This window comes from Heloderma suspectum, chromosome 1 (genome assembly GCF_057233095.1).
Source record: "Heloderma suspectum isolate Gila_16-S chromosome 1, 16-S_ref, whole genome shotgun sequence".
Taxonomy (NCBI): domain Eukaryota; kingdom Metazoa; phylum Chordata; class Lepidosauria; order Squamata; family Helodermatidae; genus Heloderma; species Heloderma suspectum.
Window position 1 is genome coordinate 32601104 of NC_139458.1, and position 116800 is coordinate 32717903.

The 116800-nt window shown below is 46.3% G+C and overlaps 3 protein-coding genes and 1 pseudogene across 5 annotated transcripts; 3 read left to right on the forward strand and 1 right to left on the reverse strand.

The window, feature by feature from the left end:
- Positions 1-28443: 28443 nt before the first annotated feature.
- LOC146357074 (alpha-1-antitrypsin-like) lies at positions 28444-90554 on the reverse strand. Its single transcript, XM_084839841.1, has 6 exons — positions 90403-90554; positions 58640-58693; positions 48540-49207; positions 37542-37851; positions 31997-32144; positions 28444-28867 (listed from the first exon to the last, which is right to left on the reverse strand). The coding sequence occupies exons 3-6, from the start codon at positions 49174-49176 to the stop codon at positions 28664-28666; spliced, it is 1299 nt and encodes a 432-aa protein (XP_084695967.1). The 5' UTR covers positions 49177-49207; positions 58640-58693; positions 90403-90554; the 3' UTR covers positions 28444-28663.
- LOC146357075 (corticosteroid-binding globulin-like) lies at positions 66635-77238 on the forward strand. The gene is made up of 4 exons (XM_084843998.1): positions 66635-67151; positions 75483-75753; positions 75887-75915; positions 77222-77238. Exons 1-4 carry the CDS (start codon positions 66635-66637, stop codon positions 77236-77238), a joined length of 834 nt encoding a protein of 277 aa, XP_084700124.1.
- On the forward strand, positions 71135-75250 carry LOC146357076 (alpha-1-antitrypsin pseudogene; annotated as a pseudogene). Its single transcript, XR_014787031.1, has 2 exons — positions 71135-72569; positions 75233-75250. The product of XR_014787031.1 is annotated as an alpha-1-antitrypsin pseudogene (transcript).
- A 5889-nt stretch (positions 90555-96443) lies between the features above and the next one.
- LOC146357077 (alpha-1-antitrypsin-like) lies at positions 96444-106159 on the forward strand. Of its 2 annotated transcripts, none has more exons than XM_084839863.1 (5): positions 96444-96823; positions 97717-98382; positions 99069-99339; positions 102039-102186; positions 104437-106159. In XM_084839863.1, exons 2-5 carry the CDS (start codon positions 97737-97739, stop codon positions 104644-104646), a joined length of 1275 nt encoding a protein of 424 aa, XP_084695989.1. In that variant the 5' UTR covers positions 96444-96823; positions 97717-97736; the 3' UTR covers positions 104647-106159. The 2 variants fall into 2 exon arrangements, with proteins under 2 accessions (XP_084695989.1, XP_084695981.1); XM_084839855.1 differs by having other exon boundaries at positions 96444-96493.
- Positions 106160-116800: the final 10641 nt, after the last annotated feature.

Sequence of the window (116800 nt, forward strand, 5' to 3'; positions counted from 1 at the left end):
GATCCAGTCTGGCAAGTTCACGGACTAGCTGCTTGGTTACCTTGAAAGAAACATTTTGCTTCTCCCCCCATTCCCACGCAGCTTTCTTTCTGCATAAATTGTGGAGAGGGCATATTAGCTGTGCCAGCATAGGCACAAAAGGCCTCCAGAATCCCAATAGGCCTAAAAATTACTGTAGCTGCTTTTTGTCAGGAGGTGGTGCTGCTCCCTCAATTTTATCTAGTGACTTCTCTGGGGGTGTACGAAACCCCGCTTACCTGGCTCCGCCGGGTTACGCAGGTGGGGGGAGGCACTCCATCCCTCCCCCGGGAATCCTCGCTGGGGGGAAGGTGCTCCGTGCCTCCCCCTGGAATCCTGGCCGGCCGGCTCCAGCCGCCCACAGCCGAATATCCGGTCGCTGGGCAGACCTGCAGGGGCGCAAATGGAGGCTGTCGTAGCCGCCGTCATTTGCGTCCCTGTAGTGAGGCGTGATAGGCTATGTAAATATTTATGTAGCCTATCACAGCAGGGGGAAAACCCCAGCGTACGCAAATGGTGGCGGCTACCGCCATTTGCGTACGCTGGGTCCCCCCCCCCGCCGTGATAGGCTACGTAAATACTTACGTAGCCTATCACGGCCTCCGCATGGACGCAAATGGCACCCTGCATTAGCTGTGATAGGCTACGTAAGTATTTACGTAGCCTGTCATGGCTGAAGAAGGAGGAAGCGAATGGCAGCAGCAGGACGACCGCCATTCGCACAGCAGTGCAGACGGGAGTAGGTAAGTGCTCCGTTTCACGCTCCTTTCGTGGGGTGGGAGCGGCGGGCACTTCGTCCCGTGTGCCTTTCGTGGGTTGGGGGGGCAGGGGCTTTGTTCCGCGATGGTTTTCAGGGGATCTCACCAAGATCCGTCGCGGAATTCTCTGACATCCCTTGACTTCTCCGGAATGACTCTTTGCTGCCTGTCACAATAAATGCCCAGAAATTTTACATTTTCTGCTGGACCTTGGACTTTTTTTGGATTTACTGCCCAACCTCAGCTCTCAAGCTGCTGCACGATGGGCCTGGCATCTAAGGCTACTTGGACTGCACTACGGTCATTCCCAGTTATCATGACATCATCAATGTAATGATACACAAGCACCACTGGTGAGAGTTGCACCTCTGCCAAGTGCCATGCCACCATTCTGTGGCATATCGTGGCACCATTGGCAAGACGCAGAATGTATACTGTCTCCCCCACCATTCCCACATGAACTGATCTTGACTCTCGGGCACTATGGGTATCAAAAGGAAGGCATTGGCCAGGTCCAACATGGCATGCACAGTGCCAACATTCTTCAGTGCCAGATCTTCTACTAGCATCACTATATTGGGGACAGCAGCATTCAAACGGGCGCACACTGATGTAGGAGCCTGAAGTCCACGGTGAAGGGAATGGACCCATCAGGTTTAACCAGGGGCCAAATTGGGCTGTTGAATGGGGAGGTGGCAGGGTGTATGACACCTGACTGCAAGAATTCCTGCACCATCTCATCTATTTCTTGCAACCCTCCGGGGATTCAATATTGCTTCACATGCACCAGCTCTGCTGGAGGTGGGAGCACCTAGGGATGTGTGGAACCCCTACCTTTCATTCTGGGAGGGCTTCCACAGGGGGGAATCTGCTGCCTCAAATTATCTTATTATATGCTGCCTCAAATTGAAGAAACATTTGCATTATTGGCAGGAGCAAAGTGGTTCTCTATATTGGACCAGTCAAGCCAAGTGATTGTCCCAAAATGGCCTTCATCACACCATTTGGAAACTGGCAGTTCAAAAGGATGCCACAAGGCCTAACAAATGCCCCAGCTACCTTCCAGAGGATGAGTGAGTTGAACAGAAGAACTGAGCATGCTTAGATGCCTACTAAAAGGAGGAAAAGTACTGTTTTGACATCTCATGGTGTGCACTTGCTGATAACACAACGTCCTTACTCAGCACTAGTTGGGCAGGGGAAGCTGTAGCCCGGAGTATGAGTGACAACTTGGAGGAGGTGTTCAGGCAGATATGACCAAAAATGGCCAAAGAAGACCATGAGTTCAAAGAAGATGTAACAGGGAAAAATGCATCAGTCAAGATAACATGCCCAGATGGCAGACTTTGGGCCATGTTTGGGACAACCCATTTGTAATGGCACCAGATATGTTCCCCAAACATGAGAAATTGTGGGAGATAGGTGAGACACCATACTTCTGATTGCAGAGCGAATGCTCTAACCATGTGCACCCCATTTTGATTGGAAGATGGTTGTCTCGTTGCTCCTTGGGCCCCCCACCTTTGACCAGAGTAAGTGTATAAAAGGTAATGGGAATGGCAATGGGTAATGGGAGCTCATTGCTGCTCTTGTTCCTGCTGCTGCTGTTACTTCACTTCACTCTTTTTGTTGTGCCACCAGACACAAAGATTTGGGTAACTATGGACCACTTTAGACTCTTAGACTTTGGAACTTAGAATATTTGGAACTTAGAATTGATGCTTTTGAACTGTGGTGCTGGAGAAGACTCTTACGAGTCCCCTGGACTGCAAGGAGGTCAAATCAGTCCATCCTAAAGGAAATCAACCCTGACTGCTCATTGGAAGGACAGATACTGAAGCTGAAGCTCAAATATTTTGGCCACCTAATGCGAAGAGAAAACTCTCTGGAAAAGACCCTGATGCTGGGAAAGACTGAAGGCCAAAGGAGAAGGGGACGGCAGAGGATGAGATGGCTAGATAGCATCACGGATGCAATGAATATGAACTTGAGCACGCTCCGGGAGAGAGCGCAGGACAGGAAGGCCTGGCGTGCTATGGTCCATGGGGTCACGAAGAGTCGGACATGACTGAACGACTGAACAACAACAACAATGATGTGAGCCTATCTTGTGAAGTGGTCCAGCTTCCCTATAAAGGCAATGCTTCAGCATTATTCATTCTGCCTAACCCATGGAAAGTGAGGCAGGTGGAAGATGCTCTGGGGTAAGAAGTTCTGTTAAAATGGGTGAATTCATTGACACAACAGTAAGTCAGTGTGCTATTACATGGAATGTTGGATCTGGACTGGGTATTCTTTGATTCCAATCCCTCCTTCCTGGGTGACATTGAACCCAGGACCCATTGAACACCCCCTCTCAGCCTAGCATACGTCAGAGGTAGGAATTTATTTATTTATTTATTTATTTATTACATTTATATCCCGCCTTTTTTCCTCCAAGGAACTCAAGGTGGCATACATAATTCTCCTCCTCCTCCATTTTATCCTCACAACAACAACCCTGTGAGGTAGGTTGGGCTGAGAGTCTGTGACTGGCCCAAAGTCACCCAGTGAGCTTCCATGGCCAAGTGGGGACTAGAACCCAGATCTCCTGACTCCCAGTCCAGCACTCTAGCCACTACACCACACTGGCTCTCTGGAAAGGTGCTGACGTCCAGTTAGGGCTCGAAGTTCAGCCATTTATCACTGGCTTGGCATTCCAGCCTCCAGTCTTCAGATCCCCGCACTGGCCCAACTGGGCTGGGCAAGCGTGTGGCCCACCACCCCCTTCACCGAGCTGCCATTTTGCATAAAACACCTCTGAATAGGGATTGGAAAACTCACCACAGCTCAACCTTATTTTAAAATCAATTTTATTATGAATTTTAGCAAAACAAAACAAACAAACAAACAGAATACATAACAAAACCAAAATAAAAATAAAAATATAACAACATATTCTAAAATTCTCACTTTCAACTATTACAATTTTCTAGAAATAAAAAAGAGGAAAAAATAGGTTACACATAAACTTCAGTAAAAGCAGACTGATATCCAAATATAAGTCCATTTGCAAGTTATTCCTATATCCCACTCTTTCAAATGTTGCTATTGTTAAGTCTTCAGCCCATTGCATTATAGGTAGGGATGTGCGGAACCCCTACCTTTCATTCTGGGGAGGGTTCCACGGGGGGGGGGGGAGGTGATCCGTTCCTCCCCCCCAGGATCATCTTCAGTGGCCGCCCGTCCACTGGGTTCCGCAGACCAGCACTCCTCCAGCGATACGGCAATGGCAGCCATCATTGCCGTTTTGCTTTGAGAAAGAGAGCGCCAATTGCAGCTGTAAAGCCCTCGGAGCCGTTTACAGCTTTATTTACATAAAACTCAGGGCTTTATGGCTGTCTTTCTCAAAGCAAAATGGCAATGGCGGGTGCCATTGCCGTATTGCTGGAGGATCCAGAGCAGGCATGCCAGTCCTGCAGGAATCCTCCCGGAGCAGAGGTAAGAGGTGCCATCCCGCCGCGGACTCTGGAGGCCGGATTCCAAAGAATCCAGCCTCATTGGAGTCAGCAGAGGATTTCTCCAACATCCCTAATTATAGGCAGTGAGCTTTAGTCTTCCAGTATCATAATATCAGTCTTTTAGCAACCAAAAGGGCATGAAAGATCAATTTATGCTGACCATGTGTTACATTCCAAGAAGCAGGTAAGTAATTTAAAAGAACATTTACATCAGTAAATAAATATTAAAGAGCTTTCCAATACAAAATTCATCTGTATAATAACTTCCTCCCAAAAGGAGGCAACCACTGAGCATTTCCAAAATGTATGAATAAGACAAGCATTGACTGCATTACACCTCTAACAATTGGCCGAATTTGACAAACCTATATTAAAGAGACATTGTGGCATCCAATAGACCCGAAACAAAAGTTTTTGCTGAATAAGGCATAACCAAAGATCCATTGAGATGTCCAATACAGAAGCCAAGATGGTGGTCCATTGATTAAACAAAATAGGACATTCCAACTCCCTGTTCCATTCCTGCTGTAAACCACTTGTATCATATTTATTCACTGATAATAACTATTTATAAACATGAATCGTAGGTCGATATGTCTAATCAGCTTCAGTGAGTATTTCCAGTAGTGAAGGAGACTCTGAAGCAGTGAAAGCAGCAGGACTGAATCTAGATACCAAGGAATGTTTCAGTTGAAAATAGTGCCATTCCACTGTAGCAGGCAAATCAAATTGATCTCGCAAAGTTGAAAATAGCAAAAACTCATCATCAGCCCCCACTAATTGATCCAGGGTAAAGATCATTTTAGCTGTCCAGGTTTGCCATAAAAACATTTTCTTTCCAATTTTTAAATCTGAATTTCCCCATAAAGTCAATTTCGCATGGGAAAATGGATCAAACTGTAATTGGTGTGACATTATACGCCATACTTCTCTAACTGCCAAAATTGTGGGAGGAGCTCTGTCTGCCTTAATATGCCAAGGACCTAATGCCATCCATTTAAAGAGAGGCTCCAGACAAGAAGATTGGCTGGCTGAAAGACCAGCCGCCGCTGCCGCCAGATCCCCAGGTACGTTTCGTTCCAGGGGGATTCTGCGAGGTGGTGGGGGCTGGGAGGCCCTTCCGCCATGGGTTTCAGGGGGCCGAATGCCAGTGCATTCAGCCTCACTGAAATCCATGGCGGAATTCTCCACCATCCCTAGATGTCAGAGAATTCTGCCATGGACTCCAGTGAGGCCGGATTCTTTAGAATCCGGGCCCCCGGAATCCGTGGCAGAATGGCCTCCCCTATCTGCCACACCGCGGAATCCCCCCAGGACAGAATTTACCTGGGGCAGATGCAGCGGTGGCGGTGGCTCCGGTGGCGGCTCCAGCAGCGGTGGCTCCAGCTGGTCTCCCGGCCGGCCGCTGCCAGGCTGCTGTGGCCGCAAATGGCAGCCATCGTAGCAGTATTTATGTAGCCTATCACAGCAAAGAGCAGGGATGCAAATGGCAGCCGCTATGCCATTTGCACCCCTGCTTTTTGCCGTGATAGGCTATGTACTTATGTAGCCTATGACGGTAAAGGTAGCCACACAAATGGTGTAGCAGCTGCCATATTTGTATCCCTTGCTCTTTGCCGTTCCTCCCCCCAGAATCCTTGATGGGGGGGAGGCGATCCATTCCTCCTCCCGGAATCCTGCCTGGCTGGCTCCGCTCCGCAGCCAGTCTGAGGAGCTGCTGGCCGGGCCAACCCCCAGCTGGGCCTCCAGCCGCTGCCAGGCTGCTGCAGATGCAAATGATGTCCTGCATTGGGGACATCATTTGCATCCCTACGCTAGCCCGTGATAGGCTACATTTACGTAGCTTATCATGGGCTGCCGTAGGGAGGCAAATTTGCATCCCCTACGCCATTTGCATCCCTGCTTTAGCCGTGATAGGCTATGTAAATATTTACGTAGCCTATCACGGGCCGGCGTAGGGATGCAGATGGCGGCCGCTATGACGGCCGCAGCACCCCGGCAGGGGCTGGAGCCGCCACTTCATCCACCGCTGGAGCTGCCGCATCCACCACCAGGTAGGTCCATCCTGGGGGGATTTCGCAGGGTGGCGCGGGGGAGGCCATTCCACCACAGGCTCCAGGGGTCCAAATTCTAAAGAATACGGCCTCACTGGAGTCCGTGGCAGAATTCTCCACCATCTCTAGTTCTTGACAAATCTACGTTGGCTTCAAATAATCTCTGCATTGTTTTCAAGGTACTTACAGATAGATTGCTTTATAATCTGACGCCATCCCTGGAATTCTGTGCTACTTGTCGGTACTCTTCCTTTGTAGCTTGGCCTTCCTTCCACTTCCTATATGCATCCTTTTTTGTTTTCAGGTCATCTCTAAGCTTTTTGTGAAGTCACATTGGCTTCTTCTGTTGCCTTCCACGGGTTCCACCTTTTTTTCTTGTTGGAATTGTTCATAATTGTGCCTTTAGAATTTCCTTTTAAAAAAACTTCCATCCTTCTTGGACTCCTTTTCTCATTAGAGTCGCTTGCCATAGGACCTTACTGATCATTGTTTTGAGTTTATTAAAATCGGCTTTCCTAAAATCCAGGGTACATGTTTGGCTTTTGCTTCCTTTAGAACCATGAACTCAAGTAAAACATGGCCTCTTCCCCCAGAGTTCCTGTAACAGCTACTTCATCCACTAAGTCATCTCTGTTGGTTAGGATCAAGTCAAGGATAGCCAATCCTCTAGTTCCTTCCTCTACTTTCTGTAGGAGGAAGTTATCAGCAACACAAGTCAGGAATTTCTGGGAAGGGCCATGTTTTTCAGAAATTGTCTCCCAACAACTATCTGGGAAATTGAAGTTCCCCATTACTACTACATCATGCTTCCTTGAAACCTTGGCAATTTGCTTTTCAAAAGTTTCATCCTTGACTTCTCCTTGATTGGGTGGCCGGGTGGCTAACCATCAGGTTCCTTTTATTCTTTGCTCCATTTATTTTGATCCAGATGCTCTCGATGGGGCTACCAAGCTCATCCTCCTGTATTTCTGTGCAGAAACATGTATTTTTCACATATAGTGCAACCCTGCCTCCCTTTCTGTTCCTCCTGTTCTTTTTGAACAAGTTATATCCTTCACTTGCTGTATTCTGGTCATGGGAGTCATCCCACCAAGTCTCAGTTACACGCATCAAGTCATAATGGCCCTCCTATATTAAGAGTTCAAGTTCATTCTGTTTGTTTCCCATACTCTGGGCATTAGTATATAGTAGGGATGTTAGAGAATTCTGCCACGGAATATAGGGCCATTTGTGTCCCTATGGTAGCCCATGATAGGCTACGTAAATATTTTCGTAGCCTATGGCAGCTAAAGCAGGGACGCAAATGGCGTCTTTTCCAGGGTCTCTGGAAAAGACTCTGATGCTGGGAAAGACTGAAGGCAAAAGGAGAAGGGGACGGCAGAGGATGAGATGGCTAAATAGCATCACCAATGCAATGAATATGAACTTGAGCATGCTCCGGGAGAGAGCGCAGGACAGGAAGGCCTGGCGTGCTATGGTCCATGGGGTCACGAAGAGTCGGACATGACTGAACGACTGAACAACAAACACCATTTGCGTTCCCGTTTTCTCCATGATAGGCTACGTAAATATTTACATAGCCTATCATGGGCTACTGTAGGGGATGCCATTTGCGTTCCCGCTTTAGCTGTGATAGGCTACGTAAATATTTACGTAGCCTATCATGGGCTACCATAAGGATGCAAATGGCCTCCCCTATTCAGGATGTCATTTGCGTCCGTAGCAGCCCGGCAGCAGCTAGAGGCCCCGCTGCAGGTTGGCCTGGCCGGCGGCTCTGTGGCCTGGCCGCGGAGTGGAGCCGACTGGGCAGGATTCGCGGGGGAAGGAATGGATCGCCTCCCCCCCTGTCGAGAATTTCGGGGGGAGGGACGGAGTGCATCCCCCCCACCGTGGATGTCCCTGGACGAAACCAGGTAAGTGTTTCATACGTCCCTAGTATATAGACATCAAAGACCATGTGCTTCATAGTCTGGCTTTCTTCCTACATGTTTCTGAAGACTGATTGGGCACTATTAGAGCTGTTCTCTCCGTTGCGGTGCATGAGCCTTCGTCCACTGTTACCTCCAACTTTACATCTCCCTTCCCCATAGGATTTGGTTTATGGAACTCCTGATGAAGTTCTTCATGCTGTGGCCAAACACATTCTTCCCAGCCTTTGTGAGGTGCAACCCATCCCTTGCCAACAGCCCATCTTCCAGGAAGTATAGCCCATGGTCCCAGAATCCAAATCGCAGGTTACATGAAAGTTATATTTTGATGTTATGCCACGAGTATATTTCTAATAAAAATAATAAATGGATCAAAGAACATTTTCCTGTACTAATTCTTGTTAGTACAACACCTGGATTGTAACCTACAAAACAATCTTGTGTATACTTTGTTTAGAGATATTTAATCTATTATTAGGTGGTAAATGAGGAGCTAAATGCTCCCAAAGTACTGAATTATAGACAGATAGCTCAAACAATGTCCCTCTTCTGTAACAAATGGCTGATTCCAGAAGGTGGTACTGGGGCTTATTGCTCTGTGCCTTGGCAGCTATGCTATGGGGCTCTACAGGGCTGTACTGTATCTGCCATGTTGTTCAACATCTACATGAAACCACTGTGGGAGCTTATTCACAGTGTGGTGTAGTGGCTACAGTGTTGGACTGGGAGTTGGCAGATCTGTGTTCTAGTTCCCACTCAGCCATGGAAGCTCACTGGGTGACTCTGGGCCAGTCATAGATTCTCAGCCCAACCTACCTCATAGGGGTGTTGTTGTGAGGATAAAATGGAGAGGAGGAGGATTATGTATGCTACCTTGGGTTCCTTAAGGAGGAATCAATGCTTGACCATTTTCTTCTTTATTGATTTTCCTTTGGATTTGCTTGAATGCTAAGTCTGACCCAGCTAAAGCGGGACGTAGTCAATGAACATATTGGTTTTATATAAAAAGATAATAAACAATTATTAATTAAAAAAATTCTGACAGGGATAAAGTGCTGTAGAAAATGAAGAACTATAACCACTTAATAAATACTGGAATGGAAACCACCAAAATGGTATATGGGTTAAAATAACAGAAATTTAAATGGTCTGGGAGAAGAACCAAAAAAAAAAGTCTTCAGTGGCTGCTGAAAGGAAAACTATTTTGGCACCAGGTAAACTTCCTTGGTTCCTTCTCTCCAGTAGCCACCATCCAAACTTCAGAATGAGGGGGCACTCAGAGGTGGGCCTCTGCAAATGACCTGAGGATATGCATAGGCATCTATGGTAACTACATCCTAGTTCTTGTTTTCTTCTATGCTATTAAGTTTCTCCAGTGGTTTTTCCCCTATGTCCTTCCAGAAAATATGGGACCTGGTGAGCTGGAGGCACACAACTCACTATTCGGGGGCACTGGCATCCCCCCCCCATGCCCCCTTATCCATCACATTAAAGTGAGAACCAGGGTTCCATTGTTCCCTCCACATCTACATGGCCTACACATGCAATAAGTGTTGATAACTTGATAAGTGTTGTAAGTTGATTACACTGCTGGAAGAAAAAGTAAGAGGATTGGAGCGGCGAGTGTCGACCCTCAAGGGAATAAGAGAAGACAAAGAGTTCTCAGACAGAATGGTGGAACTACAGCAGCAAAGTGAAGTACAGGAGCTAGAAGAGTAACAGCAAGCTGAGGCAGAAGAGGAAAATGCTGAGGCAAGGAAAAATGAAGTAGAGCGAGCACTGACATTCTCTCCCCCCTGCCCCCAGCTCCTTTATCCATCACACTGACTATAGTGAGAACCAGGGTTCCATTGTTCCCTCCACATCAAGGGGTTGATGGTAGAGAAAGTGAGGTTACATCTCTACGTTGTGTATCAACCTTTTGTCTTTTTCAGTTGAGGGCTCAGAATCAATCTATTTCATTTAGTAGGCAAATTTCCATTCAGTCTACTGGCTTTGGGTAAGCTATATCTATGCATGAACATGCAGCTGCACATCACACTTATTTGACAGTCCCATCTCCTTTTCAAAACACCCTCAGAGAAAGAGGTGGCGTACAGCACAGAAGCTGGATGTGTGTCAAATTCTCCACTGTCAGCCCTTTTTCTGCTGAAAGTCCCCCTTCCTCAAGCCAATTTCAGCTGTGGACTTCCAGCCCTGTGTTTGTGAGGTAAACATGGACCTGGAACCCTGGCAGTCACTTGTGTGTAAAAACAAGGGAAACAGCAGCTAATGAGGAAAGAGGCAGGCATTTCCATGGCCAACCAGAGCTTCTCTGCTCCAGAACGTTCTTCCCAAGCATGCTGAGCAAGAAAGAAGGGTCTGTCTAACAGAAGTTACACTCAGCTGTGTAGTAATATTGGCCCTTTTTGAGCCATTTTTTTTCTTTAAAAAGGAACAATGTGGATTTATTTCCATGTCCACCTTGCTGTTCCAAACTCAGGTATACTTCCAGAGAGATCCAGTGCAACAGGTTTTCCCTATTTTTCTTTCTTTCTTTCTTTCTTTCCTTCCTTCCTTCCTTCCTTCCTTCCTTCCTACCTTCCTTCCCTCTTTCCTTCCTTCTTTCTATTATGCTTTCTGTCCTCCTTTAAACTTTGCATGCAATACCTTCTGGACAAGTAAGTAGCTTGCAATAGCATGGCTTGAGTGGTAAACGGGGTGGTGGAAAGCAGAGGGAATCTTCACCCCACCTTGAAAGACTTGGTTCCAAGCAGGATCACACATCGTGCTGGGCTGGGGGGAGACCCAAAGGAGTTCCCCAACACTGGGGCATCACCTCCCCCCCCCCATGACACACCAACTTCACCCCCAAAAAGGCATTTTCTCCCAGCCAGGGCAGACAATCCTTCTAGCAGCTTGCCTTTTAAAATGCAAGCGGCGAGAGGAATCTTTCAGCCAGGCAGGGGAAAAATGCCTTTTGCGGGGCAAAATCCACATACACACACCGCCAAGGATTGGCTTGCCCCCACAGTCCTTGGTGGGGGGGGGGATTTCACCCTCCCCTCCAATTTTTGCGAGGAGTACCATGGCGAGAAGGTGCTTCCTTCTTGTTGCCTCCAGCCCCACCACTGCCTGTAATGTTGAGGAAATGGCCTCTTCATGGCCGCCATTCCCACAAGTTTACATTTAAGAAAAAACAGGACTCGTCATTTTCATGTAATGAGTCGCCACTTCTTCTGTTGGAGAAATGGAAAAACGGCAGCAGGAAAGAAGCTCCAAGGCATGGAGAAATGAGCTTTACACAGAAGCGGGCAGTGGTGGTGGTAAGTAAGGATATTAAAACAGACAGATGCAAAAAAGAGAATGCAATGTCTGTGTAGTTTCTTGCATCTCCTCCTGTCTGCATGATATTGTGCCCAACCCAGTCCAAACATGCTGTGTGCCCACCTGTTTCCCTACCCGAAGGTGCCTGGCTGCTTGCAATTTCCCAGGGTGCAAGTGCGGCGACCAGGCACTCCGATTGGGCAGGCTCCATGACTCCAAGCTGGGTCAATGAAGGGGGAGGGCTGGCTCAGGGCTTAGTTCTCCTCACCCTTGAAAGGAGCTGCCCCGTCCTTGGGACAGGCTGCAATGGGGGAGGAGTCCCCCTTTCCCCTTTCCCCCCTCCAGTCTCCGGTGCTGGTAGTGTGCAGCAGGAAAGGAAAGGCTCACTCTTTCCTGAACAGAATGGAAGGGGTGGGGGGAATTAAAGGTAGCCCAGCATGGCGGCTTGAGTGAAGAAAACACATTGTTGTCTGGCAACAGCAGTGGCTATAGAAACACACAAAGCAACTTGCTGCCTAACTAATTCACTAAGGGCGCAATCCTATGGCCGCTAGTCAGCGGCTAGATGGCCATAGGATAGGTCGGTTTCTGGGAACTGACCTCAGAGCCCGCGTTCCAAGGTCGGTTCCTGAGAACCGACCTCCACCCCCTCCCGCACCGCCTCTTAGGCAACACGGAACAGCCCTGCGCTCTGTGCTCAGAAGAGGAGTGCGGAGTGGCAAAAATGGGGCGTTCCTGGGGCGTGCTGGGGTGGGGAAGTCGGAAATGCCGGTACAACACATCCTATGTGTTGTCCAGCTGCCGCTTCCCGCGCTCCAAGATCCCACAGCTAGATAGCCGAAATCAGCTGTCTAGCTGCAAAAGCCGGGCGGGGGCAGTGAGGAGGAGATCCGCTCCTCACCACTCTTCCCACTCTGCACTGGATAGACAGTCGCCCCCGGGCTTGGAGGCAACTGTCGACCCAGACAGGATTGCTCCATAAGATCGGATCTGAGTGTGTGCAGCAGTGGGTGGGTATAGGTGAAAAAAGCAGGACAGCAACCTGTTCTGGTCTGGAGAAGCAGTCAGCACAAAGGCAAAGGTGGCATTCAACACAGGAAGGGAGCAGGAGAGGCCCCAATCTGCTGTTCTTTGCAATGTGCTGCCTGAGGTGGACAAATCACCCTGTTTCATGGTCAGGCTGGCCCTGGTTACCTGTAGTTATATAAGTCCTCTGTGTGGCGGGGAGTGGGGGAGAAGGGTGTGCTTGCTGTCATCTGAATAATCGGGAAGAAGGAAGTATTCACACCAATTGCACAAAGAGAAAAATGCTTTCACAATGTATTGTAAATTGTATATACTTATACTTAATGCAATAAGAACATATGAAGAGCCATGCTGGATCAGACCAAGGGTCCATCTAGTCCAGCATTCTGTTCACACAGCGGCCAACCAGCTGTCGACCAGGAACGCACAAGCAGGACACGAGCGCAACAGCACCCTCTCGCCCATGTTCCCACGTCATAGTCTGAAGGCACATGAGGCAGCCACCTTGCTGAAGCTAAGCAGGTCTGGGTCTGGTCAATGCTTGGAGGGGAGACCACCTGGGAACCACATGTAGCCACCTTGAGTTCCACAATGGAGAAAGGGTGGAGTATACATGGAATGAATGAATGAATGAATGGTGTACATCAGCTCACTGCCTCTGGTACTGGAGGTAGCACATAGGCATCAAGACTAGTCACCACCATTGATCACCTTTTCCTCCAGGAATTTGTCCAACCCCCTTTTAAAGCCAACCAAATTGGTGGCCATCACTACGTCCTGTGGTAGCGAGTTTAACTATGTGCTGTGTGAAGAAGTACTTCCCTTTATCTGACCTGAATCTCCCACCAAACAGCTTCATAGGATGACCCCGGGTTCTAGCACTATGAGAGAAGGAGAAAAATGTCTCCCTATCCACATTCTCCACACCATGTGTAATTTTGTGCACCTCTATCATGTCTCTCCTTATCCTCCTTTTTTCCAAGCTAAACAATCCCAGCTGTTGTAACCTTCCCTCATAGGGGAGATGCTCCAGCCCCTTGATCATTCTAGTTGCCCTTTTCTGCACTTTTTCCAGCTCAACAATATCTTTTTTTAGGTGTGGTGACCAGAACTGTACACAGTATTCCAAGTGTGGTCACAGCATAGATTTGTATAAGGGCAGTATGATATTGGCAGTTTTATTCTTAATTCCTTTTCTAATTATGCCTAACATGGAGTTTGCCTTCTTTTACAGCGGCCGCACATTGGGTTGACATTTGCATCGAGCTGTCTACCACAACCCCAAGATCTCTTTCTTGGTCGGTCATCACTAGCTCAGATCCCATACAATAACATATGTGCTGCATATATGTGTCTTCCCTTTTCTACTTCCTCTAAAGTTTCTGCCTTTGGTCTGCTGTCTGGAGTTAGCTCTTTTGCATCCATTATATTATTCCCTGTACTCTGCTTAAAATACTATCAACTGGGTCACTGGACACCACCCTGCAGTTTCACAAGAGTATATCTAGATATATGTGAAATTTCAGAGGATATGAGAAAAGCCCCAGTGCTCCAAACTGGGCACCCTAGAATGGGATGGCTTGAGACCATCAAACCCATGCAAATCACCTTCTAGCTTGAGGGTTGATACCATTGTGCAAGGTGCAGACACATATTACAAATAATATAATATAATATAATATAATATAATATAATATAAAGGCACAAAAACAGTGTGTATATAAAAAGGACCGCAAAACAGCACAGTACAAAGAACAGAATCATAAAATGTAGATGAAAATGGCTAAATGCTACAAGGACAAACAATGGTTAATGGCAGCTGGAGGTACTGTGCTGCGGAGTTTGTGACCTTGTGTTATTTACAGGAATCCAGATGTAGTCCCGTTTCGTAGCAGGCTTCCTCAGAAGTAAACAATCATACAAGTGCCATGGCCGAGATAAAGACGTGGGAGCGAGATAATCTCGATAACCAACTGAAACATTGTTTATCCAATGGAAGACTTCATATCTTATTCCCTGATGCAACCAAGATAAAGAGGCTTCTATGGCGGTAAGTTTCTAAAGAGGCTCCTAAACTCGCCACCACAGAAGTTGGTATACACACGGTTTTTGTCCCTTTATATTATAATATTATATAATTTACACTCATGTGTTCCAGTTGTGTGCAGTTTAGCATTTTGGGGTCTTGTTTTGTTTCAGCTGGTGCCCTTTGTATTAGTCTAGACATATTACAAAACCACCGCATCAGATTTTGGTCCCTGCCCCCTTTGATCATGTATATTTATCCTGCTTAATGGCCAATGAATACTGGTAATGATATAAGCACATCATATAAATGTCAAAGCAAAGTATATCATAGAGATGAGCTGAATGCCATAAGATTCTGTTGCAGCTTCTGTAAGTATGATATATGTATATTTTTCTCTACAAACAGTATTCGGCCCTTATCTTTCCAGCAATTTTAGGTGTGAGATGAAAAAGGCAGAGACATCACAGCATTATTTTCTTGGTAAGCATTTTCAAATGTTTGCACCTTGTTCCTTCCAATTAGGGATGGCGGAGCATTCCTTCAAGGATTCCATTTATGGCTGCATTTGGGCTAATCTACCAGCTTTGCGGCCGCAAATGGCACCCACTAAGCCATTTGCGTCCGGAGACTTACTTATACAGCGATACGGCACAGCAATGGCTGCCGGCCTCCTGTATCGACAAAATTCGCCAGCGACGTGGAGCTGGTGGCCAGCTCCGCAGGATCAACGCAGAGCGGAGCTGGCCTAGATGGATTCTGGGGGGAGGGATGGATCGCCTCCCCCCGCGGGCAGATTCCCCTGCGGAACGATAGGTAGGGAATCCACCCATCCCTACTTCCAATATAACAGTAAATTTCAAAAAGGTTATTTTCTTGTAACCATTTCAAATGTATTAAATTAATCCTTCCAAGCGTATGCAAAACCTTTCTCAACCAGCCTTATTGTATACGTAAACTGAGGCAGGAGGTCACACCATGGCCCTGTCTTCTCTCCCTACCCCACGATGATAGCTGCTGCCCCCCAACAATAATGATGGCGAAGGCTGCTGTGAGGGAGGACCCAACACAATGAGGCATCTGGGCTGGAGTCTCTGGAGAGCCGCACAGGCCACTCTCTCTTCTGAGCAGTCAGCATGGCTTCCTGGAGAGTCTACCCACCCGATGCCATGCTCTGAAGAGTCCTCAAAGTGAGACATTGACTGGGTGGTGCTCCAGAGACCTGTTCAGGCTGCTCTCCTGCTGTAGCATTTAATGCAGCAGGACAGTGGTGGGGCATGCAATTCTCCTGGCAGCGGTGGCCTGGGACACACAGGATCCACCACCCTTTGGGATTCACCCCGCTTCATGGAAGGGCCAGCCCTGAGGAGAAGGATGACATGAGTGGATCTTAACCCCACTCCTCTCCATATCTAAGGCCCCAGGACAACTCAAAGCATCAGGGGAGCAAGCGGATAGGAGAGGCAAAGTATGCTCCATTACGTTTGTCAGTTTTGAGGGGGTGAATAGCAGAAATAAACATTTTATATAAGTTTTCCCATATCTTAACTGTTAACCACAAGCAAAGTTTCCACGGCTCCAAAGCAAATATTAGACTGTGATGAATCCAAGAGAGAAAGAAATACAGTTTGGATCCCTGTCCATGCTCGCTGGCTGACATTACGAAAAGCCTGACTGAATAAGGGTTGGGAAAGTGGAGGTGTTGTGATGAGCAGGTGGGGTTAGCTTTGGCTTTATAAGTACCAAAAAACATGCAGGAGGAGAGCTACAAAGAGGAGGACTGGCAGCATGGAGAAAGGTTGCGAGGAGTGGCACTGAAAACACTGGAGTAGGAGGAAGTCTCTGGTAAGTATTAGGTGATCTGGAGAAAAAAGGGATAGGCAGCCCTTAACCCTCTTCTGTGATGAGCTGGGGCTCCTGAGTCCACATACAGAGACCTGCAGTGGTCTCAAGCTCATTCCTCTCATGTAAGAGGGGACCAAGAACACTCTGAGAGGTTGGGATCTTATGGAGAGCCTCACTTTATGTGCTGCCCCCAGCTCTGTATTGTATTAAAGCATAAGAAATGTATATGTTTATAGTGTGGGTGGAGAGATCAAGGATCTGATAGCCAGGCTTGCTGGAGCTGGATCCTAGCAGTCTGAGACGAACTACTAGAGACTTTCCTTTGGGCGGGAGTCTTTCTTTACTTTCGGCCCAGCCAGCAAAGAAGCAGGAGGTCCAGAAAACCTGGGAGAGAAGACTGTTTTTACCAGGCCTCACCCCTTTTTATACGGCATCCACCAATAATTTCCCACTGGACCTAACCCCCATTTGTGACAACCTCCTTATTTCCTGTGGACTGTGAGTTATTATTTCTTTGTTATGCCATTGAAAGAGACTGTTCAGTAAAGAATCGTTTGTTGCCTTTAAAGAGAGGCTCGAGCTAAACTGGCTGAAAAGTGTCGATACACGGGGCACATAGGTATGGAGACAGCACACTTTGTTTAATAGACGATTGCTTATTAGATAAGTTATTTCACAGACCATTGCTTATTAGGATATGTTTAAAATAGAGCTGGGTGCAAATTCTCCACCCTATTTGAGGAAAGCAGAAGGTGGGGGGATTTGTCTAGATTTCCACAAGAGGAGCAGAAATCTCCCAACGGTTTCTCAGGTGTGCTGCTCACCATCAGCAGGGACGGTAGCACAGCTTTTTATTTCTTTTCCCCAAGGCTCCCCCCGCCCCGCTGCAATTGACAGCAACAGCGGCTATGTTGGCCTAGCTACCGTGCTGCATCCTCTGCAATGCTCTGGACCTAGCATTGTTCCCAAGCATTGGGGAATGGTGACCACTGCAAAACAAATGACAGGAAATATGTATTTATTTTATTTTTTCATTTATATCCCACCTTTCCTCCATCGTGGAACTCAAGGTGGCAACGTGTGGTCCCCGTGTGGTCTCCCCTCCAAGCGTGAACCAGACCCAGACCTGCTTAGATTCAGTAAGGTAGCTGTCTCATGTGCTTTCAGACCACGCCTGGGATATTGAGAGAACATTCCGCAAAGTGGTCCTCTTTTTCTTAGAGGGCTTGAGTAGAAAAAGACAGATCTCAAAATGTTCTTAGAGAGTTGTTTTTGAAGGCATGTGGATCAGTTCTGGTGTTTTATTTATTTTTTTATTTGTTTAGCTTCATTTCTATTTCACCCAATAGCCGAAGCTCTCTGGGCGGTTCACAACAATCCAATAGGTTAACCATCGATTTCTCCCTCCCTCTTAGCAAAAATAATCAATGGACTCCAAGGATGACCTTTTGGAGGGGAATAATCCCACTTTTTTTTTTCAAGTTTTGTTAATGCATGTTAAATAGCCTTCAGTGCACTTAATTCTGATTCAATTAATAAAAAATCTGAAGTGTCACATTTTTAGAATAACTTTGTGCATCATGTTATTGTGGGTGTATTTTCCAAGGAAATATCTAAACCTAGTTGTTCTCCAAAAGTTGAATCATCATGAAACCACTGGAACAAAAGCTATCCTGTTGGTGCACAGTGCCCCACTGTTGGAGGATTCTCATTGTTTCCTTAGCCTTGACGCACTCTGTCCAGCAGGGCAGAAATGAGGGAGACGTGGCATTTGCTACTGTCCCTCCATTTTCTCTTTTCTTTTACTATTTCCCTCCCATTACAATCTTTCCCCATGTTGGGGGCATGGAGAGGGACTGGGAGGAACTCTGCCCATAGCATGCCCCCCATCCTTCCCCTTTGCAATCTTGGAGCTCCAGTGTTGGAGAGGGAAAGGCCACAGAAGGATCCACAGGGGAGGATCAAAGATGGGATCTCCACTGCTGAGGTTGGGTTTATAACTCCAACCTCAGAAGGGAATTCCAATTTCTCATTTGGCCCCTGGGATACTGTCAAAGTGGCCATAGGATTACAGCCTATGAGTGCAGCATCATAGTAGTTCACAATGTTGATCTATAGTGTTTTGCTTCTTGGAGATAAGCTTCTAAGCAAGTAAGGGCATAATCCTATCGGGATAGGCAGCTGCCTCCAAATTTGGAGGTGACCGCCTATCCAATGCAGGGCAGGAGAAGCGCGGAGGGGATCATCCCTTTCTGTGCTTCAGCCACCCTGCATTTATGGCTAGCGGAGCAGCAAAAACCCCGTTTTTGCTGCTCCACGCTCCTCTTCTGAGCACGGGGCCATTCCACCTATGGAGGCAGAGTGGGAGGGGGTGGAGGTTGTTTGTCAGGGAACCAACCTCAGAGCATGGGCTCCAAGGTCAGTTCCCGGGACCCGACCTAACCTATGGCCATCTAGCTGCTGATTAGTGGCCATAGGATTGTGCCCTAAGATGTTACTTGTGTTAACCATGTTGTGTGCACATTACCCATCAAATGTACACCTGTCCTGTGGGTCTTGCAGATAGCTGTATGGACAATAATAGGAATTTACAAAAACTTGAGAGAAAGTCTTTGTAAAAACTTAGTTTGGTTCTTCACCCCCAAAAAGCAATATTTATAGGATACCAAGATATGATAAAATCTTCAAAAAGAGAAGAACATTGGTGCCAGGAGGGCCTTGTTGGGGGGATCATTGGGGGCCACCACTGTGAAGGCCCACTCCCTTGATGCCACCTTCTAAGCCTCCCTGGAGGAGGGACTTAGATGATTAATGTAATGTATGGGTCAGCTCATGACTGGATTGGTGCTCCATCAGGAACTGAGAGCATAAAGGAATCAAATCACTGTTTGGGGTAAGGAGAGAAAAAATCAAAAGCTTCCTCTAAAAAAAATGAATGGCTAGCCTTTCTTATTAAATAAAGAAAATTCTTATGATCATAATGATGTGAGACTCTTTCCTGACCCAAAAAAACAAGGACGTTCTAGTGGAATAACCTTCCTGCTGTTTGTATTTCCTCTGTATTTCTACACTAAGAACGCATTCACTTGTAGAAAATCTCTAACAAGAAAAATGTCTTTCATGATCATCACTCCTAAAAAAAAAAAAATGTCTAAAGTTCAGGTTATAACTTTAGGTTAGAGGTGGGGAACCTTTTTAGGGTAGGGGGCCGAATCCACTCTGCCCTCTGAAGGCCTAATGATGTCAGGGGGTATGTCCACACCCCCTGATGTCCTTTCTTCCCTGGAGCTGCTCTAGCCAGTGCTCTGGCTGAGAAACCAATTTCACTGTGTACCAGCATTCCTGTCTGGGGTAACCCTCATGCAGTCCTGATCGAGGCACTGGATGGAGGAACACTCCTCAAGCTAGTATCTTGGCTGGGGTGGCTTCACCTGCCCCATGCCTTCCCCCATTGGGGAGGATGCAAGAGAGCGCTTAGCACACTGCTTGCCCTCCCAGTCAGCAGGGATGTCACAGGACTGTGAGAAGGGGGTGTAGTCTGACGGACTCCCCCACACTTGGCCTCCTGGACCCCATTTGCTGAGCTGCCACCACTTACCAGACTCGCTTGCCAAGCGCCTGCATGGCCCACGAGCACTCAGCAGCTGCTCCTCCCCTTAGCAAGCAGCCATTTTGTGTAAAAATGGCAGCGCAGGGTTCGCCGGATATGTAATGTTATGTAAATGGCTGCTGTAAAGGGGCCATGTACGCAACATTACAGGCGTGAATGGTCCATTTATGCCTGTAATGTTGCATAAAGAGCCCCTTTATGGCTACCATTTACACAATGTTACATATCCAGAAAACCCCCAAGCCACCATTTTTACGCAAAATGGCGCCTCGCTCAGAGGATGGGCAGCTGCAGGCACTTGCCAGGCAATCGTTGGGTGCTCCAGTGGCTTGCACAGCTCGCAGAGGCCACCAGCAGCTCAGCGAGCACCCGGCAAAACCAGATGGTGGTGAGCGTCCATCCATCCCTACCAATTAGTGAGCAGCACACCAAGTAAGAGAATCTCCAGTGACATCTCCAATTCGTGATTGGAGATAACACCAGGGATACCCCTAAACACAATTTGCCCTCCCAACTGGGAGAGGAAGCAGCACTCAGGGGAATCCCTGGTGTTATCTCCAATCACAGATTTGAGATGCTACTGGAGATTGCCTTATTTAGCTTGTTATCTCTAATCTGTGATACGGTGGATTTCTCTCCCCCTCTCCTCCCCAAGTCTCCTGTAGCTGCCAGGGGCAGGGCTTGGAGAGGGGCCTTGCCTGGGGCCCTATTGGCTGGATGAGCCAACCTGGCATGCCAAGTCGGCCAATGGGCCAGAGCTTTTCATCCCTGCTCCAGGCCATAGTTGAGATCACCCTTTGACCTCTCAGTATAACAGTTCTGAAGATACACAAATATTTTCACTACGTGTGCAGTTTAGCATATCTTAGTATGCTACAGATAACCAAGATCATTCCAGTTAAACCCCATTTCAAAATCTGTCTTTACCCTAAGAACATGGGGAGCTGCCTTATACTGAGTCAGTCCATCTAGCACAGTATTGCAGTAATCCAACTGGGACACTACCAGAGCTTGGATCACTGTGGCCAGATTATCCCTGTCCAGAAATCACTGCAGCTGGTGACAGGGGTGTGCGAAACACTTACCCCGTTCTGGCTGGCAGTCCGCGGTGGGGAGAGAGGCGATCCGTCCCTCCCCCCCCCCCGGAATCCTCCCTGGCCGGCTGCAGCTGGACTTCCAGCCGCTGCCGGGCTGCGGCCGCAAATGGCGGCCGCTACGCCATTTGTGTCCCTGTCTTTTGCCGTGATAGGCTACATAGATACTTAGTAGCCTATCACGGCAAAGAGCAGGGGAGCAAATGGCATAGCGGCCACCATTTGCATCCCTGCCTTTTGCCATGATAGGCTACGTAGATACTTACGTAGCCTATCACAGCTTGGCAGGGATGTAAATGGCGGCTGGCATAGCAGCGGCCAGAAGACAACCCGGAGCCGCCGCCAGAGCCGCCGCCAGAACTGCCGCTGGAGCCACCGCTGGAGCCGCTAGGTAGGTCCATTCCAGGGGGGATTTTGGGGGGTGGGGGGGGGAATTTGGGGGGGTGGCGGGGGGGCAGTCCATTCCGCCACGCATTCTGGGGAGGGCAGATTCTAAAGAATCCTGCCTCACTGGAGTCCGTGGCGGAATTCTCTAGGGGTGGACGAAAGTCCCTTACCTGTCCTCGAAGGACGTTCGCGGTGGGGGGGAGGCGCTTCGCTGGTTCCCCCGCGAAGTTCAGGCCGGGGGGGGGAGGCTTCCCGCCTCGGCCCGGCCGAAATTCAGGCCGGGGGGGAGGCTTCCCGCCTCGCCCCGGCCGAAATTCAGGCGGGGAGGAGGCTTGCCGCCTCGCCCAGCCATGAACGCGAAAGTTAAAAAAAAAAAAAAATGCCCCCTGATAGGCTACGTGACGATTCACGTAGCCTATCACGGCTAGATCTGCAAAGTCAGCCGTGATAGGCTACGTCAATCGTCACGTAGCCTATCACGGGTGACTTTAAAAAAAAAAAAAAAAGCGCGTACGCTAATGGCGGCCCCCATAAATGTTTACGTAGACTACGGCGAAAATAAGGGCAACGCAAATAGCGTTGCCCTTATTTTCGCCGTAGTCTACGTAAATCTTTACGTAGACTACGGCGACCAAATAAGGAATGGGAATGGCGGCTCCCTATGGGGGCCGCCATTATCCGTACACACTTTTTTTTTTTTTAAAGTCACCCGTGATAGGCTACGTGACGATTGACGTAGCCTATCACGGCTGACTTTGTAAATCTAGCCGTGATAGGCTACGTGAATCGTCACGTAGCCTATCAGGGGGCGTTTTTGTTTTTTCCTTTTATTGCAATGGCGGCGGCGAAAGACTGGCTGCCGCTCCCGCCCCGCTCGAACACCCGCCGAACCGCCGGCCGGACCCGCCGCCGGGAGGGACATTCGGCGAAGGTAAGTCCCATCCCGGGGGGGGGGGGTGCGGGGGGCGGGGGGGTTTCGGAGGATTTCTCCCCGAAACTTGTTCGGGGGGCCGAACACGTTGGCGCTCGGCCCCCCAAAGTTTCGGGGAGAAATTCTCCGCCAACCCTAGAATTCTCCAACATCCCCAGCTGGTGATCCCGTCAAAGCTGGCTAAATAAACTCTGTGTCTGTCATCAAGGCCACCTGGGCTTCTCGTGACAAGACGGGGACTAGGAGTACCTCCAAATGGTGCACCAGTTCTAGCAGGGAACTGAAGCCCCATCTAAAACAGGAAAACACAAGTTTCCTAGACCTGAGTATCATCGTTCCTCCATTTTGTCAGAATTCAGTTTCAATATATCACCCTTCATCCAGCCCATTATCACAGCCAGGCACTGGTTCAGCACCTTTGCCGTCTTGGCAAACTCAGATGTCGGAGAAATAGAGATGAGTATCATCAGCATACTGACAACACTACACTCCGAATCCCTTGGAGACCTCACCCAGATGTTAAAAAGCATGGGGGATAAGGTAGAATTCTATAGAGCCCCATGGGACACATGCCATGGGGTTCATCAGAACTCTCTCCCCCCGCCCCATGGGGAACCAACCCTGCAGGAACCAACCCTGCAGACAGGAGTGGACCACCATATCACCATGCCTCCAATCCTTCATGTTGAGTTGGTACAGAAGGATGCCATGGTCAATGGTCATCTGATCATCTGTTTCATCCAAGAGTGCCTGGACTTGGACTGCCACCACCTGCTTGAGAACCTCGCACCCAAAGAGGATACTTGTTAATGGGTGATAAAAGTTATAATCTTCTGGGTCCAAAGATGGTTTGCTAAGGAGAGACTGTACAACTGCCTCCTTCAAGGCAGTTGGAAGCCAACCACTCCCATTGAGACATAGACCCCATATGGTGCAGTGGCTAGAGTTCTGGACTGGGACTCAGGAGATTTGCGTTCTAGTCCCCACTTGGCCATGAACTTTTTTTAGGTGACTTTGGGTCAGTCACTGACTCTCAGCCTAACCAACTTCACATTATTGTTGTGACAATAAATGAAAGGAGGAGGAGTATTTAAGCTTCCTTGGGTTCCTTGCAAGAGGAAATAAGGTGGGATATAAATGTAATATAAATAAAATAACCACTTCCTGGATTCACTCAATCAATGCCCTCTGCCTAGAAGTAATTAACCAAGATGGACAAAGGTCTAGCACACAGGTAGTTGCCTGAACCCCTCCAGGAACCTTCTCTACATCCTCCAGCTGCAATAACTCAAACTGATCCCAGAACCAGATGGGACAGTGCTCAGGAAATCTCCATAGGCATTGCATCAACCATGGCATAAAGGTCAAGAAAAATGAGAAACTATATCCTCAAACTGCCTGCAATCTATTCACAGCAGGCAACCTTGGGTATTAATATATCCCCTTACAGGGTGAGGTTTTAGCAGACCCTTAACCACTTAGAATGGCACTGATTGACAACTACCCAAGGATGCAACTGTAGCAGAAATGCAATGTTTCTTTACTACCATCACTGCCACAAAGTAGGCTTGATAGTGAAATCTAACTTGTGTTCAATCAAAACATTTTGTAATAACTGACAAATTCTTCAACTATTTCTTGGACACAGGCTTGTTTTTGATATAGTTAAGATTTAGATACCAAATGAATAACTAGAGATTTGAGATTATATTTAGCTGTAACCAAGCTGAATTATTTCTGTGGTCTAATTGCGGTTCCAGACTTCAGGCAGTCATTGACTGCAAAGGATTTTCATCCAGGTATTAAAGGCGATCCTTAAGTTTGAAATGATGTTGGTTTGTTCCATTACTTATGAGCCACCAACGATGGGGTGTGTGTGCATGCCACTGGCTGTCCTTCCTGAATGGTTTGTGCCCCACTTTTGTCACACCCCTTGCATTACAGCTGAAAGCCCTGACTTCGCTCCCATCTGGGTGTGTTTCCTTTCAACTTCAATGTGGTGGTGTACAGAGGCCAACTGTCAAAACAGTTATCCTTGTTCCAGTACTTCTCCTGGCCCTGACTGTACATGAGTACAGTTTTGTGAAGGCTTTTGGTGCCTCGCAGAGTACAAGGCAGTAAAATGGAATGTTGCATCTAACTTTGAGCTTCGCCTCAGCAGAAGCTTCTCCCCACTGATTGCAATATCCCTAGGCGCTGTCTCAGGGGCAGACTAGAGATGTGCCGATGCATTTCTGATGTCTTTTCTGCTGTTGTTTGGTTTATTTTATGTATTTATTTAAGTATTTCTATCCTAGTCCCCAGTCAAAATGGCTCCTGGGACGGCTTCCAATGTGAAAAGACACAACACATCAGAAAAAAAGGGATGGGGAGGAAAGAGGAGAAGATGAGGTCATTTATTCAGCAGAGGTAATGGAATGGCTCCTGTTTCCCCTCAAGTCTCCCTGTGTACAGCCCACTGAAATGTTCTTATTTTCATTATGGCAACAGTAGATGAGAGGTGAGTTGGACCAGGGCTGCTGTGTGAGGGAGAGGGGTTTTAACTCTTTCCTCCCATGCCACGTAGCCAAAAAGATCATTGTTGAAATCTGTTTGTCAAAATGTGTGGGTGGTTTGGCATTAAACATTTCCCATAACTCAGAACTGTCATTTTCCTAATAGTGCAAGGATGAGCAGCTGTGTTTCCAGCTGTGGAAGAACAGAACGTGCTCATTCTCATTCAAAGACCTGATCCCTGAGTTGATCATACCAGGACAAAGACTAAGTGGCATATGGTTGGCATGTATGTGCTAGTTCTGCTGAGAGAGACTGGCTTAATGGCTAGAAACAGCATGAAGGAATATGGCTGCCTTTACAAGCATCCACCCCCCACCCCCAACACCTGCCTTTGGATCTGTTTGGCTGGAAATGGTGGTGGAAGGTTTCTTTGTCCTTTCTATTCCCTGGAGAAGATTGGGGGTGGGAGGAGAAAGAGAGAGAGTTGATTTGGGAAGATAGAGCTGCATCTGTTTTATCTCAGTTAACAACTATTCTGGGCTGTGTGTGCACTCAGAACTGAAGGAGGTGCCAGCCAAAGATGGTCGGGGCTTCAAAGTCCTGAACCATTATCTCAGGTGCCTGAAGGCTAAGTTGACTATGACTGAGAAGGAAATGTTCTCTGCATATGCTCAGAAGCAACTTCCTCTGTTTCCATCAGGCCATATATTCCACACAAACGCACACAGTATTTTCTTGGGCAGCAGGCACACACATGTACAAACACATAGAGACACACGCACAGACACACGAAACACTTGATTCTGTTTGACATCACTGGTGGGTGTGAGACAGACAGACAGATGGACGGACGGACGGACGGACAGACAGACAGACAGACAGACAGACAGATAGAATCTGGAACATCCTCATCTGAATGTGGATGTTCCATTTTGCTGTCAAAGGAGACAGGTATGTATCAGCTTGCAACCTTAACAAATGGGGGCTGAAGGAGAAGCAAGAACAGTTGCAAAAGTGATGAAAAACCCATCTCCCTGACTGACAGCTGGATAGTACAAACTTCATGTTCAGGCACAGTCTACTTCTGGATTAGGTTGCATGGTAGGCTGCATCTGAATATAGCGGTTCTTTTTTCTATCTATTATGTATGGGTGAATCTGTCAGTTTTGCTTTCTTCCACGTTTGGATTTTTGAAATTTCAAGTCCAGTCTCTCTCAGATACGAAGAAATGTGCAAATTCTTATTCAGAAAGTAAACAAATGAAATTCTCACTCATCTCTACAGGCAAATTCAATAGATACAGCTATTTTGAGCATGAGCAGTGTAACGTATGCATGGTAATGCAAACGTTTGTGTTTGAGTTGTATACCGTTATCCAGGTAAGTTAGAGTTGATGGAATGTCAGTGTGTGAGACGAAGCTGGGAGGGGCTTGTGAGTGAGGGGAATTCTAAGGGGTTTTAAAAAGAGAGACTTGACAGTTTAACAGTCAGATAGGATTTAGGGATCCAGTTAATGTACATCTAGTGAGATTGGTTTGGGTGATGCATTACGAAGGGGGAGTAGGTTAGGAATACATATACGATGATTAAATAATAACCTTTATAAACGTTCTTGTAAAGAATAAAATACTCTTCATTTTATTATTTATATAATTCCTCATGTCAGCTTCATTTGTTAACACTACCAAATTAGAAAAATCTATTTTCCTGTTACCACTCCTATATTGGTTAAAGGAAACCAGTTAACCTAGCAAGTGTCTCCTTGGCACAAGATAAAAGGGCTGAAATTTCAGGGTTCAGTGAGGGCAACTGGCCAAAGCTGAGACAGACGTCCTGGGGTTATTTTCAGTTTTGAGCAAATGGAAATGGGAGGGAGAATAACCAGAAATAGGGACGTCACAAATAGCATGAAATACCTGCCTGCCACACAGCTGTTCAAGATTAGGAGCCTCCTGTTAGGGATGGCAGAGAATTCCGCCACGGATCTCGGGGAGGCCGAATGCCAGTGCATTCAGCCCCCCAAAATCTGTGGCGGAACGGCCTGCCCCCCCGCCCCCCCCCCCCGCAGATCCCCCCAGGACGAGACTTACCTGGGGCGGATCTTCTGGGCGGCGGCAGCTCTGGCGGCGGCTCCGGCGGTGGCGGTGGCTGGTCTACCGACTGGCTGCTGCCCTTATTTTCGCTGTCTTAGTCTACATAAATGTTTACGTAGACTAAGACATGGCAAAATAAGGGGAACGCAAATAGCGTAGACGCTACGCACTTTTTTTTGTATTTTTAAAAATCAGCCGTGATAGGCTACGTAAACATTTACGTAGCCTATCACGGCTGACTGCAGGGACGCAAACGGCGGCGGCTACGGCCGCCGCCATTTGCGTCCCTGCTAGCCAGCGGCCAGGTGTCCGGCCGCTGGCAGAGCCAGCCAGCAGCTCCGCAGAATCCCTGCGGAGTGGAGCCGGCCGGCCAGGATTCCAGGGGGGAGGGACGGAGCGCCTCCCCCCCCCAGCCAGGATTCCAGGGGGAGGGATGGAATGCCTCCCCCCCAGCATCAGCATAATCCGCGAACAGGTAAGTGACTTTCGTACATCTCTATTACACCATCATAGCTCAATTTGCAAAAGTCTCCACAAAGAATTTTATCCTGCGTTTGGCTAGAGAGGCACGAAGACTTTCCTGGAAAGAAGATAAAGTTATGCTATTTCCAGACTACATTAAAGAGGTGGTGAATAAAAGAAGGCAATTTATCTAAGCAAAGAACTTGGCAAAACAAATGAATTTACAATACTACTTAAAATATCCTGCTACTCTCTGTATTGTGTCTGAAGGTCAGATGAAGAAGTTTCAAAATCATGAAGTGGCGGAGGCTTGGCTGAACGTAAAAAAGCGTGATAACTTTGTTACAACCCCATGAATTGGAATCTTTAAACAAGATTTATTAATTGTTTCTATTTAGTCTATTTGATCCAGGGTAACTTAGAAGATAAATGATTATATATATATTTGCTTACTTTCTTTCATTTCTTACTTTTTCTTGTTTTTATTTTAAAATAGATAATATATCTAGTATAAAATATATTACTGAACGTTGAAGGTTTATACTAAGTTTTATTGTTATATAATATTATATATATATATATATATATATATATATATAATTACTGATAATACTAGACTTTTGGGAATGAATTCTAGACCTCTTTTTTTGATATAAGATTGATGATATGATATAGAAATGTAAGGCTGTATACTAAATTGTAAGATTGTTAAGGATATAGATATAGTCTTTAAAATAGAATGGCATTGGAGACCGGGGTTTGTTGGAGCTTAAATTCAATTCGTTAGGGGGGAGGAAGAGGGAGGAGGGAGCGAGGGGGAAGGAATTTTCTTCTTTTTTCTTCGCTTCCTTTCCTCCTCCCTTTTCCCTTAATTTTTTTCTCTTTCTTTTTTCTTCTCTTTTTGTTATTGTGGTGTCCTCATCAGAATATTGTATTGCTGGGAAATTGAAGCATTGATGAGGTTGTTGGTAATTTTGGTACTGTTTATTTCATTCATATAAAATAAATAAAAATATATATAAAAAAAGAACTGCTAGCTCCCCATTACACCAGCAGAGGATCCCGCTGGTGCACAGGCAGCATAGGATACTGCCCAGTAACTGGAAACCTCTGGCTGATCCACAAATATTCATCCTTCAGTTGGGTCCATGATTTTTGTCATGAAGACAAAGCTATTTGTTTCCTTTTCAATAACGACCATCATGAAGGGCTTGTTAAATTTGATGGTAAGAGGAGGAGAATCTGGAAGAAATGGTTTTCTACTCCACACAGTAGTCACGACTGATTCCTCAGTTCCGCTCTCTCGAACATTCAGAACAGCATGGTGAACGGCCTGCAATGAAAGAGCAAGATTTCATAGATGAAACACTTTCAGGAGCACCACTTTTCTCATGCCAAGGATCACTTCTCAAGGCCTCTCATTACATTAGCATACATATGCCTGGTGCAGGACACTGCTCTTAGGGCTGCATCAGGGGTCTCCTGATGGGAGCACATTACTTCGATAAGTTTTGATTTGGTTCCCACTTTTTTGATTTGGTTCCCACTTGTGCTTGGTTCCCAGGCACAATTCAAAGTGCTGGGTATTGCCTTGAAAGCCCCCCAAAAGAGTAGCATCCAAGGTATCTGAGCTAGGGATGTACGGACTGTGTAAAATCCGCTCCGTCTGTGGTTCGTGGATTGTCAGGTGCCTTTTGTTCCGTCATCCGCCCACAGATGGATGTGAATATTTTTTTCATCATGCAGAAAAATACGCAAATAATTACGCAAGTATTTACATAATTTACCTTAGTATGTAACATTTGGCATATTGTCCCCCATTCCATTCAACGTTTCCTCAGTAGAAACGCATGTATTTTCCTACAAATTTTTATGCGTAAATTTCAGGAAAGTTTAAAAAAAAAAATCATTTGAAGTTCCACATATTCCACGTGGCCTGACGGGGTTGCTCCACAGTGGATTCCGCAGGTCAGATTCTTAGAAGTCCAAGCTCATTTTAGTCAGTCTTGAATTTCTCCAGTATCCCTAATCTGAGCTAGCCACTGCACAATGCTTCCTGCATATGGAAATCTTCATCAGAGATTCTGCCCAATGTCCACCATTTCCTGAGATTAGACCACAAACTAGGGGTAGCCAACCTTTTTGTGCCCCTGGGTCCATTTGTCTTTTTTTTTTCCCCAGACCCATAAGCGCGCTTGTCATTTTTATTATTTTCAGAGGGGTGATGTTACATGTATGCATATTATGAGTTTGTAGTTACAGATATGTATTTCTGTAGAGTGGCAGGAGGAATGGTGGATTTGCATAAGTGAGATGATTGGCTGAATGAGTGAAGGGGGATTGAGGAGTGTGGATATAAAAGCAGGTTGTTGTGCCTGTGTGAGTCAGATCAGACAGAGAGAAGGATTTGATGAGACAGTGTTAGAATGGGATAGGAACAGGGACAAAGAGGGTCTGTGAAGAGTTAAATTGAAGACAGGCCAGAGACAGAGACAGACTAGTATTTGTGTGTGAGAGAGAAGTTATATATTGATAGAAGCTTTAAAAGTTACTTAGAGAGCAATCCTACGTGCCCTAGACTAGGGATATCATGGAAGTCCGGGAACGGGGTGAAACGTCCTGCTCAGCCCCCTGGATGCCAGTCCATGGACCTCCATGCTTGCCTGACTCCATGGTCTGTGCCTGCAATTTTGCGTAAATGCTGCTATTGACAACTGCCATTTTGCGCAAAATGGCCACTTACATAAAAAGCTTACCCATGGTTTCCCACAAAATGGTAGCTTGCTGGTAAGCGGGACACTGTGTGCCACTCTCTGGGCACCCACGGACCATCTGGCAGCTTACGCCATGCACCCAACAGAGTCAGATGGCCAGTGGGGCTCTGGCGGCAAGGTAATGGTGTGTGAGTTTGGCCATCCCTGCCCTGGACAGTGTCTGTCTGGATTGTTTGGTTTACAGATCTGAGCTTGAAGACTGGGCTCCGAGGATGGAGCCCGGAAACTGTACTCCCTGCCCCCTCCCCTGGGCCCTTGTAGCCAGCACAGAAAGAACCATGCCAGCTATCTATCCGCGAGTAAACAGAGTGTGGAGATGGGGGAAAGGGAGAGTTACTGGGGGTGGGGAGGGGAGGAGACTGGGGCAGCCAGCTTATACCTTTTCCTATCACTGCCCCAGCCTCCTTCCCTCCCCCTCCCCCAAGACTCCGCTAGATGGGCAAAATTGCCCGTCTAGCTTAAATGCAGCACAGGAGGCTTGAGGCCCCTCCACATTCCATTAGATACATGCACGCCTCCAAGTTCAGGGGCTTAAGGGTACCCAGTGCACAACCCATAGGACTGCAGCACCCTTATTTGCTGTTTAGGATCTTCATCCTGTAAATAATACAAATTTGTTTGTTTTATAAAAACCTATGCCTTCTGCTCTTGGCTAAGGGTTAAGGTCATAAGGGAAATAATACCGGTTATAGGAGAGTGTGTCTTATAGCCAGTGTGTCCTCATAGTTAAGGAACAAAGTAAAAAGGGTTGGACCTGAGCCTAAAGGTCTTGGTGGCAGCCTTAATGTGTGATGGGAAGGTGTTGCCTGCTGTGGGAACAGCCTTATTAACGGGGAATTCTCACTGGTAAGAGGCAGGAATGCCACAGGGTAGGGATGTCAGAGAATTCCGCCACGGATCTCAGTGAGTCCGAATGCCAGTGCATTCGGCCCCCCGAAATCCATGGTGGAACAAAGCCCCCATCCCGCCTTCCCACCCCGCAAAAGGCACACGAAACGGGACACCTACCTGCTGCCGTTCACGTTGCTTTGCGAATGGTGGCTGCGGCTGCCATTTGCTTCTTCATTATAGCCATGATAGGCTATGTAAATACTTATGTAGCCTATCACGGCTAATGCAGGGACGCCATTTGCATCCCTGCAGAAGCCGTGATAGGCTGCGTAAGTATTTACGTAGCATATCTCAGCAAAAAAAAGGGAACGCAAATGGAGGTGGCTACGGCGGCCGCCATTTGCGTTCCCTTTTTTTTTGGCCATGATAGGCTACGTAAATATTTACGTAGCCTACCACGGGAAAATACAGGGACGCAAATGGCGGCGGCTATGGCAGCTGCCATTTGCGTCCCTGTGCAGGCTGCCCAGCGGCCGTATGTCCGGCTGTGGGTGGCCCCGGCCGGTGGCTCCGTGGAATCACCGCGGAGTGGAGCCGGCCAGAGAGAATTTCGGGGGGAGGGACGGAGTGCCTCCCCCCCACCGCAAATGTCACCCTTCGAAAAGATAAGTGACTTTCGTACATCCCTACCACAGGGGGATTTCCTCTTTTCTTGCCCCCTCCCTCAATTTCCTATTTTCTTGCTTCTCCTCCTCCTTCCTGCTCCTCCCCCTTTTTCATGATCTCCGGCTATGCCTAAAATATTTGATTAAAGGGAAAACCCATGGCAACATTTCCATCCCCACTCACATACTTACTTTGGAAACCTTCAGATTGTGGTGTCCAGTGATTCCAGACATATCAGCATTGTCCTCAAAGACATCAGTCACACCCAGTCTCTGCAAGACATCCTTCAAATCATAGGATGCAGAAATGGAAAATGTTGGGATGTATAGATGGAGCTCTCTGCTTAGCACAAACCAAAGACATCGAAAATTTAAATGACTGGCAACAAGTAACTGTAAGGGAAAACAAACATATAACCCACAACCCAAATATTAAATATTAAGGAATAAATGTCAGTATTTAACTAGCATCCAGAAATATATGCTGCTTTTGCGGTGTCTGAGATGCACAGTTAAAAGGAAGAATTTTAGGGTTTGTATTCTGTTGTCTCAGTTGTTCTTTGCTCACCTAATATCCCCCCCCCCGCTGCCTCTGTGGGATTGTAGACCCCACACAAGACCGCTACAGGACCTAATAAGGCCCCTAGACTCTATGTTTCACACCTCTGCGCTAAGCAGTAGCTGTCCTTGACTCTTGGAAAGCATTTTCGCTTTTTATGTATTGGCTAGTAACACTTTACTTGATTTGGGGAAGTGTGGGGGTGGTTTGTAGGTATGTACAAATCCCTTACCTGGTTCCACGCAGGGGCATCCGTGGTGGGGGGAAGTGCTCCGTCCCTCCCCCCGGAATCCTCCCTGGCCGGCTCGGCTCCAGGGCCATCCACAGCCAGGGCCGTCCGCAGCCAGGGTTCCAGCTGTGGCTGGGCTGCTGCGGCCACAAATGCGGCCGCCACACCATTTGCGCACCTGCTCTTTGCCGTGATAGGCTACGTAAATACTTACATAGCCTATCATGGCTGCAAGGTCGCAAATGGTGGCCGCAGCAGCCTGGCCGCGGCCGGCTGGGAGACCAGCTGCCGCCACCGCATCCGCCCCAGGTAAGTTCCGTCGCAGGGGGATTTCGTGGGGGGGGAGTCCGTTCCGCCACAGATTCCGGGGGGCCAGATTCTAAAGAATCCAGCCTCACTGGAATCCATGGCGGAATTCTCTGACATCCCTAGTGGTTTCCCTTTCCCTGAACTGGTGTCTGGCACCACCTAGAGTCATTTGAACAAATATTTATGCTATGTGGCTCTTCCTTTATGTGTTTGTTAAAATTGTATCCTACCTTTCCACCAAGGTGATTCTCAAGGTGGCAAAGAGCAGTAATCAAAATACAAAATACATTTAAATACAATAAAACTGCAGTAAAATATATAGCACAAAAGCAAGGCAGGTAAGACATCAATAAAATTAATTTTAAAAACAACCAATTAGCACATATTTACACGTCAGTGTATGGCCCAAAAGCCTCCCTAAGTAAAAAACCAAAACAACAACAACAAACAACTGTCTTTCCCTGCCAGTGGAACATCGCCAAATATGGGAATAACCAGCCTCATAAAACAGACCTGCTGCAGCATTATGAACCAGCTAGGGATGGACGAAAGTCCCTTACCTGACCCCGCAGCTTGCTTCGCGGTGGGGGGGAGGCGCTCTGTTCCTCCCTGCCGAAATTCTGGCCAGGGGGGGAGGCACCCCGTCCCTCCGGCCAAAATTCTGGCCAGGGGGGAGGCACCCTGTTCCTCCGGCCGCGAAACCTCTTCTCCTGCCAGGACGCAAATGGCGGCGGCCGTAGCCGCCGCTGTTTGCATCCCTGCAGTCAGCCATGATAGGCTACGTAAATGTTTACGTAGCCTAACACAGCTGACTTTGGGGGGGGGGAAAAAGCGCGTACACAAATGGCGGCGCCCATGGGGCACCACCATTTGCATTCCTTAGTTTGGCACGTCTAGTCTACGTAAAGATTTACATAGACTACGGCGAAAATAAGGGCAATTCAAATAGCGTTCCCTTATTTTCTCCATAGTCTACGTAAATCTTTACGTAGACTAGACGTGCCCAAATAAGGAATGCAAATGGCGGCACCCATGGGTGCCGCCATTTGCATAGGCGCTTTTTTTTCCCCCAAAGTCAGCCGTGATAGGCTACGTAAAGATTTACGTAGCCTATCACAGTGTTTTTTGAAAATCTAGCCGTGATAGGCTACGTAAATCTTTACGTAGCCTATCACGTTTGTTGTTGTTTTTTTTACTTGGAAATGGCGGTGGCGGCAGCCGGTCGGAAGACAGGCCGCCGCTGCCGCTGCCGAACCGCCGCCGGGAGCCGCTGCTGCCTGGGACATTCGCACAAGGTAAGTCCCATCCGGGGGGGTGGGGGGGAGAACCGTTTCTCCACCAATTTCGGGGGGGTGAATGCGTTGGCATTCGACCTCCCGGAGATTCATGAAGAAATTCTCCGACATTCCTAGAACCAGCTGAAATTTCTTAACGCTCTTCAAAGGAAGTCTCACCCCATTGTGGAGCATGTTACAACAGTCCAAATGACATGTAACTAACTGTGAAATCATAGGCATATTCACTCAGAAGTAAGACCCATTTTATTCCATGGCGCTTGCTCCCATGTCTGTAGGATTACAACCTAAGCCATCTGTCACTATGGCCAGATCTGACAATGGCCACAGCTCCCACACTTGCGTAAGCTGCACAAATGCATTCCTGGGCACCACTGAAATCTGGACATGCAAGTTCAGGGCTGAATCCTGGAATACACCCAAGCTGCTGGCAGCATCCTTTAGACTGCATTACAGTGATTATTCTATTTTATTTTTAGTTGAATGACCACATCTTATTTTCAGTGAGTGGATCAGATTACTTTTAACCATGTGATTCGATGAAGATGGATGAGGAGATATGTCAAGCAGAAACATTCCATAAACTCCAATGCCCTAAATTTGGCAGGCACAAAATAAAAACCCTTTTGGAATTGTAAGCTGTTAAATATAGCGACATTATCGCATAACCCCATAATCACCCAGATACTTTAGGGAAAAAAGTTATTTTGATTCTGAAGCACAATGTCACGGTTCATATTTCAGAATCTAAATGAGAGTCCCAAAGCTAAAATAAATATTGGAAATCTTTTAATTCAATTAGCGGAATCAAATGTGATTTAGATTCAACCCTTGGATGAGAAATTTTACCTTATTTTTTTTAATGCGTGCTTGATTGTCTTGAATTTGGCAGGCAAAGACCTCTTTATTCTCCTGGGCCTTTTAAACTGCTTCTGGATTTTTAAAAAATATGCATACTACTATATTTTAAAATTACCTTCTCTGTTTTTAAAGTTATCTCTTTTAAATGCTGAGTTTGTGTTGATGCTTATAAAATAATATTTTAGAGAGCAATCCTGTGGCCCTTAGACAGCGTCTGGGGGGGCCATAGGATTGTTCAGTTTACAGGCTCCGAGGTTGGGGACAGGGCTCCGACCTCAAAGACAGTAAACTGTGCTCCCTGCCACCTCCCCCTCATAGCCAGAGCGGAGAGAACTGCACCGGCTACTTCTCCACGCTCAGAAACCTGAGCATGGAGATGGGGAAAAGGGGGCAGTCCCCGGGGCATGGAGGGGAGGAGACCGGGGCAGCTGCATTACACAGCTTCGTATGCTCGCCCCAGCCTCCTTCCCTCCCATTCCAAAGCACCACAGCCAGACAGGCGAAATCACCCACCTAGCAAACATGCAGGGCAGCCAGAGCACAGATGGGTTAGGATACTAAGCATCCTCCAACTTCAGAGGCTGCCAACTATCAGTATAGGATCACTCCCTCAATATGTTTTATTGTTGGGTTTTATCATTGGTGGTATTTAAGTTTTTGCTTTTATTATGTATGTCACCCTGAGAACTTCAGCTATAGGGTGGTTCTAAATTGAACTGATGATGATGACAGACTTTTTAAAATGGTCGGCTGTTAAATGCTGTCAGTTGCTGATCACTATTGCATGCAACCCTGTGTTACCTATAAATACTGTAAAATATTAAAATACTTATGTCCATTATCAAAGAGTGTTAATGTCAAGTGAGCATGTTATACTTGAGTTCTTGGTTCTAAAGGAAACAAAAGCCGAGTGTAGTCAAATGAGTACCCTGGATTTTAGGAAAGCCGATTCTAATAAATTCAGAACACTGATAAGTAAGATCAACAATGCTACAAGTGAGAAGGATCTTGGGATTGTTGTAGATCACAAGCTGAATATGAGCCAACAATGTGATGTGGCTGCAAAAAAGGCAAATGCTATTTGGGGCTGCATTAATAGAAGCATAGCTTCCAAATCCCGGGAAGTACTAGTTCCCCTCTACTCAGCACTGGTTAGGCCTCATCTGGAGTCCTGTGTCCAGTTCGGGGAACCACACTTTAAGAAGGATGCAGACAAGCTGGAGAGGGTTCCGAGGAGGGCAACAAAGATGATCAGGGGACTGGAAACAAAGCCCCATGAGGAGAGACTGAACGAACTGGGCATGTTTAGCCTTGAGGAGAGAAGACTGAAGGGAGATATGATAGCGCTCTTCAAGTACTTGAAAGGTTGTCCCAGAGGGGAAGGCCAGGATCTCTTCTTGATCATCCCAGAGTCCAGGACACGGAATAATGGGCTCAAGTTACAGGAAGCCAGATAATCAGATTCCAGCTGAACACCAGGAAAAACGTCCTGACTGTTAGAGCAATATGACAATGGAACCAATTACCTCGGAAGGTGGTGGGCTCTCCCACACTGGAGGCATTCAAGACAAGGCTGGACAGCCATGTGTCAGGGATGCTTTGACCTGGATTCCTGCACTGAGCAGGGGGTTGGATTTGATGGTCTTATATGCCCCTTCCAGCCCTACTATTCTATGATTCTATGAAATATCAAATATTGACATGACATGAATATTTGGCACATATTTGACTATTCAGAGAATATCCTGTGAATATTCAACTTAAGAGACGTCATATCTTGAAGAGAACATTAATAGTACCTTTCTGAGTTCTAGGGAATTCCCTTCCATCTTAAACGTTTGCTTGATCTAGTCTAGTTAAATTATTGGATAATGTATTTTCCATTTCATTTACATCCACAACTCGAGATGCTGATTATTACCTATACTGCCCTAAATGGCTTGGGACCGTATCTGTTTGAAGGCTTGTCTATTCCTCTATGAGTTTACTATGTTTATCACAGGAGGCCTTGCTTGAGGCTCAGCTGGCTGTAACATGTGGCAAGGCCTTTTCAGCAGTGGTGCCAAGGTTATAAAACCCTTCTCTTGGGTAGCCCAGTTGTCTTCCTCTCTTTTGTATTTCAGGCAGTCAATGAAGACATTGGTAGCCAGGCATTCAGCTTTTTTTTTTTTTAATAATTCCCCTGACACTGTGATTTGCATTACTGATGTGTGTTTCTTTTAGCTCTCTGTTATTAATAGGATATTTCTGTGATTTCATTGTATATTTTTAAGTAAGCTCATCTTTTTTTGGAATGAAAGGTTTAAAAACACACACACACACCAGTAATACACTGAAAAAAACTTTCCTGTTTGCCTGACTGAGGCTACAATATGCAGCACAAACTGCCTTTTAAGGTACCACATTTGGTTTAATACTATACTATATGAAATAAATAATAACTTTTTATGAGCAGGTTTTAAAAACAGGACTGAGAAGACTTACTCATATGCAGAAGCTGAAAAAGATGATGTCCATTTAGAGATATTCTCTTTTACCAAACCATCTTCCAAATACTTCAATTTCCCTTCATCTGGCAGAAGGAATAATGCTGCTATGTTATCTCCTCTGTAAGATGCTGCAATGCCATCTCCTCTGTAAGGAATTTCTACCACCCAGCAAGACAGATCTTCATCACGGAGAAATTTGTAATAGCCTTCTTGGTACATTAGGCTGACTTTCACAGTTGTGTTTTCATCTACAAAAAATTCTTCTTCCCTGATTGAGGCAGTGTCAAAAGCCACTTTCCAGTTCGCTTTGGAAATAAAAATTAGGTAACATAGTATTGTGAATGTTGATTCCCAAAGAGTCAAATTTGTGCATAACATTTATGTATTTAATTATGTGTGTCAAATAAGCATAAGGGGCCTAGAACCTGTGTGATAAAAATTAAAATCCATGTAAACAGTGCAAGTCACTTCAGCATCAAGATGGCAAAAGCAGTATTGGGGAAAGCAGGACACTAGTACAATATGCCCTGAGTAGAAGAGTACAATTTGCTGCCTCCTAGAAGTAGTCCTTATTTCATGGTCCTCTTTGATTTTAAACTGGAAGATAAACTGGAAGTTCCAAGATATTGTATAAAAAAGCAAGAATGCCTGTATAGTTAGGCATGTAGATCAAACAGCATCCTGCCCTTATAAACTCTGACCATATTCTAATCTATAGTATTCAATAAACAAACAAAAAAACAATGGTTTACAAAACAACGTTAAGGCTATGCAGCTTTCAGCCAAGCACCAAAAAGCAAGGAAGTTGTGAGCTAAGGCTCACAAGCCTTAACACCGCATCTGCCCAGTGAAAGTGCAAGTGAAATTCTAATTTTCCCAAAGCAGATAAACCATGTGGACAAGATTGAGAATACGATGCATAGAGGTGACTGTGGAGTCGTGGAAAACTGATGACGAATAAGTTAGGGCCACCTATTTCTCTCTTTTTTTAGAGCAATCTTCTCCAACCTGGCCCCCTCCAGATATGTTGGACTGCATCTCCCATCATTGCCAGTCAGTATGTCCCATGGTCAAGAATGCTGGGAGTTGTAATCCCAAACATCTGGAGAGCAGCAGGTTGGGGAACGCTGTTCTACATCATTACCAAATACGGGGCTCTGCCCAAGCCTTTCTCTCACACACATCCCATACAGCAGCACCACTGAAGGCAAAAAGGACTATTCATTCCAGATCTTGAACAGAACATGTGTCTTAAGCCAGGCACTTTCAATTTTTTGTCAATGTCCTACCCTTAAAAAAAAAATTCTTTTCTTAAAATGGGTTTATACAAAATATACTGTTCACTCCTCCCAACCCCTCCACAGTACATCATCTTATCAAAGTGACAGAGGAGCAGAAATACTTTAGTTTGGCAGCCATTAACTCCTTTTAAAAGAGATTAGTTTGCAATCCTATACCGCTTACTTGGGAATAAATCCCATTGAACTCAGTGGGACTTACTTCTGAGAAGACATGGACAGGATTCAAGTGTAAACCAACCCTCTCCAACACGCTCTTCAGATGTGTCACACTGCAACTACCATATTATGTGTTATGGGGAACACAAAAACCATTTATATCATTAATTTTAAAATAATCTTTACCCATTTTATCTCACAGTGCTGAATACATAAGAGAAATCCTCCATGTTACTCCCCCAAGACTATATATCTGACATTCAATAAACAGAAAACCTCTGCCATGTGTTCAAAATTAATTTTGAAGCCTGGATTAGGTATTCAAGATGCATTTGTTGTTTCTTCATTTGGTTTAAGACAGCCATTTTAAAGTGATACACCTATCTTGGAATTCCTTGGTGGATTGCATATCGTAATTCCAGAGACCAGCATGCTTTAGAACAGGTGTGGGCAGAAAATAGATCTATCCTGATGTTTTGAACTTCAGCTCCCACCATTCCTGATCACTGGCCGTGTTGGCAGGGGCTTCTATGAGCTGAACTCCAAAACATCTGGTGATCTACATCCTGCCCACACTTGCCCTAGAACAGCCTTCCCCAACCTATTCCCTCCAGATGTGTTGGATTGCAACCCTCAGTATTAGGAGATGCTCTAAAAAAGAGAGACATAGGTGGCCCTAAATTGTTCATCATCAGTTTTCCACAACCCCATGGTCACCTCTACATATTTTATTTATTTATTTATTTATTAAATTTATTAATCGCTCATCTGGCTGGTCACCCAGCCACTCTGGGCGATGTACGACATATAATAAAACAGTTTAAGACAATAAAATTCTACAATAAAAACGTTTTCTAAAATACCCTAACCCACCCCAAATGCCTGCCTGAACAACCACGTTTTTAATGCACGGCGGAAGCTCATTAAAGAGGGGGGCATGGCAGAGTTCCCTAGGGAGGGAGTTCCACAGAGTGGGGGCCACCACAGAAAAGGCCATCTTCCTCGTCCCCACCAGTCTAGCTGTCCTGGCTGATGGGATAGAGAGAAGGCCATCCGAGGCTGATCTTGTTAAGCGGCCTGTCTGGTGTTGCTGGAGGCACTCCTTAAGATATTGTATTCTCCATCCTGCCCACATGGTTTTTCCTTGCATGTTGTGTCTTTTTAGATTGTAAGCCTGCAGGTAGGAATTGCCTTCTTTTACGTATCATTTGTGAGCTGCTCCAGGAGCTTTTTTGGCTGAGGAGTGGGATAAGAATATTCTGAAGTAAATAAATAAATCATTTTGAAAAAATATTTAAAAAATAAAAAGATGAGCGTCTGTTACTGTGTACATTCCCAGCCAGGTGCTCCCAGACTCTCTCTCTCTCTCTCTCTCTCTCTCTCTCTCTCTCTCAGTAACCAGAACTGTACACAGTATTCCAAATGCAGTCATAGCACAGATTTACATGAAGGCAGTATGATACTGGCAGTTTTATTTACAATTCTCTTCCTAACTATGCCTTTTCACAGCAGCCACAGACTGGGTCAACATTTTCATGGAGCTGTCCACCACAACTCCAAGGTCTCTTTCTTAGTTAGTCACTGCTAGCTCAGATTCCATCAGCATATATGTGAAGTTGAGATTTTTTGCCCCATCATGCATCATTTTACACCAGCATACATTGAACTGCATTTACCATTTTGATGCCTGTTCTCCCAGTATAGAGATATCCTTTTGCAGCTTATCACAATCCCTCTTCATTTTAACTGCCCTAAATAATTTGATAGGGATGGAATTGGGTCTGGGAGTCCAGCAGACTACCGCCTCCCCTTACCCCTGAGCCGTGCTCGCTGAACCCTTGCCCCTGCTTAATCCCCCTCCCCATGCTCGCTGAGCTGCCCGCACTCACCTGGGACCTGTCTGCGAGTGCTGTGAGCAGCATTTTGCAAAAAAAGTGGCGATTGCAAATTTGCGCACCTGTTGTTGTACACAAAATGGCGCTGTGAATGGCCCATATGTGCAAAATTACAGGCATCAGTGGCCAATTTACATCTGTAATCTTGTTTATATGGGCCGTTCACAGCACCATTTTGCGTACAACTAAATGTGTGCGTAGCCGCGATCACCTTTTCTTTTTTACAAAATGGCAGTCACAGCGCTTGTAGACAGGTCCCAGGTGAGTGCGGGCAGCTTGGCAAGCAGCAGGGAGCTCAAGCGTGGGTCCGGGGTTTGCCCGAGTGGGGGCTGGGTGGGTACCCGGAGAACCTGGATGGGCGGCACCCATCCATCCCTATAATATGATGTCATCAGCATACTTGGCAACCTCACTGCTCAGTCCTAGTTCCAGATCATTTATCATTATTACTATTATTATAACAACTACTACTACTATTATTATTATTACGACATCTCTTATTATTACATTTATATTCTGCCTTTTCTCCTCTTGCAAGGAACCCAAGGCAGCTTACATGGTCATCCTCTCCATCTTATCCTCACAACAACCATATGAGGTAGGTTAGGCTCAGAGTCAGTGACTGGCCCAAAGTCATCCAGTGAGCTTCATGGCCAAATGGGGACTAGAACCCAGATCTCCTGAGTCCCAGTCTAGCACTCTAACCACTACACTACTCTTGCTTTATGAACAAGTTGGAAAACGTTGGTCCCGATACAGAGCCCAGTGGGACCCCACTGTATCCATATTTAAGGACATGCAGCTCACTGGATGACTTTGACCAGTCATAGACTCTGAGCCTAACCTACATTACAGGGTTGTTGTGAAGATAAATATGGCACATACAGAAATACACACAAGAAAGCTTTATCGTTGCAAGCCTATGCAGTTTTACTTGGGAGTAAACCTCATTGAACACAATGGGAGTTGCTCCCAAATCAACATATATAGGATTGCAGTGTAAATACAGGAACCAGCAATTATTAATTAAACAAAAACACCTAGACTGGGATAACCAGAGGTTGGAAATAATATTTATTTATAGCACAATCCTCTGCATGTGTATACTCACATGTAAATCCCATTGATTTGTACCAGAATTGACATTCTAGTAAGTATGGTTAGGTTTATAGCCCAAAACAATTCAGGAAAGCTGGGGAGGTGGCAACGGCTGAGATCTGAAGCACGCTTACTCAGGGTGAGGTCTGGGAATAGGTGACTAGAGCAAAAGAGGGCAAGCACTGATGGGGGAAGGTGTGGGGGTGGAGATGAGAAAAAGGAAGGGGTATATGGGCACAGGGAGGAAGGGGAAGGCATACGGGTGCATGGGCTTAGATGGGGAAGGGGTGGGCAGCACAAACAATTAAGGGAAGGGGTGCAGAGGACGAAGAGGAAGCAATGGGGTTATGGAATGAGCAAATGGAAGGGGTGGGGAGATGCTGATAGGGAAAGGGGAGGGGCACAAGCGATTAAGGGGAAAGGGGGAACAGAGGAAGAAGGAGAATGTGTGGGGGCAAAGACCAGTGAACAGAAAGGTAGGGACACAGATAGATGAAGGGGTAAAGTCTGAAGGGATCGCTTATCTGCACACACAGAGCTCCCAGAAACTCACCAATCAGCTGCTTCTGCTGCTGCTTTTGCTTTCCTCCACATGGCAACTATTCCCGTACCACCACCGTACCACCACCGTACCACCACCCTCCCTCAACATTCCAAGGCTCCACGTTATGACACTCCCGTAGACTCTCAATATACAAATAAAAATTGTTTTTAAAATAAGTAAATTGAATGTAAAAGAAGAAATTCCATTCCAGCAACTGCAATACAAAGGGAATAGGAAAATATCACTCTTCAAATAAGTAGCCTATAGGTTTTTCACAAATTGTGAGTACAAATGGTAGCCAACATGTGTTTCAAAAACATATTTGGGTGTGTGGTTGTGGTTGTGGTTTTCTTTTTTCTGTTAACTGCCCTTTCTCCCACAACCTTGAACCAATCTTCCTGAACTTTTCAGGTTATGTAAAATAGACCCTTCTCTCTGGCACATGCAAATTTCAGGAAGATTGGTGAAACCTTTTTGATTCATTAAGGTTAGAATGACCCACTTCCTGACATCCATTTAAATCACAGAACCCTTATTTCACTCACAGGCCTTAACTAAGGGCAGACTGATGTGCAACCTTAAATATAACTCAAGCCTGTTTGTCTCAACCATGGGAAATTTGGCATAGATATTCCACACTGTGAGAGCTATAAACTGGCCCCGAAGTTTTGTCAGATTTATGCTCTTTACAAATCAATGAAATTTCAGGGATTCTGGCCTTCCTCCTCTGGTGAAAATCCCATTCTGTATTTCATTGCTATATATTTCCTCCAGTATCAGGGGCAATATGCTTGGGAACATGAGTGGGAAGATGCGGTTCCTTTCATGTCCTGTTCGTGTGCTTCCTGTTAGCATGCGTGGCTGAATAACAGAGTCCACAATGTGAAGGCTTGGGAAAGCTTCTCCAGGAACCAACCTCCGCCCGCTTCTGCGTGGCCTCTGAGGCCGCGCGGAACAGCCCTGTCTTTTGTGCTCACAAGAGGAGCGTGGAGCGGCCGAAAAGGGCTGTGTCTGGGGGCGTTCCGGGGCGGGGAGAGCGCAAATGTCTGTATGATGCATCCAATGTGTCGTACAGCAGCAGCCTCCGCCACGCAGCCCTCCCGCGGCTAGACAGCCAAAACTGCAGGGCAGGAGGAGCGCAGAGGGAACGATCCCCTCCGTGCTTCTCCTGCCCTGCTCTGGATAGGGGGTCGACTGCAAGTTCAGAGGTGGCCGCGTATCTGGGCAGGATTGCACCCTAAATGTCTCATTTATGTTAATCATATAAGAAAGGCCAGGTCATATTGTGCCCAGTTAGCTCTCCTATTTGGAGCCCAGGCACTCACCCAGGACCTGTCCATGAGCACCGCAAGTGCCATTTTGCAAACAAGAAAAAAAAAATGGCAACCGTGAAATATGCTACATCCAGTCTTACACAAAATGGAGCCATGAATGGCCCATATACGCAAGATTACCGGCAAAAATGGCCCGTCTACACCTGTAATCTTGCACGTATGGGCGATTCACAGCCCCATTTTGCATAAGACTGGATGTGGGCATATTTCACATTCACCATTTTTTTGGAAAAATGGCACTCGGGGGGTCGCAGACAGGTCCTGGGTGGGTGCGGGCAGCTCAGAGATTGGGGGGGGGGAGTCAAGCAGGGGCTTGGCAGGCATAGCTTGGGGGCACAGATGGGGGGAAGTCCACTGGACTTCTGGACCCAGTCGACCACCTGCACCATCCCTACTCTCTATCTCTCTGTATGTGTGCCCAGTATGAGAAAGAGGTTAAGCCAGTCTTTCCCAACTTGGTCCCCTCCAAATGTCTGGACTATAACTCCCAAGATTCCTGAACATTGGTCACCCTGGCTGGAGCTGCTAGAAGTTCAAATCCACATCTTGAACGCATCAGGTTGGAAGGTGTGGGCCCAGGCTACTCAAACAAATCTTGATTATGTAGTAAACGTGGTCTATATTCAGTGCTTTGCGATGTAAAAAATAATTAAAATAATACTAAATTGTGTTTGCTGTTTTAAGTATCATCTTCTGTATGCTTCAATACATAAATTGTCCAAATGTCTGAAGACAGTGAGTGGATGGATGGGGAGGAACAAGCTGAAGCTGAACCCTGACAAGACCGAGGTACTTTTGGTGGGAGACAAGAGGAGGTTTGGGGATGTTGACCTGGTGTTGAATGGGGTATGGTTACCCTTGAAAGACCAGGACCGCAGCCTGGGGATCATCTTAGACTCCCAGCTGTCCATGAAGGATCAGGAGTCAGCTGTAAGCCGGACAACGCTGTACCAACTCCATCTGATATGGCGGCTGCGCCCCTTCCTTCCCGACCATCTGCTCCCATCGGTAGTACATGCCCTGGTCTCCTCTCGTTTAGACTACTGTAATGCGCTCTACGTGGGGTTACCCTTGAAGACGGTTCGGAAGCTGCAGCTGGTACAGAACGTGGTGGCTCGCCTGATTAAAGGCAGCCGCTGGCGAGATCACATCACTCCAGTGCTGAAGGAGTTGCACTGGTTACCAGTTGTTTTCCAGGCCAAATTCAAGGTGTTGGTTTTGATTTTTAAAACCCTATACAGTTCCGGTCCAGCCTATCTCAAGGAGCACCTCCAGCAACACCAGATAGGCCGCTCAACAAGATCAGCCTCGGATGGCCTTCTCTCTGTCTCATCAGCCAGGACAGCTAGGCTGGTGAGGATGAGGGAGAGGGCCTTCTCTGTGGTGGCCACCACTCTGTGGAACTCCCTCCCTAGGGAACTCCGCCATGCCCCCTCTTTAATGAGCTTCTGCCATGCATTAAAAACATGGTTGTTCAGGCAGGCATTTGGGGTGGGCTAGGGTAATTTTAGAAATGTGATGTTTTTAATGTTGAATTTTATTGTATAAACTGTTTTTATTGTTGTACATCACCTAGAGTGGCTGGGTGACTGGCCAGATGGGCGATTAATAAATTAAATAAATAAATAAATAAATAAATAAATAAATAAATAAATAAATAAATAAATGTGTTTGCATGTGTGTGTGTGTGGGAGGGTAATATTTTAAAAGGTAAAGGTGTCCCCAACCAGTCGTGTCTGACTCTAGGGTGCGGTGCTCATCCCCGTTTCTAAGCCGAAGAGCCAGCGCTGTCCAAAGACGCTTCCGTGGTCACGTGGCCAGCATGACTGAACACTGAGGTGCACGGAATGCTGTTACCTTTCCCGCCGAGGCGGTACCTATTTATCTACTTGCAATTTCTTGCTTTCAAACTGCTAGGTTGGCAGAAGCTGGGACTGAAGACAGGAGGTCACTCCGTCACGCAGCACTCAGGTCTCGAACTGCTGACCTGCTGACCTGCCGACCTTCCAGTCTGCAGTTCAGCGTCTTAACCACTAAGCCACCGTGGCCCCAAGGGTAATATTTATCAGCATATTATATGACACAAGTTGACTTTGTAGATGGATATTTAGTCCAAAACAGATGGAAAGCTTCATAGCTGAAGATGTAACTACTCCCAGTGCATTCGTCTCCTCTCGTCTAGACTACTGTAATGCGCTCTACGTGGGGTTACCCTTGAAGATGGTTCGGAACCTGCAGCTGGTGCAGAATTAAGGGTGTACGAAACCCCGCTTACCTGGCTCCGCCGGGTTCCGCTGTGGGGGGAGCGGCTCCATCCCTCCCCCCGGAATCCTCGAAAGCTGGCTGTGCTCCATGGTGGCTCCGCGGAGCAGCCGGCCAGGCCCAGGCCAGGGCCATCCACAGCCGGATTTCTGGCCGCGGAGGGCTCTGGGTGAGGGAAAAAAAAACGCGTAAGCAAATGGCAGCGGCTATGGCCACCGCCATTTGAATTCCTTATTTTTCTTCGTCTTAGTCTACGTAAATATTTATGTAGACTAAGACGAAGAAAAATAAGGAACGCAAATGGCGGCAGCTGTAGCCATCGCCATTTGCATATGCCTTTTTTTTTTACCCAGACGTTTTAGGCTATGTAAAACCTTACATAGCCTATCACATCTGGGTAAAAAAAAAAAAAAAAACGCGTATGCAAATGGCGACGGCTACAGCCGCCGCCATTTGCGTTCCTTATTTTTGTCTTTTTTTTTTTACAGAGATGTGACGTGAAAACTTACGTAGCCTATCACGTCTCTGTAAAAAAAAAAAAAAAAGACAAGACAAGACTGCAAATGGCGGCGGCGGCGGCCGGTCGGAAGACCAGCCGCCGCAGCAGCCGCCGCCAAAGCCACCGCTGGAGCCGCCACCACCCGGAACATCTGCCCCAGGTAAGTCTCATACTGGGGGGGGATCTGCGGGGGAGGCAGGCCATGCCGCCATGGAGTTCGGGGGGCCGAATGCACTGGCATTCGGCCTCACCGAGATCCGTGGCGGAATTCTCTGACATCCCTAAGCAGAATGCAGCGGCTCGCCTGATTAAAGGCAGCTGCTGGTGCGATCACATCACTCTGGTGCTGGAGGAGTTGCACTGGCTACCAGTTGTTTTCCGGGCCAAATTCAAGGTGTTGGTTTTGACCTTTAAAACCCTATATGGTTCCAGCCCAGCCTATCTCAAGGAGCGCCTCCAGCAACACCAGACAGGCCACTCAACAAGTAGGAGTGCACGAAAGCCACTTACCTGGTCTCGCAGCTTTTCGCGGTGGGGGGGAGGCGCTTCGCTGCTCTCCCCCCGAAGTTCAGGCCGGGGGGGGAGGCTTCCCGCCTTGCCCAGCTGAAATTCAGGCCGGGGGGGAGGCTTCCCACCTCGCCCGGATGAAATTCAGGCCGGGGAGGAGGCGCCTCGCCTCGCCCAGCCGCAAAATAAAAAGTTAAAAAAAAAACGCCCCCGTGATAGGCTACGTGACGATAAACATAGCCTATCACGGCTAGATCTGCAAAGTCAGCCATGATAGGCTATGTAAATCGTCACGTAGCCTATCACGGGTGACTTAAAAAAAAAAAAAAAGCGCGTACGCAAATGGCAGCCCCCATAGGGAGCCGCCATTCCCGTTCCTTATTTGGTCGCTGTAGTCTACGTAAATCTTTATGTAGACTACGGCGAAAATAAGGGCAACGCATATAACTTAATTATATAGAAATTATATAATTTCTCCCCGAAACTTCTTCGGGGGGCCGAACACTTTGGCGCTCGGCCCCCCGAAGTTTCGGGGAGAAATTCTCCGCCATCCCTATCAACAAGGTCAGCCTCGGATGGCCTTCCCTCTGTCCCATCAGCCAAGACAATGAAGCTGGTGAGGACAAGGGAGAGGGCCTTCTCTGTGGCTATTGTGCATCATCCAGAGTGGCGGGGTGACTTAATTTAGAAAAATTAGAAATTTATATAAATAGATATTAAAACTTCTGATTAACTATCCTAGAGCAATGGCAAAATTATACGTTGCTTCTGTTGCCAAGCAAGGTTATATAATCCAGCAAATTTTATTTTAAAAAACACACAGAGAAGGTCCCAGGTTCGATCCCTGGCATCTCCAGATAGGGCAGGTAAAAACATGAAGCACTGGAGAGCCGCTGCTATTCAGTGTAAACAATACCGGGCTGGATGGTCCAATGGTCTGACTCTGCATAAGGCAGCTTCCTATGTTCTTATGAACAAAGCTGTCATTCGGGTGGCGGGAGAGTAGGATTGCGTGGATTTTAATCTGAGCTAGAGAAGAATTTCAGGGGTTGCAATGCTCACCTGTTCTTTGAGGTCCACACTGGCTTTCCCAGTATTTCTAAATGAATAAACAACCAAGTGTTTGAAGGTTTTGTTACAATTGGAAAATTATGACCAAAAAAAATGAAAGAGCCAGAATTCCATGAAAGAAGCCCCTTAAATTCTGCCACATTTCTCTCCAAAATCCAGCCATGAGCTTGGACATTTCAGGTCACCACTGTCCTCCCCTTTATGACTTATATATTTGCTACAGTAGCCTGCCAGGTAATATATGTTGTATCGAGACAATGCCTTTGTTACTCCTAGTTGCCAAAATATTTTCGTCTGCCTTAAATATGTATTATTCTTCAACATACCTTTGAAGGTGATATAGTTCACAAGAACAAGTACAGTCCTTTGATCGAGGCCCTCAGCTACGTGGGCTATTTCTCCATCAGTTTTGTCTTGCAGATAATCATTCATCTGCTTCTGAGCCACTGTGGAATTGTTGAAGTTGCAATACAAGCTTTCAGCTTCATATAATGTTTTGATATCCTCTGAAAACTTAGGTAGTACTTCTGATGATTCTTCTATGAACAAGGCATTCCCGATAGTCACCTCTGTTTCAGTCCATATGGTTTCCTTTGGTTTGATATACGGACGATTGTGGAGGAGATGGTGAAATCCTTCATGTATCTCAATCTCCTCAATCTCTGACAGGTTGAAACCAAGTCCTTTGTAAATCTGGCTTTGTGTTTCAGATTTAGCACCCAGGGCTAGCATTGCAAATGCTGTGGAGATGCCCACTGGAGAAAAGAAAACATTTTTGTCACCTGCATCTGAAGCTATGTGCTTGTACAATCTGAATGCAAAGTCAGCATTGATGGGAGCAATCTTATGATAGTCTGTGGTCTTCTTTCCCTGATTGTCCAAAGGGGAGTTCTGATGTCCTTGGAGATGAAGACAATGGACTTGAAAACCAAGCAGTAAGAAAAGGTAAATGATGACCTTCATTGGGATTTCTAATTGTTCTGCCAAATAAATCCTGTAGAAGACACTGGAGAATCACTCTATTGATGATGATGATGATGATGATTATATTTATAAAAGGTAAAAGGTAAAGGTGTCCCCAACCAGTCGTGTCTGACTCTAGGGTGCGGTGCTCATCCCCATATCTAAGCCGAAGAGCCAGCGCTGTCCGAAGATACTTCTGTGGTTATGTGGCCGGCATGACTGAACACCGAGGTGCACGGAATGCTGTTACCTTTCCCGCTGAGGCGGTACCTATTTATCTACTTGCAATTTCTTGCTTTCGAACTGCTAGGTTGGCAGAAGCTGGGACTGAAGACAGGAGCTCACTCCGTCACGCAGCACTCGGGTCTCGAACTGCTGACCTGCCGACCTTCCAGTCTGCAGTTCAGCGTCTTAACCACTAAGCCACCACGGCCCCACATTATATTTATACCCCGCCTTTATCCCAGTACGGGGATACAATGTGGCTTACAAAAAACATATACAATTAAAACATATGAAAATATACAAAAGTTAAAAGAGTTGTTAACCTCTTCTGCACAACCCCATTTGAAGGGGTGAATTTATTCACAAGCTTAATCCATGGAAAATTAAAGGGATTTGTGTGGGACTGATGGATTGTGCCTTAGATCTATAGAATTCTGCACCATAACTAATTCACCTTTCTTTACATGGTGTAATAGGGAATTTTGGAATCTAGTTTCAGTATATTTTATACTGCATTGAAATTTCAATATATAATTGTTTATAAAACCGTGTTTTTCAATATTATAATTACTTTTAAGTAGTCACTGAATCTTTCTCTATGTGTTTGGATTTATTTTATTTTTTTCAGTTTCCCAATGTCCTACCATGTATTCTGAAAAAGTCATAATGACTGTGGCCCAAATTTTCATTTAAAAAAATAATGATCAAATCATTTTGTTTTTTTCATTTTTGAAATACGTGCACTTTTTTCCCATTGAGTAAAGTGTTTGCATACGTTTTTCAAAAGTACGGGAGGGGTTCTTTAGCAAATCACATTTTAAACTCAGAAATGTACGGACTTCAACCGCAGATTGTGTTCAGGGCCATGTCCAGTTCCTGGAGATGGGAATTGGGTACAGTCTGGTCAAAAACAAACTGAAACTAATTTCTGATACAGACCTATTTCAGACTTCTATGAAGAGCCCATCTATTTGCTCTCAGGCAGCTCCAGGTTTAACCCCTCATTCATTTTTGTGCACTAGCAGGAATGACGATGCATCTCAACAAGATTAGAATATCAATGCAGATCTTCCATTTACTGCAGTGGGATTTAAAATGCACCATTAATATGTCTCATTTTTAAGTATTTAGCCCTATACATGATTGAGCAAGAATTTCAAATGATAAGAATTTTAGGGGGGGAGGGAGTCTGCACTATTATGCTACTGTTTTGCACAGCAGAAGAGAAACTCACTGTCTGCCTCTGCTATGACCAAATGAAGTACGGTTCAGTATTAACATTGTCCTACACATTGCCCCTTTTGTGGAATACCCACGCTTCCCGCTTGGCTTTAAAGTGCTTTCCTGGGAATGGAAGATATTCCTGGCAAATATGTTCTGAGATACTGCATCCTGAATTTTGACTCATGCTGAATGGAACTGTGCATACAGCCTAACCGATAAATACCAAAGTAGAGAAGAATGTATATCATACATACAGAATCTCCAAAAGAATCCTAAGGTGTTCAGTTGGTCAGTCCTACCACTTCCCTAAATATTTATTTTTATTTATTTATTTCACTTATTTCTTTTCTATACTGCCCAATAGCCAAAGCTCTCTTGATGTACCAGAATTGTAAAATGGCCAGCATTCATTTTTAACTGTTAAGCAGAGCAAATCAAAGCTATCAGAGGGGAACAGAGAGTAAAATGTGATGCAACGGATTTGGAACTTTGCTCCAGAGAGGTTTGTCTGTAATTCTGGCACCAAGCAAAGACCTTTTAATTTTCCTGAACATGTTTAGATGAAATTTTAATCTGGCTGACTGTTTTTATACTTTTGTGACTTTTTGCTTATTTTATTTTATGTTTGTAAAGTGCCCTGGAAGTATGATTGAAGGGCGGGGGGGTATAGAAATATTTATAATCATATATATACACGTGTGTGTGTGTGTGTGTATACATATATATAAGTATATGTATGTGTGTGTGTGTGTGTGTGTGTGTGTGTATATATATATATTCTGCACTTTGCAGAATGGTATCAGCAGGCAAGTTAAGAGGCCATCTGAATGGTCCCTGTTCTTCACAGCGTGAGGGTGGTTCCACTTCTACTTGGATGGTCAGCTCCAGAAGGTGGTGTGTGGGGGAATACTGCTTGACCCTGTGGACTCTCCACCATGGGATTCCCCAGGGGTCCGTTCTGTCCCCTATGCTACTTAAAATCTACATGAAACCATTAAGTGTGGTCATCTGGAGTTTTGGACTGTGCTGCCATCATTATGCTGATGACATGCAACTCTTCCTTTTCCTTTTTCCTTTTCATCTTCATCAGGTGAGGCTGTGGATGTGCTAGATCGTTGCCTGGCTGCAACTGGACTGGATGAGGGCTAATAAATTGGAATTCAATCCAGACAAGCTGAGATACTGTTAGTGGGTGGGTCTTCTGACTGGAGGGAGGGAGGCCTGCTATTGGGTGACCTGTTCTGGATGGCATTGCACTCCCCCTAAAGGAGCAGGTTTGTAGCTTGGAGGTTCTCCTGGAGCCATCTTTGTCACTTGAGGCTCAGGTGGCCTCAGTGACATGGACTGCCTTCAACCAATTTTGGCTGGCAGCCTAGCTATGCCCCTCTCTGGACAGGGATACCATGGCTTCAGTAGTCTATGCTCTGGTAACCTCCAAGTTAGATTATTGCAATGTGTTCTATATGGAGTAGACCATCCAAGCAGGAGAGAAACCACTGCAATGCACTACCTCCCACTCCCAACTCAGACAATTGTGACCTAGGGATGTACGAAAGGGACTTATCTTGTCCTGCAGCTTTTTTCGCGGTGGGGGGGAGGCGCTTCGCTTCTCCCCCCGAAGTTCATGCGAGGGGGGGTGTCTTCCCGCCTCGCCCGGCCGAAATTCAGGCCGGGGAGAAGCGCCCCGTCTCCCCGGCCGCGAACTTCAAAAGAAAAGTAAAAAAAAAAGAGAAAAGCCCCGTGATAGGCTACGTAATGATTTACGTAGCCTATCACGGCTAGATCTGCAAAGTCAGCCGTGATGGGCTACGTTAATCATCACGTAGCCTATCACGGGTGACTTTGCAAATCTAGCCGTGATAGGCTACGTTAATCGTTACGTAGCCTATCACAGGGGCGTTTTTGTTTTGTTTTTTACTTTTCTTGTAATGGCGGCGGCAGCAGCCGGTCGAAAGACCGGCTGCCGCCCCCGTCCCTGACGAAGGCCTGCCGAACCGCTGCCAGGACCCGCCGCCGGGAGCCACATTCGTAAAAGGTAAGTCCCATCCTGGGGGGGGGCGGGGGGCAGGGGGTGGAGAATTTCTCCCCGAACCTTTGGAGGACCGAATGCATTGGAACTCGGCCCCCCGAAGTTTCAGGGAGAAATTCTCCCCCATCCCTACAATTGTCCCAGAAGGATTCCATGGTCGATGGTGTCGAAAGCCGCTGAGAGATCAAGGAGAATCAACAAGGCCACACTCCCCCTGTCTCTCTCCTGACATAAGTAGGTCATTGCACAGGGCAACCGAGGCTGTTTCCATGCCAAAACCTGGCCTGGATCCTGACTGGAATGGATCCCGGTAATTAGTCTCATCCAAGAGTATCCACCCTCTCAGAGATCTTGCCCAGGAAAGGCACACGTCATTGGCATAAAATTATTAAGATGTTCAGGGTTCAAGGACAGTTTCTTCAGGAGTGGTCTCACTACTGCCATTTTCAGGCTGCCCAGGACCACTATCACAAGGAGGCATTAACCACCGCCCTGGTCCAGTGTCTCATTGCATCCACTAGGAGTTTTTTTCCAGCTACACTCAAGCTTTCTCCTGTTTGGCTTCATCACTCTCAGCTCTGGAGTATACCACAGAGGAGCAGAAGGGCCAATCTACACTTATGTTTTTCTGCTTCCAATAAGGTTTCACCGCTCGTCTTCACACTACGCAGGACCCGCCCCAAATTGGGACTGGAATTTCCCACTTCCCTGCTCCTGCTTTCAATACCCTGATATCCCGGTATTTCCCATTCATGTGCTCTGCTCTTCTGTGTTCATTACCTTATAAGGTCATAGTCCCCTCCCAGGCCTGTCCATATATGGCGGTGTTTATATTTCCCTCCTGTCCAATCACAGCTCTAGATGCCCCCATCTGGTCTTCCGGCTACTGATAGCATAGCTTCCTTAGCACTGCAAGTTTTATCACCTACCAGCAGAGGGCTGGATGTGCCAGCTCTTGTCTGATCTGGGAAGCTCAGCCGGGTCAGCCCTGGTCCGAATTTTGGATGGGCAACTGCCTGGGAATCAGGCTTCCTGCACTGAGCAGGGGGTTGTTCTCTCCCTTCAAATGACACTAACTTTTACCTCCTTCTATCCCCTGCTTTTTTTGGGGGGGTTGTTTTTAAATTAAGGATCACCACTGAGTGCCTTTACACACGCTGCCTTCCCCCACCCTTCCCCGCCATTCTCCTGGTAGCTTAACTGGCGCTGTAATGTTTTCTCATGGCCCCAATCCTGGGCACTCACTTACTCAGGAGTAAGCCACATTGAACTCAATGGAACTTACTACTGAGTTGACATAAGATCACCCTGTAAGTGATCTTTAAAAAAAAATAAAAAAATAAGGCATTATCTTCAAATCTTCAGATCTTCAAATCTTCAAAGAATAGTGGCTTCTCCAGTCTGATTTCCCCACACACAAGCATACATTTTTTCACTGGGCAGTCTTCGAAGACGCAAGCAGCAGCGCCCCCCCCGACCTGAGCGTCTCTTGCCTCTGCGTTTCTCAATCAGAGGGAGAAGAGGGTAAAACTCCTCCTTGTGATGAAGGGAGACACCTCTGATCCCCCACCCCACCAAGCTCAGAAGCAATGTCCTCTTTCGTTCCAGAGCACCCTATGGGGCTCAATGGGGCTTACTCAAGGCTTGCAGACTTACAGGGTTATCTTATGTCTACTCAGTAGTAAGTTCCATTGAGAGCAATGTGGCTTACTGTGAGTGCCCAGGATTGGGGCCTCAAGAAAACATTACAGCGCCAGTTAAGCTACTGGGAGAATGGGGGGGAAGGGTGGGGGAAGCCAGTGTGTGTACAGGCACTTAGTTGTGATCCTTAATTTTTTTTATAAAAAAGCCAAAGCAGGGGATAGACGGAGGTAAAAGTTAGTGTCATTTGAAGGGATTGAACGACCCCCTGCTCATTGCAGGAAGCCTGATTCCCAAGTGGTCGCCCATCCAAAATTTTGACCACAGCCAACCTGGCTGAGCTTCCAAGATCAGACAAGAGCATGCGCCTCCAGCTGTTTCCTTGCTGGTGATAAAGTTTTGAGTGCTGAGGAAAGTATGCAATGTCATCTCATGGTCTTCGAAGCTGCTCAGCTTTGAAGCTTCAAAGATGCTAGCAGCCCCCCCCCCCCAAGCTGGGTGCCATCGCCACTGCCCCTTTTCCTTGCACTGGCTGCAAAGGCCTGGCGTGGGGAAAAGAGCATTGGCAGGCAACCCCTAGCCTCTCACCCTGGCCTCGAGCAGGTGTGGGGGGGAGAAGAAGATAGGTGTCTCCTTCCCTCCACCCCCACCTGCTGCAGCGGTGGCAGCAAGGGACAAGCTCTCACCGGGCTTCAAGCCCCAACAGGATGCTCGTGCCATCCCTACACACATACACACACACACACACACAGAGGGATAGAGGAAGAGAGGGACGGTGGGCAGGGAATCAGCAGAAACCGGAAGAGTTTCTGCTCCTCTAATGAGAGCTGCCATCTTTAAGAGCAGGAAAACAGCACAGCTCTCAAGTGTGAACCGAGCTCACACATTCGATCAAGAACCACAATGGGGAAAATGGGTGAGTGTGCATAATCATGTTTCAATGCGAGTGTGTTTAACCGAACAGGACCCTGACTTCGGTGCGATGGCGGGCGCAATGTAGATCGGCCCTGACTTGGGCTCGAAAAAGTAGCTAAAACCCAAAGGTTTTAGTCAACTTGGAACTTGACCACCAGGAGGAAAATAAAAAGTTATTTATTTATTTATTTATTAAATTTATTAATCGCCCATCTGACTGGTCACCCAGCCACTCTGGGCGATGTACAACCCACCATAAACAATTTAAAACAATAAAATTTTACCATAATTTTTTTAAAAAAAATACCCTAACCCACCCCAAATGCACAAAGAGTCACAGGAATCAGAAAGAAAGCTGCAGAAGATGAAGCCCATCATGAGAGTGAGTGGCTGGGTAACCTGGGAGCCAGCAAGTATGAGTAAGAATCTCTCTGTTGTGGATTCTTCTATCCCATAGGAGCATAACAGTATATACTATCGGGAAAGGGAGGTCTGGATGCCAGACCCTCACTTCCAATCATGCTGCTGTTGGCCAAAAACATGAGAGTCATTCATTCATTCATTTACATTTTGCTTTGCAAGGTCACATTCTGGCCCCTTTGGAGAAGAGCAAACAACCACTGTATAGAGTTCCAGTGCAATGCCCCATGGGAGAAGTGTGAGTGTACTTTCAGACAATGTATTCTATTTCCTAACATGGGACGGAAGCCTGAGTCAAGGGCAGTGGAAAATGTAGGGATGGCGGAGAATTCCGCCACAGATTTCAGTGAGGTTTTCACATCCGCCCCCGAAACCAGTGGTGGAACGGCCTCCCACCCCCCGCCACTCCACGGAATCCCCCCCGGGATGAAGCTTACCTGGGGCGGATGTTCTGCCGGCGGCGGCTCTGGCGGTGGCTACAGTGGCGGCAGCTCTTCTCTCAGCTGGCTGCTGCAGCTGCAAATGGCAGCTGCCGTAGTGGCCACCATTTGCATCCTGCCACGCTCCTGTGATAGGCTACGTAAGTATTTACGTAGCCTATCACGGGAAAGAGCAGGGGCGCAAACGGAAGCTGCTACACCGTTTCCGCCACTGCTCTTTCCGTAATAGGCTACATAAGTATTTACGTAGCCTACCACGGTAAAGGCAGCCACGCAAATGGCGGCCACTACGCCATTTGCGTAGCTGCCTTTACCATGATAGGCTACATAAATACTTACGTAGCCTATCACAGAAAGAGCAGTAGCGCAAACGGCATAGCGGCCGCTGTTTCCGCCCCCGCTCTTTGCCTATCACGGCAGCCTCGCAGGACACAAATGGCGGCCGTTACAGCAGCCACCATTTGCGGCTGCAGCAGCCAGCCGTGGCCGGAACTCTGGCTGCGCACGGCCCTGGCCGGCAGCTCCACAGAGCTGCCGCGGAGCAGAGCCGGCCCAGGGAGGATTCCGGGGGGAAGGACGAAGTTCCTCTCCCCCACTGTGAATCAAAGCTGCGAAAAGGTAAGTGACTTTCGTACATCCCTAGGAAAATGGTGGAGCTTTGATGCATTCTCTCACTATTTTCAATAGAAAATGCTGGTGTAGGCCCCAGATCTCGATTAGGTCCATAGTGGGTGGGAAAGGATTAAAGCTCCCCTACCCAACGTTAATCGTCATGTAGCCTATCACGGGTGACTTAAAAAAAAAAAAAGCGCGTATGCAAATGGCGGCCCCCATAGGGAGCCGCCATTCGCATTCCTTATTTGGTCGCTGTAGTCTACGTAAATCTTTACGTAGACTACGGCGAAAATAAGGGCAACGCTATTTGCGTTGCCCTTATTTTTGCCGTAGTCTACGTAATCTTTACATAGACTACAGCGACCAAATAAGGAATGCAAATGGCGGCTCCCTATGAGGGCCGCCATTTGCGTACGCGCTTTTTTTTTTTTAAGTCACCCGTAACAGGCTACGTGACGATTTACGTAGCCTATCACGGCTGACTTTGCAAATCTAGCCGTGATAGGCTACGTTAATCATCACATAGCCTATCACGGGGGCGTTGTTGTTTTTTTTACTTTTATTGGAATGGCGGCAGCGGCAGCAGCCGGTCGAAAGACCGGCTGCCGCCTCTGCCCCTGTCGAAGACCTGCTGAACCGCCACCGGGACCCGCTGCCGGGAGGGACATTCGGGAAAGGTGAGTCCCATCCCGGGGGGGGGCGGGGGGGCCGAGAATTTCTCCCCGAAACTACTTCGGGGGGCCGAATATGTTGGCACTCGGCCCCCCGAAGTTTCGGGGAGAAATTCTCCCCCATCCCTTGGGAAAACACCTTTGTAATGCAGTGCACTGGTGACCACAAGCGGCGAGAAGAAGACACAGCATGAATAACAGAAAAGGTCATTCACATAACTCTCGGATATGTCAAAACATCCTGTAGAGCAAAAACCAAAACAGCAAGAACGTGAAAATCTCTCTCTATGGAATATTAGTTGGGGTGGGGGGACGTATTATGAACTAGCTCTCTTTTGAGTGAACAGTACTGACTCCATTTTGTGACACAGGTGTCATAACTCAGGTGTCTTGATCCCCAGCTTCAGCAAAGGTGAGAGAAAGGCACAGGAATGGGGTTGAGCATGATCATGTAAGACTAGATCCAGTTGCTACTCAACTTCCTAACATGCATTCTTCCCCATGGCCCCTTTCCATCCTGTGGGCTTCCAGATGTGTGTTTGTGAGGTAAACATGGACCTGGAACCCTGGCAGAGGCATGTGTAGAAAAACAGTTCATTGGAATGTCAAGGAAAAAACAAACTTGTGGGGAAATGGCTATGCAAGGAACTAACTTTGCAAAGCTAACGTTACATGCCGCTGTGAGATAACATCTAGTTTAGCTTTTTGTTACTCAGCTTTAAAAAAAAAACAGCCATTCCTGATGAGAATCCCTTATTTTAAACTAATTTGTTTTACTAATTCCAATCTCAAGTATACTTCTTGAGAGGTTGAGGCTTTTTTGAAAAAATGTATATTTCTCTCTGCTGTGGTATTTTAACTAGCGATGGGCGAATTTACCCCAACAGACATGGTAATTTGCCCCTCAATTTACGAATTCCTCCATCCAAACTCAGAAGGAACTTCTTCATTATTCTGAGATCTCGTTGTGGATTCACACATTATTGTGCATGCATGTCAACAACGTGCATCTTGGGAACTATAGTATGGTGTCATGTTCTCCTCTCCACTTGGTTCTTTTCATGTGGCCTGCCATTTACACTACGATTGGTATGGCACTGCTGGATTCACTGTGAGTGGTTGCAGTGTGAGTAGGAGCTGTGGAGGAGGCACCGGATCTCTTCCCCACCCACCAGCCACCCCGGGCTGCACCCTTATCCTCCCAATATCCACGGATTCTTTTTCTATTATCCCCTCACAGTGCCACCTATATGTACTCAGGTCTAAAGTAAACTTTTACTTACCAAAGAAGAAAAAGAATCAGTCCATTTCTAGAGAGAAATGCTTCTTTTGGATAGCTGGGTAGAGAAAGGAAACCAAGCCACAAGTGAAAAAAAGAACACTGAGGGTAAAATCTAATGGAGCCCTTACGCCCCACCAATTCTTTTCCGCCCTGCCAATTCCCTTCTGCAAGCGGTAGATCCCACCAATTGCATTGAGCAAGGAGGACCCACCACTTTCACAAGGGGGATTTACGTATAATACATTTACGTATAATACAGCGAAAATAAGGGGAACGCAAATAGCGTAGACGCTAAGTTATTTGCGTTCCCCTTATTTTCGCCGTACCCTATGTAAATGTTTACGTAGACTAGACGTGCCAAAATAACGAACGCAAATGGCGGCGCCCATGGGCGCCGCCATTTGTGTTCGCGCGGGGGTTTTTGTTTTGTTTTTTACTCAGCCGTGATCTTTACGTGGCCTATCATGTTTTTTTCTTGTTTTTTTTACTGGAAATGGCGGCCACTGCCACCGAACCACCACCGTAGCCGCCGTCGCCAGGAGGATTCGCCCAAGGTAAGTCCCGTCCCGGGGGGGGCAGACCATTTCGCCACCAATTTCGGGGGGCCGAATGCACTGGCATTCAGCCTCCCCAAGATTCATGGTGAAATTCTCTGACATCCCTACTTTATGTAGCCTATCACGAATGGGGGGGGGAAACAGACTGCAAATGGCGGCGGCGGCAGCCGGTCGGAAGACCAGCCCCCGCCGCCCCCGAAGCCGCCGCTGGAGCCGCCACCGACCGGAACATCCACCCCAGGTAAGTCTCGTCCCGGGGAGGATCCGGGGGTGGGGGTGGCAGGCCGTTCCGCCACAGAGTTCAGGGGGCCGAATGTACTGGCATTCGGCCTCACAGAGATCCGTGGCAGAATTCTCTGACATCCCTAGAAATGCTTATTTCTGGAAGGAGGCAGGTCAGTGGAGCTCCTTATGTTCCCACTCATTTCAGGTTGCCCCAGAAGTGTTAAATCACTGTTGTGGAAGCCTTGGGAGCTGCTTCTACAATGCAATCAGTGGGTTGCACCCACCCTTTGGAAAACCCTTCCCCGCACAGTTCGAGAGGCAGAAAATATGGCATGTCTCAAACGCCTCCTAAAACCGCACCTTTTCACCCAGGCTTTCCTAGGGATGGACAGAACACTTACCTTCCATTCCATTCTGTTTCTGCTGGGGGGGGGAGGCGCTCCATCCCTCCCCCCAGAATCATCAACGGGGGTGGGAGGCGATCTGGTCCTCCCCCCCGGAATCCTGCCTGGCTGGCTCCACTCCGCAGACCAGCCGCAGAGCTGCCGGCCGGCTGCCTGCAGCCAGACATCCGGCCGCCCACAACTGGACATCCGGCCGCTGCGCAGCCCTGAAGGGACACAAATGGCGGCTGTCATAGCCGCCGCCATTTGCGTCCCTGTATTTAGCCGTTATAGGCTACGTAAATATTTACGTAGCCTATCACGGCAGGGGGGAAAAGCCCAGCGTACGCAAATAGTGGCAGCTACCACCATTTGCGTACGCTGGGTTTTTTTCCCCCTGTCATGATAGTCTACGTAAATACTTACGTAGCCTATCACAGCCTCCACAGGGAGGCACATGGCGTCCTTGCCTTAGCCGTGATAGGCTACATAAGTATTTACACAGCCTATCATGGCTGTGAAGAGGAAGCGAATGGCGACTGCAGGACGGCCACCATTCGCAAAGCAGCGTGGATGGGAGCAGGTAAGTGCTCCATTTCACGCACCTTTTGTGCGTTGGGGTGGCAGGGACTTTGTCTCGCACACCTTTCGTGGGTTGGGGGGTGTGGGGGCTTCATTCCGCGATGGATTTCGGGGGGCCAAATGCACTTGCATTCGGCCTCACTGAGATCCATCATGGAATTCTCTGACATCCCTAGGCTTTCCCTGGGTTGTAACTGCTGTTTCTGGGCACTCACTTACTCAGAACTAAGCCACATTGATCTCAATGGAACTTACTACAGAGTAGACATAAGATCACCCTGTAATTCTGCAAGCATTGAGTAAGCCCCACTGAGCCCCATAGGGTGCTCTGGAACAAAAGAGGATATTGCTTCTGAGCTTGGTGGGGTGGGGGATCAGAGGTGTCTCCCTTCATCACAGGGAGGCATTTTACCCTCTTCTCCCTCCGATTGCAAAATGCAGAGGCAAGAGGTGCTCAGGTCGGGGGGGGGGGCACTGCTGCTTGTGTCTTCAAAGACTGCCCAGTGAAAAAATGTATGCTTGTGTGTGGGGAAATCAGAGTGGAGAAACCACTATTCTTCAAAGATTTGAAGATTTGAAGATCTGAAGATTTGAAGATAATGCCTTAATTTATTTTTTTTTTAAGATCACTTACAGGGTGATCTTATGTCAATTCAGTAGTAAGTTCCATTGAGTTCAATGTGGCTTACTCCCGAGTAAGGGAGTGCCCAGGATTGGGTCCATGAGAAAACATTACAGCACCAGTTAAGCTACCAGGAGAATGGCGGGGAAGGGTGGGGGAAGGCAGCGTGTGTAAAGGCACTCAGTGGTGATCTTTAATTTAAAAACAAAAAAAAAAAACCCAAAGCAGGGAATAGAAGGAGGTAAAAGTTAGTGTCATTTGAAGGGAGAGGACAACCCCCTGCTCAGTGCAGGAAGCCTGATTCCCAGGCAGTTGCCCATCCAAAATTCAGACCAGGGCTGACCCGGCTGAGTTTCCCAGAACAGACAAGAGCTAGCACCTCCACTCCTCTGCTGGTAGGTGATAAAATTTGCAGTGCTAAGGAAGCTATGCTATCAGTAGCCGGAAGACCAGATGGGGGCATCTAGAGCTGTGATTGGACAGGAGGGAAATATAAACACCGCCATATATGGACAGGCCTGGGAGGGGACTATGACCTTATAAGGTAATGAACACAGAAGAGCAGAGCACATGAATGGGAAATACCGGGATATCAGGGTATTGAAAGCAGGAGCAGGGAAGTGGGAAATTCCAGTCCCAATTTGGGGCGGGTCCTGCGTAGTGTGAAGACGAGCGGTGAAACCTTATTGGAAGCAGAAAAACGTAAGTGTAGATTGGCCCTTCTGCTCCTCTGTGGTATAATCCAGAGCTGAGAGTGATGAAGCCAAACAGGAGAAAACTTGAGTGTAGATGCACTCCTAGTGGATGCAATCAGACACTGGACCAGGTTTTGGCATGGAAACAGCCTTGGTTGCCCTGTGCGATGACCTACTTATGTCAGGAGAGAGAAAGGGGGAGTGTGGCCTTGATCTCTCGGCGGCTTTCAACACCATCGACCATGGAATCCTTCTGGGACAATTGTCTGAGTTGGGAGTGGGAGGTAGTGCATTGCAGTGGTTTCTCTCCTGCTTGGATGGCCTACTCCATATAGAACACATATAGAACACATTGCAATAATCTAACTTGGAGGTTACCAGAGCATAGACTACTGAAGCCATGGTATCCCTGTCCAGATAGGGGCATAGCTAGGCTGCCAGCCAAAATTGGTTGAAGGCAGTCTATGTCACTGAGGCCACCTGAACCTCAAGTGACAAAGATGGTTCCAGGAGAACCTCCAAGCTACAAACCTGCTCCTTCAGGGGGAGTGCAATGCCATCCAGAACAGGTCGCCCAATAACAGGCCTCCCTCCCTTAAAATTTCAGCCAGATTAAAATTTCATCTAAACATGTTCAGGAAAATTAAAAGGTCTTTACTTGGTGCTAAAATTAGAGACAAACCTCTCTGGAACAAAGTTCCAAATCTGTTGCATCACATTTTACTAGGGATGTCAGAGAATTCTGCGATGGATCTTGGTGAGGCCGAACGCCAGTGCATTCGGCCCCCCAAAGTCCATCGCGGAATGAAGCCCCCACCCCCCAAACCCACAAAAGGCGCACGGGATGAAGTCCCCGCCGCCGCAACCTACAAAAGGCGTGCAAAATGGAGCACTTACCTGCTCCCGTCTGTGCAGCTTTGCGAATGGCAGCCGTCCTGCGACCGCCATTCACTTCCTCTTCATAGCCGTGATAGGCTATGTAAATACTTACATAGCTAATCACTGCTAACGCAGGGATGCCATTTGCGTCCCTGCAGAGGCCGTGATAGGCTACGTAAATACTTATGTAAACACCTGCTGCCGTCTGCACTGCTTTGCGAATGGCGGCCATCCTGCAGCCGCCATTCACTTCCTCTTCATAGCCGTGATAGGCTACGTAAATACTTATGTAGCCTATCACGGCTAACGCAAGGATGCCATTTGCGTCCCTGCGGAGGCCGTGATAGGCTACGTAAATACGTAGCCTATCACAGCCTCTGCAGAGACGCAAATGGCATCCCTGCATTAGCAGTAAAAGTATTTACGTAGCCTATCACGGCTATGAAGAGGAAACAAATGGCATCCCTGCATTAGCGGTGATAGGCTACGTAAATACTTACGTAGCCTATCACGGCCTCCGCGGGATGCAAATGGCATCCCTGCGTTAGCTGTGATAGGCTACGTAAGTATTTACGTAGCCTATCACGGCTATGAAGAGGAAGTGAATGGCGGCCACAGGACGGCCGCCATTTGCAAAGCAGTGCAGACGGGAGCAGGTAAGTGCTCTGTTTCGCACGTCTTTTGTAGGTTGGGGGCGGCGGGGCTTCGTTCTGTGACAGATTTCGGAATTCTCTGATATCCCTAGTAAAATGTGATGAACAGATTTGGAACTTTGCTCCAGAGAGGTTTGTCTCTAATTTTAACACCAAGCAAAGACCTTTTAATTTTCCAGAACATGTTTAGATGAAATTTTAATCTGGCTGACTGTTTAGCCATGATAGGCTAAATAAATACGTACGTAGCCTATCACGGCGGGGGGGGGGGGAACAGTGAACGCAAATGGCGGTGGCTACCGCCATTTGCATACGCTGGGTTTTTTTCCCCCTGCCGTGATAGGCTATGTAAATATTTATGTAGCCTATCACGGCTAAATACAAGGACGCAAATGGTGGCATCTACGACAGCCGCCATTTGCGTCCCTGCAGGGCTGCCCAGCGGCCGGATGTCTGGCTGCGGGCGGCCGGAGCCTGCCAGCAGCTCTGCAGCTTGCCCACGGAGCGGAGCCGGCCAGGCAGGATTCCGGGGGGGAGGACCGGATCGCCTCCCCCTCCATCGAGGATTCCGGGGGGAGGGACGGAGCACCTCCCCCCCAGCGGAAACAGAACGGAATGGAAGGTAAGTGTTCTGTCCATCCCTACATTTTATTCTCTGTTCCCCTCTGATAGCTTTGATTTGCTCTGTTTAACAGTTAAAAATGAATGCTGGCCATTTTACAATTCTGGTACATCAAGAGAGCTTCGGCTATTGGGCAGTATAGAAAAGAAATAAGTGAAATAAATAAATAAAAATAAATATTTAGGGACGTGGTAGCACTGATCAACTGAACACCTTAGGACTCTTTTGGTGATTCTGTATGTATGATATACATTCTTCTCTACTGTGGTATTTATCGGTTAGGCCGTATGCACAGTTCCATTCAGCATGAGTCAAAATTCAGGATGCAGTATCTCAGAACATATTTGCCGGGAATATCTTCCATTCCCAGGAAAGCACTTTAAAGCCAAGTGGGAAGCGTGGGTATTCCACAAAAGGGGCAATGTGTGGGACAATGTTAATACTGAACCGTACTTCATTTGGTCATAGAAGAGGCAGACAGTGAGTTTCTCTTCTGCTGTACAAAACAATAGCATAATAGTGCAGACTCCCCCCCACCACCAAATTCTTGTCATTTGAAATTCTTGCTCAATCATGTATAGGGCTAAATACTTAAAAATGAGACATATTAATGGTGCATTTTAAATTCCAGATCTGCATTGATATTCTAATCTTGTTGAGATGCATCGTCATTCCTGCTAGTGCACAAAAATGAATGAGGGGTTAACTCTGGAGCTGCCTGAGAGCAAATAGATGGCCTCTTCATAGAGTATTGATCAGTAGTCGAACTGATCAATATGATTGAAGTATTGATCATATGACTATGATTGAAGTATTGATCAGTATCAACCTGATCAATACTTCGATTTCCCAACAATACAATATTCTGATGAGGACACCACAATAACAAAGAGAGAAGGAAAAAGAGAGGAAAAAAAAGAAAAGGGAGGAGAAAAGGAAGTGAAGAAAAAAGAACATTCTTTCCCTTTCCCTTTCCCTCCCCCTCTCCCTCTCTCCCCCCCTTAAGGAATTGAATTTAACCTCCAATACCCCCCAGAATCCGATGCCATTCTATTTTAAAAACTGTATCTGTAACCTTAACAATGTGGCAAATTCTTAAAGTGATGGGAGTACCAGACCACCTTACCTGTCTCCTGAGAAACCTGTACAAGGCTCAAGAAGCAACAGTAAGAACCAGACATGGAACAACCGATTGGTTCAAAATTGGGAAAGGAGTACGACAAGGCTGCATATTGTCACCCTGCTTATTTAACTTATATGCAGAGTACATCATGAGAAATGCCGGGTTGGATGAATCAGAGGTCGGAATTAAGATTGCTGGGAGAATTATCAACAACCTCCGATATGCAGACGATACCACCCTAATGGCAGAAAGCGAAGAGGATCTAAAGAGCCTCTTGTTGAGGGTGAAAGAGGAGAGTGCAAAAACTGGTTTGAAACTCAACATTAAAAAAACTAAGATCATGGCATCTGGCCCCATCACTTCCTGGCATATAGAAGGGGAAGAAATGGAAGCAGTGACAGATTTTACTTTCTTGGGTTCCAAGATCACCGCAGACGGTGACTGTAGCCATGAAATTAAAAGACGCTTGCTCCTTGGGAGGAAAGCTATGGCCAACCTAGACAGCATAGTAAGAAGCAGAGACATCACCTTGCCGACAAAGGTCCGTCTAATCAAAGCTATGGTTTTCCCAGTAGTAATGTATGGCTGTGAGAGCTGGACTATAAGGAAGGCTGAGCGCCGAAGAATTGATGCTTTCGAACTGTGGTGCTGGAGAAGACTCTTACGAGTGCCCTGGACTGCAAGATGGTCAAATCAGTCCATCCTAAAGGAAATCAACCCTGAGTGCTCATTGGAAGGACAGATAATGAAGCTGAAGCTCCAATATTTTGGCCACCTAATGCGAAGAGAAAACTCCCTGGAAAAGACCCTGATGCTGGGAAAGACTGAAGGCAAAAGGAGAATGGGACGGCAGAGGATGAGATGGCTAGATAGCATCACGGATGCAATGAATATGAACTTGAGCACGCTCCGGGAGAGAGCGCAGGACAGGAAGGCCTGGCGTGCTATGGTCCATGGGGTCACGAAGAGTCGGACACGACTGAACGACTGAACAACAACAACAACAACAAACAACCTTACATTTCTATATCAAAGTTTCAGTTTGTTTTTGACCAGACTTTACCCAGTTCGGATCTTCAGGAACCAAACATGGCCCTGAACGCAATCTGCAGTTGAAGTCCGTACATTTCTGAGTTTGAAATGTGATTTGCTAAAGAAAAAAACCCGTACTTTTGAAAAACGCATACAAACACTTTACTCAATGGGAGAAAAATGCACGTATTTCAAAAATGAAAAAAACAAAACAAAACAAAGCAAATCTCACAATTTGGACACAAGTCAGAACTGACTTTTGAGGTGCAGTTTAGAGAAGGATGACAGTCTTGAGTTTTGCTGATTCCCACATCCCTAGTCTCAAATTAATATTAAATAATTTTCCAATGCTGAAAATGATTTGATCATTATTTTTTTAAATGAAAATTTGGGCCACGTTCATTACGACTTTTTCAGAATATATGGTAGGACGTTGGGAAACTGAAAATAGAATAAATCCAAACACATATATTAAGATTCAGTGACTACTTAAAAGTAATTATAATATTGAAAAACACAGTTTTATAAACAATTATATATCAAAATTTCAATGCAGTATAAAATATACTGAAACTAGATTCCAAAACTCCCTATTACACCATGTAAAGAAAGGTGAATTAATTATGGTGCAGAATTCTATAGATCTAAGGCACAATCCATCACTCCCACACATAACTTCAGATGCAGGTGACAAAAATGTTTTCTTTTCTCCAGTGGGCATCTCCACAGCATTTGCAATGCTAGCCCTGGGTGCTAAATCTGAAACACAAAGCCAGATTTACAAAGGACTTGGTTTCAACCTGTCAGAGATTGAGGAGATTGAGATACATGAAGGATTTCACCATCTCCTCCACAATCGTCCGTATATCAAACCAAAGGAAACCATATGGACTGAACCAGAGGTGACTATCGGGAATGCCTTGTTAGAAGTATCATCAGAAGTACTACCTAGGTTTTCAGAGGATATCAAAACATTATATGAAGCTGAAGGCTTGTACTGCAACTTCAACAATTCCACAGCAGCTCAAAAACAGATGAATGATTATGTGCAAGACAAAACTGATGGAGAAATAGCCCACGTAGCTGAGGGCCTCGATCAAAGGACTGTACTTGTTCTTGTGAACTATATCACCTTCAAAGGTATGTTGAAGAATAATACATATTTAAGGCAGACGAAAATATTTTGGCAACTAGGAGTAACAAAGGCATTGTCTCGATACAACATATATTACCCGGCAGGCTACTGTAGCAAATATATAAGTCATAAAGGGGAGGACAGTGGTGACCTGAAATGTCCAAGCTCATGGCTGGATTTTGGAGAGAAATGTGGCAGAATTTAAGGGGCTCCTTTCATGGAATTCTGGCTCTTTCATTTTTTTTTTAAGTCATAATTTTCCAATATAACAAAACCTTCAAGAGAAACACTTGGTTGTTTACTCATTTAGAAATATTGGAAAAGCCAGCGTGGACCTCAAAGAACAGGTGAGCATTGCAACCCCTCAAATTCTTCTCTAGCTCAGATTAAAATCCACGCAATCTTACTCCCCCCCACATGAATGACAGCTTTGTTCATAAGAACATAGGAAGCTGCCTTATGCAGAGTCAGACCATTGGACCATCCAGCCCGGTATTGTTTACACTGAATAGCAGCGGCTCTCCAGTGCTTCATGTTTTAACCTGCCCTATCTGGAGATGCCAGGGATCGAACCTGGGACCTTCTCTGTGTGTTTTTTAAAATAAAATTTGCTGGATTATATAACCTTGCTTGGCAACAGGAGCAACATGTAATTTTGCCATTGCTCTAGGATAGTTAATCAGAAGGTTTAATATCAATTTATTTGTTTGTTTATTTATTAAATTTCTTAAGCACCCGTTTGGCCAGTCACCCGGCCACTCTGGGCGATGTACAATAACCACCGAGAAGGCCCTCTCCCTTGTCCTCACCAGCCTAGCTCTCCTGGCTGATCGGACAGAGAGAAGGCCATCCAACGCTGACCTTGTTGAGAGGCCTGTCTGGTGTTGCTGAAGGTGCTCCTTGAGATAGGCTGGGTTGGAACCGTATAGGGTTTTAAAGGTCAAAACCAACACCTTAAATTTGGCCCGGAAAACAACTGGTAGCCAGTGCAACTCCTTCAGCACCGGAGTGATGTGATCATGCCAGCAGCTGCCTTTAATCAGGCGAGCCGCTACGTTCTGCACCAGCTGCAGCTTCCGAACCGTCTTCAAGGGTAACCCCACGTAGAGCGCATTACAGTAGTCTAGACGAGAGGACACCAATGGACTGGGAGTAGTTACATCTTCAGCTACGAAGCTTTCCATCTGCTTTGGACAAAATATCCATCTACAAATTCAACTTGTGTCATATAATATGCTGATAAATATTACCCCCCCACACACACACATATGCACACACATTTATGTATTGAAGCATACAGAAGATGATACTTAAAACAGCAGACACAACGTAGTATTATTTTAATTATTTTCTACGTCGCAAAGCACTGAATATAGACCACCTTTACTCCATAATCAAGATTTGTTTGAGTAGACTGGGCCCACACCTTCCAGCCTGATGCACTCAAGATGTTTTGGATTTGAACTTCTATCAGCTCCAGCCAGGATGACCAATGTTCAGGAATCTTGGGAGTTATAGTCCAGACATTTGGAGGGGACCAAGTTGAGAAAGCCTGGCTTAATCTCTTCTTGGTACTGGACACACATACAGAGAGATAGAGAGTAGGGATGGTGCAGGTCCAGTGGACATCCCGCCATCTGTGCCCCCAAGCCATGCCTGCTGAGCCCCTGCTTGACCCCCCCCCCTGCTCTCTGAGCTGCCCACACCCATCCAGGACCAAAATGGCACTTGCGGTGCTCATGGACAGGTCCTGGGTGAGTGCGGGCGTGCTTGGTGAGCAGGGGAAGGGTCAAGCGTGGGGGGTCCGTGTGTGTGAGTGGGGGCAGGGCCGCAGGGGGGCAGGCACCCATCCATTCCTAATAGAGACAAAGAAAGGGGGAGAGAGGGCACTTCCACAAATCCAAATCCATACATGAGAAGAGTCACAAGCCACTCAATGCACCTTCCACAAAATGTGCTGCCCCACTTTCTCCGACTTCCAGCCTTCCTTTGGGAACAGGCCCCAAATAGGAGACCTGACTGGGCACAATATGACCTGACCTTTCTTATATGATTAACATAAATGAGACATTTAGGATGCAATCCTGCCCAGATACGCGGCCACCTCTGAACTTGGAGGCGACCCCCTATCCAGAGCAGGGCAGGAGAAGCATGGAGGGGATTGTTCCCTCTGCGCTCCTCCTGCCCTGCAGTTTTGGCTGTCTAGCCGCGGGAGGGCTGCGTGGTGGAGGCTGCTGCTGTACAACACATTGGATGCGTCATACAGACATTTGCGCTCTCCCTGCCCCAGAACGCCCCCAGACACACCCCTTTTCGGCCGCTCCACGCTCCTCTTGTGAGCACGAACGACGGGGCTGTTCCACGTGGCCTCAGAGGCCACACGGAAGCGGGGGGAGGTTGGTTCCTGGAGAAGCTTTCCCAAGCCTTCGCATTGTGAACTCCATTGTTCAGCCACGCATGTTTCTGTGTAATGGAGTTTAAATTTAATTCTTTTAAATAACTTCAAATGTTTTTTTTTCATTTTTTTTCCCTTCCTTCTCCTTCTTCTGTTTTTTTAATTGCTGTGTCCTCCTAAGAATACTGTATTTTTGGGAAATTGTAATTATTGATTAGGTTGTTGGTATTGTTCATTTCATTTATAAAGATAAAAAATAGAATAAAAAGTATTTTCGACGAAGAAGAAGAAGAAGAAGAAGGAGAAGGAGAAGAAGAAGAAGAAGATATGGTTGACAAGAAGCATTAGAAGGCTTGGATCAAGGTCTTGAACTGCATGAGCTATTTTGCCATGTGTTTTGGTCTCCACATAATCATTTTTCTGCTTTTCAGATTCCATAGGATTGTTAAAGTTGGAAGAAAAGCCTTCGGCTTCATACCACATTTTGACATTCTCCAAGAATTTAGGCAGCAATTTCAGTGATTCATTTATGAACAACGCATTCCCTACATTCACCTGTGCTTTGTTATCTGGATGGTTAAGCACTTGAATAAGCTGGCGGAATCCTTCATGCATCTCATTCTCCTCAATCTGTGACAGATTGAAACAAAGTCCTTTGAGAATCTGATTACGGGTTTCAGATTTGGCACCCAGAGTCAGCAATGCCAATGCAGTGGAGATGCGTAGGGGAGAGAAGAAAACATTGTTGGCAGCGCCATCTGAAACTATTTGCCTGTACAATATGAATGTACAGATTGGACCCACTGGTTCAAACTGGACCCACTGGTTCAAAATTGCCTGCTCAGAAACTTGGGACCATCAAAAGAAGGGCCAGTTTGATCCCTTACCTTGACCGTGAATGTCATTGTGCAAAGTCCAGAGACAAGTTATAAATCCATTGCATCATATTCTGCTCTGTGTGCCCCTGTGATCAATATTTGTACTGTTTAATGTTTAATAATATGTTCTGAGTGCTATATAAGTCTGATAGGCAAATGATCAAGCAAAGACCAGCACTGAAGAGTTGAATGGCATAAGTTTCTTTTGGAGATTTTGTAAGTGTGGCATAACCTTTTTCTCTACCTTGGACTTCATCAGTTTGGCAGGATGGATACACTGTTTTATTCTGCATGAGCCAAAAATGTCATTTGCAGTGCAGTGTGTCAGATACAGTGATTATATGTGGATTTCTCTCATTTCCAGTCAGTGCAGCACTTTATAACTTAACTAGAATTTCCAAACTAATGCAGAACAGATGCACAGCTTTGCTCTGTGACCCATAGGACTAGGGCAACTGGCAGGCTCCCTTTCTGTTATGCAGAAAGACAGGGCACCAGCATAGACTTACTTTTAAAAAGAAGGAAAGGAAAGGAAAGGAAAGGAAAGGAAAGGAAAGGAAAGGAAAGGAAAGGAAAGGAAAGGAAAGGAAAGGAAAGGAAAGGACACCTGGTGTATGTATTTAAGGATCTGAAATATTTGTTCAGTTGTGTGCAGGGCTGGGTAGCTAAACATTGGACGTGAAAGGTGCAATTCAAATCCCACTAAAATCAGTGACGGAATTCCGTTTATTTACTGATGCTGCTGCAATGCACTCACAGCCACAGTAACTCCTAAATATGTTCTACTACCGCCCAAGGAGACAACATGGCAGCTGCCTGTGCACAGTTCAGCAACTCATACAAACCTCACAGTGAATATGGAATTCTTTATCTTGTTGAAAATGCTATGAAAACAGCGTTCCTTTAGTGTTGGCTGAAATTACGAATATTGTCGAATATATGATAGTTCATTTGCAAACTTAAAAAAATATCCAAACTTGTATTTCACGTTCAGAAGGGATCATTTTAGAAATACTACAATACTTAAAAATGCAACCTTGAAAGCAAGGTCTACCCTTCATTGCAATTCTTAAACTAATTTCTAAAATGCCTTTTTATGCTACTTTAAAAAACGGAATTATTTCTGTTGTGTAATTATGTCGATCTAGGGCACAATTCACCACTTGTGGACAAGTCAGATATATTTTAGTGACACTTGTGGAAAACGTTCATTTTTGATCCAAGCCCAGTCCTGAAAATGGGACTGTGCAAGACAGGTGAAGCATGGCTTAACCCTCTAAGGTCTGCATATATGCATATTTGAGTGGAAACGACTTCCATTCCCAGTAAAGTACTTTGAAACCAAACTGGAAGCTCAGAAGTTCCACAAAAGGTGTTGCAGTGCATCATTTTTCGTGGATTTCAATCCTGAATGAAATACAGTCCTGTAAATGTGGTTGAGCAGGAGAGGTTGACAATGAATTAACTGTCTAATGTCTTCTGTCGGGTGTTGTTTTTTTCCCCTAGCAAACGTATTACATTTTCCAATGAAGTCCATCGTTTACCTCTCTTTGTTAGTGGTCAGTGTTCAAGTCTACTGTCACCACGTCCCAGGACACCACGAAAATGATCAGGATGGTCACAGAGATGAAAATCCGCCTGAACATGGGAATGAAATCACAGCCTCTCAGAAGATAGAGCCTGTCAATACTAATTTTGCATTCAGATTGTACAGGCAAATAGTTTCAGATGGCACTGCCAACAATGTTTTCTTCTCTCCCCTAAGCATCTCCACTGCATTGGCGCTGCTGACCCTGGGTGCCAAATCTGAAACCCATAATCAGATTCTCAAAGGGCTTTGTTTCAATCTGTCACAGATTGAGGAGAATGAGATGCATGAAGGATTCTGCCAGCTTATTCAAGTGCTTAACCATCCAGATAACAAAGCACAGGTGAATGTAGGGAATGCGTTGTTCATAAATGAATCACTGAAATTGTTGCCTAAATTCTTGGAGAATGTCAAAATGTGGTATGAAGTCGAAGGCTTTTCTTCCAACTTTAACAATCCTACGGAATCTGAAAAGCAGAAAAATGATTATGTGGAGACCAAAACACATGGCAAAAAAGCTCATGCAGTTCAAGACCTTGATCCAAGCCTCCTAATGCTTCTTGTCAATCATATCTTCTTCTTCTTCTTCTTCTTCTTCTTTTTTGAAAATACTTTTTATTCTATTTTTTATCTTTATAAATGAAATAAACAATACCAACAACCTAATCAATAACTACAATTTCCCAACAATACAGTATTCTTAGGAGGACACAGCAATTAAAAAAAAACAGAAGAAGGAGAAGGAAGGGGAAAAAATGAAAAAAAAAATACATTTAAAGTTATTTAAAAGAATTAAATTTAAACTCCATTACACAGAAACTTCAAATCCCATTCTACTTAAAAATTATACCTATAATATTGGCAATATTACAATTCAATACAGCATAAGTAACCAACCTTACATTTCAATATCATATCATCAGTCTTATAGCAAGGAAGCAGGCCTACAATTCATTTCCAGTAACCATATGTTGCCCTTCAGCTAACATATAATAGTAAAGCTTAACAATTTCACCCGCCAAAAATCTTTCACCAGTAATGATAGTAATAATAATAAAAAGGAAGGAGATTTAAAAGGATAAATAATAATAATAACAAATCACTAATAAATTTTATAATATTATATAATAATAAAGCTTAAAATCAACCTCACAACAATCACTAATATATCTTATACTAGATATATAAATGAGTGTGCACATTTCTATACACCCTCAGACAGTAAATTTAAGTACAGTATAACATATCCATAATAAAGAGAAAGGATTTAAAGAAAAGAGAGAAAGAAAGAGAAGAGGAGAGAAGAAAAGAAAAAAGAAAAAAGAAAAAAACAATCTCTGTCCTAGCCTGAATCTTCCAGACTAAACATAGCCAGTTAGCAAAACATGTGTGTAGATTCCAGTTCATGGTGCTGGAACAGGCATTTCACGTGATTTTCCATTTAGCCACATCTCCGCCATTTCATGATTTAGGAATTTCTTCATCTGGCCTTCAGAAAAAAAGCAAAATATAGCAGGATATTTTAAGTGATATCGTAAGTTCAATTGTTTTGCCATATTTTTCACTTTGTTAAATTGCCTTCTTTTATCAGCAACTTCTTTGGTGTAATCCGGAAATAGCATAACTTTATCTTGTTTCCAAAAAAGGTTTCCAGTTTCTCTTGCCAAATGCAGGATATAATTTTTTGTGGAGATTTTTGCAAATTGGACAATAATCGTATAGCCAGTCCCTTTGGCATTTGACACACGGAGTGCCTGCTCAATATCAAATGAATAATCAATGGCACAGGGAGTATCTCATGCAGAAACTTATCTACAAACGTAGACACATTTACATCAGTAGGTAAATATTTAATCCCAATGATATGTACATTTGCCCTGTGCGCAAAAACATCCAGTTGAGAAATTCTGACAGAAAAATTGTTGAAAAAAGCTTGTGATGCAGTTGCATTCATTACAATTCGATCTAGCAGCTCGTTAACCTTCACCTCCATTTTTTGCCAAGGAGTGTTAATTAAGTCCACAGCCCCTTGCCGGGCGGTGATGGAATTTTGGATGGTATGCAGCCTCTTAGCCTGTTCCGCAAATTGGAAGAACAAAGTTTTTATCAGAGCAAGTAACTCCTCTGTATTTTCGCTTCTCAGAGCCTTTGCCAAGGGAGGAAGGTGGGGTAGGCAGAGATTTTTTTCGCCTTGGTGTAGTCATCCTTCCCTTTAAACAAATCTTGCAGGTCCTCAAATATTATTGATATCTCTTAATCCATTCCTCAAATGTTGTTGGTGTTTCTTAATCCATAAACTACAGTGGAGCACATCAGCCCTAATTACTCCTAATTAATTAGGAGGTTCAAACAACTTTGAGCGATAATTAAGCTCGGGCAGACTAGCCCTGGAGTACAGCCCCCCTGCTACTATGCCGAGAGAGCTGTTCTTCCAAAACTTCATCCAGAGATGCTCCAGACTCCCCTTTCATTCCATGGGAGAGATAAAAAGGTTTTTCAACCTTTTAAAAAGCTGTTTGACATAGCGTCCCGCAGAGGCTCTGCAGAATGCTGCAAGGGTGACATTGGCTCCAACCGGAAGTCAACCATATCTTCTTCAAAGGTAAGCTGAAGAATAATATTTAATAAATAGCTAATGCAGTAAGAAAATCTCAGTCAACTTCTATATTGTTTGAAAGTCGCCTATAGCTTCCAAACTAAGGAATGATCTCTAATCAAAGAAAATAACTAAGCAGGCAATTGTAGCAAAACAGAAAGTGGTAAAGATGATCTTTAGGATTTTGCACAGAATGTTGTTGTTGTTGTCGTTAAGTCATGTCCGACTCTTTGTGATCCCATGGACCATAGGACGCCTGGCCTTCCTGTCCTCCGCTCTCTCCCCGAGCGTGGTCAAGTTCATATTCATTGCATCGGTGATGCTATCTAGCCATCTCATCCTCTGCCGTCCCCTTCTCCTTTGCCTTCTTTGCACAGAATATGGCAGAATAAAATTGGTAATACGGAACCCTGATGTTCCATTAAAAAAAACACACACGCAGCGATTTTGCAGTTTTTTGTGGTTGGTTACAGCGCAGAAATAAACCATACTGGAAGTTTTAGGTTGACAGCTAGATTAGGGAGGGCCATGGGAAAACAGATAATCCCAGCAGGCCTGGAATTGCACCACCCTACTCAGTGTTCAGCCAGTAATTTCCTGCTTCACCTGCTCGTGTTTTTGCCATCCAGTGTTCTTCGGATACCTAAGTGATTTCACAGTCCGTTTATTTGGATCTCTCTCTCTCTTTCTGTGTGTGTGTGTGTGTGTGAGAGAGAGAGAGAGAGAGCAAGAGAGAGAGAGAGAGAGAGAGAGAGAGAGACTGTGTTTTCCCTAGACCATTTGCATATGTTCTACTGATCGGAATAAACAAAATAAAAAACTGCCTATTTGGGAATTAACATTCACTCTCCTCTGTTACCTGTTCTTTTTTCTCCAAAGCCTACTGGAAAACGCCCTTCGACACTCGCTCAGTTAAGGAAGAAGATTTTTTTGTAGATGCAAACACAACTGTGAAAGTCCAGATGATGTTCCAAAAAGAGCGTTACAACTATCTTCGTGATGAAGGTCTGTCTTGCTGGGTGGTGGAAGTTCCATATAAAGGAGATGCTGTTGCAGTGTTCATTCTGCCAGACAAAGGGAAAACGGAGCATGTGGTGGGTGCTCTGAATAAAGAAACTCTGGCGAAGTGGAAAACATCATTTACACATAAGTATGCTTTCTTTGTGCTGGGTTTAAATATTGCTGTGTTGTTTTTGTTGTTATTAAAGTACAGGATAAGATGACAGCATTTGTTCTTAAAAAATAAACTGAATGTGTTTAAAAAGACATTGGGTTGTTTGCAGATGGGCTTTTGATCCAGCAGAGGCCTCAGGTAATGGAAGGAGGGAGGCCATTTTCAGCCATTCCTGCTCCAGCTGAAGCCTCCTGTGCCCCCTAAAATCCACTCCAGAGGGTTTGTGGATCTTGCAGAACAGCATCCAAGGTGATGCAGGGGGCTGCACAAGGGAAGGTTAACCAGTGAACAACTCTGCCTTCTCACTTTCTGTTATCAGAGGTTTCTGCAAAGTCAGGGCTTGGCAACCTTCAGCCGTAAGGGCTACATATGATATAGTCTTTAGCCTAGTTTCAGGATGTCTCTACATTAAGCAAAAAACCCAGGTACTTACCGTGGCTTTCTGCTTTTGGTTTCTTTGGGGGATTATGATGGGCTCTTTACACGGCAGACACGTGGTTTGAATCAAGGGAGCACCTCCCTCCCGCCCTGGCATGTGTGCAAAGGAGTGGCAGGGAGGGGGGAGCCGTGTTTTCGTCACTTAACACTTAACACAGAGCTCCCAGAAACTCACCAATCAGCTGCTTCTGCTGCTGCTTTTGCTTTCCTCCACATGGCAACTATTCCCGTACCACCACCGTACCACCACCCTCCCTCAACATTCCAAGGCTCCACGTTATGACACTCCCGTAGACTCTCAATATACAAATAAAAATTGTTTTTAAAATAAGTAAATTGAATGTAAAAGAAGAAATTCCATTCCAGCAACTGCAATACAAAGGGAATAGGAAAATATCACTCTTCAAATAAGTAGCCTATAGGTTTTTCACAAATTGTGAGTACAAATGGTAGCCAACATGTGTTTCAAAAACATATTTGGGTGTGTGGTTGTGGTTGTGGTTTTCTTTTTTCTGTTAACTGCCCTTTCTCCCACAACCTTGAACCAATCTTCCTGAACTTTTAAGGTTATGTAAAATAGACCCTTCTCTCTGGCACATGCAAATTTCAGGAAGATTGGTGAAACCTTTTTGATTCATTAAGGTTAGAAGATCCACCCCCTGACATCCATTTAAATCACAGAACCCTTATTTCACTCACAGGCCTTAACTAAGGGCAGACTGATGTGCAGCCTTAAATATAACTCAAGCCTGTTTGTCTCAACCATGGGAAATTTGGCATAGATATTCCACACTGTGAGAGCTATAAACTGGCCCCGAAGTTTTGTCAGATTTATGCTCTTTACAAATCAATGAAATTTCAGGGATTCTGGCCTTCCTCCTCTGGTGAAAATCCCATTCTGTATTTCATTGCTATATATTTCCTCCAGTATCAGGGGCAATATGCTTGGGAACATGAGTGGGAAGATGCGGTTCCTTTCATGTCCCGTTTGTGTGCTTCCTGTTAGCATGTGTGGCTGAATAACGGAGTCCACAATGTGAAGGCTTGGGAAAGCTTCTCCAGGAACCGACCTCCGCCCGCTTCTGCGTGGCCTCTGAAGCCGCGTGGAACAGCCCTGTCTTTCGTGCTCACAAGAGGAGCGTGGAGCGGCCGAAAAGGGGTGTGTCTGGGGGCGTTCCGGGGCGGGGAGAGCGCAAATGTCTGTATGACGCATCCAATGTGTCATACAGCAACAGCCTCTGCCACGCAGCCCTCCCACGGCTAGACAGCCAAAACTGCAGGGCAGGAGGAGCTCAGAGGGAACGATCCCCTCCGTGCTTCTCCTGCCCTGCTCTGGATAGGGGGTCGCCTCCAAGTTCAGAGGTGGCCGCGTATCTGGGCAGGATTGCACCCTAAATGTCTCATTTATGTTAATCATATAAGAAAGGCCAGGTCATATTGTGCCTAGTTAGCTCTCCTATTTGTAGCCTGTTCCCAAAGGAAGGCTGGAAGTCAGAGAAAGTGGGGCAGCACATTGAAAGTGGGAGGTGCATTGAGTGGCTCGTGACTCTTCTCATGTATGGATTTGGATTTGTGGAAGTGCCCTCTCTCCCCATTTCTTTGTCTCTATTAGGAATGGATGGGTGCCTGCCCCACTGTGGCCCTGCCCCCACTCACACACACAGACCCACGCTTGACCCTTCCCCTGCTCACCAAGCACGCCCGCACTCACCCAGGACCTGTCCATGAGCACCGCAAGTGCATTTTGCAAACAACAACAAAAAATGGCGACCGTGAAATATGCTACATCCAGTCTTACACAAAATGGAGCCGTGAATGGCCCATATAAGCAAGATTACAGGCAAAAATGGCCCGTTTACACCTGTAATCTTGCACATAAAGGCGATTCACAGCCGCATTTTGCATAAGACTGGATGTGGGCATATTTCACACTCACCATTTTTTAAAAAAAATGGCACTTGGGGAGTCGCGGACAGGTCCTGGGTGGGTGCGGGCAGCTCAGAGTGCAGGGGGCAGTGAAGCATGGGCTCAGCAGGCATGGCTTGGGGGCACAGACAGAGGGAAGCCCATTGGACTTCTGGACCCAGTCGACCACCTGCACCATCCCTACTCTCTATCTCTCTGTATGTGTGTCCAGTACCAAGAAGAGGTTAAGCCAGGCTTTTTTTCCCCCCCAAATGTCTGGACTATAACTCCCAAGATTTCTGAACGTTGGTCATCCTGGCTGGAGCTGATAGAAGTTCAAATCCAAAACATCTTGAGTGCATCAGGCTGGAAGGTGTGGGCCCAGTCTACTCAAACAAATCTTGATTATGGAGTAAAGGTGGTCTATATTCATTGCTTTGCGATGTAGAAAATAATTAAAATAATACTAAGTTGTGTTTGCTATTTTAAGTATCATCTTCTGTATGCTTCAATACATATATGTGTGTGCATATGTGTGTGTGGGGGGGGGGTAACATTTATCAACATATTATATGACACAAGTTGAATTTGTAGATGGATATTTTGTCCAAAGCAGATGGAAAGCTTCGTAGCTGAAGATGTAACTGCTCCCAGTCCATTGGTCTCCTCTCGTCTAGACTACTGTAATGCGCTCTACGTGGGGTTACCCTTGAAGATGGTTCAGAAGCTGCAGCTGGTGCAGAACATAGTGGCTCGCCTGATTGAAGGCAGCTGCTGGCATGATCACATCACTCCGGTGCTGAAGGAGTTGCACTGGCTACCAGTTGTTTTCCGGGCCAAATTTAAGGTGTTGGTTTTGACCTTTAAAACCCTATACGGTTCCAACCCAGCCTATCTCAAGGAGCGCCTCCAGCAACACCAGACAGGCCTCTCAACAAGGTCAGCGTCGGATGGCCTTCTCTCTGTCCCATCAGCCAGGACAGCTAGGCTGGTGAGGACGAGGGAGAGGGCCTTCTCTGTGGTTATTGTACATCGCCCAGAGTGGCCGGGTGACAGGCCAGACGGGTGCTTAAGAAATTTAATAAATAAAGAGAGAGAGAGAGAGAGAGAAATATAGATAGATAGATAGATAGATAGATAGATAGATAGATATTAAACCTTCTGATTAACTATCCTAGAGCAATGGCAAAATTACATGTTGCTCCTGTTGCCAAGCAAGGTTATATAATCCAGCAAATTTTATTTTAAAAAACACACAGAGAAGGTCCCAGGTTCGATCCCTGGCATCTCCAGATAGGGCAGGTTAAAACATGAAGCACTGGAGAGCCGCTGCTATTCAGTGTAAACAATACCGGGCTGGATGGTCCAATGGTCTGACTCTGCATAAGGCAGCTTCCTATGTTCTTATGAACAAAGCTGTCATTCGGGTGGCGGGAGAGTCGGATTGTGTGGATTTTAATCTGAGCTAGAGAAGAATTTGAGGGGTTGCAATGCTCACCTGCTCATTGAGGTCCATGCTGGCTTTCCCAGTATTTCTAAATGAATAAACAACCAAGTTTTCTCTTGAAGGTTTTGTTACAATTGGAAGATTATGACTTAAAAAAAAAATGAAAGAGCCAGAATTCCATGAAAGGAGCCCCTTAAATTCTGCCACATTTCTCTCCAAAATCCAGCCATGAGCTTGGACATTTCACGTCACCGCTGTCCTCCCCTTTATGACTTATACATTTGCTACAGTAGCCTGCTGGGTAATTTATGTTGTGTCGAGACAATGCTTTTGTTACTCCTAGTTGCCAAAATATTTTCGACTGCCTTAGATATGTATTATTCTTCAACATACCTTTGAAGGTGATATAGTTCACAAGAACAAGTACAGTCCTTTGATCGAGGCCCTCAGCTACGTGGGCTATTTTCCCATCAGTTTTGTCTTGCAGATAATCATTCATCTGCTTCTGAGCCACTGTGGAATTGTTGAAGTTGCAATACAAGCCTTCAGCTTCATATAGTGTTTCTCTCTGAAAACCTAGGTAGTACTTCTGATGATTCTTCTAACAAGGCATTCCCGATAGTCACCTCTGGTTCAGTCCATATGGTTTCCTTTGGTTTGATATACGGACGATTGTGGAGGAGATGGTGAAATCCTTCATGTATCTCAATCTCCTCACAGGTTGAAACCAAGTCCTTTGTAAATCTGGCTTTGCATTTCAGATTTAGCACCCAGGGCTAGCATTGCAAATACTGTGGAGATGCCCTAGGGATGTACGAAAGTCACTTACCTGGTCTCGCAGCTTGCTTTGCGGTGGGGGGGAGGCGCTTCGCTTCTCCCCCCGAAATTCAGGCCAGGGGGGGAGGCTTCCCACCTCGCCCGGCCAAAATTCAGGCCGGGGAGAAGCGCCCCGTCTCCCCGGCCGCGAACTTCAAAAGAAAAAGGGGGGGGAAAGCCCCGTGATAGGCTACGTAAATCGTCACGTAGCCTATCACGGGTGACTTTGAGAAAAAAAAAAAGCGCGTACGCAAATGGCGGCGGCCCATGGGCACTGCCATTAGCGTTCCTTAGTTTGGCACGTCTAGTCTACGTAAAGATTTACGTAGACTACAGCAAAAATAAGGGCAAAGCATCATAGCCTAAAACGTCTGAGTAAAAAAAAAAAAGGCGTATGCAAATGGCGGCGGCTACGGCCGCTGCCATTTGCGTTCTTTATTTTGGGCCATCTTAGTCTATGTAAATATTTACGTAGACTAAGATGGCCCAAAATAAGGACAGCAAATGGCGGCAGCCATAGCCGCCGCTATTTGCGTACGCGCTTTTTTTCCCCCCAAAGTCTGCTGTGATAGGTAGGGATGGTGGAGAATTTCTCCCCGAAACTTCGGGGGGCCGAGCGCCAATGTGTTCGGCCCCCCGAACAAGTTTCGGGGAGAAATCCTCCGCCCCCCCTGCCCCCCGCCCCCCCCCGGGACGGGACTTACCTTCCCTGAATGTCCCTCCCGGCGGCGGGTCCGGCTGGCGGTTCGTCCGGTGTTCGAGCGGGGCGGGAGCGGCAGCCGGTCTTTCGACCAGCTGCCGCCCCCGCCATTGCAATGAAAAAAAAAAAATGTCCCCTGATAGGCTACGTGACGATTCACGTAGCCTATCACGGCAAGATTTGCAAAGTCAGCCGTGATAGGCTACGTGAATCGTCACGTAGCCTATCAGGGGACTTTTTTTTTTTTTTTTTACTTTCGTGTTCGCGGCCGGGCGAGGCGGGAAGCCTCCTCCCCGGCCTGAATTTCGGCCGGGCGAGGCGGGAAGCCTCCCCCCCCGGCCTGAATTTCGGCCGGGCGAGGCGGGAAGCCTCCCCCCCCTGAACTTCGCGGGGGGAGCAGCGAAGCGCTCCCCCCCACCGCGAAAAAGCTGCTAGAAAAGGTAAGTGACTTTCATTCACCCCTAGTGATAGGATACGTAAACATTTACGTAGCCTATCACAGCTGACTGCAGGCCAGGGACGCAAACGGCTATTGCCACCGCCATTTGCGTCCCAGCAGGAGAAGGGGTTTCACAGCCGGAGAGATGGGGCGCTCCCCCTGGCCAGAATTTCAGCGGGGAGGGATGGGGCGCCTCCCCCCCAGGTAGAATTTCGGCGGGGAGGGGCAGGGTGCCTCTCCCCCCGCCCAGAATTTCGGGGGGAGGGACGGAGCGCCTCCCCCCCACTGCGAAGCAAGCTTTGGGATCAGGTAAGTGACTTTTGTCCATCCCTGACAGTGCTCATTGCAAAACATATACTTCCCTTCTCCCTGGTGGAAGATGATGCCTTTGTGCGCTTCATGAAGAGATTGTGCCCTCGGTGGGATGTCCCCTCTTGTCACTACATTAGTGGCATAGCTATTCCAGCCCTGGTTTCTGAAATCAGAAGGGTACTCCAACAGGATTTTAAATGTGCGGTTGGGGGAAGTGTACATTTAATGAGTGACACATGGACAAGTAACCAAACAAAGTCTTATCTGTGTGTCACCGCGCAATGGGTATCCATCAGTGCGAGCAGCCAACTGACTCGTAGTTGTAGAACAGCGACATTGGCCCTCACAATGCTCTCAGGGACACACACAGCAGAAAACATCAGCAGTAGCATCAGTGGTGTCGTTCAGTCCTGGTTGGCCCCCTTAAATCTAACAGTGGGCTGTGTAGCAACAGACAATGCCTCCAACTACCTAAAAGCAGCCCGCATCGCATGGCTAAACCACGTTCAGTGCGTTGTGCACTGTTTGAACCTTGTGGTGTGTTCGGATTGAGCAACGCATCTCCTAAAATAGGCAAGCTACTTAAGGTGGCCCGATCCATTTGCACCCACTTCAGGTAGTCCTGCTCAGCAATGTAGGCAATCGGCGCCATCCAACGTAGCCGTGGCCTTCCAGAACACAAATTCATTTTGGATGTGTGCGCACGCTGGAACAGCACATTGCATATGCTTCAGAGACTCTGTGAGCAGAGATCAGCTATAAACGACTACATTACTGAGAAACAACACCACTCCAAATTTTTTGTCACACCACATCAGTGGCTCTGGATGCAAGACCTGGTGGACATTTTAAACATATTCGATGAATGCACAACGCTACTGAGTGCAGACTATGCCACACTGGGCCAAGTTCTACCTGTGCTGAAGATTATAGAGGGGGTGCTGAGAAAACGCCATGCTGAGCTTTGTGAGTGCACCAGTGCTGTAGGCAGTCAAGTCCCCCATCCTGCAGTTAGGCTTGCTGAATTCCTTCTGCAGGAGCTGGGCACCAACAAACACATCACTTCAATGGGGGGGGGCATGAAATACATTGCTGCTGCATTCCTTGAACCACGATTCCGGGATAGCACAACAAGGGTGGTACTGCCAAACCAGAACCCTGACTTCCAAAGTGTAAAAACCTATTTGACAGAGAAAGTCATGGAGTGCTGCCAGAGAGATATGCTGGATGAGAAGGAGCTGGGGAAGAGTGAGGCTAGTAGGACTACTACCTCCCCTGAAGATAATATCTGCAGCAGTAGCACCATCACCAGCAGGAGGGGCGATGATGACGCTACAGCAGCTGCACCACCAACAACACAACATGAACATACAGACACAGGGGCATCTTGTCGAAAGTTCTACTTGTACTCCTCAATGGCAGTGGAGCTCGGTGTAAGTGGGAGCAGGCAGGGGGAATGTGCCAAAGCAGCCAGGAAAGGAGCAGCTTATGATGTGGCTATCCAGGAACTGGAAGCTTATGCCAGAGAGTTTCTCGGGAACGCAGAGCAGCCCAGAGAGTGATCCCCTCCTATACTGGGAGACAAAATGTGGCGTTTGGCCAAATCTGACCAAAGTCGCCATTTGGCATATATCTTGCCCTCCCTTGAGTGTGTCCTCTGAAAGGCTTTTCTCCACCACTGGCAACATTGTCACCACCCACTGAAGCAGACTCACACCAGAACATGTCTCCACCCTTGTCTTCATACGCTCCAACAGGGGATGGATTCCCAAGCAGCACCTCCCTCCACCACCACCAGCTCAGAAGCAATGTCCTCTTTTGTTCCAGAGCACCCTGTGGGGCTCAATGGGGCTTACTCAAGGCTTGCAGACTCACAAGGTGATCTTATATCTACTCAGTAGTAAGTTCCATTGAGATCAATGTGGCTTACTCCTGAGTAAGTGAGTGCCCAGGATTGGCCATAGACATATAAGTCTATGGGCACATCCTGCTTATCGCATGTGCCCATAGACTTATACGCAAAATAGAGCAGTGAATCTTCCGTATAAGCCGATGGACACATAGGCTTATATGCAACATTCATGACTCTATTTGCATATAAGTCTATAGGCACATCCCCCTATCGCCATTATTTTTAAAAAAAAAAACTTTTTTTTAAAGGCAATTGGCAGGGACAGGGAGGAGGGGGAAAGGTCTGGCTGGAAGAAGCAGCCAAGTGCTGTTCTGCCTCCAGTCCTCCTGGAGCAGAGGTAAGTGGTCCCAATCCGCTGCGGATTCTTGAGGCCAGATTCCAAAGAATCCAGCCTCATTTGATTAGCGATGGCAGAGAATTCCACCACGGCCTGCCACCCCCCTGCCACCCCCGGCCCCGCGGAAACCCCCAGGATGAGACTTACCTGGGGCGGATCTTCCGGGTGGCGGTGGCTCTGGTGGCGGCTGAAGCAGTGGCAGCGGCGACTGGTCTTTCAACCAGCTGCCGCCGCTGCCATTTGCAGTCTTGTAAAAACAAAAACAAAAAACCACATGATAGGCTACGTAAAGATTTACGTAGCCTATCATGGCTGGGTTTAAAAAACAAAAACGATGATGACGTGATAGGCTACATAAAGATTTACGTAGCCTATCATGGTTGGGTTTAAAAAAAAACAAAAAACCACGTACGCAAATGGCGGCGGCTACGGCCGCTGCCATTTGCATTCCTTATTTTTGGCCATCTTATTTTTGCATTCCTTATTTTTGGCCGTCTTAGTCTACGTAAATATTTACGTAGACTATGACGGTGAAAATAAAGGGGAACACAAATAGCATAGCAGGCGCTATTTGCATCCTTTTTTGATTCGCCCTTTTAGCCTACGTAAAGATTAGCCTACGCTGCAGACGGCTCTGGCCTGGCTGGGCCTGGCCGGCTGCTCCGCAGAGCTGCCGCAGAGCACAGCCGGCCATGGAGGATTCCGGGGGGGAGGAACGGATCACCTCACCCTCTGTCGAGGATTCCAGAGGGAGGGACGGAACGCCTCCCCCCCACCATCAACATAATCCACGGAAAGGTAAGTGACTTTCGTACATCCCGAGTATATACCATTGAGAAAAGGAAGTCTGGATGCCAGACCCTCATTTCCAATCACTGCTGCTGTTGGCCAGAAACATGAGAGTCCCTTATTTATTTATTAACCTTTTGCTTTGCAAGTCACATTCTGGCACCTTTGGAGAAGAGCAAACAACCACTGTATAGAGTTCCAGTGCAACTCCCCATGGGAGAAGTGTGAGTGTAGTTTCAGTCAATGCATTCTCTTTCCTAATAGAGGACGGAAGCCTGAGTCAAGGGCAGTGGAAAATGGTGGGGCTTTCTTCTCATGATGCATTCTCTCACTATTTTCAATAGAAAGTGCAGGTCTAGTAGGGATGTCAGAGAATTTTACCACGAATCTCAGGGAGGCCGAATGTCAGTGTATTCGGCCCCCTGAAATCGGTGGCGAAATGGTCTGCCCCCCCGCCCCCCCCCCCCGGGATGGGACTTACTTTTGGCGAATCTCCCTGGCGGCGGCGGCTCCGGTGGCGGCTCCGGCGCTGGTTCAGCAGCGGTTCGGCGGCAGCGGCCGGTCTTCCAACCAGCTGCCGCCACCACCATTTCCAGTAAAAAAAAAAAATGTGCTGGCTACCCCTTCATGGATCACTGCCTTGTTGTGGCGAAGGGGCTTGCATAACTCAGTGAAGCCATAAGCTATGCCGTGCAGGGCCACCCAAGACGGACAGGTCATGGCAGAGTTCTGACAAAATGTGGTCCACTGGAGAAGGAAATGGCAACCCACTCCAGTATTCTTGCCAAGAAAACCCCATGGAACGTATCACAAGGCTAAAAGAGATGATGCAGGAAGATGAGCCCCTCAGGTCAGAAGGTGTCCAATATACTACTGGGGAAGAGCAGAGGGAATTTCCAAGTAGCACCAGAAAGAGTGAAGCGGCTGGGCCAAAGCTGAAAGGACACTCAGCTGTGGATGTATCTGGTGGTGAAAAGAAAATCCGATGCTGTAAAGAACAGTATTGTTTAGGAACCTGGAATGTCAGATCAATGAATCAAGGTAAGCTGGAGGTGGTCAAACATGAGATGGCAAGATTGAAAATGGACATCTTGGGAATCAGCGAACTAAAATGGACAGGCATGGGCGAATTTAATTCAGGTGACCATCATATCTACTACTGTGGGCAAGAATCCCTTAGAAGAAATGGAGTAGCACTCATAGTCAACAAAAGGGTGGGAAAAGCAGTACTGGTGTACAATCTTAAAAACGATAGAATGATCTCAGTAAGAATCCAAGGCAAACCATTCAACATCACAGTAATTCAAGTCTATGCCCCAACCACTGATGCCGAAGAAGCTGAGGTTGATCGGTTCTGTGAAGACCTACAACACCTTCTAGAACTAACACCAAAAAAAGATGTCCTCTTCATCATAGGGGATAGGAATGCTAAAGTAGGAAGTCAAGAAATCACCGGGATAACTGGCAGGCATGGCCTTGGTGTACAAAATGAAGCAGGACAAAAGCTAATAGAGTTTTGCCAAGAGAACACGCTGATCATAGCAAACACTCTTTTCCAACAGCACAAGAGATGACTCTACACATGGACATCACCAGATGGTCAATATCGAAATCAGATTGATTATGTCCTTTGCAGCCAAAGATGGAGAAGCTCTATACAGTCAGTCAAAACAAGACCTGGAGCTGACTGTGGCTCAGATCATGAGCTGCTTCTTGCAAAATTTCGGCTGAAATTGAAGAACGTAGGGAAAACCACTAAACCATTCAGGTATGACCTCAATCACATCCCTGATGAATATACAGTGGAGGTGAGGAATAGATTTCAGGGATTAGACCTGATAGACAGAGTGCCTGAGGAACTATGGATGGAGGTCCGTAACATTGTTCAGGAGGCAGCAACTCAATCCATCCCAAAGAAAAAGAAATGCAAGAAAGCCAAGTGGCTGTCTGATGAGGCTTTACAAGTAGCTGAGGAAAGAAGGGAAGCGAAAAGCAAGGGAGAAAGGGGAAGATATATCCAACTGAATGCAGAGTTCCAGAGAATAGCAAGGAGAGACAAGAAGGCCTTCTTAAATGAACAATGCAAAGAAATCGAGGAAAACAACAGAATGGGAAAGACTAGAGATCTCTTCAAGAAAATTGGAGATCTCAAGGGAACATTTTGTGCAAAGATGGGCATGATAAAGGACAAAGAAGGCAGGGACCTAACAGAAGCAGATGAGATTAAGAAGAGGTGGAAAGAATACACAGAAGAACTATACAGGAAAGATCTGAATGTCCCTGATAGCCATGATAGTGCGGTCACTGAACTTGAGCCGGACATCCTCGAGAGTGAAGTCAAGTGGGCCTTAGGAAGCATTAGTAACAACAAAGCTAGTGGAGATGACAGTATTCCAGCTGAGCTATTTAAAATCCGAAAAGATGATGCTGTTAAAGTGCTGCATTCAATATGCCAACAAATTTGGAACACTCAGCAATGGCCCCAAGACTGGAAAAGGTCAGTTTACATTCCAATTCCAAAGAAGGGCAACGCCAAAGAGTGTTCAAACTACCGCACAATTGCGCTCATTTCACATGCCAGCAATGTGATGCTCAAAATTCTACAAGCGAGACTTCAGCAGTATGCGAACCAAGAACTACCGGAAGTACAAGCTGGGTTTCGAAGAGGCAGAGGAACTAGAGATCAAATCGCCAACATTCGCTGGATCATGGAGAAAGCAAGAGAATTCCAGAAAAACGTCTATTTCTGCTTCATTGACTACACTAAAGCCTTTGATTGTGTGGATCACAACAAACTGTGGCAAATTCTTAAAGTGATGGGAGTACCAGACCACCTTACCTGTCTCCTGAGAAACCTGTACGAGGGTCAAGAAGCAACAGTAAGAACCAGACATGGAACAACCGAGTGGTTCAAAATTGGGAAAGGAGTACGACAAGGCTGCATATTGTCACCCTGCTTATTTAACTTATATGCAGAGGACATCATGAGAAACACCGGGTTGGATGAATCACAGGTCAGAATTAAGATTGCTGGGAGAATTATCAACAACCTCCGATATGCAGACGATACCACCCTAATGGCAGAAAGCGAAGAGGATCTAAAGAGCCTCTTGTTGAGGGTGAAAGTAGAGAGTGCAAAAGCTGGTTTGAAACTCAACATTAAAAAAACGAAGATCATGGCATCTGGCCCCATCACTTCCTGGCATATAGAAGGGGAAGAAATGGAAGCAGTGACAGATTTTACTTTCTTGGGCTCCAAGATCACCGTGGATGGTGACTGTAGCCATGAAATTAAAAGACGCTTGCTCCTTGGAAGGAAAGCTATGGCCAACCTAGACAGCATAGTAAGAAGCAGAGACATCACCTTGCCGACAAAGGTCCGTCTAATCAAAGCTATGGTTTTCCCAGTAGTAATGTATGGCTGTGAGAGCTGGACTATAAGGAAGGCTGAGCATCGAAGAATTGATGCTTTCGAACTGTGGTGCTGGAGAAGACTCTTACGAGTCCCCTGGACTGCAAGGAGGTCAAATCAGTCTATCCTAAAGGAAATCAACCCTGAGTGCTCATTGGAAGGACAGATACTGAAGCTGAAGCTCAAATATTTTGGCCACCTAATGCGAAGAGAAAACTCCCTGGAAAAGACCCTGATGCTGGGAAAGACTGAAGGCAAAAGGAGAAGGGGACAGCAGAGGATGAGATGGCTAGATAGCATCACCGATGCAATGAATATGAACTTGAGCACACTCCAGGAGACAGCGCAGGACAGGAAGGCCTGGCGTGCTATGGTCCATGGGGTCACGAAGAGTCGGACACAACTGAACGACTGAACAACAACAACAAATCACGGCTAGATTTTCAAAAAATACCGTAATAGGCTACGTAAATGTTTACGTAGCCTATCACGGCTGACTGCAGGGACGCAAGCGGCGGCGGCTATGGCCACCGCCATTTGCGTTCCCAGCCGGCCAGGATTCGCGGTGGGAGGGACGGGGCGCCTCCCCCCTGGCCAGAATTTCAGGGGGGAGGGACGGGGTGCCTCCCCCCCACCGCGAAGCAAATTTCGTCAAAGGTAAGTGACTTTCGTACATCCCTAACTGGTGCAGGCCCCGGATCTGGATTAGGTCCATCGTGGGTGGGAAAGGATTAAAGCTCCCCTACCCTCCCAGCTAGGGTTCCAGTCTGGACTGGCTCTTCTGTGCCTACTCTAGAGTAAAAAATCCCCACCAATATAGTTGCTAGGTGCAGACTTAAAGTAATGTCTGTTTGGCCCTCATCACTCACAAAGCATAATATTTTGAAAATCCGGCAGATTATGGGCAATTTCACATCTGTAGCTCTGCACACCTCCTCACCCATTATCATGTGATTTTTTAAAAAACAAGCATACCATTTTAAAAATATGATATATTCATTGAAAATGATGGAGGGTATTCACAGGGGGAAAACACCTTTGTAATACAGTGCACAAAGGTGACCACAAGCGGAGAGAAGGAGACACAGCATGAATAACAGAAAAGGTCATTCACATAACTCTCGGATATGTCAAAACATCCTGTAGAGCAAAAACCAAAACAGCAAGAACGTGAAAAACTCTCTCTGTGAAATATTACTTGGGGTGGGGGGACGTATTATGAACTAGCTCTCTTTTGAGTGAACAGTACTGACTCCATTTTGTGACACAGGTGTCATAACTCAGGTGTCTTGATCCCCAGCTTCAGCAAAGGTGAGAGAAAGGCACAGGAATGGGGTTGAGCACGATCATGTAAGACTAGATGTAGCAATCCAGTTGCTACTCGACTTCCTAACATGCATTCTTCCCCATGGCCCCTTTCCATCCTGTGGGCTTCCAGATGTGTGTTTGTGAGGTAAACATGGACCTGGAACCCTGGCAGAGGCATGTGTAGAAAAACAGTCCAGTGGAATGTCAAGGAAAAAACAAACTTGTGGGGAAACGGCTATGCAAGGGACTAACTTTGCAAAGCTAACGTTACATGCCGCTGTGAGATAACATCTAGTTTGGCTTTTTGTTACTCAGCTTTAAAAAAAACAGCCATTCCTGATGAGAATCCCTTATTTTAAACTAATTTGTTTTACTAATTCCAATCTAAGTATACTTCTTGAGAGGTTGAGGCTTTTTTAAAAAAATGTATATTTCTCTCTGCTGTGGTATTTTAACCAGCGATGGGCAAATTTGCCCCAACAGACATGGTAATTTGCCCCTCAATTTACGAATTCAATTTACAACGTGCATCTTGGGAACTATAGTACGGCGTCATGTTCTCCTCTCCGCTTGGCTCTTTTCACGTGGCCTGCCATTTACCCTACGATTGGTATGGCACTGCTGGATCCACTGTGAGTGGTTGCAGTGTGAGTAGGAGCTGTGGAGGAGGCACCAGATCTCTTCCCCACCCATCAGCCACCCCGGGCTGCACCCTTATCCTCCCAACATCCTCGTCCTTGGATTCTTTTTCTATTATCCCCTCACAGTGCCACCTACATGCACCCAGGACTAAAGTAAACTTTTACTTACCAAAGAAGTAAAAGAATCAGTCCAGTTCTTGAGAGAAATGCCTTTTTTGGCTAGCTCGGTATAGAAAGGAAACCAGGCCACAAATGAAAAAAAGAGCACTGAGGGCAGAATCCAATGGAGCCCTTACGCCCCCACCGATTCTTTTCCGCACTGCCGATTCCCTTCCACAAGCGGTAGATCCTGCCAATTGCATTGCGCAAGCAGGACCCACCACTTTCGCAAGGGGGATTTAGTGTTTCCTAGGGAAAGCCCTGAAATGAGCAGAAATGCTCATTTCTGGAAGGAGACAGATCAATGGAGCTCCTTATGTTCCCACTCATTTCAGGTTGCCCCAGAAGTGTTGAATCACTGTTGTGGAAGCCTTGGGAGCTGCTTCTACAATGCAATCAGCGGGTTACACCCACCCTTCCCCGCACAGTTCGAGAGGCAGAAAATATGGCATGTTTCAAGTGCCTCCTAAAAACACACCTTTTCACCCAGGCTTTCCCTGGGCTGTAACTGCTGTTTGGTTTTTACTGTGGTTTGATGTGCTACTTTTAAACTTTTAAGTATGATATGATGTTTTATCATGTTGTGTTTTGTGGTTTTAATTGTTGTGAACTGCCCAGGGAGCCTCAGCTGTTGGGCAGTGTAGAAATGTAATAAATTAATAAATCAGTGAAGGGTAGGGCCAGCCAGGCACCCTTACATATGCTTCTGACATATGAGGGGCATTGTGTTAATGTATCCTAGTGTAGGATAAAATAAGGGGTCCCAGTCTAAACTTCTGGGAATACAGTCAGTTTTGTACTTCCTGTTTCCTTTTGTAATGCAGCCTGAGGAAACTCATAGCATACAACTCCTTTGATGCAGAGCTAGGCTGAAAATGGTACTGCTGCTAATGACTGGGGATGTGGTGCTTGTAGCTGTATTTTCTAGGATTGTTGTGACTGTTGGTGTTGATATTTTTACCCTATGATTGGTATGGCGCTGCTGGATCCACTGTGAGTGGTTGCAGTGTGAGTAGGAGCTGTGGAGGAGGCACCGGATCTCTTCCCCACCCACCAGCCACCCCGGGCTGCACCCTTATCCTCCCAATATCCACGGATTCTTTTTCTATTATCCCCTCACAGTGCCACCTATATGAACTCAGGTCTAAAGTAAACTTTTACTTACCAAAGAAGAAAAAGAATCAGTCCAGTTCTAGAGAGAAATGCTTCTTTTAGCTAGCTGGGTAGAGAAAGGAAACCAAGCCACAAGTGAAAAAAAGAACACTGAGGGCAGAATCTAATGGAGCCCTTATGCCCCCACCAATTCTTTTCTGCCCTGCCAATTCCCTTCCGCAAGTGGTAGATCCCGCCAATTGCATTGCGCAAGGAAGACCCACCACTTTCACAAGGGAGATTTAGTGTTTCCTAGGGGAAGCCCTGAAATGAGCAAAAATGCTTAGGGATGTACGAAACCCCCTTTACCTGGCTCCGCCGGGTTCCGCTGGGGGGGGGGGGAAGCGCTCCATCCTCCCCCCAGAATCCTTGCCGGCCAGCTCCGCCAGCAGCCGGACATCCAGCCACTGGCTAGCAGGGACGCAAATGGCGGCAGCCATAGCCGCCGCCGTTTGCGTCCCTGTATTCAGCCGTGATAGGCTACGTAAAGACTTACGTAGCCTATCACGTCTGGGTTTAAAAAAAAAAAAACGTCCGCTACACTATTTGCATTCCCCCTTAGTTTCGCCATCTTAGTCTACGTAAATATTTACGTAGACTAACACAACCAAAAATAGGGAACGCAAATGGCGGCAGCCATAGCCGCCATTTGCATACATGTTTTGTTTTTGTTTTCTAACCCAGACGTGATAGGCTACGTAAGGCTTTACGTAGCCTATCACGAATGGGGGGGGGCAGACTGCAAATGGTGGTGGCAGCAGCCAGTCAGAAGACCAGTCCCCGCCGCCACTGAAGCCGCTGCTGGAGCCGCCGCCAACCGGAACATCCGCCCCAGGTAAGTCTCGTCCCGGGGGGGATCCGGGGGTGGCAGGGGGGGTGGCAGGCCGTTCCGCCACAGAGTTCAGGGGACCGAATGCACTGCCTCACCGAGATCCGTGGCAGAATTCTCTGACATCCCTAGAAATGCTCATTTCTGGAAGGAGGCAGGTCAGTGGAGCTCCTTATGTTCCCACTCATTTCAGGTTGCCCCAGAAGTGTTGAATCACTGTTGTGGAAGCTTTGGGAGCTGCTTCTACAATGCAATAAGCAGGTTGTACCCACCCTTTGGAAAACCCTTCCCCGCATAGTTCGAGAGGCAGAAAATACGGCATGTCTCAAACGCCTCCTAAAAACGCACCTTTTCACCCAGGCTTTCCTAGGGATGGACAGAACACTTACCTTCTGTTCTGTTCTGTTTCTGCTGGGGGGGGAGGCACTCCGTCCCTCCCCCCAGAATCCTCAATGGGGGGGAGGCGATCCGGTCCTCCCCTCCGGAATCCTGCCCGGCCGGCTCTGCTTCGCGGCCAAGCCACGGAGCTGCCAGCTGGCTCCGGCCGCCCGCAGCCAGACATCCGGCCGCCCACAGCCGGACATCCAGCTGCTGCTCAGCCCTGCAGGGACGCAAATGGTGGCTGTCGTAGCCGCCGCCGTTTGCGTCCCTGTATTCAGCCGTGATAGGCTACGTAAAGACTTACGTAGCCTATCATGGCAGGGGGGAAAAAACCCAGCGTACGCAAATGGTGGCAGCTACCGCCATTTGCGTACGCTGCGTTTTTTTCCCCATGCCATGATAGTCTATGTAAATACTTACGTAGCCTATCACAGCCTCCACAGGGACGCACATGGCATCCCTGCGTTAGCCGTGATAGGCTACGTAAGTATTTACACAGCTTATCACAGCTGTGAAGAGGAAGCGAATGGCGACTGCAGGACAGCCACCATTCGCAAAGCAGCGTGGACGGGAGCAGGTAAGTGCTCCATTTCGCGCACCATTTGTGGGTTGGGGGAGGCAGGGACTTTGTCCCGCACGCTTTTCGTGGGTTGGGGGGTGCGTGGGCTTCGTTCCGCGACAGATTTCGGGGGGCCGAATGCACTGGCATTCGGCCTCACCGAGATCCATTGTGGAATTCTCTGACATCCCTAGTAGGGATGTACGAAATTGCCCTTACCTGGCTCTGCCGGGTTCCGCCAGGGGGGGGAGGCGCTCCGTCCCTCCCCCCGGAATCCTGGCCGGCCGGCTCCGTTCCACGGGGATTCCGCAGATCCGCCGGCCGGCTCCGCCAGCAGCCAGACATCCAGCCACTGGCTAGCAGGGACGCAAATGGCGGCAGCCATAGCCGCCACCATTTGCTTCCCTGTAGTCAGCCGTGATAGGCTACGTAAATCTTTAAGTAGCCTATCACGTCTGACTTAAAAAAAAAACAACGCGCGTACGCAAATGGCGGTGGCTACGGCTGCTGCCATTTGCGTTCCTTATTTTGGGCCGTCTTAGTCTACGTAAATATTTACATAGACTAAGACGGCGAAAATAAGGGGAACGCAAATAGCCATTTGCATACGCGCGTTGTTGTTGTTTTTAAGTCAGACATGATAGGCTACGTAAAGATTTACGTAGCCTATCACGTCGGGGTTTTTTTGTTTTTTTAAACCTAGCCATGACAGGCTATGTAAATCTCTACGTAGCCTATCACGTCTATTTTGTTTTTTTTCAACACTGGAAATGGCGGCGGCAGCGGCTGGTCGGAAGACCAGCCGCCGCCGCCGCCACCCGGAACATCCGCCACAGGTAAGTCTCATCCCGGGGGGGATCCGCAGGGGGGTGGCAGGCTGTTCCGCCACGGAGTACAGGGGGCCGAATGCACTGGCATTCGGCCTCACCAAGATCCGTGGCAGAATTCTCTGCCATCCCTATGAGAGCGCCTTCTCTGCAGTGGCCCCACACCTTTGGAACAAGTTGCCATCGGAGGTCTGCCATGCTCTGTCATTGCAGGCTTTTAAGAAGGCCTTGAAAACATATTAGTTTACCATGGCCTTCTCTTGATATGTCTGCTATTGTTGCTGTTACTGCCATTGTTGTTGTTGTTGCTGGTTTTATTGTTGGCTTTTATTGTTACTTTTATTGTTTTTAGCACTTTTAATAATTTAACTGTTTTTATGTATTTTATTGCTGTAAGCTACCTTAGGAGGGCTTCAGCCCTGAAAGGCAGCCAAGAAATATGTTTAATAAAATAATAAATAAATAATACAACCACAACAAAAACAAAGACGTTGAGAATTGTTAGAAGAGGGCTCCCTTTCACTGTTCACCCCATCCTGCAAACTATTCATGTAGGCAACAAGCGAGCATAGGTCAACTCGCAGGAGGATTCCTCTAGCAATACAGTAAGACTCAGATGCTTCATAAGGCAAGACAGGACCAGGACAATGTGGGGCATCTTTCCTGGTCCCAGGCACTCCATCCTCCCCATCTGGATTTGGGCCTGAAAGACCAAGGAAAAGTGTGGGTACATGGAGGGTAAGTTGTAAGCAAGCATGTTTTGTGACATCGCACGACATCATCACTCATCATAGGGCATGTCAGTAAAGGCACTAGCTTTAGCTTCCAGTTACCTGGCTTTTTGGAGTTCAGATCAATAGCATTAACTCTGGTCAGCAGGTTTTTTGAACACTGAATAGAAAGAAAACAAGTTCAAACCAATACTCACACTAAACACCCTGAACTAAAGATACACTAAGGGTGCAATCCTATGGCCGCTAGTCAGGGGCTAGACGGCCATAGGATAGGTCGCTTCCTGGAGAACCGACCCCTACTCTGTCCTGCGCTGCCTCATAGGCAGCGCAGATTGGCTCTGCGCTCATAAGAGCAGCGCGGAGCAGCAAAAACAGGGTGTTCCTGGGGGCAGGCCAGGGCAGGGAAGTCGGAAATGCCAGTATGACACATCCTGTGTGTCATCCGACTGCCGCTTCCCACGATCCAAGGTCCGGCAGCTAAACAGCCAAAATCGGCTGCCTAGCCACAAAAGCAGGGCGGGGGAAGCTCCTCACCGCTCCTCCAGCCCTGCACTGGATAAGCAGTCGCCTCTGTGGTTGTAGGCGACCATCAATCCACATAGGATTGCTCCCTAAAGTCAGATAAAAGATACGTAAGATCAGATTTCAAACTTACACACACACACACATTTTGCTGGCAAAATCTCACCTTGATTTTGGAAGCAGAAGGCCCTGAGGCTAAGGTGGGGTCAGACTTCATAGCCTTTTCCTTTGCCCATTATCCTAGAATTCACACCCATTCCTATATATTGAAACCTTAATACCTTAAGCTTGCTGATTGGACCCATATTGGTGGTCTAGCCCTCTTAGAAAATCCTTCCTCTGTTTTTAAAGTCCTTCCTCTTGTTAGTACTTGTGGCATGATGCATATGTGATGTTTACATTTCATGTTCTAAGGAAATATCCCCAAAATTTGCCCTGTTTGGTACATGGACCTTATTGAGCGAGAAAGTTTTCCATAATGTTCCCTTTTCCCCAAGTCAAGCTTCCTGAAAGCAAACTTTGTTTCAAATAGCCATATTAGCTGTGCATCTTTGATATGACTGAAGTACTTACCATTGCCTTAAAACTGGCTACAGGATAAAAGGAAGAGTGTTCAATATCACTAAAATAGGATGCATGCATTCCATAATGCTATCACTCATTGGGAGAGTTACCCACCCTGGATCCCCTTCATTCTTTCCTGCATTCTGCTAAAGCTCTCTTGTGGTCTGAAATGAATATACCATACCCACATGTACCCCATTGATGGACTGATTGGATTTGTAGCCTGCCTTTCTACCACCTGTGAAGATATAACTGAACCCACTGGTTCAAAATTGCCTGCTCAGAAACTTGGGACCATCAAAAGAAGGGCCAGTTTGATCCCTTACCTTGACCGTGAATGTCATTGTGCGAAGTCCAGAGACAAGTTATAAATCCATTGCATCATATTCTGCTCTGTGTGCCCCTGTGATCAATATTTGTACTGTTTAATGTTTAATAATACGTTCTGAGCGTTATATAAGTCTGATAGGCAAATGATCAAGCAAAGACCAGCACTGAAGAGTTGAATGGCATAAGTTTCTTTTGGAGATTTTGTAAGTGTGGCATACCTTTTTCTCTACCTTGGACTTCATCAGTTTGGCAGGATGGATACACTGTTTTATTCTGCACGAGCCAAAAATTTCATTTGCTGTGCAGTGTGTCAGATACAGTGATTATAAGTGGATTTCTCTCATTTCCAGTCAGTGCAGCACTTTATAACTTAACTAGAAGTTCCAAACTAATGCAGAACAGATGCACAGCTTTGCTCTGTGACCCATAGGGCTAGGGCAACTGGCAGGCTCCTTTTCTGTTACACAGAAAGACAGGGCACCAGCATAGACTTACTTTTAAAAAGAAGGAAAGGAAAGGAAAGGACACCTGGTGTATGTATTTAAGGATCTGAAATATTTGTTCAGTTGTGTGCAGGGCTGGGTAGCTAAACATTGGACGTGAAAGGTGCAATTCAAATCCCACTAAAATCAGTGACGGAATTCCTTTTATTTACTGACGCTGCTGCAATGCACTCTCAGCCGCAGTAACTCCTAAATATGTTCTACTACCGCCCAGGGAGACAACATGGCAGCTGCCTGTGCACAGTTCAGCAACTCATACAAACCTCACAGTGAATATGGAGTTCTTTATCTTGTTGAAAATGCTATGAAAACAGCGTTCCTTTAGTGTTGGCTGAAATTACGAATATTGTCGAATATATGATAGTTCATTTGCAAACTTAAAAAAAATCCAAACTTGTATTTCACATTCAGAAGGGATCATTTTAGAAATACTACAATACTTAAAAATGCAACCTTGAAAGCAAGGTCTACCCTTCATTGCAATTCTTAAACTAATTTCTAAAATGCCTTTTTATGCTACTTTAAAAAACGGAATTATTTCTGTTTTGTAATTATGTCGATCTAGGGCACAATTCACCACTTGTGGACAAGTCAGATATATTTTAGTGACACTTGTGGAAAACGTTCATTTTTGATCCAAGCCCAGTCCTGAAAATGGGACTGTGCAAGACAGGTGAAGCATGGCTTAACCTTCTAATGTCTACATATATGCATATTTGAGTGGAAACGACTTCCATTCCCAGTAGAGTACTATGAAACCAAACTGGAAGCTCAGGAGTTCCACAAAAGGTGTTGCAATGCATCATTTCCCATGGATTTCAATCCTGAATGAAATACAGTCCTGTAAATGTGGTTGAGCAGGAGAGGTTGACAATGAATTAACTGTCTAATGTCTTCCGTGGGTTGTTGTTTTTTTTCCCTAGCAAACGTATTACATTTTCCAATGAAGTCCATCATTTACCTCTCTTTGTTAGTGGTCAGTGTTCAAGTCTACTGTCACCACGTCCCAGGACACCACGAAAATGATCAGGATGGTCACAGAGATGAAAATCCGCCTGAACATGGGAATGAAATCACAGCCTCTCAGAAGATAGAGCCTGTCAATACTAATTTTGCATTCAGATTGTACAGGCAAATAGTTTCGGATGGCACTGCCAACAATGTTTTCTTCTCTCCCCTAAGCATCTCCACTGCATTGGCATTGCTGACCCTGGGTGCCAAATCTGAAACTCGTAATCAGATTCTCAAAGGGCTTTGTTTCAATCAGTCACAGATTGAGGAGAATGAGATACATGAAGGATTCCGCCAGCTTATTCAAGTGCTTAACCATCCAGATAACAAAGCACAGGTGAATGTAGGGAATGCGTTGTTCATAAATGAATCACTGAAATTGCTGCCTAAATTCTTGGAGAATGTCAAAATGTGGTATGAAGCCGAAGGCTTTTCTTCCAACTTTAACAACCCTACGAAATCTGCAAAACAGATAAATGATTATGTGGAGACCAAAACACATGGCAAAATAGCTCATGCAGTTCAAGACCTTGATCCAAGCCTTGTAATGCTTGTTGTCAACCATATCTTCTTCAAAGGTAAGCTGAAGAATAAGATTTAATAAATAGCTAATGCGGTAAGAAAATCCCAGTCAACTTCTATATTATTTGAAAGTAACCTGTAGCTTCCAAACTAAGGAATGATCTCTAATCAAAGAAAATAACTAAGCAGGCGATTGTAGCAAAACAGAAAGTGGTAAAGATGATCTTTAGGATTTTGCACAGAATATGGCAGAATAAATTTAGTAATACGGAACCCTGATGTTCCATTAAAAAAAAAACACACACACAGTGATTTTGCCGTTTTTTGTGGTTGGTTACAGTGCAGAAATAAACCATACTGGAAGTTTTAGGTTAACAGCTAGATTAGAGAGGGCCATGGGAAAACAGATAATCCCAGCAGGCCTGGAATTGCACCACCCTACTCAGTGTTCAGCCAGTAATTTCCTGCTTCAAGTTCACCTGCTCGTGTTTTTGCCATCCAGTGTTCTTCGGATACCTAAGTGATTTCACAGTCCGTTTATTTGGATCTCTCTCTTTCTGTGTGTGTGTGTGTGTGTGTGTGAGTGTGTGTGAGAGAGAGAGAGAGAGAGAGAGAGAGAGGGACTGTGTTTTCCCTAGACCATTTGCATATGTTCTACTGATCTGAATAAACAAAATAAAAAACTGCCTATTTGGGAATTAACATTCACTCTCCTCTGTTACCTGTTCTTTTTTCTCCAAAGCCTACTGGAAAAAGCCCTTCAACACTCGCTCAGTTAAGGAAGAAGATTTTTTTGTAGATGCAAACACAACTGTGAAAGTCCAGATGATGTTCCAAAAAGAGCGTTACAACTATCTTCGTGATGAAGGTCTGTCTTGCTGGGTGGTGGAAGTTCCATATAAAGGAGATGCTGTCGCAGTGTTCATTCTGCCAGACAAAGGGAAAATGGAGCATGTGGAGGGTGCTCTGACTAAAGAAACTCTGGCGACGTGGAAAACATCATTTACACATAAGTATGCTTTCTTTGTGCTGGGTTTAAATATTGCTGTGTTGTTTTTGTTGTTATTAAAGTACAGGATAAGATGACAGCATTTGTTCTTAAAAAATAAACTGAATGTGTTTAAAAAGACATTGGGTTGTTTGCAGATGGGCTTTTGATCCAGCAGAGGCCTCAGGTAATGGAAGGAGGGAGGCCATTTTCAGCCATTCCTGCTCCAGCTGAAGCCTCCTGTGTCCCCTAAAATCCACTCCAGAGGGTTTGTGGATCTTGCAGAACAGCATCCAAGGTGATGCAGGGGGCTGCACAAGGGAAGGTTAACCAGTGAACAACACTGCCTTCTCACTTTCTGTTATCAGAGGTTTCTGCAAAGTCAGGGCTTGGCAACCTTCAGCCGTAAGGGCTACATATGATATAGTCTTTAGCCTGGTTTCAGGATGTCTCTACATTAAGCAAAAAACCCAGGTACTTACCGTGGCTTTCTGCTTTTGGTTTCTTTGGGGGATTATGATGGGCTCTTTACACGGCAGACACGTGGTTTGAATCAAGGGAGCACCTCCCTCCCGCCCTGGCATGTGTGCAAAGGAGTGGCAGGGAGGGGGGAGCCGTGTTTTCGTCACTTGACTTTGTTGTACTGTTTACTTGCAGCCCCAGGAAAGTTACATTCTGAGTAGATGTAAAATTATACTCTAAGTCTCAATCCTAGGTACACTTACTTGGGAGTAAGGCCCATTGAACTTAATGGGGCTTACGTACACACTTACATTGAACACAATGGGACTTTCTTCTGAGTAGACATAAGATCACGTGGTAAGTCTGCAACTCTTGCTTGGGAGTAACCTCCATTGAACTTAATGGTGTGGTCTGAATCAACAGAGGATGTTGATTCTGAGCTTGGTGGGGTGGGGGATCAGATCTGTCTCCTTTTGTTGCAGGGAGGCATTTTGCTCAAGCATTTTCATGGCAGACACGTGGTTTGAATCGAGGAAAGTCCTTCCTCAGCAAATTCATAGCAATACACCGGCATGACACACTGCTGATATGGCGCCATTAACTTTTAGTACTAGCTTAACTTCGATCTTTTTGAAAGCAGGATAAAGGGGGAAATGTGCAGGAGACATCCTGGAGGTTGATGACATCATGTAAAGGACCCGCAAACCTGCATGAGTGACCAATCATGAGCGGGCAATAAATCACTCATGTAGAGACACCCTCAAAAGCCCTTTGAAAAGGATCAGTTTGAAGCTTTGGCAGGAGCAATCTGTCCTTCTTCTGGAAACCTGCTATGTGAAGAGGAAAAGGAAAACAGAGAGAGAAGGTGGGAGGGAGAAGAGAAGAGAAGAGAAGAGAAGAGAAGAGAAGGGAGTGTCCAAAAGAGGCAAAGAGTGAAAGGGGGTGGCAGAATGATAGGGGGAACAGAAGTTGGCAGAAAGGGGAAGAAGGAAAAGTTTGGTTCTGGCCAAACTCACTGCTGGCTTCAGCCCCACCAACAATCAGTATGCAGACCCTGACAGCTTACCCCCTAGGGAATGAAGCCCTCAACAACAACAACAAAAAGGTTTCCCATCCCCATGATAGTTCTAAGATCTTTCTGTAAACAGATGGATTCCTTCCATTTGAAGAAAGGCACCTTTGGATACAACCCAGTATGTGATGTATCTTGCTTGTGGACTTAGTCGGACATTCGGACTAAGTAATCTGAGTAATTTGCTAAAGGCAACAATAAACAATAGTCTAAGAAGCCCAGGTGCCAATTTGGAAAGGGGATTAATGAATGCATAGCACCTTTTGGTCATCATATTCAAGCAATAAAAGCTTAAGCCATGATAATTTGATAGAGTTGTATCTAAATGAGTAGAAATGTATTATTTGTTGTCAAGTTCCGTTAGAAGTGATATGATGTGTACTTGTGTGTGAGTGAGAAAAATTATGTGCATGGCTTATGGGATCTACCTGATAAGGAATGTTGACTTCCAGCCACGTGCCAGTCCTTGCTACCCACCATTCCTCCTCCAGATAGGGCAGTCCCTGGTGCCACAGAGGAAGAGAGCAAAGAAACAGACATAGAATCATATAGACATAGAGTCATCCCCATTGTGCCATTCTTGGAGGGGAAAAGGTGGCTTCTCCCACTGGCCAGAGAGGACAGCCATTTTGTTTTTCCAATAATGTACCCAGGAACAATGCTATGTCAAAATGTACAGCATTATTCTCACTAGGCCATTGTATGGAAGAACATGAACAGACTGCTGGTTGCAGTTCCATTGCCAATGCCACTTGAAGTAGAAGCAAACGTTTTTTCTTTTCTTTTCTTTCCTTTCCTTTCCTTTTTTTCTTTCTTTCCTTTTTTTTCTTTTTTTTTTGGCAAAATAAAAAGAAAGAAGTTGTAAACCCACTGCTGCCTCAGCTTGTAGTGGTAATCCCCGCCCTATTGGTAGGTTTCACCTTCTCCTCAAATCCCCTCACCCCATTGGTAGGTTTCACCCTCTCCCCAAAATGATGCCTGTCTTCATTTGAACTTTCCACCCCATCCCCACCCCTGAAATTGCCCCGTCTTCAAAAAGAAAAGAAAAAAGAGCAAGGTAAATAATAGCATAACTCTAATACAAATTTGAATATTCCCCCTTTGAATTCTATCTAGCTCAGACACTACAAATGCAGTTTATACTCTTGGATGTTATTTGACTCTTTTTGCTTGTTTCCTTTATTAATCAGCGAAATACAATTGTACATCCCCAAATTTTCCATTTCTACATCCTACAATGTCAAAGACTTGTTGCAGACGCTGGGTGTAACTCATATCTTTAATGACAATGCTGATCTGTCTGGGATTACTGGAGAACAGAATCTGAAGGTCTCCGAAGTAAGTATGTGGGCAGGGCTGGTGGTAAATACTGCCTGACTGTTACCTTTAATCAAATACTTTCCCCATGTGCTTTGATAAGGCTTTTTATTAAACTGGAGCCCACACTGTCCGAAAATGTTTGCAAATTCCCAAATTTGCAGTTGTGTTCACCAAATGCACACTTTTTAAAATGTGCACTTTTAAATATGTACACCTTTTAAATGCACAGTTTAGAGTGGACAGTTTTAAAAGTGTGCATTTTTGCACAATTTTTAAAATTTGCACTTTCACTCTTTAGTCAATGGGGGAAAGTGTGCACTTTAAAAATGCTCACATTAAGAAATGCACACTTTTAAAAATGCACAGTGTTTAAAAGGCACAATTTAAAGTGTCCATTTCTAAAAGTGTGCATTTTTAAAGTGTGGTTTTTTTAATTGTGCTTTTTTTTTAAAGTATAGACTTTTAAAAATTTGCATTTTCACACTTTAGGGCACAACACTATAAGGTTGACATCTGCCAGATGCAAGCCTCTGATCTCAGAGGCTTCTGAGTATCCTATGCTCTGTAGGGCTGCTGCCAGCAGGGTGGGAGGTGTGACGGAGGCAATTTTCACCGGCATCCTCCTTTTTTTACCTTTTTTCCTCTAGACAGTCCTCTGAGCCCATCTAGAGGAGGTGCATTGCTGGGGTAGAGCCAGGTCTGGAGATGCCATAGGATTTTGCATGTCCTGGCCTCTCCCGTCCCCACCCACTGGAACACCCCCTTTTGGACCTTCAGAAGGTTATCCAAGGCCACTTTTGTGACTTTAGAAAGAACGTGCCACAGCTCTTTCTATGGTGGCTCTCTAGGGACCATAGTATTGCGCCTTTAGTCAATTGGGGGAGGGGGATTACACACTTTTGAAAAATATGCATTTTTCCCATTCGAAATGCACACTTTTCCCATTTGAATGAATAAAGAAAAAACAGGCTGCAAATGACAATGGGAGTGAGCTGAACCAAGTTCTGAAGTGAAGTTTGGATTTCAGTGAACTCGAGCATCCCTGATTCTCCCATGCCCCACTGGATCTCTTCTCTCTTTGGCCCACCACTGCTCTAGATTCATATTTAAACACCAACATAGAATCATAGAATAATAGGGTTGGAAGGGGCCTATAAGACCATTGAGTCCAACCCTCTGCTCAATGCAGGAATCTAAGCTCCTTAGAGGGAAGGCTGGATAAAACCAAAGTCAATAAAATAAATCAAGTCGCTGTTGCATATGTCAGCCTTCCCCAAATTGGTACCTTCCAGGTGTGTTGGAATACAGCTCCCATAATCAATGTAGCTGGCTGGGGCACTATGGGAGGTTTAGTCCAACACATCTGTAGGGCACCAGGTTGAGGAAGGCTGACATATGTTATACCATCCAGTTATCCCTATTTACCACAGTCAGTCAACATCTCCTTGTCCTTACCCTGCTAAATCACTTTGCCTTTTGTGGGTACCATTCACATTTTGTGAATGTGAGTCCTGAATTCATCACTATTCAGTCTTTCCATCTTCTTCACCAGTAGCCTCGAAATTAAATGTGGGTGGAAGTTGCACCTTGGCTCTAGCACACATTAGGAAAGTGCATGCATACTTGGCTGGGAATAAAACTCACCGAACTCAGCGGGATTTGTATCTGAGTAGACAACAGGCATAGGAGTATGGCCATTTCACCACATTTTAGCTGCTGAGATGTACGTTCAACTGCTGAAAACTTATCCTGGGACCATTCATGTTTTTCCAGCTTTTTTTTTTTTTTAACCAAAAGAACACACACATCCCAACATGCTCTTTGCAATTATATCACTGGAGGACAAGCAGTTGCAGAATAAATCAATATAGCAGGTGGAATACACCTTTCAGGAATATATGATGGTAGTAGGAGGCAGATCTTTTGTATGAGAATAGTGGTATTATTACAAGTAGGTTGCACTCAGTGGTGGCTTTGTGATAGCGGAAAGCATTCCTGCAACTTCAAGGTGGGAGACTCCATTTTTGCCAATCCCACCCACCCACTGCAGCCTTCGATGCCCCTTGAAAAGCTGTTCTTGAGGGTTGAGGATATCGAACAGAGTTCTGCAGAAGGTAAGGGGGGATTGGCAAAATTTGGTGCCCTGTGGAAGTGCTTTCTGCTTGTGCAAAGCCACCATTGGATTCAACTCAGTGTGTCCCCATTTTCATTTCTGGACTATTGGAAGCTACGATGTGTAAATAAAAGCATCTTGTTCTTCCATTGCAGATTTTTCATAAGGCTTTCCTGGATGTTCATGAGAATGGTACAGAAGCAGCAGCAGTCACTATTATTAAACTTGTATTTTTCTCTGCTCCAATGGATTCCCCTCCTCCAACCATCAGATTAGACAGGCCCTTCCTGATGGCAATTTTGCATCAGCCAACAAGCAGCACACTCTTCTTAGGGAAAATGATGAACCCAACCAAGAAAGGATGATGAGGTGAACAACCTAAGGCTTCCGTTTACAGTTTGCAATCCTATACCCACTGCCTAAGGAGTAAGCCTCATTGGACACAATGAGGCTTACCTTTCAGTAAACAGGGCTAAGATTGTGCTGAATGAATGGATTTACCGCAGTACTTGCAACGGACTCCGCCTAGCCCTAGTAATATGAGAACTGATTGTATTGAGGATGAATATATATGAGAATGATGGCAACATTTCTGTATAATAAAAACAGGATTAAAAAATGCAGATGATGTTTATTAAGCACTTTGCTGTCTTTTATAGGATGGCTGCTAAATCTTATAACAGTTTTTGATTCAAAGGAACAAAATCCCCATGGGGCTTTGCAGATGGAGATTATTTATTTGTTGTAGATTAATTTGTTGGAGATTATTTATTTATATGTTGCAGAACTCAGAGTCAGAGAGACCATGGAGTGAAGGAAAAAGAGTTCTTTATTTAACGCGCGGGCTTAAGGCTGGAATCACTTCCAAAGAGCCAAAAGCCCCGATTTACATCAGCAAATTGTTTTTATAGACATTATGACACATATGCAAAATCTCCCCCGCCCCTTTCTGTGTGGGTTTGCAGTATTCAGCATTTCCTCTCCTAGCACCATTGTTTATAATACAAGGAATGGGTTATAAGGTAGCCATGATAAGCAGAGAACAGCAGAGAACAGCAGAGAACATGATATACATATCACTATGACCTTAGCCTTTGTTGACAAGAGATTCCTGCGTCTTGTCAGCTTACAAACATATATTTGAGAGAGCAAGAGCTCAGCAAGAACATGATGCATGATACTGCATGAGGCTACTTAGTCTGACCCCCGATATGGCTGCTACATTCCCCCCTGAAATGCATAATTTCATTACAATTATAGCATTTCATTACGCAAATAGACATTCTGGTTTGCGAAGCATAACACAGGACTCTTATAACAACCCTCTTACTTAATATCTTGTTGAGCTATTAGAGCGTAGCGGGCGGCTGTTTTTGTGGCTGAGGCAGTAAACAGATTGTTTAAGCAACGCATAAACCAGGGAGTGCAGAAGCATAACAGTACCCTTACTAATGCCACTGGTAAGATCAGAACAAATAATGCTTTGAGCCAGCTGAGATCTGGAAGCCAAGAGGTCAACCAATCGAGCCAATCATGTTGTCCTATTTTGATGTCAGCCACTATATGGTGCAGCTTGTTGATCTGCTTATCTACAGTATTACTATTATCAGTTAAATTAAAACAGCAAAGCTTTTGGTGCGTCTCACAACCCAGATGATGAAGAAGAAAGAGGTAATCTATACCAGCTCGATTTTTTAGAACAGCACCTCTTAGATTACGCAACTCTTTATTTAATAATGACAATGCTCGTGAGGTGGCATTTGGTCTAGCTACGATGGGAGTATGTAGAGTGAACTCTGTAGGGGGTAAGATTTTCATAACTATGCCCCAGTCAGAATTTTGGGAATAAGTCAAGTTTATATTAAAATTGCTTAACATAGTCTCATTTTGAATTCTTTCAGGATGCTTACAGACAGGTATTAGGCAAGAGTTAATAAGCCTGTTCGCAGGTATGTCTTTTGGTAAACAAAAAATGCTTTACTCTGGTGATGTTAGCTAAGTGAAGCCAGTAATTATCAGCGAATCGCTGGGACAGACTTCCCCCTCCAGGGGCAGACCCCCCTTTTTCATACCTTATTAAGGAACTATAATACAGCACCACTAACACTACAACATGCAGATTTGATCTTCTTTGGGATCTGACCGTACGCTGGGCAGCTATTCACCTGGCTAGCTGCAGTAGGGTCTAGTCCCCTTTTTCAATTTTCTCCAGTGGCAGGTCTGACCGTACGCAGGGTGGACAGTCTCCTGGTGTGCCCACAGTAAGGTCTAGCCTGAGTCTTCTTATTGCTTTTTCAGAATAATTTTTAAAGGATTTTCAGGATTTCTGTTCACAGTCCACTCCCCCCCTCTCGCTCTCTTGACTCGTGTCCAATGTATCCAGGGTTTAACTCCAGCTACTTTCACAGCTGTGGGGGTGGAAAGTATAACAGTTTTCGGTCCTCTCCATCTGGGAGTCAAAGGGTCATTTTTCCACTCTTTAACCCATACTTTATCTCTTGGTTGGAAAGGATGAACTTCTGTGATGGGAACTGGGGGCTTATTTTCTAAGACAAAGTGACGCTGGGCTTGAAGAACTTTGCCCAGTGTTTGGACTTCTTGTTTAAGGCTAACGTTTGCTCGTTCTTGATGCCGCTCCAGTGTCAATCATGAAGTCAATGTCACGGCCCCTCACAGTCAATGTCACGGCCCCTCTCAAGCTGTCTTCTCTCTCGCCCATTCTGGCTCCTTTGGTTTTCTCCTTTGTGTATTTGATTTATTTTATTTGGGCATTCATGCCACCAATGTCTATCTTGTCCACACTGGGCACACTGTGCCTCTGCCTCTGCTGGGTCTTCTTCTATTTTTTTGTCCACGTCTTCTTGGGCCTCTGGGTAGAGGGGGGTATACTGGTGATAGGCATCTAAAAGACACTCCAAGTATGCTCTGGGGCCTCGGTGGCACCTTGCAGCACTTTAGACACCTTGATCATATTAACTGAGTTCTTCATACCTGCCTTCATGGCTTCTAACAGCAGGGTTTGATACTGGGTGAGGCGCTCTAGCCCCACTTGTGTTTTGGGATTCCAGCGGGGGCGGGGTTACTTACAAGGAGACTTTATTGGGTAACTTACAGCACACAGGCATACCTAATGGTTGGTTGGATAAGACAGCTTCTCTGAACCACGAGCCATTGGGCTAAATGGGTTTTATACCATACATGTTACCCATGAGGCAGCACAACACTAGCAAGCATTTTCAGCATAGGCTAGAAGTGTTTGGTTCTCAGGCACAGCTTCCTGTAAACAAACTTTGCTTCTCAGGCAAAGTGCTTGATAACACTGTCACTCATTAGTATGGGAAGAGAAATCTCTCTCTCTATCTTTTGCTTTCTTTTTCTTGCTGATCTGCCTGTATTGCAGATCATGTTTCAAACTTTTTACATAAAACTCTCCTCTCTATGCACCAGCCTTGTCTCTTCATTTGTCTTTTTCAAGTTAAACTCACTTACTTAAACCTTTCTGCCCTACACTAGTCCCAATGACGCACATTTGGGATAGGCTCTCCTTCTCCTTCTAGATACATTTTCTCATCTTAAAGAACTATTACATTATCGTGGCTACTTTACCCCCAGGTAATAAGATCCAGGCACAATCAGCTGCTTCTAATTCACCCTGGGGGCAACTATGGCCACGCTTTTTCTCTACAAATGTTCTTTCTCTTTTCCTCTTGCCTTCCCTTTCTTTCCCCCCCCCTTTCTCTATCTGTCTGCCACTTTCTCTATTTTTCTGATTTTCTACTTGTCTCTGTCTTTCTCTACTTGTCTTCGTCTTTTCTCTTGTCATCCATTGGGAACCACACTCAGTATCATTTGGAGTTGCAACTAACACTAATCTGCAAATATCACATATATTTTATGATATCTAAGAAATCATAAAATATACACAACAAACTTTTTTCAATTTAACACAATGAATGGAAAACACTTTTTGCATGGTAAGGCATGATGGAGCAGATCCAGCAATTATACTGCTCCTCTGGCTGCATGCTCAGGGCTCATCAAAATCAAGGGATGGGCATACTCACACACGCAAAGAGTTCTAGGTCACCATTTTTGCATTGGCAACTCTATGCTGCTTGAGTTCTAGCAGAAGGAAATCTAAAAGTCATAGATCAAACTCAGCCTGTTGTACACTGAGCTGACTACAAACACAGACACACAGCCTACAGCGATGAGAGTTCAAGTTTTTGAAAAGCCTCACAGCACTGTGAAAAGGGGGGGGGCTCTCGGGGCTATCTATCACTAGACAAGCTAGCCAGGGATTTACAATATCACACACACACACACACACACGCACACCTTTTTTCTTCTCTTCCCCTTCAACTTAGTACACGAAAGCAAAGTGCCGAAACTCAGGACACTGGGGGGTGATGGGCATCGCCTTATACTTGCATTTTTCAGGCAGCCATTAATCTTCTTCGGGGAGGCGGTGGGGTGATTTGCAGGACTTCAAAGGCAAGCTTTTCAGTTTGTTTGTATTTGTAAATCCCAAGCTCAAAACAGGACATGATGAGGTACAGGGCAGCTAAATTTTTGCTTTGGCACGGGCAACAAATAACTCAGGTCAGCTTTCTTCGCTGGGGTCTCAAACAGGGGAAGGAGCCTGGGGAACGAGGACCAGCCAACAGCTGCACCAGGTGGAGCCTGAGCTTGCTTCTGCCCCCGCCCACAGGTACTTAAGGCGGGGCTGCCAGAGGCTGCTCGGGAAGGAGTCTGGGAGAGGAGGACCAACCAGCAGCGGCACCAGGTGCCCCTGCCCACAGGTACTTAAGGCGGGGCTGCCAGAGGCAGCGCCTCAGCGTTGCGCCAAGTGCGACGCTAAGTGCGCACTTAGCATCGCACTTGGAGTCACGTAAGATCTGAAGACCTACCCACCTGCCTCTCCAGAGACACCAGCAGCCACAATACCAGCAGCAAATAGCAGCAGCAGAGGGCAGCAGCTTTAAAGACAAGGGGAAAGGGGCAAACATGGACTATCTGCTCCTTCTTAGCTGCTGTTCTCTTTTATCTCTTTTATCTTTTATATTCTTTTAAACTGTTGTACATTTTATATCCTAACATTTTAATATGTGCCTGGGAGGACTATTGGGCAACTCAGGGGGTGGGGGAGGTGCCACCATAACTGTGGTCACGGGCAGGGGGAGGTATGGCGTTGGGGGATTAACAGGCCAGCTGAGGAGAAGACGGGCTAGACACCTTACAGCTGTCCCCTCTTCTGGTTCTTCCCCCAACCTGATGGTTCCTGGCAGCCTTACCAGTCTGCCCTCGGGTCTGGTGGTGCTGCTGCTGAATGCCAGGTCGGCCCAAAATAAAATCTCCCTCATCCATGATTTGATTGTGGATGAGGGGGCTGACCTGGCATGTATTACTGAGACCTGGGTGGGGGAACTGGGAGGGGTCACTCTCTCCCAGCTGTGCCCTCCTGGGTACTCGGTGCAGCACCAACACCAACTTGAGGGTCGGGGAGGGGGGGTTGCCGTGGTCTATAGGAATTCAATCTCCCTCTCCAGGCTTCCTGCTCATTCGAGTGCAGATCTTGAGTGTTTGTACCTTGTGTTGGGTAGCTGGGACAGATTAGGGATTCTGTTGGTGTACCGCCCACCCCGCTGCCCATCAGACTCCCTGCCTGAGCTGATGGACGTGGTCCCGGACTTGGTGTTGAGGACCCCCAGGATGATGGTCCTGGGGGATCTCAACTTCCAAGCTGAGGCCACTGTATCCGGGGCGGCTCAGGACTTCATGGCCGCCATGACAACCATGGGGCTGTCCCAACATGTCATCGGCCCAACACATATAAAAGGACACACGCTTGATCTGGTTTTCTCGACTGGGCAGGAGGATGGTGATCTGAAAGTGGAGGAATTAACATCTGTCCCTTTGTCATGGTCAAATCACTTCCTGCTGAGGTTTAGACTCCTGGCAGCCTTTCCCCTCTGCAAGGGTGGGGTACCTATTAAAATGGTCTGCCCCCGGAGATTAATGGATTCCGATGGATTCCAGAGGGCTCTGGGGGATTTTCCTGCTGGTATGGCTGGTGCTCCTGTCGAAGCCCAGGTCGCTCTGTGGAATGCAGAGATGACTCGGGCGGTTGACACGATCGCGCCCAAGTGCCCTCTCCCTCTGAGCAGAGCCCGGCCAGCTCCTTGGTATACACCTGAGCTGAGGGCAATGAAGCAAGAGGGGAGACAGCTAGAACACAGGTGGAGGAAAACTCGTGCTGAGTCTGACTGAACACAGGTAAGAGCCCACTATCGAGCCTATTCTGTGGCGGTGAGGGTGGCAAAGAGACAGTTCTTTTCCACCAGCATTGCATCTTCTCAGTGTCGTCCAGCGGAGCTTTTCCAAGTGGTTCGTGGCCTGTTACATTCTGGGCCAGGGAGAGAGACGGTGGAACCCTCGGTAGCACGCTGTGACAAGGTTGCACAGCACTTTGAGGATAAAGTTGCTCAGATTCGTCATGAATTGGACACCACCATTAATGCAGTTCCATTGGTAGAGGCGTTCAGAACACCGTCTGGTCCAGTTTTATTGGATGAGTTTCAGTTACTGAGGCCTGAGGATGCGGACAAGGTGCTTGGCCAAGTCCGATCGACCACTTGTGTGCTTGACCCTTGCCCTTCATGGCTTATTAAATCAAACAAGGAAGGGATGTCCGGCTGGGTCCAGGAGGTTGTAAATTCCTCCTTGAGAGAGGGAGTGGTGCCTGCCGCTTTAAAAGAGGCAGTAATTAGACCACTCCTGAAAAAGCCTAACCTGGACCCAGAGGATGTTAACAATTATAGGCCAGTGGCCAACATCCCCTTCCTGGGCAAGGTGCTTGAGCAGGTGGTTGTAGGACAGCTCCAGGCACTCTGGAATGAAACGGATTATCTAGATCCATTTCAATTGGGCTTCAGGCCTGGTTTTGGAACGGAAACTGCCTTGGTCGCCCTGTGGGATGACCTCTGCCGGGAGAGGGACAGGGGGAGTGCGACCCTGTTGATTCTCCTGGACCTCTCAGCGGCTTTCGATACCATCAACCATGGTATCCTTCTGAATAGGTTGTCTGGGTTGGGAGTTGGAGGCACTGCGCTACAGTGGTTCCGCTCCTACTTGGATGGCCGATTCCAGAAGGTGGTGCTGGGGGATTATTGCTCTGTGCCATGACAATTGTGCCATGGGGTTCCACAGGGCTCTATTTTATCCCCCATGCTATTTAACATCTACATGAAACCACTGGGGGAGGTTATCCAGAGGTGTGGGCTGAGGTGCCATCAATATGCAGATGACACCCAGCTCTACCTCTCTTTCTCATCAAAACCAGGTGAGGCAGTGGCTGTTCTGAATCAGTGCCTGGGCACGGTAATGGACTGGAAGAGGGCCAATAAACTGAAACTCAATCCAGACAAGACCGAGGTACTGTTAGTGGGTGGTTCGTCTGCCTGGCTAGGTGATATTCAACCTGTTCTGGAGGGGGTTGCACTCCCCTAAAGGATCAGTTTCATAGTTTGGGGGTGCTCTTGGATCCAGAACTGTCACTTGAGGCACAGGTAGGGGTGGACGAAAAAGACTTACCTGTCGTCAAAGCTTGTTCGCGGTGGGGGGAGGTGCTTCGCTGCTCCCCCCGCGAAGTTCAGGCTGGGGGGGGGAGGCTTCCCGCCTCGCCCGGCCGAAATTCAGGCCGGGGGGGGAGGCAAATAGCGTTGCCCTTATTTTCGCCGTAGTCTACGTAAACCTTTACGTAGACTACAGCAACCAAATAAGGAACGGGAATGGCGGCTCCCTATGGGGGCCGCCATTATCCGTATGCATTTTTTTTTTTTAAAGTCACCCGTGATAGGCTACGTGACGATTGACGTAGCCTATCACGGCTGACTTTGCAAATCTAGCCGTGATAGGCTACGTTAATCATCACGTAGCCTATCACGGGGGCGTGTTTTTTTTTTCTTTGATTGCAATGGCGGTGGCGGCAGCCGGTCGAAAGATCGGCTGCCGCCCCCGCCCAGGACGAACACCCGCCGAACCGCCGGCCGGACCCGCCGCCGGGAGGGACATTCGGCAAAGGTAAGTCCCGTCCCGGGGGGGGGTGTGGGGGGGGCGGGGGGGTGGAGAATTTCTCCCTGAAACTTGTTCAGGGGGCTGAACACGTTGGTGCTCGGCCCCCCGAAGTTTCGGGGAGAAATTCTCCGCCATCCCTAGGCACAGGTGAACTCAGTGGCATGGAGCACTTTTTATCAGCTTAGGCTGGTATACCAACTACGCCCTTATCTGGACAGAGATAGACTAGCTACAGTTATCCATGCTCTGATAACTTCTCGTCTGGATTACTGCAATGCGTTATACGTGGGGCTGCCTTTGAAAACGGTCTGGAAACTTCAGCTGGTCCAAAATAGGGCAGCAAGATTGTTAACAGGGACTGGCCTGCAAGCTCATATTACGCCAGTACTTTTCCAGCTGCACGGGCTGCCAGTCCATTTCCAGGCCCGATTCAAAGTGCTGGTGTTAACATTCAAAGCCCTTAACGGCTAGGGGCCAGGTTACCTGAAGGATCGCCTCCTCCCATATGTGCCTGCCCGGACCTTAAGATCATCATCAACGGCCCTTCTCCGTGAGCCCCTGCCAAAGGAAGTGAGGCAGGTGGCTACTAGGAGGAGGGCTTTTTCTGTTGTGGCACCCCGGCTCTGGAATGAGCTCCCTAGTGAGGTTCGCCTGGCACCTACATTGTATTCCTTTCGGTGCCAGGTGAAGGCCTTTTTATTTTCCCAGGAATTTTAGCATTCTAAATTTTTATCTTTGTTGTTTTAAATCTGTATTTTAAACTCCTGCACTGCTGCTAGGTTTTATTGTGGTTGTATTGTTATATTGTGGTTTTAATGTTCTATATATTTTAAATTGTTTTATTGCATGTTGTTTGGTTTTAATTTTTGTGAACTGCCCAGAGAGCTTCGGCTATTGGGCGGTATAGAAATAAATAAATAAATAAATAAATAAAAACAGGAAAACAGTCTTAAAGTTGTAAAATTACTGACAGCGTCAGCTAGCCAGCTACACAGATCTCACTGTTTTTTAAGACAGTTACTCCAATATCTTCTTTTCTTCTCAATCAGGTTGGGTCTCCCAGCTTACACAGTTTATTGCAGCTTCCAGGAGCATGGTAGTAGCGTGATTTTGGCTTGGCCAGGAACATGCTGTCTGGTTTCTCGGTCTCAGGCAGTCTAACACTGGACACTTAAATTAGTGGGATGTCTTCATTGCAGGGAATCCCACGGCAAAAGCTTAACGGTTACGCTCTTCAGAAATCATATACCTGATGGTCTACAGGCTCTATGAAATTCTAGGACAGTTCAAAGCTAAACACGGCTACCTTGACAGAGATCTTCATCGTGGTCTTTCCGCTTTATTCTGCCTCAGGACAGTCTTATGGCACACTTTCTACTCGAAGAGGGGTCTAGCCTGTGCCCTGGGGGCTGATTTTTCACCTTTATTCCATTTTGCGCCTTTATCTTCTGGGTCTTCATTTTCAGTTTCCATTTCTTAGGGATTTTATTTCAATTAGGCGAGGTGATGATGTTGCACAACTCAGAACGTTGTGGGCAATTCTCCTGCCCCCCCCCCTCGGCGCGCTAGGCTAATGGCTACTTCTTCGGCCTCACACTCCCACGCTTCATTAAAAGCCAGGCTGTCCTGCAACATTTCTCTAATTAACAACCTCAGATCTTGTTCTTTTTTTTCTCTCAGCTTGACCTTGAGCTTTTTGCTGTTTCCTCTCTCTATTCTGAATCCTTTTTAAAAATATATTTTTCCTTTTTTTTTTTTAACATACATCTCAAGGGGGTGCGAGTCTTGCTTCCCCCACCTCCCATAGCCTCCCACTTAAGATGAAGACGGACACAAAGAGGGAAGGGGATTGGTCAGTGAGTAAGGGGTCTCACTGACTGGCACAAGAGGAATTTTTACACCACGCACTTTGCTACTGGCCTGGGCACCCGGACGGTCAATGGTATGCAACGGAAACTGCAGTAGCCACTCACACAATCATCAATTTCACCACTTCATTCATATGTCCCTGCCACCCACTTTCCCACTTTTCCACTAGAGCGAAGCAGTTTCCTCAGCGCCTTGCTGAGTATTAGTGCCTCATCGGGGGAGTGATCCAGTCCCCCCTCCACCCCCAATTGGGTGGGTCACCTTTTGTATACGTATACTAACACTGACCTTCTTCATAAGGCGGGGCCATCTTTTTTTCTGCCCAGTGGCCTTTCTCCTAAAGGCGGGGCCCTCTTTTTACTCCATATACTTGCCTTTCTCCTGAAGGCTTCCAATGTGGGTTTCAACTCAATTGCAGCTGCAGTATGGGCAGGGCTCAAGTTCCTTCCTCCACTTCCCAAGGTTCTCTTGCCGCTCACAGCCATTCGGGCAGGCTCGGCGCAGGCTTTCTCCCGTTCACCCGAAAAAAGGTCGGTGGCGCCAAGAAAGGGAGGCGTGCGCCGAGCCCTCCCTCCCAGTGCGGCGATTAAGAGCAGGCAACTGCCACCTCTCTGTCTCAGAGCCTGCCACAATCCGAGTCACGGCACCAATTATGTTAGAGAACTCAGAGTCAGAGAGACCATGGAGTGAAGGAAAAAGAGTTCTTCTTTATTTAACGCACGGGCTTAAGGCTGGAATCACTTCCAAAGAGCCAAAAGCCCCGATTTACATCAGCAAATTGTTTTTATAGACATTATGACACATATGCAAAATCTCCCCCGCCCCTTTCTGTGTGGGTTTGCAGTATTCAGCATTTCCTCTCCTAGCACCATTGTTTATAATACAAGAAATGGGTTATAGGGTAGCCATGATAAGCAGAGAACAGCAGAGAACATGACATACATATCACTATGACCATAGCCTTTGTTGACAAGTTAAGAGATTCCTGCGTCTCGTCAGCTTACAAACATATATTTCAGAGAGCAAGAGCTCAGCAAGAACATAAAGCATGAGACTGCATGAGGCTACTTAGTCTGACCCCTGATATGGCTGCTACAGTTTGTTTGTTTCTTACATTTATATCCTGCCTTTTCTCCTCCTTAAGGAACCCAAGGCAGTGTACATAATCCTCCTCCTCTCCATTTTATCCTCACAGCAACAACCCTGTGAGGTAGGTTGGGCTGAGAGGCTGTGACTGGTCCGAAGTCTCCCAGTGAGTTTCCATGGCTGAGTGGGGACTCTATGCCGTGATTCTGAGTGGTTCACATTTCAGTTCTCTGGGACATCAGCTGGGGAGATGTAGTCATCCAAGTTGTGTCTCATTTGACCGAAGTATAGTTTGGACCTAAGAAGGGCATTCTTCCAGGCTTCAGCAACTATCCCTGTTGTCTACCACCCATTCCATGACCTGTTATCACGTAAGGGTAAATGCAAACATAATAGATTTATAGAGAACTAAGGTGAGGCTTGGGTGCCTCTACCACATTCTTTCCAATTCCATATATATGATGAAGGCTGAATGTGACAAAATAGAAATCAAGAAATTACCATCAATGTTTGGAGTCAAAAAGTTACTTCAGGGATGCCCAGTGAGATCATTTTCCCTTCTTTCTTCTTTGAATTTCAGGTTGGCTTGTTTATTTATAAGACACCTATAAACCAAGTTATCTAGGTGTCACACAATTTTAACATCAAACAATAATAGAATAAGAAGACAAACAACATCTAAAAAGCAGCACAGGGCAAAGGCAAATACAAATCAACATAGAAAGGCAACATGGATTTTTTTTTTAAAGTACAATACATCCCACAGGTGCAGCTTTTCAGGGGAAGATGAGCTTAAGCAGGCAGAAAGGCTCAGCAAAACTCAGGTGTTCTGACTTGCATGAGCAAAAGCACTTTCCACTTCAGCAAAGCCACCATTCAATACAACCCATTGTTCTTTACAGTCCCATTGCAAGAAGTGATTGATACAATAAGCATTTTGAAAAATAATGAAATACAGAAGTCATCTCCTAACCTTTCATCCCAAACTTAAAAAGACTCCTCTTGCCTAAAACATCGACACCTATCGTCGCTACCACAACATGCAGTGATGATGGCCACCAATTTGGATGGCTTAAAAAGGGGGTTAGAGAAATTCCTGGAGGAGAAGGCTATCAATGGCTGCTGCTCCTGACAGCTCTGTGCTACCTCCAGTATCAGAGGCAGTATGCCTATAATGTAACACCAGGAAAACTGGCAAGAGGATGCTGTTGTACTCATGTCCTGCTTGTGGCTTTCCCGTCAGCTGCTGGTTGGCCACAGTGTGAACAGAAAGCTAGACTGGATGGACCCTTGGTCTAATCCAGCATGGCTCTTCTTAAGTTCTTATGTTTTTATCCATCTGAAATTTTGTATCCTTTATCCCTTAAGAGGGGCAACTCTGCCTGCAAATGTCATTCAATTCTGCCCAAAAATAAATAAATAAATAAATAACCCTAAATTTATAGGCTACTTGCATAAAACCCCATGCACCTATTTGTTTGAAACATC

What these genes read in the sequence shown, in the direction of transcription:
- LOC146357075 (XM_084843998.1), top strand. Translation starts at nt 66,635, where the DNA reads ATGGTGCAGAATTCTATAGATCTAAGGCACAATCCATCACTCCCACAC. An exon ending in GAACTATATCACCTTCAAAG is followed by an intron (nt 67,152 to 75,482) that starts GTATGTTGAAGA and finishes TTTTCTCCAAAG; the next exon opens with CCTACTGGAAAACGCCCTTC. An exon ending in AAAACATCATTTACACATAA is followed by an intron (nt 75,754 to 75,886) that starts GTATGCTTTCTT and finishes GGTTGTTTGCAG; the next exon opens with ATGGGCTTTTGATCCAGCAG.
- LOC146357077 (XM_084839863.1), top strand. Translation starts at nt 97,737, where the DNA reads ATGAAGTCCATCATTTACCTCTCTTTGTTAGTGGTCAGTGTTCAAGTC. An exon ending in AAAACATCATTTACACATAA is followed by an intron (nt 99,340 to 102,038) that starts GTATGCTTTCTT and finishes TTTATTAATCAG; the next exon opens with CGAAATACAATTGTACATCC. An exon ending in AGAATCTGAAGGTCTCCGAA is followed by an intron (nt 102,187 to 104,436) that starts GTAAGTATGTGG and finishes CTTCCATTGCAG; the next exon opens with ATTTTTCATAAGGCTTTCCT.
- LOC146357074 (XM_084839841.1), bottom strand. Translation starts at nt 49,176, where the DNA reads ATGAAGGTCATCATTTACCTTTTCTTACTGCTTGGTTTTCAAGTCCAT. An exon ending in GAACTATATCACCTTCAAAG is followed by an intron (nt 37,852 to 48,539) that starts GTATGTTGAAGA and finishes TTATTTCCAAAG; the next exon opens with CGAACTGGAAAGTGGCTTTT. An exon ending in ACAATCTGAAGGTTTCCAAA is followed by an intron (nt 28,868 to 31,996) that starts GTAAGTATGTGA and finishes CTTTCATTGCAG; the next exon opens with GCCGTTCACCATGCTGTTCT.